Source organism: Symphalangus syndactylus, chromosome 3 (genome assembly GCF_028878055.3).
Source record: "Symphalangus syndactylus isolate Jambi chromosome 3, NHGRI_mSymSyn1-v2.1_pri, whole genome shotgun sequence".
Lineage (NCBI taxonomy): Eukaryota > Metazoa > Chordata > Mammalia > Primates > Hylobatidae > Symphalangus > Symphalangus syndactylus.
Window position 1 is genome coordinate 130409706 of NC_072425.2, and position 144179 is coordinate 130553884.

The 144179-nt window shown below is 46.7% G+C and overlaps 1 protein-coding gene across 3 annotated transcripts; it reads right to left on the reverse strand.

Moving 5' to 3' along the window:
- Positions 1 to 7106: 7106 nt before the first annotated feature.
- Positions 7107 to 72995, reverse strand: DRD2 (dopamine receptor D2). 3 transcript variants are annotated; one of them, XM_055273174.2, is made up of 8 exons: positions 72848 to 72995; positions 21841 to 22156; positions 15528 to 15637; positions 14354 to 14490; positions 12916 to 13106; positions 11870 to 11956; positions 10054 to 10381; positions 7107 to 8417 (listed from the first exon to the last, which is right to left on the reverse strand). In XM_055273174.2, exons 2-8 carry the CDS (start codon positions 22123 to 22125, stop codon positions 8224 to 8226), a joined length of 1332 nt encoding a protein of 443 aa, XP_055129149.1. In that variant the 5' UTR covers positions 22126 to 22156; positions 72848 to 72995; the 3' UTR covers positions 7107 to 8223. The 3 variants fall into 3 exon arrangements, with proteins under 3 accessions (XP_055129149.1, XP_055129150.1, XP_055129151.1); XM_055273175.1 differs by lacking the exon at positions 72848 to 72995 and adding an exon at positions 56013 to 56031; XM_055273176.2 differs by lacking the exon at positions 11870 to 11956.
- Positions 72996 to 144179: the final 71184 nt, after the last annotated feature.

A 144179-nucleotide genomic window follows, 5' to 3' on the forward strand; every position in this document is an offset into this window, starting at 1 on the left:
CTGTTCCATCCTCCTACTCCCTGCTAGCTGCCCAGCTCAATCTCTTTAGTCTCACTGAGACAAAGCCTTAGGCAAAATTTGTAGTTAAAGATTCCCCTAGGAGCTCTATCTTTCCCAGAACATGCGGGAGCCAGAGGAGGGAAGTGGAGGAGGCACAGGGCTGTTTGCTTCTCTTTGCACTCTGAAGTCTCCCACCAGTGTCTGCCAGGATCGTATCTGCCCTTCCAGATCTAACTCCAAATCTAGGACTCTATGAGAGCCAGAGAAGGCTGTGGAGCTACATACTTCCAGCCAGGGTTGCTCAGATTCATCAGTGGGAGTGATCAGGAGGGAACCAATGGGGGAGAAGAGTGACTGGCTGATCCTATTGGAAAGAGCTGAGAGCTGAGAAAAGGCCTTGAAGAAAAGAGTTAGAAAAAGTACATGATCCTTTTGCACCTAGTGTCCAATGAATGGCAGGGATGCTGTGGAGATGTGGACAGGACTGTCCCTGGGAATCATTTCAGCTCTGGTGATCCTGAGTCTACGCAGAGATTCTCACACCCCTGCTTCCTCCACTTCCTTCCTCTAAGAGATAACTCTTAGAGGTGACTTCAGGCCAGCCCTGGCCAACATGGCCCCTCATTGCCTACCAGTGTCCTCTTCTGCCCTATCAAGCCACTCCTAGCCAGACACAGACACACACACAAACACACACGGTATCCACCTTGAGTCCCATTTCAACACAGCTGCCTTCTAGAGCTTCCCTAGGGAAGTTTAAAATTGGGTTTGAATGAGGCCCTTGAAATTCCCAAGGAGAGGGTCTCCAGTAGAAGTTCAAGCCCTATTTAGGGGAGATTGGGGATCGGGGGAAAAGAGCTCCCCAATTTCTTACTGGGCATCTCCACTTGGAGGGAGAAGAGAATGCTCAGTTTGGGACACTTTGAGTTGAAGGTCTACTCCCGTAGACCCCTTCAACTCAAAAATTGTCCCAAACTGAGCATTCTCTTCTCCCTCCACAAGCCTTACTTCACCCTTTCTACCCTATTTTAGTTGAAGGTATCCGAACTCCTAACTTAGGAGCCATTGTGGACCAGCACTGGGAGGATGGAAGCCGTCTACATCCACACTGCTCAGTAGGGTAGCCGCCAGCCACAGGTGCTGCTGAGCACTTGAAATGTGGCTAGTGTGACCAAGGAATCTAGTTTTTTTTATTTCAATAAATTAAATGTGGATGTCTAGCCACATGGGGACAGTGGACAGCACAGTCTATACCTGTCTCGCCTCCTCCAGGCAGTTGCCATGTTGCGTGGGGTTGATCAGGAAAGGTTTTCCTGGAAGATGCGTATGTTGAATGAGGACAAGGACAGGACAGAAGAGGAGCAAAGCCTGGACTGGATAGAAGGGGAGAGGATCGGCTGGGGAATGTGAAAGAGACACAGCTGCTATGGGGAGCAGAGAGTGGCCAGCCGAAGGAGGGACAGTGCTGTTGAGGTGCGGGTGGGGGAGGTGCGCATTCAATGGAGAGACCTGAATGTCCATTCCGATTTGGGAGCTCCCACACAGGATGAGGGATAGTTGGGAGCTGCTGTCAGTTTCCCAGCAGAAGAAGGATGCAATCAGAACACGCCATGCATCCTAAAGACCTCTTCAGCTGTGTGCAGGATGAGGAAATGGGGGACAATGGTGGGAGATGGGGACCCTGCCCTATGGGGCTTCAGAGCAAGGCTCACCTGGCTTGGCATCCCAATTCTGCCTTTTGCTAGCTGTGGACTTTACCCAGATTTTCCAGGCTTCGGCATCTGTATTTATAACAGATTTGTTATCTAGGGGATGCAATTAGATCACGCCTATCTCCAGCACGCATTGGTACTCACCGTCACTTCTCTCCTCTTCCAGCTTTCTGTTCCTGTCCTTTCTCACCAATGTTACTCAGGTAACCCCCTCATTACCCTTTACCCATATGACAGCCTCCTTTCCCATCCTAAACTGTGCTTGAACCAATCCAGCCCATCTCAAGGAGGACAATCCTGGGTCCTGGGAGATGGCATCCCCTAGCCTAGCCATCCCCAGAGATGCAGATAGCCCAGATTGTTCCAACTGGATCCCTTCTTGTGCTGGGAGATGGAAGCTGTTGGTGGAACCCTCCGGTTATGAGGCTGGGAATCCTAAAGGAGCAGGGAGGCTTGGCAAGCTGTCTCCACAGCAAAGTGTAGGGCAGAGGCCCAAACGGGCTGCCGCGACTGTCTTGAAGGGAGGCAGGACTGCGGGGATCAGCAGAAAACTCCTCAGGGCTGAAAAGGGCTATGGGAAATGAGGAGACTGGGGAGACCGTGTCCCTCTCCAAAGCCAACCTGAGGGCACTGAGCCCCAGGAAGAGAATGATAATGGGCAGGGCTGAGAAGGGGAGGAAACAGGGCTCCAGACCTGTGGCAGGGAGGAGAGGAAGGAGGGAGCCCCAGGACTTCCTGAACACACAGATGGCAGCTCTGGGGTGATCTTGTGTTCAGGAACATTCCTTTCCTGATGCCCCCTGCGCTTACCTGTAGAACACATCTCACCAATACGTGAGGGCCTTCAGTGAGTTAGGGCTCCTGCCCACTCTGAAACCCAGCCAGCCTTGTTGCAGCACCCACCAGCCCCAGGCCCCTCTTCCTGCTAGTGCTGTGTCCTCTCCTTCCACCGGTGCCTACTGGGATCCGATCTGCCCTTCCAGATCCAACTTGCCTGTCCCTGCCCACGAAGACGTCTCTGCTTGCTCCCTGGAGATGCTCACTCCTTCCTCAGGGGGATTCTGTCCCGATGCCCAGTGCAGTGAGGTTGACAGAGCTGCTGTCGGGTCCACCTTCCTTGCTCATTGCATGCCACGTCACCACGCCCTACTTGTTTCTGTGTTCCATCCAGTCCTCTCTTAGTGCCCTGGTGTCTGGAACTCAGAGGGTGCTTCCTCCCTGCTCGCTGAATCAGATTACAGGCAGCAGGGGTTTTTGCTGTAAGGTAATGTAAGGGACAGAGGGCAGGAACCAGGCTGGGCTGAGGTCAGGGAGGGAAACTGTGGGGGGCTGGGTCTAGTGTACCCGGACAGGCAGACCTGGGTGCATGTCTTCGCTGAGCCATTTACTAGTTGCAGATCTCAGGTTGCTAAAACTATCTTAGCTTGATGGTATCATGTAGCAGCAATAATGTTTATCTCTGGGTCATTGTAAGAATTAAACCTGATGCCCTGCCAGTCAGAGGGCAAGGCAGTTAATAAGCACTCAACACATTCATTTCTTGCAGTTCCTCCTAAATCAGAGGAATGTTTCTCTTGCAATAAGACATAGACAGCCCAACCCTTGGGAGCCTTTTGCAAGAATGCTCTTAGAAGCCTCTGCCCATTTTCCTTTGCCGATACATTCAGGAAAGGAAAAGGAGACTCTCCTTCAGTGCCTTGGTGTGGGCTGAGACACTGAGGCCCCCTGGGAAACACCTACGGATCAGGTCAGTTACAGGGCAAGGGCTAGCCCCACTAGGCAGTCATGCCTCCTCTACCCAGAGCCTGGGTCAGGTCTGTGCCATCAGCTCTGGGAGAAAACCAACAAGGGACTTGTCTCCTCCAGGGCAGTGTCCTGCCTCTCTTGCCCCTCCCATGCTTTCCCCTGCCCTGGATGCAGCACAGAGCCTGGCCCCCAAATGACCCTCCCAACTTACACACTTCTGGGGCAACAGGACAGAGTGTTTGGAGTTGGGCCTGATCAGGAAAATCCAGAAGGTATGGATGGCCCAGCTTTGTCTCTGCACAGTCCGTGGCCCCAGGCCCTGCCCCTCCCATTCCTGGAATGGCACCACCTCACCCGCTTCCTGATAGCATTCCTTCACTTCCTGTGCAGCTCTGGCTCCCCCTGGCCCTGGGGTGCCAGGGAGGTGGCCCCCTCTCCCTGGCCTCACACGCAGCTCTGGGTGTTAGAAGCCAGGTATGAAAGTGGGAGAAAGCCACACGCAAGTGGAGCGGTCATGCAGCACTTCCTGTGAACTTGGGGTTGTCTCTGGCTCCAGTTGGGAGTGAAAGGTCTCTCCACATCCCTCCTTGCCATTCCCTCTCCTCCGCCTCTCTGGGCCTCTGCTCCAATGAGGCCTTATTTGCCAAGTAGCAGAACTGTGATGAGAGAGGAAGCAGGAAGCTGTTCCTACCAGGTACCCCCTTCCCACGTCCCCTCTAAGCCCACAAAGCCAGGGTAGGTCTCCCCACTCCAAAGATGGTCCACTCTCCCCCCACCAGCTTCCTGCTTCCCCTGCACTCCCAGAAACTAGTGTAGCAGGGCCAGGGGCCACCTGGTTGGCAGGAGAGGACCCTCTGGCACACAGATGCCCAGACTGGCCCTCTCACTCCTGAAGCCCCACTAATAACTGCTCTGCCCCCACCACCTACCCACTTGCTCCCTGGAGCAGCCCAAGTTCTGTTTACACGCACCCCAGGCTGTTACCCTACAGGTCTGGTCCAAAACAGGTATTCTTTCTCTTTTAAAAAAATCTTCTGGCCATCCTAGCCTCTTTCAACTGCACTCACGCTGGTCAGAAGCCTGGGCTGGAATGGACAATGCAAGATGTAGCATCAGAAGATCTAGCCTGAAAGGGAAACTACCCCTTCTGTATGAGAGGCTTCTCCTCTGTAATGGAGACGATAAGAATGCCCCTCACTCCAGGGGGTTAGGAGAAGAACATGCCATCAGGGAGGGCAAAGCCTGCAGAGAGGGCCCTGCGCAGATGGAAGCTAAAGTTGCACACTCAGCCCAGGTCCTGGGACCCAGGAGGGCAGTGAGCCAGTGGGACACAGAGAAGGCTGGGCCACCAGGTAAAAGGAGCTATGCAGTCCCTGGGGACAGGGATGTTTTGGGAAGAGATTCCAGATAGGAGGGGATGCTGGAAATGCCCCCAAAGCAGGCCAGGCTTCAGTGTTCTGAGTTGCAGGCAACTGGCTATGCCTGTGCTGAGACCACCTGGAAAGCAGGATCTGTAGCCGCTTCTTTCAGGGCCTCCTGCTCCAGCCACGCAGGAAGTAGTGGTCCATGCTGTCAGTCTTCCTGCCCCTACTGATACCCTACCTAACTGTTCAAGGCCAAGGCACACCAGGGCTGCTGTGTCCCACGTCATCTAGGAGAAAGGTGCCTTGGAAGTGCGCATCGTGTGCCTGTGCTGTGTCTGCCCTCCCTGGGCTCTGCCTTGGGGGAAGCGGAGTCTCACATTGCTGTGGTCCCACCAGACTGGACTCATGAAGGCAGGGCTGGTGACCATTCTTCACTGTTTTAATCCCAGCACCTCACCCAGGGCCTGGAGCACAAGAATTGCTCAATAAGTATTCCCTGAGGAAGACAGCAGATAGGTGGATGAAGCAATGCAATTTCTTAGCCTGCTGGACAACTCATCTTCTAATTCCCAGGAGCTTTCCCCAGCCCAGGGCCACCTGAGAGTCCTTCAGGACCCAGGAGGAAGAACGATGGCCTGAAGCCTTGAAGAATTGAAGACTTGAAGACTTGCAGTCACCTCTGGGTCTGCCCCGTTGCGACTGTGTGATTTCCATTCCCATCTAAGATGACATATGCAAAGTGTCCCACTGTGCCTGGCCCTTAGGTGGTGATCCTGGGCTGTGCTCTAGGAAAGGGCAGCGCAGGGGACAAGGGTGCAGACTCTACCTGCTGTAAAGGTAAATGAATGATCCTTTGATTAAAAGGCACTCTACAGAGTGGCACAGGCACAGACAGAAACCTAGGGAAAGGCAAAGAGGAGTGAAAACTGGAGGCTTCCTTTCCATCCTGCCGTCAAGAGCAAGAGACCATCGACAGGACCTCTCTGGAGAGAATCAGAGCCTGGGTCACCCCCTTCCACCTTATGTTCCCGTGTCGTGTCGGGTCCTACTCCTCCCATTTCTTTGCCCCTGAAGTATGAGGGGGGGAGAAGGTGGAGCCCAGCCCTCCCCCTGCCCACTCTAGCTGTCAATCTGCTGTCTGGCAGAAAGACATGAAGCCTCGTGACAACTGTGGGCAACTTTCCCCTGCCCCGCCTCCCGCCCCTGCCCTGCCCTCTTCCCCTCTGCTCCCTGTCAATGCTCTTCTCACTCTGCTCTGGGTCTCCCTTCCCTCCCTCCCTCTCTCCCTCCCTCCCTTCCTTCTTCTTTCCTCTGCTTCTCTTTGTCATCTCTTCCAATCCTCACATCTGATAAGCCTGTATACCCTCATAAGATTTCTAATCATGGGATATACTTTGAAGCGTCCATCCAGGTCAAGGTCTTTCACAGACTTTGAGCATGGTATGTGTGCAATGGGGATGGGTTGGGTCCCTGGGGCTTCTAGCCCCCTTGGGGACCTGATGCTTTCCCCAGGAGATGGTCACTGGGTCATTGGTCCCCCCGAGTTAGACTAGGGGCCTGTTTTGCTCACCTTCCAGAATCGGGGTGCTCCTGGGGACAGGAGCCTCTCCCAGGGCTTAGTGCTACCTTTAGGTTTAGGGAGGAGATCAAAGTCCATAATTAACTGTTCAGGGCAAGTTAAGTGCTCCAAACTTTGGTGCTAAAAATATTGTATTTAGCATGCAAATTACGCCCTGACAGCTCCCCAGCGCCTGAGCCCGTGGGTGCCAGCACCTTGTTTGTCATCACTGCGGTTATTCTCAAGGTGGTAAGAATATTCCTCCCTCACTGGGTTGATTTACGCTTCATTTGTAGAAAGCCAAGTTTCTGTTGTCGGGGCAGTACCAAGTTTTTGCCCCAGAAGGCTTGGAGCTAGGGACCAGCCTGGAGGCTGAGAGGAGGGAGAACTGTCCAGACCGCAGTGGTCAGGGCCTTCCCTGCTTCTCCTAGCCTGCCCTAGAGGAAGGGGATCCTGACATGGGACAGAAGACAGGGCAAGGGACACAGGCAGACACGGGCAATGCCAGCGCATCCAAGGCCACCTTTTCCACAGAGCCTTCTCTGCCCTAGTGGGTGAGAGGGCAAAGGATGAGTCCTTCAAAGGATGCAGGAGCTGCAACAGGGGAGGTGGAGCAGTGGGGGCGACCTGGCTTCCCTTGGGTTAGACCCTGCAGACACAGGGGTCTTGCTACACTTGAATGCCAAGCACGGAAGTGGCGCTGCTCCCTTCTACCCAGGGGTCCTGGAAGGTGACTCGTCAAAGTTTTATTAGTTTGGTGCATGGATAGTGATGTTACAGAGTCTAGGGCCCAGGGGCTCTCCCAAGCTGCAGCTTCCCCTCCTTCCTCAGGGCAGGGCCAGGCCAGGCCACATGGTTTTCAGCGCCTCTTAGCCATGGGCTCCTCTAAGGCAGAGGCAGTGGAAGGGAAGGGAAACAGGAGAGAGAAAAGGCCAGAAGGAATAGAAAAGGAAAGTGGTTTTGCGTCAGAGTGTGGCAGAGGCAGCCCCTCAAAGAACCTCTGATGTCCCCTAGCCCAGACCCAGATAGAGTTCCAGGGCCTGACCTCCCTGCCAGGCCCCAGGCTGGCCAGCATGTGCTGTGAGAAGGGATGCATTGCAGGGCCGTCAGAAGGCAGCAGGGAGGGCTAGGGCAAGGAGTTCCTCTCCCCATAGACCCTCCTGGGCCCTTCAAGATGAGGGCTCCTGTTCTCAGAGCATGTGGAAACCACTTGGGGAGCTGTAACGGGGTGAGGCGGGTCCGGACTAGCCTGGAAAGTAGAGGTCCACATTGGGGTGTGGGAGGGAGCTAAGGTTTTTGGCTTGGGAATCTCTGGGGTCCATCCTGCAGTCTGGTATTTACATGGGTCTCCCAGGACTGAAGTTGCCTGGCTCCTCGGCAAGACAGCTTGCTTCCCTCCTGTGGGCCTTGCAGGGTGTGAACTGTCCATCTCTCCCCACCGCCTGCTCCACGCCAAGCCCCAGAAACAGAAAAAACTCAGCCTCTGGGCCCTGACTCTGGCTCCAGCAACCCCAGAGCCCCAGAGGAAGGTCAAGGAAGGCGGCTGCATCTTTGGTGCCAAGGATAGGGGGCCTGGAGGTGGGAGGGGGGACTCTATGAGCTGCCCCTGAGCTGGGGGGCCCAGCCCCAGGGCTGGTACCATGCCCAGCTCACTAGCACTGCCCTGGCAGAGTGAGGGTGTGCGGGCAGTGAGGGGCACGGAGCCAAGCAAACACTGCAGGGCCTGCCGGGGTGAAGAGGAGGTTGATCCACCCAGGCCTTCCTGCCCACGGTTCACAGGGCGAGGCTGGCCGGCCCGGGCAGGGAGGTGGGAAGCAGGCTGCTGCGCGGGCAGGCAGCAGAGTCAGCAGTGGAGGATCTTCAGGAAGGCCTTGCGGAACTCAATGTTGAAGGTGGTGTAGATGATGGGGTTCACGGCGCTGTTGACATAGCCCAGCCACGTGAAGGCGCTGTACAGGACAGGCGGGATGTTGCAGTCACAGTGTATGTTCAGGATGTGTGTGATGAAGAAGGGCAGCCAGCAGATGATGAACACGCCTGGGGGAAAGGGCATGGTCAGGCTGGTCCCCAGGGCCGGGGAGGCACGGCTGGGAACACCCGCACCCAGTGCGCCCCGGCTCATATGCCAAGACAGCGGGTTGTAGCCACAGCAGCACTGTAGGAGGAGTCCCGGTCTTGGATCCTAGACCTGCCTCTGACGCCCATTTGCAGTGAGGGATCCCTTCAGCTCCTTCAGCCTCACTTTCCTCATTTGTCCCTTTCCCACCTCCTAGGAAAGGGTACATGGTTTAACAATAAATCCAAAAGGTTACCATTCTGACCCAAGGTTAGCCAGTAGAAATGGAAATATCTACTCTACTTCCAGGTCATCTTTGAGGGCTATAGACCCATGCCACTTAGTTCGTATAGCATCCCCATGAGATACGTAAGAAAAACACTCACAACAGCTCTGCAATATACCCAAGGTCACTCACTCTTGAGCAGCGAAGCTGAGAGCTGAACTCCGGTCTATCCAGGTCCCCAAATGATCTTGCTCCAGCCTTCCCCCAATTTCCCCAGTCTTGGTGGGTATACCCTTGCTAGTTCCTGCCTTGAACCACGCCCTCTCACCCAGGGCGGCCACCTACCTGCTCTGCTCACCTAACTCAGGTGCACTTTTTCCAGGACCTCCTGCGCAGGTGTGATATTTAGCCTGGAAGCAGTGTGTACATGGAATGCCCTACAGGCACAGGAGGCATCCCTGGAGACTGCATGGTGTCTGGGAAGAGTAGGGTCACAGAGCTGAGCCCCTATGGACTGCAGCAGAGGGCCTGGCTCCAATCCTAGCCTACCACATCCCTGTCCCATGATCGTGAGTGGTCCCATGGGACCAAGTGCTCTCATTCATAAAAGAAGGGAGGTAACAGCTGCCCCACTCACGCCCCAGGATCACCAGGCAGTCAAAGGGGATTCAGGTGCTTCCTGGAAGACAGAGTCACAGGGGTCCCTCCTTTTCCCAGCCACCCATATCAGTCCACCTTTTGGGTTTTGACCTTTACTATGTGGTTTTCTAGACTTCTATTGAAAAATCCTGCTTTGTGGACAGGGCTGCTTTTCATTTAGATTGGGGGCCACTCCCCAACATCCCTTTTATTTTTCACAGCTCTGGTCCCATGGAGTCTTGTTTGAGTGCAAGTGAACTGAATTTCCCAATTCCTCAAAAAGAGCGATAGTAATAAAAACCATAATAATGACACTCACATATGGATAGTGCTTTGTAGTTTAGAAAATGCTTTCACCAACTGATTGCCACGACAACCCTGAGAAGTAACCTACTCTACAGATGAGGAGCCTAGAGAGAGAAAGTGACTTTCCTGGGCACATAGGCCCATGAGGTTCTGTTGCCAGCATAATAGACTGGTCAAATTTCCAGACTCTGGAGTCAGACTGCCTGAGTTCAAACCATGGGTCCTCTTGGTCAAGTTTTATAACCACTCTAAAACTCTGTTTGCCCATCTGTAAAGTGAGCACAATTACAGAGTCTACCTAATAGGGCTGTCTGTATGTCAATGGGCTTGGCCTGTGCCTGAGGAAATGCTAGCCCCATGATCCTGCAGCCATGGTTAGGAAGAACATGGCAGGGAATGGGACCTTTCACAGACCGGGCTGTGGCCAGCAGCCAGGGCCGACTCACCGAGAACAATGGCGAGCATCTGTGTGGCTTTCTTCTCCTTCTGCTGGGAGAGCTTCCTACGGCTCATGGTCTTGAGGGAGGTCCGGGTTTTGCCATTGGGCATGGTCTGGATCTCAAAGATCTTGGCAATCTTGGGGTGGCCTTTGGCATGCCCATTCTTCTCTGGTTTGGCGGGGCTGTCGGGAGTGCTGTGGAGACCGTGGTGGGACGGGTCGGGGAGAGTCAGCTGGTGGTGGCTGGGTGGGATGGGGCTGTACCGGGTCCTCTCGGGTGGGCTGGTGCTGGAGAGCATCTCCATCTCCAGCTCCTGGGCTCGCCGGGCAGCCTCCTGCACCAGAGGCAGAGGGCTCTGGGTAAAGCCGGACCAGTTCCTAGGCATCAGCCACCCATCTCACCGGCCCCTCCCTTTCCCCCACTGAAGACTCCTGCAAACATCACAGGGTCACCCTGCCAAGGAGGCAAGGATGTCACTGAGGCATGGGACCCAGGACCCATGGCAGCCCCTGCAGGATTGCCCCTGTCCTTTTTCCCATGGCAATCCTCATGCAGCCTCAATACCCCACTTCTGTTCTGCCAGGGCTGAATACCAGGGACTTGTCTCTCATGGCCTGAGCAACACTTACTGTTCGCAAAGTGCCAGGTGCCGCAGTGGCTGCTGGGGTCAAGAGCTGATGATGTTTGGCCCTGCCTCCAGAAACTTATGTTCCGACTGCAAAGAGGGCGCCCGCCCCTGTTCTCCCTGTCAGACAAGGGGCCCAGTGCTCCCACTTCATGGGTACCTGCACCTGCGTACACACATGGGCTCCATATTCTCCTGGATAGACTAATCCAGGTGCCAAAGGGCTGACCCCTGGGGCCCCACATCTTCCCTGCTGGGGTGACCTAGCGGGCCCTGGCATGGATCCACTCATGGCCTCCTGGGTTCTTCCATAGGTTCTCTTGTTTGAGGCCTTGGAGATGTTAGTCTGAACTTCTAAAGTACAGCCTCACTATGTGCCCAGGTGGCATAACTGGGCTGCTGCCTTGGCCCTGACTCTGAGGCTCTGTTTTGGCACCTGCCTCATAAACAGCTTCTTAGAGTCCTGCCCTTGCAGTGCAGGTGAAGGCAGGACACCAGATCTGGATTTTGTATGCGGTCCTCTGTGGGTTCTCTGGCCCTGTTCTCCATCCCTCTGGAGGATGGAACACCTGCTGTTTGCATGCTGGTACAGCTACCACCTGGCAGAGGCTGGGGTCTGCTGTGCTTCTGCACCTGAGGGCTCTATGTACACAAACTGCTCCACTACCAGTCCCCACAGCTGCTCTGCTCCGTCCTACCCCAGAACCTGCCCATCCATAAGGCAGCTCATGTCAGTGGAAAGAACACAGGTGTGGATTTCAGAGTCACACAGGTCTGGGCTTAGTGTCACCAACTCTTGAGACGGGTGAGTTGCCTAATCTCTCTGAGCCTGTTTCCTCTTCTGTCAACTGAAGATCGGTTCGATCAAAGAGACTTACCTCCCGGGGTCGTGGTGAGGATTTGATGAGATAATAGGGATATGGTAGATGTTTGAGAAATGTGAATAGCCATTATTATCATTTGTATTATGTTGGTATGGCCAACCATTTTCTTGTACACATCCATGCCTTGCAGAATGGTGTCTCACTTCATGCCTGCTTGGAGGTGTGCACGGTGAGTCTGCCTTCAGCTGAGGCAAGGTGGGGGTTTCTGGGGTGCTTCTCCCATTGGCCAGCTTCTGAGGTCTCAGAACCATGGCCAGTGGGCTTCCCTAGGGGCAGAAAGACCTGGCTCTGGGTCCCTGGCCTGAGCACTTACCACTCTCCGCCTGTTCACTGGGAAACTCCCATTAGACTTCATGATAACGGTGCAGAGTTTCATGTCCTCGGGGTGAGTACAGTTGCCCTGTGGAGTGAGCCAGCACATGGGTCACACAAGGTGGTGGGGATGGAAGGGGGACAGAAACCCAAAGTGCAGCAGTCCATGGAACTCAGACTGGGCAGAAGGGCTCAGAGATCAGGAGGGTAGGGGCCAGAGGAGGCAGTTGGGGCAAAGGGGAAGGCTGGAATGAGACAAAAAGTGGTGGGTATGACGAGGGACACAAGGACCTTGTTTTTTATGGAGCACCTGCTAAGGGCCTGGCACTGTGCTAGGCACACTCATGTCCCTTCTGACGTGGAATCCTCAAGACCACCCTGTGAGGCTGGTATTTGGATTCCCATTTAACAGATGAGGAAACAGGCTCATAGAAGTTAAGCAACTTGCCTAAGGTCACTCAGCAAAAAAAGTGGCAGTGACAGGATCTGAACCTGATGTGTCTAGCCCAAGAGCTCTTGTTCCTTCTGTGCCCACACACTGTCTTCCTTGTGAAGGACTGAGTGAAGGGGAGAATTCACAAGACATCAGGGGGAAAATGAAAGAGCAGCAGAGGAGAGACATAGTGGAGAGGAAGTCAGGAAAAGTGATGTGTGTTTGGAGGGGAAGACAGAGAGTACGGAAGGTAAAGGAAAGAGGATGGAGGACTCAGAGGGAGCTAAAGTGAGACAGAGAAACCAGAAAAGAGGAAGAGAGGAGCCCACGGGGGTACCAAGCAAGAGTTGCCGCCTTCAGTCACAAAGATCTCCAAGCAAAGATTTCTCCCTGTTGTTGAGTGTCATGGACCCTGCCTCCCTCTCCTGGAGACTCAAATTGCTCCACTGAGGTCCATGCCTTCAAAATCTGCCCTTGCCCAGCTCCTGGGAATTCCTTTAGCCTAGACCTAACCCTTGCTGAGGTTTCCCAAGCCCCCACCTGAGCATAGGATGAGCCCTCTTGGTAATGGTTAGGTGGGGACACTTGGAGTTGGTTGGGGGGTGTCTTGAGACCTTTAGTGGAGCCCTCAGGTGGGATCTGAAAGCTCGGCTGCTGCGCTTGGTGTTGACTCGCTTGCGGCGTCTGCGGAGGACAATGTAGATCTTGATGTAGACCAGCAGGGTGACGATGAAGGGCACATAGAAGGAGACGATGGAGGAGTAGACCACGAAGGCCGGGTTGGCAATGATGCACTCGTTCTGGTCTGCGGGAGGGAGAGCCCAGACAGACAGGGAGTCAGCGGGCCCACTGGCCATAATTCCACAAGAGCCCATTCATGTCCTTCCAGGAACAAGGAGCAATTTTACAGAGAATATGAATGCAACCAGATGTTTAAGGCTGCCTGGTCATCTTAGATATACATAAACGCACAGCAGAATCCAGAGTATTGAAAACACGATTGTGAGTAAAAAGTTAAGCTGTGATGATGGACTGCTCCCAGGTCTTTCCATTACTATTCCCTCATTACTTCGTCATTAGTTTTGCCATGTCTGGGCATAACAAGTGAAGTCGGTGTATCCAGAAAGAATGACACAAGAAAACTTTTAAAAGAGTAAAACTTTTAGTCTGACCTGTGTATTAGGAGAGGTTGGCCACCTTTTAATGTTTGCCGCAAGATAACTTGGCTCTGTTTGTTGAACTCACTTGTGTTCCTATGTGTTTCATATGTTTGTGTGCCCTTCCAGGTCTACCAGATGCCTGTCCTCTATCTCAGGGCCTTGTGCATTAATCCAAGTATGTTTAGTTCTATTCCCACTTAGAATTCCTGTGATGCTTGTAATAGATACCGAACCACACATTTTCAAGGCTTCACTGTAGCTTTTGTTGTTATGATCTCCAGAGGTGCACACCTGCCATTGCTCTTGCCTCCCTGAAGAGAGGAAGTTCCATGCTGGTGGGGGCTTTGTGTTCCCTCTGTCTGAGACACTCCTGACTCTGCCTCCCACAGAAATGGGCATGTGGTCAGCTCACCTCCTATTCACTTCTAGCTTTCCTGCTCCAGGTGGCTCAGGCCTGACCCGGGTTTAGCAGGCCCTGAGGGCTGAAGCTTCATTACAAAAATACCACTGTCAGGGGCGGATGGAAGCCCAGTAGCCTCCGCCATCCCATGTGCATGTGCACATATACACACATGCAGTTTGTGAAGCATGTCTTGCCTCTTCAACTTAATAACCAAAGTTGAAAATTCCCAGACATCCCCCTGAACCATTATCCCCACTCCTCATCCAACTCCGTTGTGTCCTGGGCCACTGTTTCCTCTCTGCCAACCTAGAACAACTCTTGAGTTGGGCTTGGCCCAGGACACGTAGCCTGGACTCAGTCCAGGGTAGCGATAGGTCTCCACTGGGCCTCCACCCATATCTGTGCCAGGGACTCTGCTCCCTCAGGGCCCTTCGAGGGAGCGGGGGCCCAGGGCCAGCTGAGCCTCAGGCAAACAAAAGCAGAATGTACCTGTGTTATTGAGTCCGAAGAGGAGTGGGCAGGAGATGGTGAAGGACAGGACCCAGACGATGGAGATCATGACGGTGACCCGGCGCTTGGAGCTGTAGCGCGTATTGTACAGCATGGGCATGGCCACAGCTGTGTACCTGCAAGGGCGGGGGACACTGAATCTGGGATGCAGGCCCAGGGACCCCTCACTCCACAATATGCACACACCAGAGACACCCTCACTCCTTGGGGCTGAACAGTTGACACACCTCTATGAAGCTTGCCTGAGATGCTAACTCAACCCTCCCTCCTGTCTCCAAACTCAGATGGCAAGGACAGTTGGCAAAGCCCGAACACTTAATCACTGGTGAGCTATTGTTTACTCTTGGCTCGTATCTATTATTCCAACCGGCCCCACTTGGATTTCAGGCTTTTCAAAGAACCATGGCCTGTATCTTTGCAGTTTTGAAACTGTACCCACTGCACTTGTGCTGAGCCCATAAGGTGGAAATGTTTGTTGATAAATTGTTAGCCAGGCCCCTCAGAGCAAGATTTAAGCCTTAGTAGGAAATAACAATGGCAATTGTTTACAATCCTTCATCACATTGTTTTACCCAGCACTTCTCGTTCATTAACTTATTTCATCTTCTAAGAATGGTGTGAGGGAGGTAGGGTCATATCTGTGCAAATTAGTGGAAGGCTCCAAGGATGCAGCTTAGCAAGGTGTGCATGGCCTGGGACCCTTGGCCATGTGCCAAGGACATAAAATGCATAACCAGATACTGCAGCTCCAGGCCACAGGTGTCATCAATGTAGGTTTCTAGAAAATGAAACTGAGAGCTCTGAAAACGTCCATCATCTGCCCAAGGTCACATGAGTAAGATGTGATAGAGCTAAGGCTTCCATCAGAATCACAACATTTCCCCTTTTGTACCAGTCACTGTCTGAGTATGCTTGGCAGCATCACTGTCCATAGATGGCTTCTCTTTAGGGAGTGTGTGCTCTCCTAGCCAAACATACACACATGCACACCCATACACACATGCACACCCATCCACACAAACACATGGACCCACATGCACACAGCCAGCTGCACAGCATCACAGACACCAGACACAGCCTGGCTTTGAGAAAAGCTGGGGCAGCCAGAATGGTGAGTGGCCAGAGCAACTTCTTCCACCCTGGCTGGGCTCACCTGTCGATGCTGATGGCACACAGGTTCAGGATGCTCGCTGTGCACATCATGACGTCCAGAGTGACGAAGATGTCACAGTGAATCCTGCTGAATTTCCACTCACCTACCACCTGGGGACAAAGCGACATAATGGATGGACAGCAGGAGGGGGAGATTAGTTTAGGTCCTATAGCCTGGTACTCCTGGAGCCGATGAGGCCACAGACTCAGGAGGCAGCTGCGAGTCTTGTGGGCATCAAGCTGGGGTGTGGGGAGTGATGCCCATGGGTGTCTGAGGCCCTTGCCCCTCGCTTTTCTTCTCCCAGATACATGAGACCACTTAATGCCAATTACTGTGCTAGAAGAAAGATAGCCAACTTATACGGAGGGCCTCAACTTTAAACCTTAATCTCTGCAACCTTTGTTAACCCCATGTGTTTTCTTAGATTCCGTATTTGTGTATTTGGCATCCATTAATCACAGAGACACCTGTATTGACTATATTTTTCTATTTTCTCTGATCCTGATATTCTGGCACTTGGGAGCCTCACAGACCCAGAGAGAGACTTACCGTCCCAGAGCTAGTTAATTCCTAAAGACAGAAAATGACTGACTTGGAAGGATGCCTCTCAAAGGCAAGGCAGCCACCCCGTTTCTCTAACTCACACACACACCAAGACAATATTTCCTCTGTCCCAAATTATCTCAGGTACCAGAGACAACTAGAGATCACCCCTGTAGCCCAAAGCCTGCCAGGATGATTGAGACTAGCCAACCCTACGTTGCTTAATCTGCCTTGCCTTGCATTTCCTGTGGGAGCCCCAACAGGGCCGTAGCCTGGGCTTTCCCTCGCCCCTGATTCTGCCTCTTGACCCAAGCCTGCTGCTTCCCCCTGCACCCCACATGGCAGGCCGAGCATCTGGTTTCTAGGGATATTGTGTATCACGTTAAACTCTTCCCAATGGCACTGGCTTCCCTGTGTTATCACTCAGCCATACCTCTGTAAATTAGATTCCAGGTAAAATTTTAGAATGTCCGTGAGGAAACTGAGAACCAGTGAGGAAACCAAGACTCCGAAAAGTGCAGTGATTTCTCCAAGGCCTGTGGGCTCAGTTCCTGGTCCTGCTCTGGCCCAGGCTCTGGCTGAGCCAGGCAAGCCCTTCAGTGGTTGGCCCAGTACATGGCAGAGTCGGGGCCCCAAAATGATCTGTTAAGAATAATGGTGAAGATGAAGACTCTCCATGAAACAGAGAAGAAATTTCTGCTCCCTCTTATACCCAGAGAACGAAAGAAGGCAGATCTGGGCCAGCGCTCGAGGAATGCCCGAGTGGGCTGGGGTGGGCGGAGGGGTTGCTGTGATGAGCTGTGTCCTTGGTAGGATGGGAAATGAAGAGTCTAGGTCCTGGCAGGAGTTTCTCATACACGCATGCACACAGGCACACACACACACACGAACACACCGCACCCCCCCCCCCTACGTACCACCCATTCACACACAGGCACACACTCATGGCAGGCTACGCAGGCACACACTCACGGCAGCTGTCCCTAGCACTCTGGAAGCTTGGAGCAGCCCCAATTCCCTGAGGACGGAGTCAGGACAGGGAGATGCACCTTTGGCTTCTACCAATAAGAGCAGAGAGGAGCGGGAAAGCCCCCTCCCGCAACCCGGAGTAGGGCAGACTGCGTGTCACCATGTAGCTCGGCAGCAGGGCTAATTATAACCTTGCTCATTCTGATCACTGCCCTCTCTTCTGCTCCTAGGCATCCAACCAAACGCTGGCATTTAAGCTCAATGATGGGCAATGCGGCTGCTGTCATCTTGTGTGGCAGAAACAGCAGCTTGCCCTAGACCACAGCAAGCCTCTCATGAGGCACTGTCTTCCTGGGAGCTCACATGGGGGCCCCATACCAGGGCCTCTCCCAGCTCCCTGTGCTGCTGCGCTGACCAGGTTGGCAGGAGCTAACAGCTGGATGTCCAGTTTGGGGGTGGAGGCAGGAGGGCACATAAAGGGCTTTCCTGGGATAAAAAGAGTGTGCCTTTAGGGTACCACTGGGCAGAAAACCAGCACCACCTGGTTTACATCCCACTTTGAAGCCCCCCCTAGGACTGGTACTTGGGAGCCACTGGGGGTCTATGTTGAGATATCAGGGCCTTCCTCTCTGTCTTCCTCCTCTCCTTCCCTCCTTTCTGCCACCCTTCTTTCCTACAAACACTTATTGAGCAACTTACTGTGTGCCAGTCTCTATCCTAGGCTCCTGGACACAGTCGTGAGCAATTCAGACACAGTCCTGCCTTCATGGACGTCTTAAATCTCTCCTTGCACTGGCCTATCTGGAGCCCAGAATAACAAAGAGATTTCCTCTGTGGTCCCAGGGGAAGCTGCTTTGGACAGTAGTTAGGGCTGCTAACTTAAAGACTCAAGAAAATGCATTGGTGGCCACTGTCCATAAAACATCTACTGTGGGCATTGCACTTTATCTGGTGTATTGTTCTTGAAACTTTTACAAGAAGGGCTTGCTTATCCCATTCATAGGTGAGGGCACTGAAACCCAGAGAGGCCGTGTAACGTGGCCAAGTTCACCTGGCAGGTGTGCAGCAGAGCTGGAATCTGAAACATCACATCCCACGCTCTCTACTAAGCTGTCCTGGAAGGGACCATCTAGCTTATCAAAAGAGGAGATAATTATGTGACAAGTACTTGGTAAGCCTGAAGTGTGAAAAGGAAAGATGATTATTTCAAGGGTGGACAAAACTAGGGAGGGTCAGAGAAGAAAACAGAACAAGATTACTTGGTGATCTAGCAGCAGAGGAAGGAGTGGCCCCAGGTTCCCTAGTCGAACCCAAGGCTCTTTTCTTCATACCCCGAGGCATCCAGGCATCATTCCTTAATGCTCTTGCTCACGTAAAGCTGAGACCTGCAGTACAGGCCCTCAGCTGGCTCAGCTAAGTCCTAATAACTGTAATAATACTAAGGACTTACCATGTGTCGGGCACTGTTCCGAACACTTGATGCTCATGTCTTAGAATGCAGACAGTAAGCCTCAGAGGCAAATGACATGACCACCTCTCCTCCATACCTCCAGCCAGCTACTCCCTCTCCCTGCTGAGTGGCTTTGTTGAGAATGCAAGTGTCTCCCTCCCTCTCCTGGATAATTTTTCCTAAAGCATCACTTCTCCCTGAAAGTCTTCCCTGACACCCCCATGCTGGGCCGCATGCCCCACACCTCCTATGGGGACTGCTCCACTGTCACCTGCAGCAGACTGCACCGTAGGCGCCCTGTCAACCTCTGCATCCCCAGTATGCCAGTGCCTTAGCCCATTGCACAAGGATTGGGGTAAGACCTCGGAGTGCTCAGTCAATGCTGACTGAGTGAATGAATAACTCTGAGATATTTGTTCAGCTTCTCAATCTCCTCATCTAGAAAATAAATGCACACAGGAAGCTGCTCCTTAAAGGGCTGTGAGGCTGACATGGAATGGCACAAGTGGACATCAGGAACTCTTCCCATAGCATCTAGATGGAAAGGAGTGGAGCTGGGAATTGAACCTAGTCATCTCACTCCAAAACCAGCGTGATTTTCATACACTTTTAGCAAGATAAATAACGCACACCTAGTTATAAGTCAGACAGGTGCTGACATGGCATTGCTGGAAATGGAACAGGAGGAAAAAATCTGGATGCAAGAGCACGTCTTAGAGAGGGGACAGTGCATGGTTGTGAGGGTGTGCTGATAGGACATCAGGGCAGGGTGAGACGTCACCTGGAACGTTCTCTAGGGACAACAAATAGCTGAGATAATGTCCATTAAAAAAGGCTCAGTGCCCAGCTCTAATTTGATGAGATGCTGTGGGAAAGTCTGAGCCCTGCCCTCTGAGAATGGCTTCTGCACCCTTCTCCCCTGACACACTCAGCTTCACCTTTAAAATAAGGTGAACAAGCATGTTTAAAGGAACTGTTCGAAAGACTTACTGATTCCTGGGAACCCCCTATAGCCCATGTATGGATTTGTCCCTACCCAAGTGTCTGGGTAGGGACAGGGGGTCTGGGAGCCAACAGAAGCCATGCCCAGAGCCCTGGGTAGAACACATGTTCCTCTGGGAAGAGGGTACCTACTTGCCTGGGGCGAACATAGGGAGTACTCTCTCCTTCCTCTTTATCCCATGGGGGTGGTGAATAGGAACGAGAGAGTCCTCCCTATGTGGAGCAGTGCTGGATGTCTATTGTCATCTTCATCTTAATCATCACCTCCATGGCTGACATTTACGTAGTGCTCACTGTGAGCCATGCATCATTCTAATCACTTTCACATATTAACTCATTCGATCCTCAACAATGCTATGCTGTGTGATACTATTATTATCTGCATTTTCTAGATGAGGAAACTGAGGCACAGAGAGGTTGTTTGCTATACCATTTTTCCCTATGGTCTGAGATCTAGGACCCTCCTTTGGAAGAGGGAAGAAGGAGGGGATCAAGTGTAAGAATTAAGAAGGCATGGACAGAGTCTAGGGGCCCTCATAAACATGGATCCAGGGGGAATTGGACTCCTGGACTGTGTCAACTGAATATTTTTATGTGGTTTTGTATTTGTGTTTCCTTTTGGTTCTTCCTTAATATCCAATCAGGTCATTTTGGAAGTTGCAGCCTGCATTGGCTGTAGTAAAGGAAGCCAAAGGATGATGGATCAGAGCTCCCTTGGGCCGGGGTGGTGGTGAGAATAGTAAGCGCACGAGCCCCTCGGGGGCCCGGGGACAGGGAGGTGTGCCACTTTCCACCAGTCTCGCCTCCTCACCTAAGCATCCTCATCTAGATGTCTCCCCTGTTTAAACCTACAAAGCTTTCGCATTTTCTTTCAACAACCCCTTCCCTCTCAGGCAGGAATGGCCTCAGAGGCACTGGTCAATTCCTCTCCTGCTCAGGGAAGGAAGGTAACGTTTCAGTGGGCAGAGCACTGGCACTTTCCTAAATGCCTGATCCCATGCCTTCCCATGCACCCAGACTTCCAGATTGCTTCAGTCCTGGACATGCCATCTTAGAAAGCCGGGCAGAGAAAGGGGCAGGATCTGGCTTGTGCCCACCGGTGATCCCTAAATGCTCCCACATCTGCTTGCTGGCTCTGAAGGTGTCTTCCTGGAGAATAATATCTGCTTCGGGATTCCTCCATCGGCATTTCTCCCTGTGACCTGGGTGAAGAAAGGCAACGTCTTCTCCAAAGCCTCTATTTCCTATTTTGTTTTTATTTTAATTTTATTTTTTTTGAGACAGAGTCTTGCTCTGTCACCCAGGCTGGAGGGCAATGGTGCGATCTCAGCTCACCGCAACCTCCACTTCCCAGATTCAAGCAATTCTCCTGCCTCTGCCTCCCAAGTAGCTGGGACTACAGGCATGTGCCACCACACCTGGCTAATTTTTGTATTTTTAGTAGAGATGGGGTTTCACCATGTTGGCCAGGCTGGTCTTGAACTCCTGGCCTAGTGCTCTGCCTGCCTTGGCCTCCCAAAGTGCTAGGATTACAGGCGTGAGCCACCGTGCCTGGCCTGTTTCCTGTTTTGTAAAGTGAGAAGAGTAGCATGGACTCCCAGGGTTACCAAGAGTATTCACTGGGTCTGTGTCAGCAATGCACCAGGCACAGTGTCTAGACTGTGCTGCCTACTCCCCATTTTGAGGTGCAGAGCTGGGCCGAGAAACGAGTGACTACACAATTCTTCCTAACGAAAGGGCTACAGCACGGTCCATGGCAGCCTCTACCTGGAGGTCCTGGACAGGGCCCCAGGATAAGCTGTGGGAAGGAGAGGGGATATGGGGAGCCTTGAGCAGCAGCCCCATTTCTGAAGTGGGGAGATGGGAATGAAGGTTTCAGGGACCTGGGAGCATAAACACGCCCCTCCTTGGGGATCCTTGCCGGTTACTCCTATTTCCAATATGACCTAAGGAACTAAGTCTGAGGCCAGAGTTCCAGCTTGGACTTGCCAGCCGTGTGATGCTGCAGCAGTTACTTAACTTCTCTGACCACCTGGTTTATCAACTGCAAAATGGTGGCAATAATGCCGGCCTCTGAGCTGCTGTGAGGGTTATATAGGAAAATGCTATATTTAAAGTCCTTACATGAGGCCCAGCACTTAGTAAGCACTTTACAAATGGTAGTTGGGATTATCAAGGAAACAATCTACCCATTTCATAAGGAGAAAAAGTAAGCCCAGAGTGAAGGAAAAACCACCTAGAGAAGCACCAGGAAACTCATTGGTAAAAGCCAGTGGGGAGCTAGAGTCCCCAGTGTCCAGGGCAGGGTCCTGCTGGAGAAAGTGCTGGAGCAAGCAGGGGGCCACCTACCTCCAGGTAGACAACCCAGGGCATGACCAGTGTGGCCACGAGGAGGTCGGCCACCGCGAGGCTGACGATCAGGTAGTTGGTGGTGGTCTGCAGCGCCTTCTCGCGGGACACGGCCATGCACACCAGCACGTTGCCGAAGACGATGACAGCGATGAGTAGGGTGAGCAGCGTGGCATAGTAGTTGTAGTGGGGTCTGTCCGCCTTCCCGTCTGACCCATTGAAGGACCGGCTCCAGTTCTGCCTCTCCAGATCATCATCATACCAGGACAGATTCAGTGGATCCATCGGGGCGGTGGAGCCACTGGGTGGCCAGGCTCTGGCCAGGAAAAATGGACACAGGGTGTCAGTGGGAGGGCCTCTTGCAGAGGTCTCCAGGGAGAAGACCAACTCCCGGCATTTAATAATGAGAATTTTCCAACTCGGGATTTTAAGGTATACGGCTAAGAATTTTCTACAAATGTTGGGCCTTCTGCCACTCTTTTGCTAGCAAGTTTTTACAGCGGGTAGGACAAATGAGCAAACACAATTGTTTTTTAAATGCATAATAAGATGAGCTTGAACAGAGCTGATCCATCATTTATTTATTCATTCAACAAACACTTCTTAAGCACAACCCATACACCACACACTTCAGTTAACCAGGCTTGCTAACTTCCAGTCATCGAAACAGAAATGGGTATTCATTCATTCTTGATGCTATAAATATTTATTAAGCATTGCTCTATATAGTTCTAGAAATATAGGCCAGAACAAAATATACATGGTTCTGTAGCTCACATTCTAGGAGAAACAACAGCCAATTAATCAAGCAATTACATCTGCGGGTGATAAGGAGTAGGAAATGGAACCGGGAGAGAGATACATAACCTAGTTCAGGTATTCAGGGAAGGCTTTCTAGAGGAAGTGATGTTCAACAGACAGACAACTGAAGAATGTGTAGGAATTAGCCAGGTAAAGAACTAGGAGTCAGTGGAAGGTCTAGACATTGGAAGCAGTATATGCAAAGCACAGACGTAGAGAGGTAGACAGCAGGTGGAGGGCCTGAAAGAGATTTTGGATAGCTGATGCAGAGGGACCTGGCAAGGGTTGAGTCTGGGGAGGTTGCAATAGGCGAGATCATAGAGGACCTTAAAAGTCATGCTAGGAGTTTATACTTGATCCTAAGGGCAGCAGGAACCACATGATCAGATTTGCCTTTCGAATAGGTGATTCCGACAGCATTGTGGAGAACGGAGAGCAGGGGCCCAGAGTGGAAGTGGGACACCAGCTGGGAGGCTGTAACAGGAATCCAGATAAGAGATGATGAGGTTTGGCAGGATGCAGGCAGTGAGAGCCTTGCAGAATGGGCGTCTCATCCCACAGAAGGGAAAGACTTCCTGAAGTGGTTATCATCTGGGATGAAGTAGAAGGAGGACTTAGCCTGCTAAATGAGAGGGGTGGGGGGATGTTCCAGACACACAATATGACATGGTCCCAAATCATCAAACAGCAAACAATTCTGTTTGGCCAAAAATGTAGGGTATGGCAGTAATGTTGAGGATAATTAAACTGCAGGGACATTTACAGGCCAGACTGTGTCTTGTCAGCTGGAGAGTTCCTGAAAGATTGGGCCCAGAGACATGACCCTATTGGACTGGTGTTCTAGAAAGGTATATGGTGTAGAAGAGAGCTCAGAGAGGAATGATGTTTTGGCTGTAATTTAGGTTAGAAATTGTGGTCTTCTGAATGAAGATTCTGGGAATGAAGATGGAGAGACCTGTTCGGAATCAGGAGCTAAACTGGAAGTCAATCTCATGGTCCTTGGTCCTTGGATAGGTGTGGGGCAAAAGTGGGTATGGGACAAGCAGGGAGATAAGGAGTAGAGGGTAACGCTAGGATTTCTGCCTGGGGCTCTGGGAGGCTGGTGTGGCATATTCACAGAGAAAAGGGACCAGAGGGGCTCAGGAGCAGACCTGGGAGGCATCAGCAGTTGATGAACTTGACGGCCAGGGTTTTGGTTGTGACTGAAACATAATGCACGGATAACGTGGCTGGCTTTTCAGCTAAAAAATGTCTTCCTGTTTTACACAAAAGAATTAAACTTATCAGCATTCCAAGGCATTCCATACAAAGCACATGACTTCCAGGTACTTTGCTACTGCAAATCGAAAACCACCAATTGATGCCATTTGGGATGAATGTGGTGCCATGTGCAATCAATGAACAGGGCACACCTCCTGCAATGGGTCAGAGGGGATGGTGGAAGAGGGCCTGCCCAACCTCCACAGTCCCATCTCTGTCTGACACACCCACTCTTCCAGCTTTAGTAGAAGAATATGGATCATGTCCTACCAACCACCATCACTGTGGAGCCTTGGGGAAAAGCAAAGTGCCTAATTCCATGTGGGGTGACGTGGAATGCCAACATGCAGCAAATCTTCCAGTTCTAAGGTAATGAAGCATGTGTCATATTGATGCTGTATTCTGTAAAGCCAACTGAGCCCTATTCCCATTTGGAGCCCACAGCGGGAGGCCTGCATGTAGGTATTGATCAGGCGCCTGGGGCTGCTTCTGACATTCATTTACTCAATCGGCATCTATTGAACCTGCTGGGCATAAAGCAGTGTGCAAAGCAGTGTCAGGGGCCTCAGGCGTGTGAGGCACACTCGCTGCCCCCATCCTGACCATCGCTCTCTGCTTCTCCCCTGACTCCCTGCTGCTGATGATAGCATCATATACTTGTAAAGGGTTTGATAGTTTGCTAAGTTTTTTGGATATACTGTCTCATTTATCCTCAAAACAACCCTTAGAGGCTTTTAATTATTATCGCTGTCTATGGCCATACTACCCGGAACATGCCTGATCTTGTCTAATTATTATCCCTACTTTACAAATAAGAAAGGGATTTGGAAAACTCTTCCGTTCCCTTCCCTCTGCTTTTCCAGTCCCTATGCATCCCTCAAAGCGAGTCTTGCCTAGAATCCTCCTGCCCTAGAATCCACCTGTGTCTTCCTGCCTGAGCCATCACCCATCCTCCTCAGTGTCCTGCAGCACTGAAACACACCCCAGTGCTGCAGGAGACACCTGTTTAGGAGTCTCTTTTTTTCACTGGGGTGTAGACTTCACAAGAGTTACAACCTGTCTTGCTCATTCCTCCTCTTGTTCTTGGAATGAACAAATAAAAACCATACTATCTTGTTCTTTTCCAACTCCTGACTCTGGTTTGTGGGCAGTACGTGTTCAACAGATGTTTGCTGAACTGAATAAAAGGCTCTATTAGTGCAACTGGGAAGAAAACCCCTTCCCACTTGAAAGTTACCTGCTAATATAGGCTACCAGATTAACAAGTGATGAAAAAGTAAGGCACCCTGAGGGTGCCATAGGTGCTGCATGTTGGGTCCTGTTACAGTCTGCACTATGCTCTTCCCCCAACCCACAAAATGTATATGTTGAAGTCCTAACCCCCAGTAACTCAGAATGTGACTGTATTAGGATACAGGGCCTTTAAAGAGGTGATTATGTTAAAATGAGACACTTAGGGTGGGCCCTAACCCAGTCAGACTGGAGTCCTTATAAGAGAAGCTTTGGACATAAAAAGAGACATCAGGGATGCACACACAGAGGAGAGACCCAGTGGGAATGCAGCAAGAAGGTGGCCATCCGCTAGCCATGGAGAGAGGCCTTAAGCAATATCAGCCCTGCTGACACCTTGATCTGGGACGTCCCAGCCTTCAGAACTGTGAGGAAACAGATTTCTGTTGTTTAATCCACCCAATCTGTGGAATTTTGTCATAGCAGCCAGAGCAGACTAATACAGGTCCCTAGAAGTAGACTCTAAAAAGGAAATCAGCCTGCAGGAAATGTACTGGGGAATGCTCTCAGGATCAAGATGTGCAAAGAAGTGAGGAAGCAGGGCAGGCCAGAGGGAGAAGTCACAACAAAGGCATCGGGCGACTCCACAGGGCACCCTGCCAGTTGCCTAAATGAGAGCAAGAGGGTAGGGCCTTTAATCCCCTCTCATAGATGTCATAGCTTGTGGCTGTCCCAGGGAAAGCAGTGTGGCCTTGAAAGAGGCATCTCTCCTCAGCAGTGGGCAATTGCCAAGAACTGTCAGTTGCCAACACTCCCAGTAGTTGGGGATGAGGGCTGTGGTCCTGCAGGGGGATCCGGGTGGCATTCCACAGTGTCCACTACAGTTGATGTTCAGGAGCATATGCACGTGTGTGTGACTGGGGTGTTTGTGGAGAACTTCCTGGAGGAGGGAGGATGTAAACCGGGATTTAATTTTTTTTTTAGAGACAGAATCTCACTTTGCCACCCAGGCTGGAGTGCAGTGGCACAATCATAGCTCACTGCAGCCTCAACTCTTGGCCTCAAGTGATCCTGCCACCTCAGCCTCCTGAGTAGCTGGAACTATAGGCATGTGCCACCATGCCTGGCTAATTTTTAAAAATGTTTTGTAGAGATGAGGGTCTCACTATGTTGCCCAGGCTGGTCTCACACTCCTGGCCTCAAGAGACACTCCTGCCTTGGCCTCCCAAAGTGCTGGGATTACAGGCACTAGTCTAGGATTTAAAATTATGAGTACAATGTAGATGGCAAATGTGAGTGCTGCAGGTCAGGTGGGGTTGAGGGTGAGCATTCATTCTCTGGAGTGCTGGTTACTTCTGCAGGGTAAGGGAGAGTCCCTGTACCCAAGTTCTGAGAAAGGCATCTAATCTATTATTTATTATTGGTTGTTCTCGTTGCTTTTTGTTGCTAATACAAACGTAGTATATTTACACTATAGAAAGAAAAAGGGAAAACATGGCAAATGCCTAAATACCTGTAACCCCTATAAGTACCTTGGTACAGGGCTATCTTTTTGTCTGTTTGCTTGCTTTGGGGTTTTTTTGTTATTGAGATGGAGTCTCGCTCTGTCGCCCAGGCTGGAGTGCAGTGGCGCTATCTCAGCTGACCACAAGCTCCGCCTCCTGGATTCACACCATTCTCCTGCCTCAGCCTCCCGAGTAGCTGGGACTACAGGTGCCCGTCACCATGTCCAGCTAATTTTTTTGTATTTTTAGTACAGACGGGGTTTCACCGTGTTAGTCAGGATGGTCTCGATCTCCTGACCTCGTTATTTGCCCGCCTCGGCCCCCCAAAGTGCTGGGATTACAGGCGTGAGCCACCGCACCCGGCCGTTACAGGGCTATCTTTTAACACCTTTAACACCTGGTGTCAGTCCTGGTTTCTATCGTGTCTTCAGCACCTTATCTACCTGGGGCTGGCATCTCTCACAAGCAGGGGTTGCCTGGCTGGCTCTCGCCATATAAATATCAAGCTGAGCAGGAATTCAGACATCAGCAAAGCCGCTGCCACAGAGGAGGTACTCTAGCCTGAGAGGTGCTAGTATAACATTTGAGCTGAGGACTAAAAAACTTGAGTTCAAGTCCTAACTCTACCACTTACTAACTTTGAGGCCTCAGCCAGGTTATTTGGCTTTCCCGAGCCCAGTTTTCCCATAAGCAAAATAGAGGTAACAACAATTGTGAGTATTAAGTAAGATGACTCATGGCCATGTGCCAGGCACAGGTAAGCCCTCGAGAATGTCAACTTTAAAAATCAAACCAAGCAAAAGAATGAAATGAAACAAGCAATCAGACCACAAGCCAACAGCTCAGCGAGATGAAATGACTGTTGCTGTTCAAATGCAGCTCACTAGGGTCTGAGTTCCTCCTGGGCACACTGCCTCCTATGCCCATCCTGAAAAATAGGTGGCTGGATAAAGGGAGATGGATTTCAAGATGCAGCCACCAACTCCTTGGGAGGAAGTAAAGGAAAGAAAAGACAAAGCCTGTCCCTGGGCCCTGGCTGCAGGACAAACTCAAGTGACCCTTGAGATGAGGCAGCAGCTGGCCTGGAAGATCCAGCTCTCCCAGCCCAGCTGCTATAGCCAATGACTGTCATACTAATCACCACATTTCAAAGACTCTAAGATAAAATCGAATGAAGATACACCACTATTTTATGTACCACTAGGAAAGAAAAAAAAATGCCATCCAACCCCAGTAGGGCTCCAAGATGTTGTCCATTGTAAAATGCATCCTGATTTCAGAGACATTAAAGTGGTGGGGGCAGGGGGATGTGCACTGTAGAGTCGATAACAATACAGGGCCTTCCCAGCATTTGTCTGCTGACATTTTCTCAGGAGGCCTGAGAAAACCTGCTGGCCCCCAGGCTTCCCTGCTGCAGCTCCAGCCCATCCCTCCCTTTTGTCTTTCTGTCTCCGGGCTGCACAGATTGTTGGGCTCCAAGGGGCATCCCACGAGAATACACAAGTGAGGAGCTTCTCCATCCTGGCTGGAGCTCGTGTTCGTGGTAGGGGAGTGATGAAAGGTTCCCAGTGCTGCTCCAGGTATGCTGGGCTGGTTCTGGCTCCAAAGAAGCCTGGTGAGTTTTTGTCCACTCTGGAGCTTGTGGAGGGAAAATGCAAAGCCACATAACACATGGCACCTTGTATTTGCCATGATGGCCCCAATTTCTGGTTCTTTTTTTAAAATGGAGATTGGCTAAATATATAACCCAAGGTGCGTTATTTTTACATGAGAAATTTTTTTCAGACAAACAAAGTGACACAGTATATTTAAAAATCTGTTGTTGTCAAAACAAGCATTTTGATTTGGAATTGTGAAAATATGATCAACTTGCTCACCACCCTCCAAATGTCATCTCCGTCTTTCTCCCAGGTGGCCCCTGCGGCATGCATAAAAGCTTACAAAACTCCAAATCATAGTCCCCAGTCAACAAGAACTTAGTGAGCACCAAATACATGCAGCGACACTGTTATTTTCCAGCTGTTACAGGTTGAGCTACTTGACAGTATTTCCTGGGTGGAGGATGAACGATCTAACCCTGTAGCTACCAGGCCTCACTCCAGGGGTGGCTGCCTCTCCCCTAAGGCACCTTTCTGTGCGGGAAACCTTTCATCACTCCCCTACCATTGCTGCTCCTCATTCCACCTCACCATGCAGATGCTTGCAGACAAGGTTCCATGGGTCCTCTGAGGCCTCCTAGGCTTTTCTTTCTCAGCTGCCCTGGTGGAAGCCAGGAGTAAGGGAAGACTGCATTTGTGGAGTGACCTGCAAGCTACTGGTCATCAAAGAGCCAAAGGTCATCTTCTCATCTGTCTCCAGGATCCTTTGCTCTGCCCTAGCTCAGAAGGGCAAAGATCTACAGAAATATCTTTCAGAGTCATCTATTCTGGTGCTCAGGACCCCTGCCTCTCAAGTTCTCCCTAACATCTAGCTTAACTCCAGCCTTCTGTAATAGTGGCTCTCTTCAGAAGCTTCAGAGCAGAACTTCCCCAACCAGATGTCTAGAATGCATCAAGGTGCATAGAAGTATCAGGTCAATTGGGATGTAGAGCCAGGAATTTCCAACCTCAGCAGCTTCTGCTGTTCACCCTATGTGCCTTACAAATGCTACTATTTTCTGTGCGTGCCCTAATTTGGAAATTAGCTAGCTCTCAAGTTCAGAAGTACTGGAAGAGCCCAGATACCCGGGGCTAAGCTAGCCCACCCAGGCTGCCCCAGGCAGGCCACCCTGCTCTGGCCACCCACTGCACTGTCCCCCAGGAGTAGAGGAGGGGACAGGAAGTGGGCAGGCCTTCTGGGGTATAGATGAGGTAAGGAAGGGGCTGCTTTCCCAGTCACGCCCCAAAACTGGCAGGCGCCCCAACCTATAAAGTGTATTGGAAGGGAAAAAAGCTCCTTTAAGGCTCAACAGTTTGAGGCTGACACCCAAACCTGACATTTTCTCTCAGGAGAAACTTGGAAGGTGTAGCCACCCTTAGTCCCCAGGCTGATGGAGTGGGGTGAAAAGGGTCGATCTGTTAGGACAGCCTGGGATCCAGGAAGAAAGCTGGCAGGTCCTGGGAGAATGGAGAGGATTTTCTCTGATCCTCTCTTGCCCTCTTTCTCTCTCTCTCCCTCCCTCTCTCCCCACCACCTCATTTCTATTTCATCTGGGGCACAGAGCTGGAAAGGTGGGGGACAGAAGCCCTGGATGCAGCATAAACCCCAGCAACGTGTTTCCTATGCTTCCGTCTCAGCTTAAGTCTTGGTGCTGCCTTCCCTGAAAGTTCGGCACTTGAAGGAATCAAATTGTCTAATTAAAATTTAACAATTCCTTATCAGGCTTGATGGCGGGTGAGACACTCCTGTCTTAAACACATCATTTTTTCCTCTTTTCTGAGATGCGAAGCATTTCAATGAAAAAGTAGAGGGGGAGAAGAAAGCATTTTGCATTTGCATCTCAAAAGCAGCCTATTGGAGTGACTTGAGTTGGATAGGAATTGGGAGTGAGTGGGTAAGAGGTTCCTTTCCAGGACCCTCGCAATATAGGCCACCTGCCCCTGCCCCTCCAGGCAAAGGCCAGGCTCTGACTTGGGGCTGGACCTTCTTTTAGCATCTCTTGCAACTTCAAAAAGGCAGCATGGAAATGAAAGAGGGAGGAAAGGGGGTGGCCCGTTCCTTCCTACATCCAAGGGAAAAGGAGAGAGTTACTGAATAACACCTTTATGTACTCTGGCCTAGGAGGCAACCTCAGCAGACAGCAGAGGAAACGGAGACCTCAGTCCCAAAGCCCTAGGCCAGGTGGCTGCAGACCTTGAGTTGCAGAGGGCGGGAGTGGGTAGATGGACAGGCACAGTCACTGTCTGGAAGGCAAAGCCTCTAAGCCCTGGGGCTGGGGTATGGAGGGTCTGCAGGGAGGAAAAAAAGGAGGGGGAGGAGAAACAGAAAGGATTGTGGGGACAAAGAGGAACCTGGAGCAATGGACAATGGCAACCTCCTGGGCTCACTGGGAATGGCTTTTCCTGCATCCCAGGCCCAGGTGCACAGGGGAGCGGGGTGTGAGGCTGCGGGTCTGGCCCCGGTGTCAGCAGTCACTCCTGAGGGAAAAAATGCAGATTGCTCTTTCTCTGTTAAGGGGAAGGGCTCCCCCCTCTTGAGCCCCTGGACTCCCCCGCAACCCACAGCCTCAGCACTACTGTGGCGGAACAGGTCTGGACTAGAGACCTAGGCTGGGGGGATACCCATTAGTGGAAGCCCAGGGAGTGGCCTGGACTACCATTTGGGGGTGGCAGAGGCTGCTGCGGGAGACAGGGGGAGGCTACACACTAATACCCCATTTGCCCCTTCTCCCCCGGCATGGGGAGCCTCCCTGGAACCTGGAGTTCTCCAGAGGCAGCGAGGCAGCAGAGCCCACTGCCCGCGCAGCAGCTCTTGGCTATGTTATCTGCAGGGAACATTGTCTAGGTTTCTTTAGAAGGCATGGAACAGCCTGAACGAATCTCTCCACTGGTGGTCTCTGGCTGTGCCTGGCCCTATGCAGCTGGAGCCAGAGAGTGGCTATAATCTCGAGGGCCTTCTGTGGCCCAGCTTGAGGTTGGCAACCCGGGTCACCTGCTCCAAGCTTCTGTCCCTGCTCCCTGGAATTAAACCTGGCCAGCCATTCCCGGTCTTACCTCCTACCTCACAGTAAAAATAGAAGCTATCCTTCGGCACTTGCTCAATTTTCTGTTACCAAATCCATAAACTTACAGGCACAGGGAGCCACATGCACCCTCCTTGAGCCCCAACTCCTCACCCTAAGCCCCTTCCTGCCACTTGGGCTCAGCATAGCACACCCTGGCTGGCCTCCTCCTCCTTCTCACCCTTCAGGACTATCTTTCCAGCCCCTTCTCCAAGGAAGCCTTCCTGCCGCTCCAGCTCAGAGCCCGTCCTCTCACTTAATGCTTTCACAACACATGTGCTCCTTGGTGACACCCAGCACAGGTGTAATGAAGTCAGTATTTGTCTAGTGATTTGTTTGCTGTCTGTTCTTCTTGATAAACTGTGTGCAAGGCTCACATGTGTCTTGTCTCTCCAGGTCTTCTCCCTCCCCAGCACAGCCATGGCAATAGCACATGCTCCACACATGTTTGAGAGACATCCGTGGAGACAGCATCTCATCCAAGTGTGAAGGAGCCAGTCCCTAGGTCTTTTCCTACCCTGCCGTCATTTCTCCTCCCAGATCCTTCGTGAAGGGTACAATAGCCTCTTCTGAGATCTCCTGTTGACCTTCTGGGTCCCAGTCACAGTGGTAGCTGGGGTTGGGTGCCCAGCTGGTTCGGGTCCTTGCAGGGTGTTTCCCAGGTGGGCATCACTGTGGCACAAAGGCATTATAAGGCATTGGAAAAAGAAGAGGAGGCACACGGATGAAAGTGAGTGTGGGGATGTGGGGATGTGGGGAGAGGTCATAGCCAACACACAGTCTGTGGAAAGAAAAGCACAGAGCTGGTGGAGATGGCTTCTGGGCTTCTGGAAGGCCTGGGGGCCCAGGGCTTCAGAGTGTCCAGGTTGGCACCACCCTGTGGGAGGGAAGTCACAGCAGGCCAAGGGAGCCATCTACCCCCGTCAGCACCAGCCAGAGACTACCAAGCATTCACAGTGAGGGAGCCAAGTGCAGCTGAGACTCAGCTCTCTACGGAGCATGAGGGTGGGGTGGGGGTGTCCCCAGGGAGAGGCTGGAGCATGCACAGTTCTTTGCCCAGCTATGGAAAGGGCCCCTGGGTGAGACTGTCTAGGAGCAGAGGAGACCACAGCTGAGCATGACCAGGGCCTCCTCTTCTCCAGGGCTCTCATCCCAGACAACCCCACTCTCTGCTTCTTCCCAAGGTGGCCAGGTGGCCCTGGGTCTGCCCAGGTGTCCCTGGGACTGTGGAGTCTCTGAGAGGCCTGAGCAGCGGCAGAATATGAGTCTTCCCAGCCTTACCTTGTTGCAGGCCTCCAGGGTCTGCAGTGGGGTGAGGCAGGGTCTGGGAGATGCAGTGAATGCAAGAAGGGGTGTCTGCCTGACAGCCCCATCCCTGCAGATTTTGATGGCTCCGTAAAAATGTCTCCTCATAAACTGTCAAAGTGTCACAAATTAATTAACTGTTAGCTGGAGTGACTCAGTGTGGGGAGGGGTGGGGGAGAATGGCTCAGTGATGCTGAGCAGGGTGGTGGCGGTGCTATTCTCTGCGTGTGCTGCCTTTTGATTAAAAATCCTCACCACTCCGATACTGTGTGAGGGAAGGGGCAGATCCCTGGGGCAGCTCACGTGCACTGCAGAAGACTGGCGGGTGGGAGGCAGGTGGAGGGGTGGGGCCGGGGGCCCCCTCCCTGAGAAGGGAACACAGTGGGGAGAATGAAGCCTCTAGAAATTGCCCAGGAGATCTAAATTCAGAATGGAGCCCACAGACTGGCACTGTATTCCTCCCCCCGCCCCCCCACTTTCCCTTCCTCCTCAATTTGCCCCCACAAAGAAAAAAATCAGGGAAGTTGAGCTTGGTTTGCCCCAGGGGCTACACAGGGTCACCTGAGCCAAGGACATACTTAGCTACCAAACTCCTGCCAGCCAGAGCCCAGAGAGGAGGAAGGACTGGGTCTTAGACTAGCCTCCTTGACCTTTACTTTAATTTCAGGAAAGAATTGAGAAAACATGCTCTTGAAAGTCAATTGGGAGACAAATCCTGAAACTGAAACTTATTGCTCCAGATGGAGGAAAAACAATCCTGGCTATTTGGCAGAAAATTGTTCTTCTTTATTAAAAGACATTCCTGTTCATAAAAACAGAGAAGGCCCAGTCCAAATAATAGCACAACCCACGATCACACTGCTGGAAACCTCCGGAAGCCCTCGTCCCCACGTTTCTCATCCTTCGGCTCCAGCAGGCTGGCACTGGGGACCTTTCTTTCCCATTTGGCAAAGGCGATGGGAGGCCCTCTTGCAATGGAGGGGGTGGGCAGGCAAGAGTGGACCTGAGGACTCCCACACAAATAGTATTTTGGTGTCAAGACATCAAAGACGAATTGAAGGTAAAACTTCACCACAGGAATGCAATCAGTAAAATCCAGATTACAGAAAATACAATATGACAAATGACCCAGTTCCTTCCAAAAATAGATTGCAAAGAAAAAAAAAAAGAGATGGAGTGGGGAGAGCCTCTAGAATAAAATAAACTTAAAAGTCATCTTCACCAATTGCGATGTGTGGGCCTTATTTGGATCCTGATTCAAAGAAACCAATTTTTTAAAATCCCTGACATTTATGGGACAATTGAACATCTAAACAGTAGATTGTTTATGATACTCAGAATTATTGATATTATGGCATTCTGGTGAATTTTTTCAGAGTCCTTATCCTTTAGAGATACACACTGAAATATTTACAGATGAAATTACATGCTGTCTGGGAATTATATGAAAATAGCATGGGGGTAGGAGCATAGATGAAAGAAAATTGGCCATAATTTGATCGTGGTTAAAGGTGGGTGATAGATACGTTGAGGTTCATGATGCTATTCTTTTTAATTTTGTATATGTTTGAAATTTTCTATAACAAAATGTTTTAAAGTATCTAATCTGCTCCTTAACCCTCACCCCAGCGCCCATCCCTAAGAAAACAGATGGGTGCAAGCCAGGCTTCAAGGTATCTTTCTGATCAAGTTCTCTTATTATGAACACTGGCTTCCTTTCCTGCCAGTCTGGCTGCCAGACCCTCCCTCTGTTCTGATCACTCCGTTGCCCTGTCCAGGACAGATGGAGCCCTGGGGACGAGCCCTGGCAACCCTTTCTATGGCCTGGGATCCTTTCTCATGACATGACAGCTTTGGCCTAATGAGTCATGTCCTCTCTTTCACAGCAGGTGGTGGCTCAGCTGGTAGGGATGGAGGCGGGAGGGTAAAGCCTACTTTAATGACAAATAGAACAGCTACTGAGTGCCTATTGCAGGCCAGGCACTGCGTGAAGTGCTGGGCACCTACTATTTCATTTACTCCGCATAGCAGCCCTGTGAGATTAGATATGATCCCCATGCTGCAGACAAAGAAACAGGCAGTGGGTTGTGAACACCAGTGGATCTGCCTGCAGAACCCAGACTCTTCCTTACACCAGGAGTTGAGTATGGATCTAGGGTACGAAGAAGTAAGGTTTTCACAGTCCCGTGTCCAAGGCACATCTACATGGTTCCTTCATGGGGATGGCCAGGGCCTCACCCCTCCAGGCTGGTAGGTGTCAGGCTGGCGTCCACAGGGCCGCCAAAGGAACTTCTCACAGCCCTATAAAGAGGGAAGCTTAGGTCCAGGCCATACCCAAGTTTCCTCAGAATTCTAAGTGCCTTAGGCAACCTCATGTTTTCCAGAAAATGACACTGTTAGTGTCTCCAGGACATGGGGCTGCTCTGACAAGGGAGCTCCAAGGAGCACAGGGCACGCTGGAGTCCAGGTGGAGCCAACGAGCACAGGGCACGCTGGAGTCTGGGTGGAGCCGAGGAGTGTGGGCAAGAGCTGGGGTCCCTCATCCTCTCTCAGCTCCCAGGGCTGCCTCTGGGTCCATCTGGCAGGCCAGGCTCCTCCCCAATGCTCCCTTTCATTCCATAGGCTGTGCGTCCACCACCAAGGGCGGCACTATAGGTCTGGGCATCTTGCTTTGCCTGGGCTTCTGCTACCTCACTCAGAGGAGGGGCAACATGGGCACAACAGGGAAGAGAGCAGACAGGCAGTCTCCCCATCCCGACGACAGACTGGGGGGTGCAGAGGAGCCCCCAACTGCCGCTCCCAGTCGATGGAAGCAGGTCGGAAGAGCAGCCGCAGTGCTGGGCACCATCCTGAAAACAGGCTGTGCACCCACTGCTGCTGCATACCACTCCACATCCCGGGGCCAACATTGAGGCCTTCCTAAGCAGTGATGCCCAGGATACAGAGGAGTCACTTCCTCTGTCCCTGGAATTGAAGAAGGTGTGTCAATGCATCGTATTTTTATTGTTGTTTTTTTAATCAGACAGACAACAGCTAGATCTGGGTTCCAGTCCCACTTGGTAGCAGTATGGCCTTGACAATGAAATTGTTCTGGGCCTCAGTCTTCTCATCTGTAACATGGGGGCAATAACATCCTCCTCATGGGAGTGGTTGCCAAATTGACTTAGAAAATGTGAATAAAGGGGCCAGTAAGTGGTAGGTGCCCAATAAGTGGCAGCTAATGTCATTACAAGGATGCAACAGCTGCCGGAAAGGAGCTGAGCTGTGTGAGGGTCCCAGGCAAAAGACTCAAGCTGGAATGAGGGGCCCAAGGGAAGGAAACTCCCCATTTCTCTGTGGCCCTCAATTTTCTGCATGCTTCAGAGAGATTCCAGCCATGCCTACCACGTTGTTCCCACTACTCACCCCTGAACTAAAAGCCCTAAAATATCACGGCACCTGGTAGACGGCCTTGGTTAAAGTCCTTTTGGGATGTGTCATGCAGATTTGCAACAACCTTGAGCCTTCCCGCTAAATCTTTGAGAAAAAAGAAGTCCTACCTGGCCTGTAACCTTCCTGGTAAATCTAAGGATGCAACAGTTAATGAGACATCTCTGCTCCTCAGGACAGAAGTAGGACCAGCATGAGATGTGATAAGGCTTGGCAGACTCTATCAGGTATCATGCAGTCATCAGCACTGCATCATTATTGTCTCACTGTGTGGATGTCTGACATGCAGAAGGAAAATCCAGTTCCCTTGGATGAGCCACTTCTCTAATTCTCAACTTAATAGTTAATAATTTAATGATGAGAGCTGTCAGACCTAATTTCAGAGAGTGATGATGAATCAAGTAAAATGATATATTCCAAAGTGTCTTGCAAACTCTAAAGTCCTATAAAAATGTGAATGTAGTGTATTATTATCGTCTCACTCAGGAGAATGTAGTTGGCGGTATTTCTTTGCCATGCACAGGTTCTTTGGTACTTACATTGCTCTGCATCTGTCTTTTCTGTCTGATGCATCTGTGAGCCTTGATGGGCAGAGCTTGTCTTAAACCTATGTGTATCCTTAGCATCTCCTAGGAAGGCTACCAGTTTTGTAAGTGCTTCCTGGGTGTTTGTTATGCTGGAGGAAGCTGACAGTGACAGTGCTCCTTTGAACAGCCTAAAACAGGGCGAGACTGCCTTCTTCGTGGGGTTACCATAAAGATTAAACAAGATACATCAAGCCACTAGCACAGTCTCTGAGTGAGAGAAGGCACTCAGTTGTTCCTATTTTAATGGTAGCTAACCTGGAAAAATATAGAATATTGACTTTTACTGCTGGAAGAGGCCTTAGAGAATATCTAATCTAATCTCTTCATTTTACAGATTAAAAAACTAAGACCAGGGCTGGGCATGGTAGCTCACACCTGTAATCCCAGCACTTTGAGAGGCTGAGGCAGCTAGCTCACTTGAGGTCAGAAGTTCGAGACCAGCCTGGCCAACATGGTGAAACCCCATCTCTACTAAAAATACAAAAATTAGCCTGGGTGGTGGTGGGCACCTGTAATCCCAGCTATTCAGGAGGCTGAGGTGGGAGAATCACTTGAACCTGGAAGGCAGAGGTTGCAGTGAGCCCAGATCACGCCACTGCACTCCAGCCTGGGAGGCTCTGTCTCAAAAAAAAAAAAAAAAAAAAAAAAAAAAGCCAAGGCTAAGACCAGGAAAGTGAAATGACTCACCCAGGTTCATTGAGCCCATCGCTTTAAGAACCAGGATTGCAATTAAGGTCTCTAGACAGGTCTCCTGCTTTATCCTACAGGGCTCTCTGACTCCTGGAAAGGGCTCAGTCCTTGTCACTACCATCCTGGTCACTGTAGGATCATCATCATCTGCATCTTCCAAGAAATGAACTCAACTAAAGGAGAGTAATTCTGGAGCCTCCATGAGTGCCTCTCCTGAGTCTAACTTACCTTTATGCAACTTCTGTGTATGCTCGCCTCGCCCAGATACCTATCCTCAGCAGAGACAGGCTCAAGTGGCACTCAGGAAAAATGCATACATAGAAAGTCCCACCTAGCCAGTTCTTTTCCAGGCCATAATCTTTTGTTTTAACATTTCTTTGCAAGGGCTGTTTTCCAAGCACTCCCTCTCTTTCTGTCCTCTGGATATCGGTAAAGGCATGCACTTACAGGAATGTGCTCAGAGATGGTTCCCCCCAGACTTTCAGGGAGAAGCTCAGGGCCATGGGGCCTGTTAGGTTTCTCTGAGAAATGCTACTTCTTGAAACTATTTCTTTGGGAGGTTTTCTGTCCCATTCTGTCCCAGGAGCCTGGGAAAAAGGCGGCGCCTTTGGATGTTTTGCTCAGCAGCTTGACATGGGCCATGATGGGGATAATGGCAGAGGCAAATAATGCAAATCCCAAGTGCTTCATTAGATATGAAGATGAAAGGGCATTCCTAGGCATGAGAGCTACTCTGCCACAGAGGATGATGGGATGCAACCAGGGACCCTGCTCACACCAGTACCTCTTTGGATAAGAAATCGAGACATTTTACTCCAGAGATCCACTTATGAGGGGGCAGAAGGGAAAGAAATGGAGAGGGTGCCCCATTGGGAACACCCCAGACTAGAGCCACCACCCTGGTGTCTGATCCTGAGAATTTCAGAGGCAGAATATAAACACTTCGGTCTTATCTTGGGGCTCCTGGGACACAGATGAGCTAAGTTTTCTGAGCCTGTCATGGCAAACAACATAATGTTGCTAATCAAACTTCCTGTGCGCCCACCCAATTTGATAAATCAGCCTTTTGATGCACTAAGTGAAGATGAATTAGCAGTAATGAGGCTGTGACAGCTTCCTGAGGCACAGGCTGACAGAGAGAGCTTTGATGGCTGTGGCAAGAAGGAGGAGAAGCTCTTCTCAGGGATCACTTCGAGCTGCCGAGTTTGTGCAAATAACCCTCCGATGGATGCTGGGGTCATCTGAGAACCAGATGTTTGCTGTCTTCCTACAATGAGCCACATGCCGTTAAGCCCCAACTTATGGGCAGACAATAACACGGAATCAACCCATTCTGTTATGTGGGAAATGGAGGCTGGCAATGGCAGCCTGCTAAAACCTTTTTCCTTTGCAAGGCTGCCTACTACACAGCTAGTCTCCAACAGCCCAGCAACGGAGACTTGGTACTGGCTAGCTAATCTCCTTCATGCCCAGGGACTGCAAACTGGTAGCCTATGGACCACATTTAGCTTGCATATAGGATTTGTTGGGCTCACATAGCATCGTTGAAAAATTGGCATTTTATTGCCAATATTTACAATTGGACATTTCATGTTAAAATACAGATATCTAGCTTCTTTTACAAGAAGAATCATAAAATCTTGGGAACACTGGGTCAGCATTCTTGCATGGCAACAACAAGCTGGGGTCGTCCAGATAGTCCCCTTTACACAAGGTACACACCTATTGAAGAAAGCAGAGGACAGCCTGGCTCATGAGGAACGGACTGTCTCCACACTCCAAGGATGGAAAAACAAGCTACACCTTGGTGGCTCACGCCTGTAATCCCAGTACTTCAGGAGGCCAAAGTGGAAGGATCACGAGATCAGGAGATCAAGGCCATCCTGGCTAACACGGTGAAACCCTGTCTCTACTAAAAATATAAAAAATTACCCTGGAGGCTGAGGCAAGATAATCACTTGAACCTGGGAGGTGGAGGTTGCAGTGAGCTGAGATCACAACACGGCACTCCAGCCTGGGCAACAGAGCAAGACTCCGTCTCCAAAAAAAAAAAAAGAAAAGAAAAGAAGCTACACCTCTACCCTTGTTCCCCACATCCCCAGCATACGGTGAATTTTTTCAGACCTTATCCTTTAGTGATAACACACTGAGATATTTACAGATGAAATTATATGCTATCTTGGAATTATATGAAAACAGCATGGGTGTAGGGGCATAGATGAAAGAAAACTGGCCCTAATTGCCTTAGCTTGGAAGTGGCCAGACCCCAAGGCTTTGGCAGAAGCCAGGGCAGAGGTCCCTCCCTCCAGTCATTACGTCCAGCTCCACACATGCTCTCAAGTTTACCACAATCCCCAGCCATCCTTACCTGCACCCAGCTGGTTTCACTCAGTTTACATTAACTACCAGGTCCCAGAACTATCTAAGTTTGTGCCCCGTGTTTTGTAATAGTTAGCAGGGGTAACTGAGTTGCTATTATGTTGCTGAGCTACAAAGGCTGTGTCTGAATGATGCTCTCAGATCCTCTCACCTAATCCTCCCCATCAACCGGTAGCGGCAGGAGGAGGAGCACTCTTGAGGCTAAGGAGGCTTGAGGCAACACTGGTGGCTTTTGAGCAAAGTGTAGATTTTCTCACCTCCCCAGCCCTGCCTGGAGACTTCAGCCCTGTGTCTGGAGGCCCCTGTTTCTGAAGCACAGGCTCCTTTAGGTTCCTTTTCTTCCCTGCTGATATCCCATGGGACACAGTAAACACAAATCTCTCTCCCTAAAGGTTCCATTTGCTTTAGACTTTCTACGATTGATCATCTAATTATCTTTGCAGCCCAGGAAGTGGTAATCTCTTCAGCAACTGAGGTGCGTGTCACAGATTGAAACAAAACATTCCATCTTCCTGGTATGAGGCAAATCGAGGTCTGGACTCTACCGCATGCATCAGCTTGATAGGCAGGGCTGCTGGTGACCTGGGAGAGGGGCCTGCCCATTACCTTTGTGCCTTTTTTCCTCCATGCAGTGCTGGGCTCCCCGAGGGATGGCTGATTCTGTCCCCCTCTTTTCTTATCTGTAAGCCTAACAAATATGCTAGGGTTTGTGTGATGGGGGAGGGGAGGATTCTGGTCCCCTTCACAACCAATGCTGATGACAGTGAACAAGTGGACCCAGCTGCTGCTGGTCGTTTCAACTTCTGTTTCAGAAAACACCAGCATCTCTGTTATCAGGCTTATTTGTATGCCTGGGTTGTTTGAGATGATGAGGCTCAGTGGTCTCAGCCTCTTGCAAATTCCTTTCTCACCAAGGCCTCTATTGCTCATCTGGGGCCACCTCCTCCGAGAAGCCTTCTATGATCTATTTTTGGGCAAATTATTTATTCCTCTTCAATTTCATAGTACACTATTGCCTCTTCTTGGAACTTGTGGTACCAAAATCTGCAAGTCTGTCTCTCTCCTCTCCTATGCTCTTTAAGAACGAGGCTTGTATCTTATTCATCTTTTGCTCCTGGAGTATCCAGCGCATTTTAGCACAGTGTGGCGCTCAGCAAGAACAACTAACTTGAGAGGAAAGATACATATTAGAAGCTCTCTAGTGACCTCCAAGTTTTGGGCAGATTGGATTAACCATCACTCTCCAATCACCGTTTTGGGAAAGGACACTGACAGATGTGCACCGCACACCATATGTTCCCTTCCAGGACCCTGTGCTCTATCTGTCCTCCTAGCATAGCAGAGGAGCTGTCAGCTCACTGGGCAGTTAGTCCTCTCCCAAACCTGTGTACACTAGTTGTTCTTGTCATTGTCATTAGTTTAGCTCACTATTTCATAAACAATGAAATATGGATACCAAGTCAAAATGTTGATCCATGAAAACTAAGTGGAGTGCATTGGGAAAAATTTTGATAAAGAAAAATTGCTAAAAACAACAAAAAAAAACCTAACTAGTTATCTAATATGCAAATGAGATAACTGAAAATTCTTAAAATCTAAGAATCTACACTATATCATTTTGTAAGTTTAAGTCTTTGCTCTGCTTTAAAAAATAAAACTAAAAAAAAACCTGGAAGCTGTAAGTAAAGTACTATGGGTACACTTAAGCAAATAGGGTGAGGCAAGACTCCAGCTGATGAATTGCTTTTGTTGCTGTTGTTGTTGTGTTTTTGTTTTTCTTTCTCGCTCTGTGGCCCAGGCTGGAGTGCAGTGGCACAATTTCGGCTCACTGCAACCTCCGCCTCCCGGGTTCAAGCGATTCTACTGCCTCAGCCTCCAGAATAGCTGAGATTGCAGGCATGCACCACCATACCCAACTAATTTTTATGTTTTTTAGTAGAGACGGGGTTTCACCATGTTGGCCAGGCTGGTCTCAAACTGCTGACCTCCAGTGATCTGCACGCCTCAGCCTGGGAGTATAGGTGCTGGGAGTATAGGTGTGAGCCACCGTGCCCAGCCAGTGAATTTGTACTCAAAGAAATGACCCAAGATATGAACAGAACGTTTGGTAAATGAACGTACATGAATACCCTAAGGTAAAATGAAATGATTGGAGTATCATTTTTTAAATGAATTCCCTGTTTAAAGAACTTTTGAAATTAGTCAATCCACTGTACTGAATATGAGGGCTTCTGCTGTACTGACTGGCCAGTGTATCAGCTTTTTCTATCTATGTTCAGTCTCTAACAGGGCTGTGTGTTCCTTGAGGAAATTACATGCCTTACACCTCCATAGCCTGAATGACTGTCCTTTACACTCCATGGGCCATCTATAAATGGTGGCTGATGATGACGGTGATTGCTCCTTTATTCACCACACATTTGCTGAGCCCCTATTATATGCAGCGCTGATTAGGGACTAAGGGTACAACGTTGAACAAGAGAGGCAAGCTCCATTGTCCTCACGGAGGCCACCATCTGGAGAGAGGTACTAGCTTGACAGCTGGGGCTCTGATATGAGCCCAAGCCGGAACGGTGAGTAGGAAAGAGGATGCACATTTTGCAGAGGGGGTAACGCGGCTAATGTCACACACTAAACAGATGAACTTCCTGCCACTTTTGTAGCTGCATGGGATCTTTCACTGCACGGGACAGATTTTTGGCAGAAGCAAAGGCTCTGGGAGTCTAGCAAAAATAAGAAAGCAGAAAAATATTAAAGCAAGACTGCAAAAGTCAGTGCTGCACACTCCATCACAAGTGTGAAAATAGCTCCACATTCTGAGAACACCTGACCGGCACTCTTCAAAAATCTCAAGGTCATGAAAGACAAGGAAAGACTGAGGAGCTGTCACAGATTGCAGGAGACTCAGATGTGACAACAAAGCCATGTGGGATCCTGGATTCGATCCTGGGCCAGGAAAAGGACATTAGTGGAAAAACTGGCAAAATGCAAATAAAATCTGTCATTTAGTTAATAATATTGAGCCAATGTTATTTTCTTAGTTTTGATCATCACACTGTGGTTATATAAAACGTTCACTTTAGGGGAAGCTGAGTGAAGGGTATACGGGAACTCTCTGCACTACTTTCGCTACTCTTCTGCAAGTCTAAAATTATCTCGAATGGAAAACAGGCATTCACACAGGCACCTCCGATACCCAGGTATCTGTGTGAAGGGGCTGTCCAGGCCTTCCTGAGGCATCGTATCCTCCTCCCATCTGCAGGCAAGGATGCAGAAACGTTTTCCAGGCAAAGGGGAGGGTCCCCTTCTCCTTCACCCTTGGATGGAGCAAATATCAAGTATCTGTCCCACATGGTGCTCACTGCGCATGCAAGGGGCAGGAGGCAGAGAAGCAAAAAAGGAGGAGAGGGGAGTTAATATCTGTCAATTGATCCATTTTTCGTAGCCATCATTTTAAGCACCTACTGTGTCCCAGGCACAGCAACCCTCCTTATACACATGCTCTCCATGAATCCTCATCATGTCTCCGTTTTTTTCAGGAGACGGAGGCCCAGAGAAGTTCAAAAATTTATCCACAGTTCTAGCTGCTAGGTGAGAGAGGCAGGACTCTAACAGGCTCAGCCTGTCTCCAGAGCCAGTGCAGGCTACAGAGATGCTGGGGGTGGCCCGGCCTTGGAGGCATTGTCCGGCCCCTGTTCTGGAGCATTTCCAGGGTCCTGGTCTGTGAGTTCCAGTGAGTTGCCTGTTGTCCTGGCCCAGGAAGTTTTTCTCTGTGTCTGACCTGCAATTGTCCCCTTGCTTCCTGCCAGACCTCAGTGGCACATTTCACTCCTCCTGGGACACATGGACCCCACTTCATACATAGGAAGTACATGGCAGATCTTCAGCTTCCCCTTCCCACTCGCCCCTTTCCAGAAGCCCTCATGACAGATCTGATGCAGTCACCCCACCTCCATGGATCCCACCCTAGTTCCCCAGGCACCCTCTTCATCCAAACTCCTTAAAGTCATGCCTGCTGAAAAGACCAGTTTCTACCCCCAGGCACTGAGTCAGACACAGAATTGCTGTCAGAACTGGAGAAAACACAGCAGTCATAGTAACGGTAGCTCCTGTTCATTGACTGTTCACAGTACACTGGACACTGTCTTGCACACTGTACACACCTTTGTCCTAATTCTGAAAGCAACCTTAAAAGGGAAACATTACTAATCCTTTTTCACAGATAATGCCAGTGAGGCCAAGGGATTTTCTTTAATAACCTATGTCAACTAGGAAGTGGCGGAGGAGGATGGAAGACTGGGTTTGTCTAGTTGCAAAACCCCTATTTCCACTGTGGCAATGAGGCGCCCCCTACTAACATTAACATACTGCAAATACAAGATGGGATATTTGGAAATAGTTTGCCCGTGTTGCTGCTAAGCCTCATAATAATCCTGTAGATTCAATCCCATATCCCCATTTTACAGTACACATTGATGCAAGTAGTTTTGAAAATGAGACACAGAGAGAAGCCCTATGGAGGCATGTGGTTGTAAGAGCACCATTTAGGAACTCAGTGTTGGTGGTGAGTGAGGATGAGGCCAACACTGACAGTAAGGCATATTCCCCGTGTTTCCAAAATGGGAGGGGTCTTCAAGGAACCATCACACCATTGCCACAGGAACTGATGGCTGATAGGACAGAATTCTTAACTTGCTGCTGCGGGCTTCACCTGCAGTCTTGACTGCTAAGCAGCACTCACACTGGACAAGAAGAGGGCTGCACAAATGCTGAGCAAACTCAGATCTGTGTAGATGCCCTGAGGGAACTTGGGATCCTCTAGCGTATCATGGCCCTTGCAAGTCCAAACCTGCCCACTTCTGCTCCAGCCTCCAAAGACAGCAGCCCCACCCTCCCGGGGCCTGGGGTAAAGTCGGGAGACCCACTGGGCTGCACGGCCACACTCTGTTCCATTGTGCCCATGTCTGTCCCTGCTGCTGCTGCCCTGGAATTGTTCAGGCTCCATGATGTTGTTTTTTAAATCATAAAATCCGCTCCAGGCCGGGCGCGGTGGCTCACGCTTGTAATCCCAGCACTTTGGGAGGCCGAGGCGGGCGGATCACGAGGTCAGGAGATCGAGACCACAGTGAAACCCCGTCTCTACTAAAAAAGACAAAAAATTAGCCGGGCGTGGTGGCGGGCGCCTGTAGTCCCAGCTACTCGGAGAGGCTGAGGCAGGAGAATGGCGTGAACCTGGGAGGCGGAGCTTGCAGTGAGCCGAGATTGCGCCACTGCACTCCAGCCTGGGCGACAGAGCGAGACTCCGTCTCAAAAAAAAAAAAAAAAAAAAAAAAAAAAATCCGCTCCACACTCCTGTACCTTTCCTGGGCGAGCTCTCTCGGGCTTTTAATTGAATTTGCAGTTTCTGGTGCATCCCTGTTACACAGAATGCTTGGGATGGGCAGACAGAAGTGCCCGTGAGAACCAAAACAAGGAAACTTTGACATGATTCAAGGCTTCCATACCACCCTATGAAAAAAAATAGGAGAGAAAGAAAGAAAAGAAAGTGCGGCTTGTTCCAGCACCTGCAGAGGATGTGAGCCAGCCAGCAAATTCACTACACACCTTGCATATGAATGAACAGACACACACGGGTTTGGTGGGCAACAGAGAAGGCAGGCGGAGCTCTGGAGTGTGAGTGGTATATCAAACAAGACAGACGGACACGGGGCGGGGTGTGCAGGGACAGAATTCTGACCGGCAGTCAGCATCTGGCTTCTGGCCCCTGCTCTGCCCCACATTTCCAACCATGTGACCTCAAGCAAGTGGCTTCCCTCTTCTGGCCCTGGATGTCCTTTTGTAACAAACATGTGTGGCCATATCAGAGGACACACAAGGCTTCCTCCCACCAGTCCTAAGATTCTAATCTGCCATGATGCGATCTCCAGCCTTGTCCGTGTTGAGGGGCCGGTAGCCAAAGGAGGGAGCTCAGGGTGCCCAGGCCCTCCCTGCTTGTCAGTCTGGGGACAACTGTCTACCGTGGCTAAAGCAGGTGTCTGCGGCCATGATGAAGGTAAGATCCCACAAAGGGATCCTGAGGGGGCTCTAGAGATGGGGTCTGGCAGCAGAGAAGGTAGTCAGAGGACCTTCAGGCTAGGAAGTCATCATCACTCTGCGAGATGAAACCACGAAACAGGCAGTGAGTGAGTCACCAGAGATAATGAGCTCCGAGGCAGGAAGACGCAGGAGTCTAATGACGTTCTTTTCCTGTCCTGATGAGCTCTCTGGTCCATAGGCCAGCAGAGCACCCAAGCCCAGAGCAATGGGTCAGGGGGTCTGGCTTCAACCTGGGGCAGCTGCTCCTTGGAAGGAACCAGGCAGCAACAGTGATTCCGGCACCCCAGCCCAGCCCAGATGCACGGTGGCTGAAAACCACGCCTCAAGCTCCGGGGGAACTCCCTGGCTATTCTTGGAAACACAGAGACTCCTGGCTCCCTGTCAGAGCTGTTCCCCACTCTAAAAAGCCCAGGAGTCACTGCCACAATATTTTTCCTTCTGAAGGAGGTGGCATCTCAGTAACTGCAAAGTGGTGCTCCCTTGACAGCAGTATTAATCACCTGTCTCCATCTCAGCCCCAGCCATGAGAGAGGAACAGGAGGAAGACAGAGCCAGAGGACCTGGTGTTGTTCACTGTCCTCATCCAAGGGCATGGGTGCAGCAGTCTATTCTGTCTCTTCCTCAAGCTCATTGTCACTTCCCAGAGGGGCCTGGGGTCAGGCCTCATTCAGGTTCCCTAGAGTGGGAAGGATTGATGAGGAGCCGGGTAGCTCTCCCTGGCCACCTCTAAAGGAGCTGCACCACACTGGGCCTGCGAAGAGGAGACCAGGCCCACAGACCCAGGCAGGATGGAGGAGATGGGAGGGGTCAGCAAGGGGCCAAATTCAAGAGTCTCTTCCCATCCCTACCTTTAGCCTCCCTTCCTGACCATCCTGCACATGCCCACCAAGTCCAACTCCCAAAGCCATGGCTTCAGACTCATGTCACCGCCTTGCTCAAACTATGACTCCCCTGAAGGGAAAAGTCCAGATTCTTTAGCTCTCTGCCTTTGATCTTCCCACATTACCTGCTGGCCCCTCCTGTGGACAGGCTAGACTGCAGCTGGCGTTGATCTAGTCTGCGACTTTTGTACCCCTTGCCTCCCCTCATCCTCCTTTGAATGCTGCCATTTCTCCACCTGCCTCCCCATTCCCAGCTGTCCAAATCCCGCCAACTTTTCAAAGGGTAAAGCCCACCTCCTAGAAGAGCCTTCCCTGAACCCTCTGAGCTCATCAAGACTTCTTCCTGCTGTGCTCCTATAGAGTCTGATATGGGAGGCTCTGCCAAGGTGACATTGTAAAGCTGAGGCATGTCCCAGACCCCTGGGGGAGGAGGGAACCTGAGATGCCCTGGGAAGTTGGGCAGGTGAGACAGGAAGGCCTTGGCATTCATGACGTTTGGACATGTCAAGCACCTGTGCTACACAAATGAGTTGGGTACTGCAGGTGTCCTTCCAACATGAGCAGATCATGTCAGCCAAGGGCAGGCTTGGAAAAGCATAATGCTGCTTCCCCCTGAGCACATGCCATCATAGGTGCACAGTAAAACTTCTAGATGAATAAATGCTGGGCTAGCAGAGTGACAGCCATAACACCGAGCTGCTCCCACCAAGATGGTGTCAGCCATGGGAGGACTGTAGGGCAGTTAAGCCGTGATTTTAAGCTGGAGTAATAGTTGAAGAGAGTGCAGAAATGGCCTGAATGCCTAGCAAGTGGATATATTCAGACAAGCCGGATGGGTCTTCCAAGAATTGGAGCCAGAGAGAGACTACCAGAGAAGCGAAAATTCACCCCAAGTCAGAGCAAAATGGCTGGAAGCCAAGAAAGAAATCTGGGGGCGGTGTTTAGTGAGCGGTTGGGGGTAGAACCGATTGCTCCCTGAGCTGTCGTTCAGACTAGCACCAGCCCTGCTCTTCCACTTGTCTCGCTGTGCAGTTCATATCTCTTCCATTTTGTATGCACTTATTCCCAGCATCCAGAGCTGCACCTGCCACCCTCCATGAATGCAATGTTCACAAGTGAAGTAGTGGGAGGTGGCTGGTAAACTGGGGAGAATGGGACCCTTAGTCTATTGTTGCCATTTGAGAATGGCAACAATATTTCAAAAGAAGACAGAAATTGGAACTTTTATTTGAAATCTCCCTATCATGAAATCCTGGCAACTAACTCATCACACTAGTTGAGCCAAAGCACTTCCAGCTTGCATCCTCTACTCACACCATCTAAAACACCAATGCCAAACAAGCAACCAGAGCTAACAACATTGTTGTGCTTTTTGAAGGCCTCAAAACAGCCCTCTGACCAAGCAGGGCAGGGTTATTACTCCATCTTTAAGAGTTGAAGAAGCTGGCCCAGAGAGGCTTCTCTATTTCCACAAGATTACTCAGCTAGTTAGTAGCAAAGGCAGGATCAGAACTCACATCTCAACATTCTGCCTCACAGGCTCCTCTCCCAAATGCCACATTGTCTCCACAGCCTCATGGACAGCAGAGCCAAAGCAGTTAACAAAATAGTCTGAGACCAATGGTGTTGGTTAGGTGATCATGGTATCCTTAGCAGAGAAATAGATAGGCAGTCTACTACATTCTCACTTAATCTCTTTAAGTAGGAGAGTTCTACATCAAGCAATCAGAAGTCTAATTTTAATCACCAAAACAGAGAGTTATGGCCCCTGATTAATTCCCAGAGTTGAGCCAATTGACAGATGCAGAACCCTTGAATGAAGGGGAGACTTGGTCCTCTTGAGGAAGACCCCTGCCAAAAATTTACATTCGTAATATTTCTCCCAGCTTTCTCCAAAGGGACCTCTCCTTACCAGGGTAACTATGCACTGGGAAAATAAAATAGACTTTTGGAGGATTACTAGATTATGTGAGGGCTCTGACCAGGCTCTACTGACACTAATTCCTAGAGACCCAAAACATCACTGTAGCCCCCAGTCAAAGGAGCGGTTTCTGGAGGTCAGGCAATCAATGGAGATTTAGCTCAGTTCCTTCTCACAGTGGGTCCAGTGGGTCTCCAAACCCATCCTGTAGTTACCTTTCTGGTTCCAGAACACATAATTGGGATAGGCATATTCAGCAACTTGCAGAATCGCCACTGCCCAGGACTGGCTAGATTCTTTTAATCTGTTAAGAATATGTATCCAAAACTTGTTAATAAGGCAGCAAGCCCACCTCAGGAGAATCTATTTTGTTTGTTTACTATTTACCATCCACAAGGGGCCTAAACCTATGAGATAGATGCTAACGGTTAGAAAAGATGGTAACGTGAGTGATTTCCATCCAGTAGAGAAGATAGTCCAAAGCCTTATGATTTTATTGCCCTGTGAGACATTAAGTTTTGTATCTAATTTAGCAATCTTATTCCAGATTTCTTCCACATATATATGTATATATAATGTATATATATAATTTTTCCTGTATCCTCTTTTATTATTTATTTATTTATTTTGAGATGGAGTCTTGCTCTGTCACCCAGGCTGGAGTGCAGTGGCACAATCTTGGCTCACTGCAACCTCCGCTTCCGGGTTCAAGTGATTCTCCTGCCTCAGCCTCCCAAGTAACTGGGATTACAGGCACCCACCACCACGCCCGGCTAATTTTGTATTTTTAGTAGAGATGAGGTTTTACCATGTCGGCCAGGCTGGTCTCAAACTCCTGACCTTAAGTGATCCACTGGCCTCAGCCTCCCAAAGTGCTGGGATTATAGGCCCGAATCCTCTCTTAAACCCAGCTTTGTCATTCTGCTAGTTGTCTCATTCATGAGTTAAATAAATCTTTGACATGTAATTGTTTGAGAAACAGATTTTTAATCTTTCGAAAAATATTACTTTAACAGTGTACATGACTCAAAAAATAAACATTCACAGGAAAATTCTGTAGCTGGGATGGATTAGGAGGCTGAGTGAGCTCCACTGTCCCATTTCTTCTCCCCTCCTCTGGCCCCCTCCAGCCCAACACATTCAACTCACACCCTAGCCCACCAGCAGCCCAAGAGGCCCGCAGGAAAGCCTGCACGCTTCTTCTTTTAATGGGGATCTGTGCGTCAAGTTCGGCCGTTGTGGTTGTAGTACTTACTGCTTGCAAAGTAAGAGGTGGCTGACACCAAATCATATTGGGACACAGGCATGTTTCAGGTAATTGAGAGCATGACAACCTCTCCAGGAGTCAGAGATAAAAGCCAGGAGAAAGAGCAATGTTGTCTGACAGCGTAGGGGCCGGTGGATCCTTTATGTAAATAACTTGAAAAATAAATACACAAGAAAAGCAGCAACTGTGAAGCTGTGGTTTCCAGAAGATGGGGAAAGCTTGTCTGAAGTTTAGCCCTTGCTTTCCATGTTGAGGAGCAAGGGCCAGGGCCACTGGTGTGCGTGTGTGTGTGTGTGTGTGTGTGTGCGCGCGCGCGCACACTGGGGGACAGGAAATGAGACACTGCTGATTCAAGTCCACCCTCAGCTCCCCAGGGTCCTACTCAAACCACATATCTTCTGGAAATCTTCCCTGACCACTGATCACTGGATATCCCAGTAGTATGGCCCTTCTCTGAACCAGCCCCATTTTTTTTTTTCTTTTTTTTTCAGAGACAAGGTCTTGCTTTGTTATCCAGGCTGGAGTGCAGTGGTGCAATCTCGGCTCACTGCAACCTCCACCTCCTGGGTTCAAGCGATTCTCCTGTCTCAGCCTCTTGAGTAGCTGGGATCACAGGTTCCTGCCACCAGGCCCAGCTAATTTATGTATTTTTTTTTAGTAGAGATGGGGTTTCACCATGTTGGCCAGGCTGGTCTCGAACTCCTGACCTCAGGTGATCTACCCACCTCGGCCTCTCAAAGCTCTGGGATTACAGGCGTGAGCCACCCTGCCCGGCCACTAGCCCTTTTTGCCTATAGTACTTCACACCATACTTTACTTTATGCTCTTTATTTTATTAGGAGTTAGCAGGCCTATGTTTTAGTCCTGGGGTTCTGTATCTTGTTAGCTGAGTGACTTTGGGCAAGTTACTTAATCTCCATCTCCCTCTCTAAGCCACAGTTTTATCACCTATCAAATGAGTACGTAAGAAAGTTTCCTACTGTCTCTACTCCGTGGGTCAGTAAACATCAAGTCCTAGGTTCCCATCCTGGCTCCACGCATACAATATCAACAACAAAAAATACTGAGGAACCCACTTAACTGCTGCTGCTCATTTTATACATCTAGGAAGTGGGAGTGATGATAACAGTATCTACCCCATTGGGGTAGTTTTACAGATTGAGTTGTTGTAAAGTTTCAATGAGATAATGTATGTTGAGTGAGGATACTGATGCCTGGCATACCGTAAGCCCTCAGTCCGTGTTAACTATTTTAACTGAAAAAGCTTTGAAGTAGTAAGATGCCTATCAAATGAGAAGTTTTATAATTACGATTGCCTGTTTTCTTGTATTCTTCTCTGACTGTCTCGGATTTGTTAGTTATGCCTTCTTAGGTAGATTTCAAGTTCGTAAAACAATTCGACAACTATTTATTGAATACTTTAGAAATGCCATGCAATGTAGATAACAAAATAAGCAAGACAGAGTCATTATCTTCCAGGAGACCACAGTGCAGGGAGAGAAACAAGTCCACAGGTGATTAACATGTTCCATGACGGAGATGCCGGCACATGGAAGGGGTCATCCCCCCAGGCTGGACTTTCCAAAGACAAGACTGGGTCACATGGTTTTTTAAAAGTCCCCTCCTCATTCCTCTGCATCTTTTACTCTACTCCTAGGACAGGGCTTTGTATGTGATAGAAGGTCAATGTATATTAGTCAAATAAACATGTAGAATTGAGCAATCATTCTTATTATCTAGGTTACCCAGAGTCCTTTTGATGGCGGGGGGGAGGATGGAACTAATATTAGGAAGGAAACTAGTATTAATAGAGAACCTGGCACATCCCAAATACTGGGAAAGACATTTTATATATGGACCAGTGGTGTGCTGGGGCTGGTGTGTGGCTCACTCTTCCTCACTCTACATTTAAAGAAGGCAGGTTGGTGGCTTCAAATCAGCTACAGTTTGAGTCTTTACACAATAAAATCATTAAATACTTCAAATTAGAGCATTATTATTTTTGGAGAGCTAGTTGTTAAAATATTTACCAGCACACACTATATGGTCCTCTTGCAATAATCTAGTTACAGGTGAAGGAATTAGGATTCACACTTGAACCCTGGAGGTGGAGGCTGCAGTGAGCTGAGATCACCCCACTGCACTCCAGCCTGGGCAATAGAGTGAGACTCCGTCTTGGAAAAATAATAATTGTTATATATATGTATATATACATATATATGTGTGTATATATATATATATATATGAATTAGGATTCAGAGAGGTTGAGTAATTTGCTCCAGGTCACACAGATCATAGAAGGCAGACTTGAGACTTAAACTCATCTAATTCCAAAGCCCTGGCTTTTCCCTCTGTAACTTGTGACCCACCCATCCCCCTTGTGTCCCAGTGGGCTTGATCAGGAACAGATTAGTGCATTGTCTGTACTTCATCCTGGCTGAAGGGCAGAACAGAAAAGCTTCACTCTCTACTCAGTCTCCTTGTAAAAGTCAGAGCTCCCTGGACCAGGCACACCCATGTTCACTACAGCATTATTTGTAATAGCAGAAGTGGAAGCAACCTAATTGTCTACTAATGGATGAGTAGATAGAGAAAATGTGGTATCCACATACAATGGAATATTATTCAGCCTTAAGAGAAGGAAATCCTAATGGAATCAGACAGAGAGCCAAGAAGTAAACCCATGCATCTATAGTCAATCAATTCTCAACAAAGGGGCCAAGAACACACAGTGAGAAAAGGGCAGTCTCTTCAATGAGTGGTATTGGGAAAACTGGCTGTCCACATGCTGAAGAATGAAATTGTATGCTTATCTCACCCTTTATAAAAGAATCAAGTCAAAATAAAGACTTAAATGTAATACTTGAAACTGTAAAATAGAAGAAAATATAGGGGAAAAGCTGTAAGATGTTGGTCTGGGCCAGGCACAGTGGCTCACGCCTGTAATCTCAGCACTTTGGGAGGCCGAAGTGGATGGATCACGAGGTCAGGAGTTCGAGACCATCTTGGCCAACATGGTGAGATCCCGTCTCTACTAAAAAAATAATAATAATAATACAAAAATTAGCCAGGCGTGGTGGCAGACGCCTGTAGTCCCAGCTACTTGGGAGGCTGAGGCAGAGAATTGCTTGAACCTGGCAGGCGGAGGTTGCAGTGAGCCGAGATCACACCACAGCACTTCAGCCTGGGTGACAGAGCAAGACTCCATCTCAAAAACAATAATAATAAATAAAAAAGATGTTGATTTGGCAATTATTTTTTGCATATGACCCCAAAAGCACAGTCAACAAAAGAAAAATCAAATTGAATTACATCAAACTAAAATGTTTCTATGAAGTAAAGGAAACAATAATTTGAGAGAAAATATTTGCAAATCATATATCAGATAAGGAGCTCATATACAAAACATATAAGGAACTCAAACTACTCAATACCAAGATAAAAAATAACCGTTTAAGAATGTGCAAAGGACCTGAATAGGCATTTCTCAAAAAAAAAAGACATGCGAAAGGTCAACATATATTTTTTTAAAATGCTCAACATCACTATTCATCAGGGAAATGCAAAATAAAGCCACAGTGAGATGTCACCTCACGCTGGATAGAATGGCTATTATCAAAAATATGATAGACCACAAATAGTACCAAGGATGCAGAGAAAAGGGAATACTTATAAAAGGTTGATGGGAATATAAATTAACATAGCCATTTTGGAGAATAATATGCAGGTTCCTCAAAAAACTAAATATAGGATTACCATATAATCCAGCAATCTCACATCTGGGTATATCTCCAAAGGAACTAAGATCAGCACGTTGAAGAGATATCTGTACCCTCATGTTTATGGTGGCATTATTCACAATAGCCAAGATTTGGAAACAACCTAAGTGCCCATCAACAGATAAAGATTGAAAAAAACAATGTGATCTATATATCTACAATGGAATACAATCCAGCCTTTACAAAGAATGAAATTCTGTCATTTATGACAACTTGGGTGAATATAGGGGACAGTACACTAAATGAAATAAGCCAAGCACAGAAAGACAAACATTGTGTGATCTCGCTTATATGTGCAACCTACAAATTTGAACTCATAGAAGTAGAAGGTAAAATGGTGGTTATCAGAGCCTATTGGCAGAGTAGGGGTTGACTAAGTTTTAATTAGACAACAGGAATAAGTTCTGGTGATCCATTGCATAGCCACCTGACTATAGTTAGTAATGACAAGTTGTCTATTTCAAAATTGCTAAAATAATGAATTTTGAATGTTCTCACCACAAAAAAATAAGTAAGTGAGGTGATGGGTATGTTAATTAGCCTCATTTGCTCATTCCACAATACATACATGTATTGAAGCATTATATTGTACCCCATAAATACATTCAATTATTATTTTTCAATAAAAATACAATTTTTTTTTAAAAAAGAAGAAAATCCTGTCACATGCTACAACATGGATGAACCTTGAAGACAGCATGCTAAGGGAAATAGGCAGGCAGAAAAAGACAAATACTGCATTATGTGAGGTACCTAAAGGAGTCAAATTCATAGAGACAGAAGGTAAAATGATGGTGGCCAGAGGCTGCAGAGAGAGTAAAATGGAGAATTCGTGTTGAATGGGTATAGAGCTTCAGTGTTGCAAGACGAGAAAGTTCTGGAGATCTATTTTACAATAACGTAAATATTCTTAACATTATCAAACTGTACACATCAAAATTATTAAAATGGTAAATTTCAAGTTATGTGAATAAAATAATAATAAATTCTTTTATTTATACCACAATAAAAGAAAATAAATTGTGATCCCCACAGACACACACCTGACCTGCAGCAAAAAGGAATGAATGGACCCCTGGGCTCACTGTGGGCCTCCATGTGCAGCATTTGAGAGGCAGCCACCACCATAGGAGTCACCAGGCTTGGAGACTGACACCAGGAGACCCAAGCAGCTCCGGAGGCAACGGGAGAGACAGATGACAGTACGTAGGTAGCTGCCGGGAAGACAGACCTGCATTTGAATCCTGACTGTGCCACTTCCCTAGAGGAGTCACTCAACCTCTGTGAGGTGCAGTGGCCACATCAGACGGTCTCTCTTCCTCCAGTGGGTCTGGGTAGTTAAAGAAAATATGCCTAGTACAGATGTCACTTTACTCAGTAAATATCCACTCATTCAATTACAGAAAGCTACAAGTAAATAACAAGAAGGGGAGATCTCAGCAGTAAAAAGCGACCCTGTTCTCTTGTTCAGTGCTTCTTTGTGGACTGTACAGTTCTATCTCTGAGCAGGCCCTCAAGGACGAATCTACAAAGTTTATAGTACTTCTGCTTCCACCAAGTTGAAAGAGTGCAATAGAACCGGCCTCGCTGGCTTCAAGATCTCCTGCCACCCCTTTCCCCAGGAACTGAGCTCCAGAATCCCCTCTCCATTACCCCCCCCACCCCCCACTATTTGCATGTAAATGAAAAAGGAAGAAAGGGAAGCCTGGGACCATGTTGACTATGAATGAAAATTTGTCTAATTTCTCCAGCTTCTGCGAGAGCTGCCCCTGAGCTCTGTCTGCACAGCAAAATCCAGACCTCTGAAGCATCTAATTTGGAAATTGTGGGCTGTCCGAGTGGCAGCTCTCCAAGCTGTTAGCTTGATGCTTGTCCTGGTCCCTCTGCAGGTAGCAGTTCCAATCAGTGATAGGCTCTGCCACCTTAGCCCTGCTCATTAGAGTCAGGGCCAATTATGTCCCAGCCCTGGAAGCTGAACCTAACAGCAGCCTCTGGTTCCAAGGGCTGTTCCCCAGTGGGTGGGACAGAGCAGGCCAGCAGCAGCCTGGGCTGGGGAGGGGCATGGAAGGTCTCTGCCCTCCTGGGTGGTAGGGAAGCCAGACTGTTGAAAAAGAATTCAAAGGACAGAACAAGACTTTCTTAGCTCTCCTCGGGCTTCCAGCTAGCTGGTGACACAGCCGAGACCTGCAATTAGAAAAACAACTGCCTGAGGCAACAGCTCTGCTGGTTAATTGGTGCCTAACCTGGGTATTTAGCCATTTTTATATATAAACACACACATCCCTGTAACACACAGTGCATGGGTTTTTGTCTTTAAATTTTAAAATGATTTTCCGCCGTCACCTTTTGATAAATGCTGTTATCAGTAATTTCCTCATTTCGTGCTTTGATTTCCTTTTTTATTGCATATGTAATCTCTGACCCACATGGGTGATATGGCATGCCAGGTGTGGGCCTACAAATATCACCAGAAAAAAAAAAAAAATGAGAGAAAAGGTTGTGTTTACTCTCTCTGAAAACACAGCCCTTTATGGTTTCTGTTGGAGAGGCCACAGGATCACCCTGGCACTGGCATGTGGATATACTCCTTCCTTCAAATGCATCAGCTAAGATTAAAGCACTAATTTATTTGAAAGGCTATGTATCAGTTTTGATCTGGGGGAATAAAATACTGGTCCACCACAACTTATGCTGTGTGTATATCATCACAAACAAGCTTTGATTATTGTGTGTGTGTGCATGTGTGTGTGTGTACACATTTGCATATGAATTAGGATTTATTGAATGCCCACTATTTTGGCACTGTGGACTATACTTCTATATTTAAAAGCAGTCTCCAACTTACTCAAGTTCTAAAACTTTGGAATATATTCATTCCTTTATTTGTACATCCTCTTTACAAATGTTCAGGGTCTACTATGCACTAAAGACCAAGGGCAAGATCTTATGTGAGGTCATTCTCGACCTCACATGCTGGGGGCAGCGATGGGGCTGGGGGAAATAAGAGGCAAGCCATCACATACGTTGTGATACATATCATAATGAAAATGAAGAAGATAAACCTAGCATATGTAGAAAATACGATCCGGGGCAGCGTGGAAATATTGTATCAGACAGATCTAGGCTCAAATACCAGCTTCAGTTCTCACCACCTGTGTGGCCTTGATTAACACTTTACTTTCCATCTCTGAGTCTCCGTTTCCTCATCTGTAAAATGGGACTAATAATTTCTATCTTTTATGGCTGTCACAAAGATTAAAGCTGATGCATATAAGGCAGATAATATAGTCAGTATTTAAAAGTGGTAGATATTATTCACTTGGATACATTGAATGTACTGTGGGCAAGAAAAGCCTCTGCTTGAAAAATGAACACCTTAATAGAGTATGTGTTTTAAAGCAAGGTTTGTCACCCCAAATGCAGCTCTGGATGGACAAACGCGGAAAAGTGCGGGTGTTGTTGGTTATAGTCTGTAAGGGACTTCATCCAGTCCAATACCATCATTTTAGAATAAAAAATCAGAGGACAAGAAAAGTTAACTATACCTAAGCCACCAATTAGATGACAGAACTGAGACTAGAACCTAAGACTCCTAATTCTAGAGACCTCCATAAAGACCCATCTGAGTCCATTTTTCTTGGAAAGAAAGCCGAGCAGTGAGAACTAAAAAAGGTGGATCTCCTGGAGGCAGAGAATAGTAGTAGTTACCAGAGGCTGGGAAAGGGAGGGGGAGATGGAGAGAGGTTGGTTAATAGATACAAAAATTCAGTTAGATAGACAGAATAAGATCTAGCAATAATAGTATAGTACGGTGACTAATTAGCAATAACATATTGTATCATTAAAAATAGATGGAAGAGAAGATTGGAATATTCTCAACATAAAGGAAAGATAAGTGTTTGAGGTGACAGATATCCCAGTTTCCCTCATTTGTTCATTACACAGTGCATGCACGTATCAAACTGTCACACGTACCTCCAAAATATGTGCAACTATTACATGTGTACTGCTAATCAGCAAATTAGCAGATTGCCAAATCTTCAAAGAAACTGGGCAGCGGGCCCCAAGGAATAGTGCTGTGGGTCTGGGAAGAAATCTATGGGATTCCAGCTCTACTTTTCATTTATTTGCTTTTTGTGTCCATTCTATTACACTGTCCTGGATCTCTGTGTCTGGCAGACAGAAACTCAGCGGCTATGACTAGAGGTACTATCAAATTGACTGTCTTCAGACAAGCTGCTCATTTCAACCATTATTCCAGTTCCCCCAGTGGGGCTGCTCCAGGGCCGAAGCTGCCAGTGGACCCTGCCCTCTCCTGGCTGGCATTGGTGCCCTGACCTCTCCAGTCACCCCCAGCCCCAGCAGCACTTGTGAGCTGCCACAGGCTGATGGAACAGGGACTGGGCAGGACAGGGAGGGAGGACGTGGGGATACTCAGGTGGGCAGACTTTCCTGAGCCACAGAGAATCTGGGTTCTGCCCCAAGCTGGACTGGCTGTGATCTTGACCTAAGGAGACACCAGAGCTGCCAGCCTCCAAAAGCTTCCTGGGGTCAGAGGCTCCACCTGTTGCTCAAGAGCTCCCTGGCTCCTTTTCTAGACAGAAGAATGTTCAGAGGCACTGCCTGGGGACCCTCTGCCCTGGCCCGTTCTTGCTGCCAGGCTTTGGGGCAGGCACCCTCCCTGGCCTGTGGGAGCTTGGCTGCTCAAAGGCACATGGACACTGCTGGCCACACGTGCCCCTGTCCCTGCCCTTTGCTCCTCTCCTCCTACCAGGATTATGGACTCCTGTGGCTGTGACGTTACCATGGAGACAGGGTGTGGGGAGATGCTGCAGAGGGCAGGGAGCAGCCCAGGGATGAAGACGAGATGAAAGCGAGAGAAGCTGGGAGGCTCCAGCATCCTGCGCGCTCGGGGAGGTAGTGCAGGCCCCATGCCAAGTTCCAAGTGGAGCCTCCAAGGCCTCAAGTCCCAAAGCTGGCCTGAGAACAGCTCCTTGGAAATCCCCTGTACCTCCTTCTCTGATACCTTCCCTCACCTATCACAGTGAAGGAGTTAACTTTTTTCTCCAGATTTACTCAAGTCATTCAACAAGTAATTACTAAGCTATGGACCGGGTCATCAGAGACATCCAGATTGGAAAGCCCAAGAGGGCAGGCTCTGAAGGCTCAGCCCTGCTGGGAGATGCTACAGACAGCACCAAATGTTGCCACCTGTGTGCTAAGACAGGCCTGTTGGAAGATGCATCTGCAAGGCCACAGGATCCTCATTTACAGGGGCCCAGAACACCTTGCTAGCACCATCAGCATCCCCTATGTCCTTACAGACTGGCCAGCTGGGCAAACTTAATGATGGGGCTCCCGGTTTCAGAGACTGAGGCCTGCTAGTTTTGTCTAAGAGGTCCTTGATCTTCTTCTCTATGGAGAGTACAGGTCCCAGGCCTCCCATCCACCACCGCCAGCAAAGCTGAACTCAGTGGCAGGAGTCAGGAAGCCCTCCTTACCGCTGACTCCACCCCACACATCAGGGAGCAGCAGTAAAATGACTTCTGGAAATGCACCCTGGGCACAGTCAAGCCCTGTCCAGATGCAGGGGTTGTTACTATTGTTACTATTACCTGGTGGAGGTCAGGGATCCCCCAAGGCAGACTGGAGTATATGAGAGAAGAACATTGCTTTGTGTGAGGCATGGTGAGAGTTAAAGACTTGGATTTTAGTCCTGACTCTGCCCCCAAGAGATCCTGGGTAATTCACTTGGCCTACCGGAATTCAGTGTGCTCATCTGTGAAATTAGAGCATTAGTCTGAGATCCTGGTGTATAGGAGGCATTTAATAAATGCTTGTGGAATGAACACTGAGTAAACAACTTCAAATCCCTGAGTTCCTTATGACTATATAAAGCACTTAATATGCACACCCAGCTGCCCTCACGGGGAGCAATTCCTGAGTTTCTTATAACTATAAAAGGCATTTAACATGCACGCCCAATCACCACCCTCACTGGGCCTGTGCCCAAGTGCCCCAGGAATCCAGGTTCCCGTGGGTCTTCCCTTGCTGGAACATCCAAAGGACCCGCTTCCTTCCCCTCTCTTCCTCCAAACTCCCTTTACTTTCACCCCTTACCAACCATTGTGCCAGCAGGTCAGTAAATCCTTTTTAATCCTGAACTCCCAGTTGTACTAATTGCTTTCTTTCTTGTCCTCATTTGCCTTCTAACTCAGGAGATGAGGCTTCAATTAGATAAGTGGGCAGCTATTCTCAAACAGGTGACTAGGAAGGAAAACAGTCCTACTCTGGAGGAAACAAAAGATGTCTATAAGGAACAGGAGCCACCAAGGCAGGAAGCTCCCTTACAGGAGTAAAGAGTGTTCTCCTCCGACCCCCAAGCCCCCCACACCCACCAATTCACGTCCACCTGGAGGCTCAGAAGGTGACCTCATTTGGAAGTGGTCTTTGCCGACATTATTAGTTAAGGATGAGATAGGTTCATTCTGGATTACAGTGGACCCTAAATCAACGCCTGGTGTACCCTTATAAGAAGCGGAGAGGAGACAGAGAGCCATGGGGGAGAGACAATCATGTGAAGACAGAGGCAGAGATTGGGGTGATGCTGCCACATGCCAAGGAGCACCAGGAGCCATGGGGAGCAGGAAGAGACAAGACAGGATCCTCCCCTGGAGCCTTTAGAGGAAGCACGGCCATGCAGGAACAGGTATCATGCTCCATGCAGGAGCAGTGTTTAAGGCATGTGGCTGAGAGCTCTACAGAGCTTCTCCCACCTTCCCTCTCCCTCTGGAGACCTTCTGGATGCCCTGGGTCTCAGGTAGCCCACACAGGTGGGCAGCCAATCTGCTCTACATGCTTCTGAGCAAATCTCAGCCTGCTCTGCAAGAGGAAAATATTCATTCATTCACTCCTTCATCTATGCAACAAGTATTTATTGGCATCCTACTACTTCCCACGCATGTGCTAGATGGAGCACCCAGAAACTCCCCCTTCTCCTGCCCCCTCCTTGCTGCCCAGTTCCTAAGATCTGACTGATGAGGTAGGAGTAATCAATGTACCTTAGGTGGTTATTATTATTAAAGACAATAGCACAGCATTCAAGGAGCATATGCACGTCACGTGATACACTGAGCACTGAATTGCCTAATCTGCTTCCCTGTGAGAAAACGGGAATGTTGGTGGTGCTGTAGCCCATCACATAAAGTGAACCCCTCAAAATACATAAGTACAAGCCTGGTCCTACTTTTACATTTCACTTATCTCTATTTCCCAGGCAGTGGAGTAGAGCTGAATAATAAGGCTCACCAAATCAGCAATTTTGAACCCAGAAATGAGAAGAAAGGACAAGAGGATGATTTTTGGAGCTGGTTAAATTGGGGAAACTTTTAATGTGGCTACCTGCAGCCACAGTGTGGTGCACTTCATCTGTGGCCATTGGTCACGGGGTTTGGCGTGGTAGGAAGTGGGCCGTGTCAGTGACGGGTCCCAGATCTGGGACTGGTCTGCTTCTAAGCAGCCATAAGATCCTGAACACATTACTTCCCTCTCCAAGTACAATTTTCTCATTCATGTGTAGAGTTAGTGTAGGTCCCTTTCTTTACAGCCTTGACACTGTGGAATGTCTCGTCTAAATCACTTGCTGGAGGAGCATTCCAGCCTGCCTTAATAATGTGGAGGACTTCAGGGATGAGCAGAAGATAGTGTGTGCTGCTGTCTTATTACGGCGTGCGTGCGTGTTTGCAGGGGCGGGACTCGATGACAGTCCCACTTTGTGCAGTGCAGTGGGCAGGCACCTGGAGCTAGAGAGGTATGGACTCCATTCCAGCCTTTGAGGAATTTGCCATCTAGGGAAGGAAACAGACCAGTAAATAAGCAACGACAACATAACTCAATACTGTATGCTAGAGAAATACAGAAGAGAGGCCCTGGGCCCAGGCAGGTGAAAGAGTGTAGGAAGGAAAATCGGGGAAGCCTCCCTGGAAGAGGTGATACCTGGGCTCCATTTTAAAAGCTGAGTAGGCGTTAACCTTATAGGTTAAGGGCTGGAGCATTCTGGCAGAGAAAACAACACTACATGTTAGAAGGTTACAGGTGGCACACTGGGTGCAGAGGAACAACAGATGTCCACAGATCCATTTTCTTTCCTATTCCCTGTAACTTCCACCTATTTCAACTCTCTCATCCACATCTTTATACCCACTTGCCACCCTGTCTTCACCTTTCTTCTCTTTTTCTTCCATTCTCTGTAGCTATGGAGAGGAATGAGTTCCATGAGCCACGGAGGGAGCAGAAGAGAAAAGCCTACACAGGATGAGAAGGCCTACACTGGAGGTGGGTACTGCATGGCGGCGGCAGCCCCTCCCCTCCCAGCCTCAATTGAGGGCACCACTTATGCTGCGGCCCTTCCAGGAGGGTGCTCAGCCCCGCATCCCTGTGCCTCATTACCACCTCCCCTACCCTCTCATAAAGACTCTGTTCCTTTCAGGTGCCCACCAACCATTTATGCCCACTCTATCTCTCTTTGTCACTGCCATCCATACATTCCTGGTCACTTCCCCTCCCTCACTGTCTTTGGCACTAGCTCACTGTCTTCCACTCCAGCCCACGTTGTGCCATGAACTCAGCTGAAATCAGCTTCCAACAGCTTGGCCTCTTGATGCCTGGCCTCCTACTCCCCAAGCACACCCTTCACGTTAGTCACCTGCTCCTATGATTGCATCCTGAGCACTGACATCGCCAGGGGTGTTCCTCTCCGAGGTTAAAAATTTAGTTACTCCACTGTGTGACCACAATTGCCTCTGCAACCCAGCTCAAGTGCTCAGTGATTCCAAATATACCAGTTCTCTGATTTCGTCAATACCATAAGTCCACCGATTCTATCAGCCTATCTTCCCTTCCCTTTCAATCTGGCTTAGGTTTCTGGCCCAATATGCATACACTTTTACCAATATCCTTAATTCCCTTGCTTCATTGTTCTTAAATCATCCTTGGCTTCTCTCTTCCCCTCATCCTCCATAGCCCATCAGTCACTGAGTTCTGGCGAATTTAAGATATCTTTTCAGGTCTTTCAAGTCTCCCTACCTCCACTGCCCCTCCCTAGTCCAGGCTGCCAGCATTGCTGTACTGAACAACTGCAAACTCTCCTAGGTACTCTGCTTCCAGTCTTGAATCTTCTATAATCAGTTCCCCCACATAGCAGCCTCTGTGATTTTTTTTTTTTTTTTTTTTTTTTTTTGACAGAGTCTCACTGTGTTGTGCAGGCTGGAGTGCAGTGGCGTGATCTCACTGCACCATCTGCTTCCTGGATTCAAGTAATTCCCATGCCTCAGCCACCCCAGTAGCTGGGATTACAGATGTGAGCCACCACATTCAGCTAAGTTTTGTAGTAGAGATGAGCTTTTGCCATGCTGGCCAGGCTACTCTCAAAACTCCTGGCTTCAAGTGATCTGCCTGTCTTGGCCTCCCAAAGTGCTGGGATTACAGGCGTAAGCCACCATGTCTGGCCAATTTTTTGTTGCTGTTGTTGTTTTGTTGTTTGTTTGTTTGTTTGTTTGTTTTACTGCAAATTGAATCACTGGAGTTGTTCCTGTGCTTAAAACCCAATTCTTCAAGATGGCTTCTTGTTTCCCTCAGGATGGAATCCAGTCTCCTTCATAAGACTTCAAGGTTCATAGTCTGGCCCCTGCCTATGCCTTTGGCCTTACCTTGTACCATCTTCACTTCAAATTCCATTCTTTAGCAGCTGAGTTTCTTCAAAACTCCATGGCCTAACCTGAGCCAGGTGTGGAGGAAAAACCCCGGGCAGAAGTGAGTTCTAGTCCAGCTCTCCTACTTCCCTGCTGTGTAACATTGGGTTCTTCCAAGTATAACACTCTATGCCAATTCATACCTGGTCTAATGTCTTCATCTGCAATGGTGTCTTTCTTCCCTCCAGAAGAGAGAATATAAAATTTGGACCACAAGTTGGGAAGGGTTTTGTGGACATTTCTCTGCCCACTGATAATTACGGTAAGGATAATGATAATGAATGTTCGCTGAGAGCTTACCATGCGTCAGTTACTGAGACAAGCACTTTATGTGCATGGCTCACTTCCTTTGCACAAAACCCAATCAGGTAAGTATATGGTCATCCTGTTTTATGAAGGGATAAACAACTGCATCTCGAAGGGCTGATAGTAACTTGGTAGATGTCACATAACTCATGACTGATAGAACAAAGATCTGATCCTGCATTAGCCTGGCTTCTGAGTGCTCTGAACCACTTTGTTAAACTAAGTAACTAGAGGGACAGGGGATGCATAGCCCAATTCTTAAAAGTGCTTTGTGGAAAGATAGGTTCAAACTGTTACTGCTTTTGGAGGGTCTTGGGTAGAATCATGCTTATCTGTACCTTTTAAAGTAAGGACTAGTCCAATTCCCCAAACTCTAAACATAGAAATCACCAAAGCACTAACGGCATCCCTCAATAACAGCTCTTTTCTGTCTTCAGGTCCCCAGGCTGACCTGAACAAACACACCTCTGTATGTTTCCTCAACAGCCCCCCAATACCTTTTTCTCCATGTGTGTGTCTGATTGAAGTAGCTTCCAACCATTCAATATTCCCCAACTTCCATGCCCTGTGACAACTGTGAAAAATTTCCATCCAACCTATAATGTCATCACAGCTGAGGGAGGGCAGATAGTGCAGGTTAAGGATGAAGGAGAGAAGGCATGAAGTATGTTGCTGACCTATGAGATACCTCTAGTGGGGGATGCCTCAGACACTGCCACTCTTGTTAAGCTGCAAGTAAAGTAGAGGGAGAGTGTCGCTATGGGGAAGTAAGCTGTCTCTCACCTACCCATCACTTATCCACTCACCCACTCTCACTCAACAATTTAAGTAACTACCAAGTGCCTAGCACCATTTTAGGTTATAATAGATTTTAGAGAAGGATGAGACAAATTCTGTGCTTCAAGGAGCTCACGGTCTGGTGGAGAAGACAAGAAATGCACAATTGAGAGATTAGCATTAAGCATTAAGTTGGCTCCTCACAGAAGACAGGCCACCAGGGAGATTTTGTGTCATTAGTCACAATGTGACTCTAGAGTGATCCCAGACCTTCAACTATACATATTACTAAAGAAAAATAGTGTGTGGAAACATGGATCCACTGCGGCGCGGGGGCAGGCGGTGGGAGGCAGTGCTGACATCCTCTGCCTGGGACCCTGCAAATTAGGTTCTGCTTGTCAACACACGTCTCATATTGACCCTGCCATAAATGAGTGAAAGAGCTGAAAGGGCTGAGTCCAAAAAAGGATGAACCAAGGAAGATGACCCAGGAACGGAAGTGCCTTCTGAAATCTTCTACCATAGCTAAACGGTGAGCATTTGTAGCTGGCCAGAAATAGATGCACATCAATTACAAGAGAGTCCTCCCCAAGAAGGGATTCATACACCAAGAAAAAGGCCAACAAGAGGGATTATCTTTATGGATTGGGGAATCTCAGGACCAGAAGCTATTGTGTTCCATCCTCCTTTCTCAGGCAGGACCATACTTCACCTAAAAACACGATAGCATTTCCTCCTGCCGTGAATGACTCCACAAGCTGCAGAACACATATTTCTGCCAGCTTTGGGGGTCTGCTCATGTGAAGTTCTTTAGCCCTCTCAATCTGAGAAAAGAAAAGTCACCTTGTCCTTGTACACCAGTATGTTCTCCTTATTTTTTGTTTTTAATAAAAAGTGGCCTGTGTCAGAGTGCAACATACCATGTGACGCTGCCAATCAGGAAGGCTCCAAACATGAGGTAGCAGACAGAGAGCCCAGGAAACCAGGAAGAAAAATTAGGCCATGAAAAGCCATCACCAGGATAACTTATGCCTCTTCCTAGCTCATGTGGGTAAGATGGAAATGAATTCAGCTGCACTTAAATCAAAGGGATGACAAGCAATTCAAACCCCTATCTCGCTCAAAATGAGCAAGAGCTGCTGACAGGTGAAAGCCAAAGAATTTTGGTGCAGGTAAGTGGAGAGTGTAAGAAAGAAGTATATCCTTGAATTTTGTGAACGTTTTAGAAACATGATTTCAGAAATGTAAAATCAGGTGCTGAATTACTGCAAAAGGACAACAGCTCAAAATGTTGTTTCTTACTTAAGCATCTTAACAATAACAATCATTACAGTTAACATTCAAAGAGCGCTCACTTTTCCCAGGGACTCTTTCAAATGTCTTGTCTCTATTGCCTTAATTAATTACTGTGACCCAATTAGGTTGGTATTAACATCCACTTACGGGTGAGAACCCCCAGGTGATAGAGGTTAATTAACTTGCTCATGGTCACATAGCTAGTAAGTGTTAGAGTCAGGATTCAAATCCTGGAAGTCTAATTCCGGAGCCCACAGGTTTAACTACCATATGGTGTTGTTTTTAAAGGGTTTAAATAGGTGACTAAATATTGATATATGTCATTCATAAAACTCATGGTGAGGCTCAACAACAGAGGAGTCTTCTCACTTATTATGAGGTGAACCCGATTATTACAGTCCCTTATTTGTGCCTGAAATAACTGATGAGCAGGTTAAGTTATTTAAGTTATTTAAGGCCTGCCCAGGGACATCCAGGCCTTGCCTGCCTCTGTCTATCAGAAAAGCATTGATCAGTGTTTTTTGGTTTTTTTGTTTGTTTGTTTTTTGAGACAGAGTCCCGCTCTGTCGCCCAGGTTGGAGTGCAGTGGCACGATACTGTCTCACTGCAACCTCCACCTCCCAGGTTCAAGCAATTCTCCTGCCTCAGCCTCCTGAGTAGCTGAGACCACAGGTGCATGCTGCTAGACCCTCATTTTTTTGTGTGTTTTAGTAGAGATGGGGTTTCACTGTGTTGCCCAGGCTGGTCGCGAACCCCTGAGCTCAGACAATCTGCCCACCTCAGCCTCCCAAAGGGATGGGATTACAGGCGTGAGCCACCGCGTCTGGCTAATCAGCTCATTTTTTAAAGGCAGCTCTCATGAGTCACTCCCGTGTCCGTGCAGGATCCCAGGCTATCCCGCCCTCACCTTTCTGTAAAATGTGGAAGCTTAGTCTTGGAGTTATAACAAGTTTTCCTTCTATGGTATAAGAAAGCAACCCCAAAGACCTAATTGTCGGCAGAAGTCTGGCTTTCATCCTTTGGACAGTTCAGTTCACCTCAAAGAGATGTGGGACAGAAGGTAATGTCATCACAGTTCCAGAAGAGCTTGACAAATCATCCATCCACACCTCCTCCCAGCTCCTCCCCCCGGGTTGGAAAGCTTAGTTGACCCTGCCTCCCTCCTGCTTCTGCCGCCCTCCCTCCTGATCCCACTGCTTGGTGAGGTTTATGCCCAGTGCATTTCATCCAAAGGGACCCAGATCCAGGTACAGAACACTTCCTCGCTGGTTCTCAAATTTAAGAATCCCAAGGAGATATTTCATTCATCCTTCTCCATCTGCTGTCTCCCTCCTCACTTTCCTGGTATCATACAAAAAGATTACTGCCCTTTCGTTCACTAAAGAATTATCTTCTTATCCCTATTCTCCTGCTTTTCTTGTTCTTTATGCCACTTACATATCAGAGAGGGCTATTGCTTCAGCCTTAAACAGTCTGGTTTTGAATCTTTGTCTCACACATGAAATGTGGGACCTTGTGCAAGCCACTTACCTTTCTAAGCCTATGCTTCTTCCTCTGCAAAACGGAATAATAAGGGTTACCCCGAGGCAGGAGGATCGTTTGAAGCCAGGAGCTCAAGACCAGACTGGACAACAAAGCAAGGCCCTATATCTACAAAAAATTCTTTAAAAAATTAGTTGGGCATGCTGGCATGCACCTGCACTCCCAGCTGCTTGGGTGGCTGAAGCAGGAGGATCACTTGAGCCCAGGGGTTCAAGGCTGCTGCGAGCTACGATTGCACCACTGCACTCCAGCCTGAGTGACAGAGCAAGACCTCTCTCTAAAAATGAAAATAATAAATAAATTAATTAATTAATTAATAAACAAACAAACAAAAAATGTAAAAAACAAGGGTTCCTATTTCACAGAGTTGTTGCAGCATTGGGAGTTTAAATGAGGAACCTATGTCAAGTGCTGAGCACAGTGCCCTGCACACAGTAAGTGCACAATAAATGCTGGCTGTTATGATGATGAGGCCAGCAAAGGAGGGTCTGGTGAACAGGACCACTTCTCATTCTAGGGAAGCCTGGTACTAAGCCACTTTCCCAGATCAAGAGTTCCTGGGAGTTGCTAGTGACGGCGCTGCCTGGGGTAGCAGGTAGGAGAGGAGGCAATGATGTAGCATGTAATAAAAATAATTTCATTTCTAATGTCTTTCTCCTGCTGGGCCACTTAGAACCCAAACAATAACAACAAGGAGGGGGTGGAAACAAGAAGGACAGGCACGTTCTGAAGGAGACCAATAAAAAATGAACAGGCCCCAGGACTCCCTTTGGCTCCCAGACATCTGCAGGGGATTATCGTTGGGGCCACAGCTGCAGTTCTGTGCCGAGCAACAGCTTCCTGGAAGGCAGGACTGCCCAGGCTAACTGCAGGCCTGTTGATGGGGCAACTGGGAGCCAGGTCTGCTTGACTTCCCTTACCGCCCTCTGTCTGGAAGCAAGCTGACATTACCTAGAGGGCTACAGGGGAAACCAGAGGTTTTCCCTCCTTCCCCTCCCTGTCCCTTCAGACAGCAAAGAATTTCCTCATCTCCTCCTGGAAAAAGTAAAAATCCTTACAGGTGACATCAGATTATGACAAAATTACCCAAACTACACTAAGCTGATGCCTATATTCAATGCATATTTAACATCAGCCTCTTTCAGGGCCTCCTAAGAGTCTACTTCTCCTCTGCTCTCACCTCTGTACACTGCCCCATACTCTCCCAAATGCCCCTAGCAGCTTCCAGGCCTCTGAGTTCGAAGCACTGCAGCAGCACAGCTTCTTCTATCCAGGGGAAGAGGGAGGCCTCAGACCCCAGCGTGTCATCTCTGACTCCTCCCTATACACTGGAGCCACCAGGGTCCTTGACCACTCTGCAGTGAAACACTCTCAGGTATCCTATCCTAGGGAGAGAAGAGGCTGTGCCTTCCAAGGGCATCCCAGCTGCCAAGAGTGTTGATTTAACCCATTTACCAGATTAAGGTGAAAGGAAAAAGAAAAGAAAAATCTGCAATTCTGAGGGCAAATTTCTCTCCTTTCTCTGGACCCAAATCAAAGCAAACCAAGTGGCTGAGTCTACAGTTTTATTACTCCTCCGTCCCCATGTACTGACACTATAATCAAGCTATTTTCCAAGCCTGTGCATTTAGATAATATGATTCTATTGTTAAAAAATAAGAAAGTTTTGCATCCATTTAAGTACAGAGGAAAGAAATCTTCAATTACATTGGTGATGAGAACAGGTGAGAGGCAAAAGTGTATTAATATTAGATTCCAACACCACTAGAGTAATTTAAAAGGCCAGAGATAACATTAGTCTACTGCTCAAATTGGTAAATAAGCAATTTGTGCATCCTTAGTGGCTCCATGGTATATTCTGGAGAGCAGAAGGGCTTATACCTAATCCCAAGGTCCTTCCAAGGCCACAGAATGCCTTACTGGAGGTGAGAGGAGGGAAAATGGTGTTCAGCTAAGTAAGAGGCTACCTACAAAGGAGGGTGTCTGCTGAGAAGTTGAATCAGCCTGTGTCCTTTCTGCTGCCCATGGTTTCCAAGTGTTTCCTATATGCAGATGCTCCTCTGTTAAGCAGAGGACCTGGTAGGATGGAGAAGCTTCAGTTGCTGAGTCCAGTCCTGGTGTCCAGAAACTGGAAAATTTACTGGAAAAAGTTCTATTTAGGAGAACTTTAATAAAAGAAGAAAGACCATTGTATTTCTGGACTAAGGAAACAGCTTCCCTGTTTGGAGTCAGGGGCATCCGGCATGGCCTCTGAGGAGCCCAAGAAGATAATCTAAGAATCTAAAGTCCTATAAACTATATCCCAGGAAAACGCAAATGACTGGGCTGCTGTTCTAAGCTATTTTCAAGACCTCAACTCTTAGGTAACTGTAACCTGCTGATACATAACTTGATTCTGGGAGATATTGCAAATATGGCTTAGGATTCTGGCATTATAGAACCTCAACTTGATTATTCTCTCTTCCTAGGTGTTGAAGCACCTTCACTGCTGAAGATTCATAGGTATTAAGCCACAATGGAGGGAGAAGTGGTGGATGCCAACACAGGATTGGCTCAAGGAAGTCTCATCATATCTGTCTCTCCTGGGCGATGTGCTCATATGTGTGCATGCACATGTATGCAGACACACACAAACACACACACATCCACACAGTGCTATCTTCACAGCCACACTTTTTTGTTAACACTAAAATGTAACTTTTACTTGCGGGGGAGATGGAAACCATTCTCTCCAGGCAGAGTCCCCATGTCTTTCCCCTTATACTTGTTTATTCAGAGAATGGTGACCCTAGACCAGTCCGGCTTCAGCAAGACAATCTCAGGAGTATGTGAGATCATATTTCTAATGACCCTAAGTTCCCATTTGTTTCCCATAGTATCAAAGAAAGAACAGAAGGGTTTCTCTCAATTTCAGATTCTCCTATATCATTCTCAAGATAATTGCATTTTCTAGACAAATAATCCACCCTTGTAGGTGAAGGTACAAGACTAACTAGCCCACAAGCATCATTACTAGCCTTTTTACCCCTACAAGCCTCCTTGCTTATGGAGCACAAGAACCAAATCAATACAGTCAATATGTCACTTCCAGCAGGGCATGAGTGGCTACCAGCCTTGGGGAGCATGACATGCTACTAGGCTGAACTAATCACTCCTTGGCATTTCAGGAGCACTTAGGTTAACAGATCACAGCACATGCATAATGAAAGACAATAACTCACCCAGAGGGGAGAGCAGGAGGGAAACACTGAGTTGATCCCCATAGAGGGACAGTTAGTATTTACATAAGTCAGCCTGAAGCCATATTGGTGATTCCTTAAAAGGGCCAAAAATTTTAGAAAGAGGAAAAGCCCAGGAAGATCCTGGGGGAGAGGAGATTGGATTGCATCCTTCATTTCAGCAAAGATTTAATCAGGGGGATGGTCTTCCTACCAAGAGTCTCACAGTTGAAGAATTTAACAGGTATAACAGCAGGAGACAAAGGGTGAGATTAAATGCCTTAATTTTATAAATTTCAAATGTATGAAATTTAGGAATATTTAAGATATCAGCCAAGGTATATGATTCTTTTAACTCTTAAAAATGCATTTTTATATCTTCAAGGGATTTTCTCAGATAGAATACCTGCTACCAAGTTTATGTAAAATAAACTTGCTTTTCATTTTCAAAATAAAATAAATGTATACAGACTCTCTAAGGAGTCTCAACTTTTTGGGAGGTAATTTGCTAATTCATTGTATATATGAATCACTCAGAAACATTGTTAAAATATAAATTTCCTGGGCCTCAGCTTGAGATTCTCATTCAGCAGTTTTTCAAGGAAGAAGCAAAAATACGCATTTTTAACCAGCTTCTCAGGGAATTCATTAAAAAGAAAAAAATCCCTAGAGAAATGCTGCCGGACTTCTACAACAAATCAGAACCTCTCCATTTTCTGGGCACCTCAGACTGTGCAGGGAAGGTAGAAGGAACTCAATGATCTTTAAAAGCTGGGACTACCCTGGCCCTCATTTGGCTCTAGGTCTAACCCTCCCAAACCACTTCCTTGTCAGATGTCTGCATTCAGAGATGGCATCAAAATCCCCTGCAACAAATAATCCAGGAATTTTGAACACTAAGGAGGGAAGTCCAAGGCAGGGGCTGAAACCCAGGAAACTAGCTTGCTGATTTTCTTGAAACTGGTCACGCTGACCACAGTCTCTATCTGGCCACCCTCATCAAACAGCTGCACGGGGGGAAAGACGATAAGTATGATTTCTTTTTCAAGTGGTCCTAATGCTGCAGGATGAATCAGAGATAAGCATGCATATTTGCATTTGAAGCAGGGTGGGAGTGGGGAGAATCGTTGAACATCTAGCTCCGTAAGGAGGAGCAAGGATTAGCCTAAAAGGTTTGTAGCCTGGTCAAAATCCAGAAAGGCTTGGATCTGCAGAAGGATCTGGAGTGGGATCCACAAAGTGCCTTGCACCTCACTCTCTCACCCCCTCACGCAACCTCAAGAGCCACCGAAAAAAAGTAGTGGGGTGCCAGGTGGGGCAACAGTGACTTGCTCAGACAGCTTCCTTGTGGCTAAGAGCAAGCGCCTGTCCCCACGGAGCTGCAGTGCTGTGACTTGTGTCCATGGTGAAGCCTGTTATGTAGACGCACACGCACCCTCTTACCTCTGCTCTTCAAGAGGAAGTGCTCAAGGGCTGCCCGCCTCAGACAGGTATAGGGACGCGCTCTGTCTGGTGCTTAGAGGTGGCTCTTGTCTCCGCATACCACCCTAGAGGGGCTCTCAGTCCATCAGAGAGCCTGGCCGAGAGCCGGGCGGTCACCCTCCGCTACTGCCGCCACCGTCGCCTGCACTCCCGGGTAGAAACGGGTCTGGCACCCAAGCCTTACTCCCCGACTACGTGTCAACCCGAAAGAAGGTGAAGGAGAACGAAAGTTCAGGACCAAGGACAGCGGCAACCCTGGGAGCGGGAGAATCCAGCCAGAATCTGCCTCTCCCCTATCCTTAGCTTCTGCCTTAGAAACTGAAAAGGGTCAGGTCGCACCAACACAGAGTTGCCAAAAAACAGCCCTTCTTCCCCCGGAAGAAGTCAGAAACTCTGGCCGCAAGCCCCGGGTCTCGCGCTTGGGTGCTGGGGGAAGTGCCCTCCAGAGATTGTAAGGAGCGGCCGCCCTCCCGCGCTCCGATGCCGCGGCTCGGCCGGGCTGCCCTGGGCGCCCCGCAGGGAGGCTGCCCCAGCTGCAACCGCTCGTGCTCGGGGAGAGGATTCCCTTCTAAGTGGCGACGAGGCTACTGAGAAGGAGTGAGAGGGGATAGCAGCCGCAGTCTCCAGACGCCCTCCGCCCCCGCCCGACGGGAAGCCCATGCAAAACCGGACCCCAGGCGGGCGCTCCCGAGCAGGCGGCCGGGAGTGGCCGCACAAACTTCTGGTACTGGCCGCGCTGCCCTTGGAGGTCCCTCCTCCTCTCCCCGTGACCCTGAGTCGCCCGCCGTTCCATCCGGCCGGTGCTTACCTTCAAGCCATAGGGCGCCCCGGGGCAGAGACGGCGCCGGCTGCTTGAGGCTTCCAGCTCCCGCCGCATCCACGCGCGGCCGCCCGTCCGGCAGCCGTCCGGGGCCGCCACTCTCCTCGGCGGGTCCCTGGCTCCCGGCCCCGCCGCGCCGTTCAGAGCCCCAGCGGGCAGCCGCTCGGCCGGCTCTGGCCCGCGGGGAGCAGTGGACGGGCCGCGGCGGGGCGGGGCGGGGCGGGGCCGGGCGCGGGGCGGGCGGGCAGGAGGGAGCGCGGGGACGGCGCGGAGGCGGCGCGGTGCGCGCGGGAGGCTGCCGGTTCGGCACTGAAGCTGGACAGCTCCGCGGCGCCCGAGCGCGCGGAGCGCGGGAGGGAGGTGCCCCGGGCCCCGCCCCTGAGACAGGCCCCGCCCCCGCCCCCACCGAAGGAGCTGTGCCTCCTAGGCGCTCCCCGGCCTGGAGCGGGTAGGAGGGGTTGGGGGATTCCGCCATCCCTTGTTTTGAGGCGGGAACGCAACCCTCGACCGCCCACTGCGCTCCCACCCACACCCAGAGTAACACGCTGGGATTGCAGGCTGGGTCCTCACCGTCTGCTCGCCAGTCTTCTCCTTTGAGGACTCAGAAGCCAAGGGTTGCGGGAGGCACCACCCATCCAGCAAGTCAGGCAAGGAGAGGAGGTGTCGGAAGAGGTCCGCATCCGTTTTCTGACTTCAGGTCTTGGAATCCATGTAGTCAGTTCTATTGCTGGACTCATCCAAAGGAAAAAGCCTGTTTGGAGTTGACCTGAGATGGAAATGCAAAAGGAGGCCTCAGGGGTTCCAGCTCACTTTTGACTCCAAACAGGTGTGTGAGGCAGGGAGTGGGGAGAGGGAGAAGGAGAAAGAGTGGTGAAGGGTGTTCCGCTGCTACCCTGCCCACTGTCATTTGGGCTGCAGAGGAACCTCGTTCTTCTCCCCTTTTCTTCCTCTCTCCTTTTCTTTCTTTCTTGTCTTTCTTTCGTTCTTTCTTTTTCTTTCTTTCGTTCTTTCTTTCTTTCTCTCTCTTTCTTTTTCTTCCTTCCTTCCTTCCTTTTTCTTTCTTTCTCTTTCTTTTCTGTCTTCTGCAACAATTAGTTACCAACTGTCCTCAGTTTGCCAGACTCTATGTCAGATTCAGAAGTCACAGACAGAAAGAAAACCAGGCCCCTGATCCTGCACCCTGGCAATCCAGAGAGGGGACCCCAGGGAAATAACTGAGGCTTAAACAGGTGCTGTGAAGCACAAAAAAGCGAGACTTCAAACAGGAACCGGGCATTGAAGGAGCAACACCAGTTCCCAAGGGGAGAAGGTGGCACAACACTCCAGGGAGAGGGAACAGCCTAGGCAACAAGAGCAAAACTCTGTGAAAAAAAAAAGAAAGAAAAAGGGAAAGTGCGGCCTTTGGGCAGTGATGAGGTCATGAGGACAGAAGAAGACAGAGCCCTCATAAATAGGATGGATGAGTCCCCTTGTAAAAGAGGCCCAAGAGCACTCATCCACCCCTTCCACCATGTGTGAACACAGTGAGAAAGTGCCATCTATGAAACAGACAGCTGGCTCTCACCAGACGCCAACTCTGCCAGCCCCTTAATATTGGACTTCCCAGCCTCCAGAACTGTGAGAAATAAATTCCATTTGTAAGCCACACAGTTTATGGTATTTTGTTATATTAATAGCATCCCAAATGGGCTAAGACAACCCCTAATACCCACTACTACTCATTTCCTTACAATTTTCAACAATGAAAAGGGTAGAAATAAATGAAAGATTTAGGAGGTACATCAGGTGGAACTTCCTGACTTCAAGGAGGTAAAGAATTCGAAGAGGCTGTTGTAGATCCTGCATTGGCTGGAGTCCAGCCACCCTGGACCACAAGGATTAACTTCATCTCAGCATCCAATGACACACACAATTATAGAAAGTGAGGGCTGGAAAGGACCTTAGCATTCATCTAATTCCTCCTTACCTCAGAAGGGAGAACTGAGTCCCAGAGAGATGGAGTGTCCTTGCAAATCCCACAGAGTCCAGCACTGAACCGTCCCCCTCTCCAGGGGCACAAAATAGCACCTGTCTCCAACGCAGCCATATCTGGAGGCACGGGGGCAGAGGAAGCTGTGGGCTCCCCACCTCACCCCACCATGACTCTTGCCTGCTCCTGCCCCTGGATCTTGCTGATCTGGACTGGCCTCCATTTGCCTGCAGGCTCTATAGGGAGATATTACATCAATAGGAGTCCTAGAACGTTGCCATACTTGCCTTTAAGGGATCAGACACTACAGATATGGTTGACATCCCAGTGTTTCCCTCGTATACCCTTGGACCATTCTTTCCTAGGTTTAATCCACATAAGGAGGTATTTGGTACCTCCCAACTCAGCACCTCTACATAGGTTCAGGGATGGGTCAGACTAGCCAGGGCCCCTGGATTGGTGTCCCGCCTTGGTCACCTACCTGTTGTGTGGGCTTGCCTAAATTGTCTGATCTCGTGAAGCCTCAGTTTCTCCATTTTTAAGTGGGGACTAAAAATAACGGTCTCTCTGAGCTTTACTGAGAAAAATAGATGAGGACATGTTAGACAATGGTAATATGGGCCATCCCTGGCTGCTCTGGGGTGGGGAGGGGAGCCTTGCTCATCAGGAGGCAGAAGCAGGAAGAAGATGAGCTCCATAACGTGCGCCCACCCAAAGACACTGTAGCTCTGCGCTGCCTTTTTTACCCCAATCTTACATGGCTGAGTGGATTTCATGCTGGCTGTGAGTGAGACGGATGGATCTTTTAGTTTTCAATTAGCAAGCGCCTCACTCTTTAAACATGCAGCACAGCAAACAGATGCACTGTGTGATTGATGACAGGGAACATCTGCGGCCAAGCAGCGGCTGCAGAGGCTTCCTGGGTTAGCAGGGCCCTCTGGAGGTCATTTGGTGCCTCCCCCTGCCTCTAGGCAGGAGTGTGCCCAGTCCAAGTGGACAGGGTGGGGGGCAGGGTGTCCCTTTGCCTTATAGCTTTCCTGAAAAAGGATCTACAACAGCCTCTTCGAATTCTTTACCTCCTTGAAGTCAGGAAGTTCCACCTGATGTACCTCCTAAATCTTTCATTTATCTCTACCCTTTTCATTGTTGAAAATTGTAAGGAAATGAGTAGTAGTGGGTATTAGGGGTTGTCTTAGCCCATTTGGGATGCTATTAATATAACAAAATATCATAAACTGTGTGGCTTACAAACGGAATTTATTTCTCACAGTTCTGGAGGCTGGGAAGTCCAATATTAAGGGGCTGGCAGAGTTGGCGTCTGGTGAGAGCCAGCTTTCTGTTTCATAGATGGCACTTTCTCACTGTGTTCACACATGGTGGAAGGGGTGGATGAGTGCTCTTGGGCCTCTTTTACAAGGGGACTCATCCATCCTATTTATGAGGGCTCTGTCTTCTTCTGTCCTCATGACCTCATCACTGCCCAAAGGCCGCACTTTCCCTTTTTTTTTTTTTTTTTTTTTTTTTTTTTTTTTTTTTTTACAGAGTTTTGCTCTTGTTGCCTAGGCTGGAGTGCAATGGTGCTATCTTGGCTCACCGCAAACTCCACCTCCCGGGTTCAAGAGATTCTTCTGCCTCAGCCTCCCAAGCAGCTGGGATTACAAGTATGCGCCGCCACACCCAGCTAATTTTGTATTTTCAGTAGAGATGGGGTTTCTCCATTTTGCTCAGGCTGGTCTCAAACTCCTGACCTCAGGTGATCCGCCTGCCTCAGCCTCTCAAAGTGCTGGGATTACAGGCTCACTTTCTAATTTTATAATCCTTGGGCTTAGGATTTCAACATATGAATTTGGGGGGAGCAAAGACATTCAGGCAGGGCTAGGAAATGGGTTAGGGACAGATAGGGGCTTTGTTGGCCCATTGTAATGAGGAAACAAAAGAGAAAGCCAACAGAGAATAAGAGAGAGCTAGAACTTCCTCCCGAGCTCCAAGAACTGCTCACTGCAGCTTAGAAAGGGGGGGGTCCCTTGCTGATCTCCTTCAAACTCTGATGTACCCCCAAAGAGAACAGACTGTCACAGTCCCCTTCTAAAAATCATCTCACAGAAAACAAGAGACATGCTCTCATCTGAAAGATGGGGAAGGCGGAGCGGGGTCATGTCAGTAGCAACACTGGAGTCACAAAGAAGTTTGTTCCCATCTAAACTGCACAACCTTGGGAAATTCTGAATGGCTCTGGGGCTCAGTTTCCTGGATTGTGAAATGGGGATGGAGAGCCACATTGCAGTGCTATCATGAAGAATAAGTGGGAACGACAACCCACACGTATTGATGTTCCATGGGTCTTCCCCCCTTACAGAAAACTTCAACCGGAGAAGTGACACAGGAAATACAGACATCTTCTATATGGTGTTACAGTTCTCCATTTCTTAACCCACTTTGCAGATAAAAACTGAGCCCCCATTTCCAAGCTCTTGGAATTTCTCTTTTCTCATCCTCTTCTTTTGTCTTAGTTCTTCTGCCATTTGCAAATGACTTGGGGAGCAGTAGAACAGCAATCTATCTGGGTCAAAGGAAGTATGGGGCAAAAAAAAAATCATCTTTTTTGTACTTTATTATATCCCTCAAATGCAGAAAACCTTAGAGAGGTGTGGAATTCTTGGATATTGTTGTTATTGAGGGATCTACAGCCCCATGTAGGATAATCTAGGGCAGGGGCTGAAGGTAGTCGAGATGGTAGACCCCAGAGAAGGGTGGGCAAGGGGAGAATCTTCTGAGAAGGACAGAAGTTCAGGGCACTGTCCAACCAAAGCAGGAGAGCAGACAGTTACCTGAGGGTTTTGACACCTGCATGTGTAATCACCCTTAGAGAATGATTTCCTCACGGGTAGACTCTAATGGGCCTTTCCCCTTAGTGTGAAATGGACATTTGTTCTTTGCTGCCTCCTATTTTGAAAGAGTAAAGAGAATACAGGAGTGACTCACTTTAAGAATTTCTATTACACAGTTCTTCAGAGTTACAGAACAGATAACTCAGAGTGCAATTATTCATATTAGAAATTTAATTGCTTGATGGGAAGAGGTCATAAAAATATATACCTCATTTGCACACCTATGTTCATAGCAGCATTATGCACAATAGCCAAAAGGTGGAAACAAGCCATGTGTCCATCAACATGGATAAACAAGATGTGGTATTTACATGCAAAGGAATATTATTAGGTCTTAACAAAGGAGATAAATTCTCACACCTGCTACCACATGGAATCTCGAAGACATTGTGCCAAGTGAAATAATCCAGTTACAAAAGGACATATACTGTATGATGCCACTTATATGAGGTACCTAGATTCAATCTACAGAGAGTGAATTGGTGGTGGCCAGAGGCTGGAGGCAGGGACAAATGGGGACATATTTGATGGGTATGGAGTTTCGGTATGAGAACATGAAGAAAGTTGTAAAGTGGAGTGGTGGTGATGCTTACACAACAATATGAATGTACTTAATGCTACTGAACTATGCACTTAAAATGCGCGGTGGCTCATGCCTGTAATCCCGGTACTTTGGGAGGCCGAGGCTGGCTCTAAAGTGGAGCAGTAGTGATGCTTACACAGCATGAATGTACTTAATGCTACTGAACTATGCACTTAAAATGCGCAATGGCTCATACTTGTAAGCCCAGCACTTTGGGAGGCCGAGGTGGGTGGATCACCTGAGATCAGGGGTTCGAGACCAGCCTGGCCAACATGGTGAAACCCCGTCTCTACTAAAAATAAACAAATTAGCCGGGCATGGTGGTGGGCTCCTGTAATCCCAGCTACTCGGGAGGCTGAGGCAGGAGGATCACTTGAACCGGGAGGTGGAGGTGGCAGTGAGCCAAGACCATGCCAGTGCACTTCAGCCTGGGCAACAAGAGTGAAATTGTGTCACACACACACACAAAATCTTGTGTTTCAATGGTTACTGCAGTTGCCAATCTATGTGAAAACGAAGTAAAACATCTTGTAAAGTACCAAGTAAATAGGTGAGAAAGTGACTGAAGTTAGAAAACAATCTACATATAACTTCTGAAGTTGTACTTAGGTAAGTACAATCTACTGCCTTGAAGTTCTTCAGTCCTTTGCATAGATGACAAAGCACTTTCTTGTCTGTGATCTTATTTACCTTCCAATAGCCTTGTGATGGCAAGAATGTTGTTAATTTGGGGAGAGCACTGGGAAGATTATGAGGATAAGAGCAGGCAATGAAACTAGGATGTTAGATTTCAGATAGTCTGCAAATGCAAGGACCATTCAACCATTCAGTTTGTGAATGGAGTTGTGCAATTCAAAGAAAGACCTCAATGGAGAAGAAAAACTCAGTCTCAGCTCCTTCTTTATTGAGGGTGAGTGAATAAGGAGCAAAGGCATTTTTAGTCTATAACCAGCAGCACTTGGGGTTCTTCTGCTCACACCTGACCCTCTGCCTGTGTTTCTCATCTCTGAGGACCACACCATCCAACTGTTCATACCCCCTCTTCCTCCAACACAATCAGGGTAGCAGTCAGGAACACAGATGTGAGAAACAAACAATTCTGACAGTTTAAGCAGAAAAGGAATTCATGGAAAATATTGTAGTAGCTCACAGAATCATAGAGATTAGAGAACCAGACTTGTAAAACAGGCAGGGACAATAGAGCTAGCTACTGCTAAGCTTTCAACCAAAATCAGGCTGGAGCAGCAGTCCAGTGAGAACTCAGCTATCATAGCTAAATACAGGGCACCAGATGGCATCTCCACCTTGGCTGGTACCAGACACTGGCATCTCCCTGGCATCCTGTTACTCTGTTCCTGGAAAACTGAAAGTTGTGGCTACTGGTACTACCTCTAGGATTGATTCTCCAAGGTTCTTGCTTCTCTGAGTCACTAGCTCCTCGGTCAAAATCTGAGGCAGCTGCCACTCTTTGGTTGAGCAGGGCTATGAGCTGCACCTTTCAGTGGGGTGAGGGCTCTGCCTGCCACCAAGACCCACACAGGGATTCTACAGTATAGGAAGAGGACAGAGGTGGTGCAGCAAAACGACAATTCACTATATCCCGATCCAGAGGAAAAATAAAGCCGAGTTCTGCTTATTCTACTTTCTGAATGCTACACAGACCCACCCACTCACTCCACCCCCACTGCCACCACTCCAATCCAGCCATCATCTTGTCCCATGCAGATGATTATGAAGCCTTCTGCTGCTGTCCTTACTCCAGCCCATGTTCCACACTGCAAAACAATGCTGCCTCTTAAACATAAATCTGATGTCATCCTACTTACTCCCCTTCAGAGTCTTTCCTGTTGCCTTTGAGATAAATTCTAATCACGCTAACACCACATCCATCCTTGCCTCTTTCCAGCCTCATTGCTGGTACTTGTCCCTCCCAGTGAGTGAATCAATGAATGAATCAATGAGGTTTGGAAAGGGTGGCAGGGATGACCTACTCCAGAGTTTCCCATATGTCAATCTTCGGATTGGATTTAATAGAAACCCCTGGGAAACTAAAAGAAAAATACAGATATGGGGGCCCAATGCCAGAACTGTTACATTATAATTTAGGGGGTCAAGGTTAGCCTTCTGTATTTCTAAAAAGCCAACCAGTGGTTCTGAATACGAGGCAGCAGGGGAAGCACTGAAATAATCCCTACCCATCATTTTGCATATGTGGGAGTTGAAGCCCAGAGAGGTTAAATACTCAATGCACATGAATCAAGTTTGGTGTTGTAATGAAGCAAAACTTCAAGCAAAGTTAATCTGACACATTTAGTGTTATACATAATCATTATTGTGCTACATGGTAATTAGGCATAAATAGTGGGTAAGCTATTCAGAGGGAGGACTATTATTACAGTTATAGAAACCAAGTATTTGTGGGGGTCATACCAGGGGGGGAAGGAAAGGAGCCATTAAGAAAGGTTGGGGTGTTGCTCTGAGACCCCATAGAGCCCCCCAGGTCTGTCACCTGCACCTGGTCAGAGCTGATGACAGGTGGGTCTGCCCACAAAGCTGGAGAGTCAGGTAGGAGCTGGGTTGCTAGGAGATGGTTCAAGGCAAGCTCTCAGTCAAGATGGGGGAAAGACAAGACAGCCCCTTTGTCCAGCCCCTTCATCCAGGGAGGGAGGGACTGGGATGGGTGGGAAATCCTGTGCGGAAGGAAGAAAAATCATTGCAGACCTTGAGTCCTTCTCCTGCAGGAACAAAGTGAGGGATGAGATTTAAAGGAACCCTTTTCTCTGCCTTCTTTGAGCAGAAGCATCTTCCTCACACTTCGGGATCACCTGTTGTCTTCTGGGTACTTGTTCCAGGTTCACCTCCAGACACATACTACCATTGTCTGAAATGCCTGACAGCCCTCTTCCCTGCATCCATACATCCATTTCCTGCTGGTTTTTGAAGGCCCAACTCACATAGTTGAGTTCCATGAGGCCTTTCCTCATTTTCCACACCCCAATATTAAGAAGGACCTGTACCTCTTTGTGACATTGATTACATTGTCATTTGTGTTCCTGTCTTGCTTCTCAACTAAAGCGTGAAATCCTATGGCTCACCTGTGTCCCTCCATGCCCCCAGCACAGAACCTGACACAGGGCAGACTCGCAACAAGTGTCTGTTAAAAGAAACCTCCCCAATTAGTTAGTCCTAATTAATAATTTGGCTCAGTGAGCAAACGTAAGGGTGGAAATTTAAGGGTGATTTTTCTGTTACACATACCTGAGTGTGAGCTGGTTAATAGAGACTGCTTTCCAGGCACTGGGGGTGTGAAAGTTTTGATGGAGGGAGGGATGGGGAGAAGACATCCTTTTGCTCAGCATCTGGACAGATGGGGGCTGTACAGGTGGGCCCAACTGCAGAGGTTTTTGAAAGTAGATAGATGATGCCAAACATCTTGTATCTTGTGGATACAAGAAAGAAGAGAAGGAGAGAGGAGGTGGGAGGTAGCAGAAGAATGGCAGAAGATGGAGAGAGAGAAGAGACCAAAGCCATAACTGGCCCTCTTTGTAGTTCGACATGCTTGTGCTTTGGGCACCGCCCCTTCTCATTTTCAGAGATAGGTTAGAAAGGGGCCAGCTCACTGGTCTCCCCAGGCCTGTCTGCACTCCCGGTCTGTTTGGATTAGAGGGAAGGGGCCCAGAAGTCCCAGAACAGAAATTTCTTTCTCCATGTTCCCAGCCTTCCCTCAGAGCCAGGGACTGACTCTTCCATTTGATTCACCTTCCCTCAGATCTACTTGTAAAAGTTTTTGTGGTAATTATATGTGATCTTGTCTATGGGAACACCTTGAGAAAGATTGCCTGGGCCCTAAGAAGTGCTCTGTAATTGGGGTTTGCTATTTTTAGTGATGTGCCTGACCTCTCAGGCAGGCGAGTTAGTAGGAGCTGTGAGGTAAGCCCACCTGCTTCCATGAGCACGCCCTTTGCCCTTGTGACTGTCAAAGAGTGCATGTGAAGCTCTCCACCTAGGGAGATGGCCATCCCTCCTCATCCTTCCCCACTCTTCCCAGCTCCCAGCAGTATCCAGCAAACCTTCCTAGAGGGGCTGTCTGATCTCTTTGCCACTCAGGTTAGAAAACTGAGAAGTACCTGGGTTTCCCTGAGCCCTTCAGATAATCCTATAATCACCTATAGGCAATTTCATTTGCTTATATCATGACAGTCTTAAGTACAGTTCAGGGCAATTGGTGCTCAGTCAGACAGGTGGGGAAAGCCACCCTGCCTCAGGGGCACCAGCAGTAATACATTTGCACCATGCCAGGCGAGGAGGGCAGGAGGTATTCTGAGCATGGCTGCTCCCTGTTGGGCTCTGCAGCGGCAGCTCCAGCTGTCATTCCTGCCTAGCTCAGGCCTCATCCTCTCCCACTTGGACTATTGCAGTTGCCTCCTCACTGCTCTATCTGTCTCTAGACTTACCCATTGATCCAGCTTGGGCCTAGCCTCCAGAGAGCCATCCACATGCAGACATGATCACATTGGATGTTTCTTAAAATCCTTCAAGGCTTGCCCATTGGCCACACAGTGAAGTGTGCACCTCTGTCTGCTCCCAGCCTGCCATGGCCTGCCTTCTCCACCCACATCTCCAGTCGCATCTCTCACCATGTTTTACCTCCCACTTTACAGCAATGCCTGACCTTACCATGGGCACTTGCATTCATGTTTTCTTCTACCATTCTCTCTGGCTAGGATGTTATTCCCTCCTTACTTAGCCTGACTCTCACTCAACTTTTTGGAGGGGCCCAGGCCTCCTTCTCCCCAGAAAGTCTCAGATGGGGCCCCCAGAGCCCCTTGGGTACACTATCTAATCACACTTCACATTATATTGAAATTATTGGAAAGGAATTTGTTATCCATCTTTAGTTTCTCAGTGCCTCACATGGTGCTAGAAGCAGAGAAGATCACTTAATAAATGTTGAGCTGCTGTTGTACACCAACAGCAACCAAGCCGAGAATCAAATCAAGAACTCAATTCCTTTCACAATAGCTGCAAAAAAAAAAAAAAAATACAATACTTAGGAATATACCTAATCAAGAACATGAAAGACCTCTACAAGGAAAACATGGCTACAAAACACAGCTGAAAGAAATCATAGACAACACAAACAAATGGAAATACATCCCATGCTCATGGATTTGTAGAATCAATATTGTGAAAATGACCATACTGCAGCTGGGTGCAGTGGCTCATGCTTGTAATCCCAGCACTTTGGGAGGCCGAGGAGGGCAGATCATGAGGTCAGGAGATCGAGACCATCCTGGCTGACACGGTGAAACCCCGTCTCTACTAAAAATACAAAAAATTAGCCGAGCGTGGTGGCGGGTGCCTATAGTCCCAGCCACTTGGGAGGCTGAGACAGGAGAATGGCATGAACCCAGGAGGTGGAGCTTGCAGTGTGCCAAGATCACGCCATTGCGCTCCAGCCTAGGTGACAGAGCAAGACTCCATCTCAAAAAAAAAAAAAACAGAGGGGTGGAGCCAAGATGGCCGAATAGGAACAGCTCCAGTCTACAGCTCCCAGCATGAGTGACGCAGAAGATGCGTGATTTCTGCATTTCCATCTGAGGTACCGGGTTCATCTCACTAGGGAGTGCCAAACAGTGGGTGCAGGACAGTGGGTGCAGCGCACCATGCATGAGCCGAAGCAGGGCGAGGCATTGCCTCACTCGGGAAGCACAAGGGGTCAGGGAGTTCCCTTTCCTAGTCAAAGAAAGGGGTGACAGACAGCACCTGGAAAATTGGGTCACTCCCACCCTAATACTGTTCTTTTCTAACGGGCTTAAAAAACGGCACACCAGGAGATTATATCGCACACCTGGCTCAGAGGGTCCTATGCCCACGGAGTCTCGCTGATTGCTAGCACATCAGTCTGAGATCAAACTGCAAGGTGGCAGTGAGGCTGGGGGAGGGGCACCTGCCATTACCCAGGCTTGATTAGGTAAACAAAGCAGCCGGGAAGCTCAAACTGGGTGGAGCCCACCACAGCTCAAAGAGGCCTTCCTGCCTCTGTAGGCTCCACCTCTGGGGGCAGGGCACAGACAAACAAAAAGACAGCAGTAACCGCTACAGACTTAAATGTCCCTGTCTGACAGCTTTGAAGAGAGTAGTGGTTCTCCCAGCATGCAGCTGGAGATCTGAGAATGGGCAGACTGCCTCCTCAAGTGGGTCCCTGACCCCTGAGCAGCCTAACTGGGAGGCACCCCCCAGTAGGGGCAGACTGACACCTCACACGGCCAGGTATTCCTCTGAGACAAAACTTCCAGAGGAATGATCAGGCAGCAGCATTTGCAGTTCACCAATATCCGCTGTTCTGCAGCCACCGCTGCTGATACCCAAGCAAACAGGGTCTGGAGTGGACCTCTAGCAAACTCCGACAGACCTGCAGCTGAGGGTCCTGTCTGGTAGAAGGAAAACTAACAAACAGAAAGGACATCCACACCAAAAACCCATCTGTACATCACCATCACCAAAGACTAAAAGTAGATAAAACCACAAAGATGGGGAAAAAACAGAGCAGAAAAACTGGAAACTCTAAAAAGCAGAGCGCTTCTCCTCCTCCAAAGGAACACAGCTCCTCACCAGCAATGGAACAAAGCTGGACGGAGAATGACTTTGACGAGTTGAGAGAAGAAGGCTTCAGACGATCAAACTACTCCAAGCTACAGGAGGAAATTCAAACCAATGGCAAAGAAGTTAAAAACTTTGAAAAAAAATTAGATGAATGGATACCTAGAATAACCAATGCAGAGAAGTCCTTAAAGGAGCTGATGGAGCTGAAAGCCAAGGCTCAAGAACTACGTGAAGAATGCAGAAGCCTCAGGAGCCGATGCGATCAACTGGAAGAAAGGATATCAGTGATGGAAGACGAAATGAATGAAATGAAGCGAGAAGGGAAGTTTAGAGAAAACACAATAAAAAGAAACGAACAAAGCCTCCAACAAATATGGGACTATGTGAAAAGACCAAATCTATGTCTGATTGGTGTAACTGAAAGTGACGGGGAGAATGGAACCAAGTTGGAAAATACTCTGCAAGATATTATCCAGGAGAACTTCCCCAATATAGCAAGGCAGGCCAACATTCAGATTCAGGAAATACAGAGAACGCTACAAAGATACTCCTCGAGAAGAGCAACTCCAAGACACATAATTGTCAGATTCACCAAAGTTGAAATGAAGGAAAAAATGTTAAGGGCAGCCAGAGAGAAAGGTCAAGTTACCCACAAAGGGAAGCCCATCAGACTAGCAGCTGATCTCTCGGCAGAAACTCTACAAGCCAGAAGAGAGTGGGGGCCGATATTCAACATTCTTAAAGAAAAGAATTTTCAACCCAGAATTTCACATCCAGCCAAACTAAGCTTCATAAGTGAAGGAGAAATAAAATACTTTACAGACAAGCAAATGCTGAGAGATTTTGTCACCACCAGGTCTGCCCTAAAAGAGCTCCTGAAGGAAGCACTAAACATGGAAAGGAAAAACCGGTACCAGTCACTGCAAAAACATGCCAAATTGTAAAGACCATCAAGGCTAGGAAGAAACTGCATCAACTAACGAGCAAAATAACCAGCTAACATCATAATGACAGGATCAAATTCACACATAACCATATTAACTTTAAATGTAAATGGGCTAAATGCTCCAATTAAAAGACACAGACTGGCAAATTGGATAAAGAGTCAAGACCCATCACTGTGCTGTATTCAGGAAACCCATCTCACATGCAGAGACACACATAGGCTCAAAATAAAGGGATGGAGGAAGATCTATCAAGCAAATGGAAAACAAAAAAAGGCAGGGGTTGCAATCCTCGTCTCTGATAAAACAGACTTCAAACCAACAAAGATCAAAGGAGACAAAGAAAGCCATTACATAATGGTAAAGGGATCAATTCAACAAGAAGAGCTAACTATCCTAAATACATATGCACCCAATACAGGAGCACCCAGATTCATAAAGCAAGTCCTGAGTGACCTACAAAGAGACTTAGACTCCCACACAATAACAATGGAAGACTTTAACACCCCACTGTCAACATTAGACAGATCAACGAGACAGAAAGTTAACAAGGATATCCAGGAATTGAACTCAGCTCTGCACAAAGTGAACCTAATAGACATCTACAGAACTCTCCACCCCAAATCAACAGAATATACATTTTTTCAGCACCACACCACACCTATTCCAAAATTGACCACATAGTTGGAAGTAAAGCTTTCCTCAGCAAATGTAAAAGAACAGAAATTATAACAAACTGTCTCTCAGACCACAGTGCAATCAAACTAGAACTCAGGATTAAGAAACTCACTCAAAACCGCTCAACTACATGGAAACTGAACAACCTGCTCCTGAATGACTACTGGGTACATAACGAAATGAAGGCAGAAATAAAGATGTTCTTTGAAACCAATGAGAACAAAGACACAACATACCAGAATCTCTGGGACACATTCAAAGCAGTGTGTAGAGGGAAATTTATAGCACTGAATGCCCACAAGAGAAAGCAGGAAAGATCCAAAATTGACACCCTAACATCACAATTAAAAGAATGGAGACCATTAAAAAGTCAGGAAACAACAGGTGCTGGAGAGGATGTGGAGAAATAGGAACACTTTTACACTGTTGGTGGGACTGTAAATTAGTTCAACCATTGTGGAAGTCAGTGTGGCGATTCCTCAGGGATCTAGAACTAGAAATACCATTTGACCCAGCCATCCCATTACTGGGTATATACCCAAAGGATTATAAATCATGCTGCTATAAAGACACATGCACACATATGTTTATTGCGGCACTATTCTCAATAGCAAAGACTTGGAACCAACCCAAATGTCCAACAATGATAGACTGGATTAAGAAAATGTGGCACATATACACCATGGAATACTATGCAGCCATAAAAAATGATGAGTTCATGTCCTTTGTAGGGACATGGATGAAACTGGAAACCATCATTTTCAGCAAACTATTGCAAGGACAAAAAACCAAACACCACATGTTCTCACTCATAGGTGGGAATTGAACAATGAGAACACATGGACACAGGAAGGGGAACATCACACTCCGGGACCTGTTGTGGGGTAGGGGGAGGAGGGAGGGATAGCATTTGGAGATATACCTAATGCTAAATGACGAGTTAATGGGTGCAGCACACCAACATGGCACATGTATACATAAGTAACAAACCTACACATTGTGCACGTGTACCCTAAAACTTAAACTATAATAATAATAAAATAAAATAAGAAAAAGAAAAGAAAAGAAAAGAAATGACCTTACTGCCAAAAGCAATCTACAGATTCAATGCAATTCCCATCAAAATACCACTATCATTTTTCACAGAATTAGACAAAAAATTCTAAAATTCATATGGAACCAAAAAATAGCCCGCATAGCCAAAGCAAGACTAAGCAACAACAAAAACAAAAACAAAACAAATCTGGAGGAATCACATTACCTGACTTCACACTATACTATTAGGCCATAGTCACCAAAACAGCATGGTACTGATATAAAAATAGGCACCTAGACCAATGGAACAGAAGAGAGAACCCAGAAATAAAGCCAAACATTTACAGCCAACTGAACTTCAACAAAGCAAACAAAAACATAAAGTGGGAAAGGACACTCTATACAACAAATGGTGCTGGGATAATTGGCAAGCCACATGCAGAAGAATGAAACTAGATCCTCATCTCTCACCTTATGCAAAAATCAGCTCAAGATGGATTAAAGACTTAAATCTAAGGCCTGAAACCATAAAGATTCTAGAAGATAACGTCGGAAAAACCTTTCTAGACATTGGCTTAGGCAAAGAGTTAATGGCCAAGAACCCAGAAGCAAATGCAACAAAAGCAAAAATAAATAGATGGGACTTAATTAAACTAAAATCTTCTGCATAGCAAAAGAAATCATCAGCAGAGTTAACAGAAAATGCACATAGTGGGAGAAAATCCTCACAATCTGTACATCTGACAAAGGACTAATATCCAGAATCTATAAAGAACTCAAACAAACAAACTAGCAAGAAAAAAAAATCCCATCAAAAAGTGGGCCAAGGACATAAATAGACAATTCTCAAAAGAAGATATACAAATGACCAACACACATATGGAAAAATGCTCAACATCACTAATGATCAAAATCATTAATGCAAAATGATGCAAATCAAAACTACAATGTGATACCACCACACTCCTGCAAGAATGGCCATAATCAAAAAATCAAAAAATAACAGATGTTGGCATGGATGTGGTGAAAAGGAAACACTTTTACACTGTTGGTGGGAATGTAAACTAGTACAACCACTATGGAAAATCCAGAGTGGAGATTCCTTAAAGAAAATCCCACTACTAGGAATCTACCCAGAGGATAAGAAGTCATTATACAAAAAGGATACTTGCACATGCATGTTTATAGCAGCATAATTTGCAATTGTAAAAATATGGAACCAACCCAAATGCTCATCAATCAATGACTGGATAAAGCAAATATTTTATATATATATGGTGTGTATAATAATGTATAATATATATAATGTATAATATATATAATGTATATATGTATATATGTATATATATACATTATATATATATTATACATTATATATATACATTATATATATATATACACACACACACACACACACACACTCACCATGGAATACTCCCCCCGTGAAAAGAAACAAAATAATGGCATTTGCAGCAACCTGGATGGAACTGGACACTATTATTCTAAGTGAAGTAAATCAGAAATGGAAAACCAAACATCACATGTTCTCATTCATATATGGGAGCTAAGCTATGAGGACTCAAAGGCGTAAGAATTGTACAATAGACTTAGGGGACTTGGGGGAGGTGTACATTAAGCATTTCTTCAAGGGGTTAACATGGGATAAAAGACTACACATTGTGTACAGTGTACACTGTTTGAGTGATGGGCACACCAAAATTTCAGAAATCACCACTAAAGAACTTATTGATGTAACCGAACACCACCTATTCCCAAAAAACCTACTGAAATTTAAAAAAAAGAAAAGAATAAATGTTGAGCTAAATCTATCTGATGAGGACTCCGAATCCTCCCTGAGAGACCTCATGGCTGTGCCCAACTAACCAGGTGGATGACCTATGTCCCTCCAAGTTGGACCTTCTTGTTCCCATGGTGGCACCACTGACCTGTTACCTGTTGCCCAGGCTTCCACACATCAACTTCTGCCTTCCAGGCTGTCTCACCCTCCATGCCTTACACCTCCCATTCCCTGGGGTATGCACCCTCTACATCGTGTGACCCATACTGCTGGCTGCCTTCTCTCTGTGGCTTTCTGCCAACCATGGAGTATAGATTTGCAAAACTCAAACCAGAAAATGTAGGTACCAGCTGAACAGTGCTCAAATTCTAGATTCAAGACCACTGCCAGGGAGGAAAGCCCTGTGCTGGACATCTCAGATTTGTCCTTCCAGGTCTCCTTTCTGCCCTTCACCCTGCTCACACCCTGGAAGCTGACCCATGTGGACTGAATCAAGGCCCCCTCGCACTCTGCCTTCCTGAGCACTGGGTTGGACTACAGGAAGGAAATTAGAGGGAGAGGGGAGAACGAGGTCAGGGTCAGTCTCTAGAGCACTCCGGGGGGATGGGGGAGCCTGCAACTCTAGGCCACAGGTCACGGCTTCTGTACGCCTCTCTCTGTCACTCTCCTTTTTCCTCCTTCCTGGTAACTGCTCCTTTCTTGGCCCCTTCGGGTCCTTCAAGTTGTAATGGAGCCCCACCGTCACCAATCCTAGAATCGCCCAGGCTGGAGTGCAATGGTGCAATGGCTCACTGCAACCTCCGCCTCCTGGGTTCGAGTGATTCTCCTGCCTCAGCCTCCCAAGTAGTTGGGATTAGAGGTGCCTGCCACCATGCCCAGCTAATTTTTATGGTTTTAGTAGAGACGAGATTTCACTAGGTTGGCCAGGCTGGTCTCGAACTCCTGACCTCAGGTGATCCACCCACCTCAGCCTCCCAAAGAAACTGCAATAAGAAACTGCTTCTCTCATCATTGACAGCCCAAGGCAGACAATCCATGAGGTGGTCTGACTGAAAAGTTCTTTCTCAATGGAGGCAATTATTATTAGCTGGACCATTTAGATTTTATCTGTTAGAAATGTAAACTATGAGATTCTTTAAAGAGAATTATTCGGTTGGCATTGGGAGCAGAAACTGATGCAGAGAAAGGTCAAGAGAAGGCAAGAACCATGAGCAATCATGAGTAAGTGATGTTTATGAGTAAACCAAAATTATAAATAAGCCAAAGATATGAGTAGGGTGAGGGCATTGGTCCATATCCTGTAAAGTAGATGAACACAAAGAAGCAGACATATAGAGCAGAAAACACTTCTGTGAAGATGAAAATTGACCCTAATCCTTAGAGCGACTGGAACTTTGCCCAGTCTTCCAGTTCTGGTCTCCAAAAAATCCACCAGGATATTAGTTTCTTTTCTTCTTGCAAGGCCTGATTACTAAACTCTCCCTGGCACTCTTAACACCTGGCCATGTGGTTGAGGTTTCTAATTACCTTATTTCCATGTTCTTCCTTTCAATACTCCTTCTCTTACTCCAAGCACACACACAGCACACACACACACACACACACACACACTTACTCAAGATGATCAAGAAAGCCTCCAGTCCTTTGCATCAAAAAAGCCTAACACCACCCTAAACTGAAACCCAGTTCTGAACAGTGGTTTCCTTCCTTCTCCTTAAGACTCAGATCCACCCCTCTTGCCCAGATCTGGTGCTCTGAGCTGAGTCCTGACTTGCTCACGTTACCCACTAAGAGCTCTTTCTAGATCTCTCTCACCTCCATCAACTCAAAGTTAAGACTTGGAAGGGGTACATGAGATGGCAGGACACTGGAACTCAAGAGGGACATGCAGTGCTCTACTTAACCTGGCAGAAGGAGACTTAAATCAAAGGTAGCAAAAGACATGGAAGTCGACTGACAACTGCTTCCCTGAATACTTCCCCTTCACACCGCTTGTCCTCTCTTTGGCTTCTCCAGCTCCATGGCTCTTCTCATTGCCCCCAAGATGGTCACTGCCCTCAAGACTCTCGGCATAGGCCACTCTGAACTTTCCCACCTTCCTTCTTTGGTATAGAGAGTTTCCCTTTTCCTCTTAAATCAATAAAGAAGTTGGTATTTTCAAACTTTAGAAAACTGGAGGAAAACCAAACACAGCCTAAATGGAAAATAGTGAAAAGGCCAAGCAAGATACATTCTGTTTGTCTAGCACACATTCTTTATCCCAGGGTTCCTGAAGCCTCAGCTCAGGCCACCTTGCCTGGCTCACGTTGGCTGGTATAGATTTGGATTTGTATCCAGGTGGGGCCTGGCCCAGGGATTCTTGGTTTTTGCTGGAAATGGCTTCTTTGCCCCTCTCTTCCATGGGCCTCCCTCCACACCCAGCTGGACTGTTCTCCAGCACATCAGTCACTGTAGCTACTTTCGGTCCTTACCCCCGGATGCTCCACCTCTCCATGTATTCCCTGGGATCTAGGCTAGTGTGTCACAGCCTTTCCCCACCAGGGAGGTTTCTAAGACTGAGAAACCCATCCTTGGCCCTGACATAAGCCTGAGCATACTGACTGCCATTGTTAAAGAAGGAAGCCAGCCCTTCCCCACGACTTACTCTCCTGCAGGCTCGGTGGTTCGCACATCAGCAGATATTACTCCATTGAATCCTCACAACAATACTTCAGATTTCACAGATGGTGAAATAAGCTCTGGGAACTGCTGGAAGAGGGAGAACCAGGATCCAGGGCTGGTTCCTGCAAACTCTGAGCCCGATGCTTTGCCACTCATGTTTTTACAGAGCATCTAAGTTAGGAATGGCAAAGTGGTTTCAACTGAAATGTCAGTTCTGATTGACTTAGTGGCTGCCTGCAGTGCTGTGGTGAGAAGGAGTGTGAGGCCACATCTGATCAGTGGGAGAGATGATGATAAACTAGAAATGTCTAGCAGGGGTAATAGCTGGAGGGAGTGACAGGCTGCATATATGCCATACACTTGCCATTGTTGGGCCAAGCCATTTTTGTGGCAGCCACATGGCTTTAGAGGCAGGCACCATTGTGCCCCAAACCTCTTTGCTTTCTATCAATCTCCCACCACATGGAGGAGCATATGTTGGCTCACCCAGTGTTCTAGTCTCAGCTTCACTGCTTAATAGCTGCATGACCTTAGGTAAGTTACGTAACCTCTTTGAGCCTCAGTTGTTTTGTCAGTAATATATAGCTAAGTATAATACTTACCTCAAAGGGTTTCAGTAAGAGTCCATTGACGTAAAGCTTGTAGATCACCTGACACAGTGTAGACATCTGACAAATATCAGTTGTTGTTGTTAGCCACCATTCTATCAAAGCCTGTAGCCCTCACTATTGCATGCACCAGCTTCCTGTTTCTATGACCTGTCAAGGCGAAAAAAAGACACCCAATCTTCCCAACTGACCCATACTGTCCTTCCCATGCCATGGGATATATGACAGCCCATATGGGGTCTGTGTTTGCCCTGAAATCCCATTAGTCTCCACTCAACTGTTAAACATTTCAAATCCTCCTCCTCCCCGTGGGCTCCTCTCCTGTTAAGGTGATTATATGTCTGGATTGTTTCATTATGCTTTTTTCATAGAGTGGCTGGTAAATACCTGGTAGAACATGGAAGCTAATTATCATCTTAATTGGAGAAGACGAACTGGTAAATAATAAGTGTTAATTATCAGGGAAAACCCTATAAAGGTTAATGAGAAATCAAACCTCATAAGCAAAGGTTCTTGGATTTCTGGACAGGTAATTCCCAAGCCTTGACAGCAACAGAGGTCAGGTGGCCATGGCCAGGCACCTACTGGGCTTTCCTTTGCGTGGGTCAGAAGATTAGAGCCACTGCTCTTTCTGATGCAGGAGAAGGTAATTCATAAACCTAGTATTTTCTTTAGATGTTTATTTATTTTATAAAGCATTTGTCCCATTTTTGTTGCAGTTTTCCCTCCAGCTTTGTCGAGGTATAGATTAAGCATTTCTTAAAGGCCTTATACTTTTCTGGTGAGTTAGGGCTGTTGTTCTCTCCACATGGTGAGAGTACTAGGCAGCAACTAAACCCATTGCCAGTGTGCTCTCCTGGCCTTGGATTTCCGCTTTCAAGAAAGATCCAGGACCTCTCTCTCGAATGAACTCAGTATGCCTTACCCCTGGGCTTAGCTCTCCTCACCCACTCCCTTGAACTTCCTCCTTCACAATGCAAGAGCCCACAGTCTCCTTTAGAATCAACTCTGTGGTAAACAAATGTTCATGTTCCCCCAGACTCCTCAACGAAGTGGCCTCCTCTCTTCCCAGTTTAACTAAAACTTGGCACTTCCCTACAGATATTGTCTCTCCTCCAGGCTTCTCAATTAGTAAACACTCTTTCTTCCACAACCCAGAAATGTCTCATCAGGAGCTCATGGTCTAGGGGCATACAGATAATTATTCAAACTTTTACAACCCATGTCATTAGAGCTGCACAGAGGGTAGAAAAGAAAAGGTACAGACAGGAGGGCCTCAAACCCAAATGTGGACATCAGAGAAGTATCCCAATAGAAAGTGACATCAAACTTGATAAACAAAAATGGACAGAACTTAGACAAGCAAAGAAGGGGAGAAAGTTTCAACTACTTGGAAAAAACATCATATTTTAAAGGCACAAATCCCATCAAATTACTCCCTTGCTTAAAAGCTTCAATTGTTCCCCATTTTTTAAATCCATGCAGCTGCAGGAGGGAACATTATTATCCACCATTTTATCCCCACTGAGCTCATAATAAGAATTTGATAAATATCTGGCAATACAAAAATTAACATACAAAATACAAAAAGACTTAACAAGACATTCATAGGTGAAACATTAAAAGCACAAAACAATGTAATTGGCTAAATTCCCTAGAAAACTATTATTTCTTCTTATAACAAAACCAGCATTTGTGTAATGCCTAGTGCAGTGTCACTTGCATAGTTGGTACTTAACAAATGTTTGTTGAATACATGTAGCATTTGGTGATTAAGGCACTTAAATTATAATATTCTGTAATCCTGTGTCCTGTTATTCAATGTCTCCATGAAACTAACAAACAACAAAAAAAAACCTGATGTTCTTAAAGGGTAAGTAAATTTCACAAGATCACTCAAGTAGTAAGTAGTAAAGTTACAAATAGATCTTATGGCTTCTGGTGGCAACATCTATGCTCTTTTCAAGGAGCACATATAATCTAGATGGATGTAAATTGTAGCATCAGGGAAGGCTTCACACAGGTGAAACTTGATCTGCGTCATGATGGATCAGTAGCATTAGGATAGACAGAAAGTGCAGCAAAGCAGGATTTCCTAGTGAGAGGACCTGCATGAACACACGAATGGGAACAGGGACAACACGTGTCTTTCAAGCGACAGAAAGAATATTGGTCCACTTTAGGCAGAGGGTCCACATCACTGCAGAAGCTCCTTATTCAAAGATCAATTGAATTCAAAGCACTGAATCCAAATAGCAACTCTTTCTCCATAATAATTGAACAGCATCAGATTGACTCTGCTTACAGATATCCATGGCAAAAAGGAAGCATGTTAAGTTTCAGAAAGGAGAAAGTTCACCAGCTTCTCTTTTTCTACTCCAAGGCTCTGCAAGATGGTGATGCACATTTATCATGCTGGATTTGTGTGCTGAGGTCCTAAAGTGAGCCACACACTAGTAGGATGAGAAGAAGATGTCTATTTCCCCAGACAAAGTTGTGTGAACCCACTGGAATTTATTGACACCCAGAAGGCCTTGAACAGACCTTAGGGTAGTGTTATAAGCTTATCTGCTTGCAGATCCTAATAGGTTAAGAAGCTTCTGAAATAAAACTAGAGAACCAAGAAGGTGGTAGAACAAGAATTAAAGATTTCCATGAGAAGCTGGAGCTACCTGGGGCTCAGCAACTGGTGCATGTGGCTGGAAATGGTAGCCCATGGGGGAAGGCAGTGAACACCTTCTGAATAAGCATGCAGAGTTCGTTGGAGCTCATAAATGTCTAAATTGATATTCCATGTCAGTTGCATTTACACTAGCTTCTTCTCAATTTTGAATAATTACTTCATGCTTGATAGGGAAACCAAGACTTTCCTGGCACTAAATTTTTTAAGCTTACATTTCAGAGATTTTATATTTTATAACTTTGACTTCCTTATTATCCAGGCCGTACTTGCACACAGATGAAGTATGGTATAAACTACAGTAGAGCAAAAAGGAAAGAATGAAATTCGTCTGCAACCCCAGCACCGAGAGATAAGTATAGTTAACTGGGTATGTATTTTTCCAGAATCTTTGCATAATTTTAAAAATAAAATAAGATCAAACTGTGCATACAATTTTATTTTATTTTACTAATGTATTTATATGTTTTAGAGACAATGTCTCCCTCTGTCGCCCAGGCTGGAGTATACTGCCCTGATCATAGCTCACTGCAGCCTCGAACTCCTGGGCTCAAGCAATCCTCCTGCTTCAGTCTCCTGAGTAGCTGGGACTATAAGCACATTAGCTAGCTGCCATGCCTAGCTAGTGTTTTCGGCTTTTGTGGAGACAGGGTCTCGCTATGTTGCCCAGGCCGGCCTCAAACTCCTGGTCTCAAGCCTTCCAAAGTGCCGGGATTACAGCCATGAACCACTGTGTCCAGTCTGTACATTTTATATTATATATTATATATGCTGATTTTTTTTGCAAGGCTCTCCAATATGCTGATTTTTAATTTGACAATATAACATTCAGCATCTCTTCACATCAATAAACAGTCATCCACAGCATTGTTTTTATAGTCATACAGTGTTCTATTGTATTGGTGCCACTGGTGACCCATTGTTTGACATCTAAGTTGTCTCCAATTATCAGATATTATAACCATAAATGATGCTTTAGTGAGTCTTTGCATGCATCCTGAATTATTCCCTCAGGGCTCCTTGCCCCTTTCCAGCTTCTCCCCACTTAAAGCCCCTTGACTCTTGCTCCTCCTTCTGGCCAAACTGAACGTCTTTGGGTTTTTTGAACTTGTGACACTGTTTGCCTCTGTGCTTTTGTACATCCTCTTTCCACTGCCTAGCACATTCTCCACTGCCTGAGCACCCTTATCCATTCATCTTTTAGATCTCAACAGAGACATCACTTCCTCAGATGAGTCTCCTCTGACACCCACCTCCACCACAGACCGAGTCCTCTGCACCTCTCATGTCACCACCGTCACCCACTCTTCATTCTATTACGGCAGGAATCAGCCTGTATTGTAGCATCCTGTTGGCCTGTCTTTTTCCTTCACTAAGCCGTAATGTCCACAAGGCTAGAAACTAAGTCTGCAGCGGTCAATGTACCTGGAACAGTGCCCAACACATAATAGGTACTCCATGAACATCTGTTTAATGATCAGTAAGTACCTTCCTCACTTTAAAACTGCTGCATCAAAGGCATGCCCTTGTTAAGTCTTGGGATACACACTGCTCCCTGGAAAAGCCTTGCCTTTACAATTTACCTCTACTCCCACAGTGTGTGAGGGTGCACATTTCCTCATATCTTGGATAGTCTTACAACAAAATCTGAGAAGACTTTCTTTCCATGGGGCTTTATTTAAGGAGCATCGACTGGAATGATGTGCAGTGGGTTATTCAGGAGTCTCAATGCAGTGGGGTATAAACACGAAAATTAATTTTTTCTAGTCATTGCTTTCTGCTGTGTTCTGTCAAATCCCTTTTCCCTATCCCTTGATATTTTGGGCAGAAAGTGAATAAATATTCCTGTCACTTTCAGTTACTAAAAACTCAGTCCAGTCCATTTAAAACTCCAAATTCATATGTGATTCAAAGCTCTTCCTTTTGTCAATGCCCCAAACCCCAGGAAGACTGTGGCTTTAGGAACTCAGAGGTGGGGGAGCAGCATGGTCTCCTCCTTCACTTCTCCTCCTCCTTTTCCTCCCTCCTCTGGATCTAGCTGTTCTAGACTTGGGGGCAGGAAGGAAGGATGGGGAGGCAGGAGGCATCTCAGCATGGCCAAGAGTCTGCGGTGGTGCGGAGGCATCTCTGATCTCAGCCTGGCTCACCCTGGCTCTGTGGGAGGTTAGTGGACCCTGCTGAGTGGCAGTCTCCACATGGAGGGTGGGGTCTTTTTTTTGGAGCAATGTTCAACTCAACCCGGGTCTCCTCTCCTAGAAGGACCCACTTGTAAAGGAGGTGGTAATGCCCCCCTTCAACCTGCGCTGTGCCCCCCTCTCTCTGAGTGGTGTCTTCCCGACTTATTCTGGCAACCAGCTGGGCAGCCCGCAGCTCCTGTCCTTCCATTCCATGCCCCTTGTGTGGAACCACAGGCAATACTGTGGACTTCCTCTGTGTCCTCCAAGGGCTGCTAAGGCCCAGGATGGGATAACCCCAGTGCTTCTTTCCCAGGCCCTCTGCAGCCCCTTCTCCCTCCACTGGCATGGGCCATCTCCACAGGTCTCTTAGAGAGTCTCTGGAGCAGAGTGCCAGTGCAGTGGTCTCTGTGATCATATGTGTCTTCCCATGGGGAGATAAGGGAATTGCCCCCACTACCAACACTGTAAGGTTGCAGCTCTGGTGCCATCTCCCCATACCATTCCCCAGTCCTCATTTGATATCTGCAAGAGTGAGGAGCAGAAGGCAGGATGGAGTGTGGCTTGAAGGGGGCAAGTCAGTTCTGCAACCTGTGGTTTACAAACCACATTGCCAGGACATGTTAGCCCTACTCCTGGGAAGCTCTCTTTAGAATGCAGGCTTCCTCAGTGCCTCTTCTCCTGTGCTTTGGTTTGGGCCTTAGCCACAATTCTGGGGCACCAGAAAAATCCCCCTCATTATTTTGCTGCAGATGTAATAGTCATGATCCTCAACAGTATGGTTATGATAATTGCAGAAATAGATTGCACATGGCTATTTCTTGTAGCAGCACTGGATGAAAGCTAAGGGCAAGACTAGGCAATTTGGATTAAAAGGAAAATAGCCACATAAAGCAAGAGAGACAGAGCCTAGAGCCCTGCAGTGTGGGAGTGAGGGAGGGTGAAGAGGGGACAATGAGTTGAGTAGGCGTTCGTGTGCCTCTGGGGCCTAGAGGGTCAAGAGACCTCTCTGTCCACTTTCGTCCACAGTCTGGGGCAATTGGATATCTCTTGCGAAGCAGGGAGGGAGAAAGGGACCCCAGTGAAACCCTCTAACCCTGCCTCAGTCCTCCAAATGTCACATCTGTTTGAGCTGATGCTCTGACTGAAGCTCCTCCCTCCTCACTGTCACTGGCCAGAACAATCCGTATATTCATTTCCCAGAGCCTGAGCTATTACAGAAGATTGAATAGGTGCAGAGGTGCCCGTGGATTGGGACAGAGATGGCCAGGGATTGTTTCCAGAACCCAGCATGCATGAGAAAAAGCAGGTTGGATAGGATCTCAATAAATCAATCACGGTGCGAGGCCCTCCCAGCTCTCTGGCATGGTCTGTTGAAATAAGATCCTCACTACTGCAATTACAGTCAGAGTGTGGGGAGCCTTGGGATTCATTAGTTTTGACTTCAGCAGCTTTGATTTCTTGTTTAGTAATTAGCTCACCAGAGCCCCTGATGGCATAATCTCTTCATTTACATAATTAAGACATAAATCTTGAGCCTGGATAGTAGCCAGGGCACTGGGGACTGGACACCAAGGGCAGCAGGTGGTTGACAGCTTGTATTCCCAGTACCACATTCTCACCAGCTGATCTCATTGACCTTCGTGACTTCAATGGGCTCAGAACTTCTTAGATACATATTTTTGAAAGCTCATGCTAAGGAAATCAATCCATTTAAACTAGGTTTAGAGAAAGGCTGTGATGGTTTTAAAATATGCTCATAATTCCTTTGACACATCTTCCTTCATCAGGTGTAATTTAATTCCCCTTCCTTTCAACGTGGGCCAGATGTAATACCATGCTTCTAATGAGCAGAATATGGCAGAAGTGATGGTGTATGATTTCAGAGTTCAAAAGGCATCACTGCTACCATATCTCTCTCTCTCTCTCTCATCACTTGTTCTAGGGAAGCTGACTACCATGTTGCGATGATACTCAAACAGCCTGTGGAGAGCCCACACTGGGGAAACGGAGGCCTCCTATTGAGGGCCAACACCAACTTGCCAGCCATATGAGTTAGCCCCCTTAAAAGCAGATCCTCCAGCTCCAGCCAAGCACTCAGACGGCTGCAGACCTGGCTGACTTCTTGATTACCACCTCAAGAGAGACCCCACATGAGAAACACCCAGCTAAGCCACTCTCAAATTCCCGACCCACAGAAACTGTGAGGATAATAAATGTTTATTGCTGTTTTAAGCCACCAAGTTTTAAGGTAATTTGTTACACACAATCAATAACTAACCCAGAGGGCATTTCTCATTCCAATGCTGCTTCCTCAAGGAAGAAATTGTCCGATATCAAGACCAAGACAACTAAAACTGTTCATATTCTTGACCAAGCAACTTCTGTTGTAAGAATCTATCTTATACAAATATATTTAAAATGTAAACACACACACAAATGTGCAAAATGCTTGTATAAATGTGTTCATTGCAGCATCCTCTGTAATAGTAAAAACAGAAAGCAATTAATGTTTTCATTAATAGAGCTCAATTAAATAAATTATGGAGAAAATAGAATAATTTTATGTAAACATTAAAAATTGAATTAATAACAAAAAATAAAATTCTATGTAAGCATTAAAAAATGAATTAATAATTAAAAAAAAATCCTGCACTGTTAAGTCCAGATGGTTTAACCAGTGGGTTTACCAGTGATTTATGAAAGAAATACTCAAATATTTATACAAACAGTCATGAGGAATTTTAAAATGAAAGAACACTTCTCAACTTAAGCAATAACTTTGACTCCAAAATCTGATAGAAATATTGGAGAAAAAGAGAAAGTATAAGCAAATTTGATTTACAAACATAGGTGCAAAAATTTTCCAAAAAAATTTTAGAAACTAATGTAACCATAAATAAATTGAGTTTAATGCAGAAATGCAAAGCTGATTCAGCCTTAGAAAAAAATCAAAGTGATTTGCCTTATTAATAGGATAAGGAAAAAATTATATGATTATCACAATACATGTAGAAAAATCATTTCATAAAATGCAACATTCATTTATGATTTTAAGGAATAATCTCTTAGCTGAATAGAAACAAGAGGGTGCTTTCTTAATGTACTAAAGAATATCTATAAAAATAAATACAAGACAGAGATATCTGATCTAACAACAGCAGTCCAACATTGTGCTAGAGATCATCTCCAGTGCATTAAGGCAATAAAAATAAATAAAAAGTACAAAGATTGTAAATGAAGAAGTAAAACTATCACTATTGACTGACATTATTGTGCACCTAGAAAATCAAAAAGAATTTTTAATTCAACTATTAGCATTAATAAGAGACTTTAGTAAGTTTGCTGGCTATAAAGTTAATATTTTTAAAAACAATGATATTTTTGTATATCAGCCACTAACAGAAAATACAATTTATAAAAGGAACCTTTCATAATAGCAACAAAAAAAGTAGCAGTTCCTAGGAATCCAGCTATCTTCCATTAATCTAGACATTAATGGGTTTTGCAAAAATGTAAGACAACGTCAGCACTCTCTGCATGATGAATCTTTAAATCATCACTGGGAGAATTAACATCTTTAAAATATTGAGTCTTCTAATCTATAAGTGGGATATATAGCTCCAGTTATTAAGTCTTTTCAATGTCCTTCAATGAAGTTACAGAGCTTTCCTTGTAGAAGCCTTTTCCTTCTTAGATATTTTCTTGATATTTTTTGATGCTACACGGAGTATTTTTTAAAAGTACTCGAGTCAAGATTCAATATAATGATAACTTTTCCTGCTTATTAAAGAACATTCTTTTTTTTTTTTCAGACGGAGTCTTGCTCTGTTGCCCAGGCTGGAGTACAGTGGCGCGATCTCGGCTCACTGCAACCTCTGCCTCCAGGGTTCATGCCATTCTCCTGCCTCAACCTCCCAAGTAGCTGGGACTACAGGCACGTGCCACCCTGCCTGGCTAATTTTTGTGTTTTTAGTAGAGACACGGTTTCACCATATTGGCCAGGCTGGTCTCAAACTCCTGATCTCGTGATCCTCCTGCCTTGGCCTCCCAAAGTGTGGGGATTACAGGCGTAAGCCATCGCACCCGGCATTAAAGAACATTCTTAGGTGAATTGGCATTTTTTAAACTGTGGCGCATTGTAGTGAATAATATGATGACTACTAGTATAGTCTGGTACCACTAACTTGATACATGCTAAGGCATCAGCAGTTTTGCCACCACTGTTTTTGCACCATCAGTGCAACTGTCAACTTGGTGAAAAGAGTAAAAAATGTCTTATTAAAAGCTTTCAAGGGCCGGGCGCGGTGGCTCACGCCTGTAATCCCAGCACTTTGGGAGGCCGAGGCGAGTGGATCACGAGGTCAGGAGATCAAGACCATCCCGGCTAGCACGGTGAAACCCCATCTCTACTAAAAATACAAAAAATTAGCCGGGCGCGGTGGTGGGCGCGTGTAGTCCCAGCTACTCGGGAGGCTGAGGCAGGACAATGGCATGAACCCGGGAGGCAGAGCTTGTAGTGAGTGGAGATCTCTCCACTGCACTCCAGCCTGGGCGACAGAGCGAGACTCCGCCTCAAAAAAAAAAAAAAAGGTTTCATCTCGTGAATGTCTTAGGGATCCCTAGACGTAGCACACATACTTTGAAAACCACTGCTGAGGAAAAATGAATGCCCATGTGCACCAGGAAACATCCATAAGAATGTTTGCAGAGCATTGCTTGAAGTCGTCATGAATTGGAAATAACCTGAAAGTTCTTGGGCTATAGAATTGATAAATTAACTATTCTCACCAATGAGAATTAATAAATAAGCTGTATTCACCAATGGAATAATATATAGCAATAAAAATTAAATTGCTGACCAGATATGGTGACTCATGCCAATAATCCCAGTGCTTTGGAGGGCCAAGGTGGAAGGGTCGCCTAAGCACAGGAGTTTAAGACCATGCTGGGAAACATAGCAAGATCTTGTCTCTCCAAAAAAAAAAAAAAAAAATTTAATTAGTTGGGCACAGTGGAGTGTTTCTGTAGTCACAGCTATTCAGGAGGCTGAGATGGGAGGCTGGCTTGAGCCCAGGAATTGGAAGCCTCATTAAGCTATGATTGCATCAATGCACTCCAGCCTGGGTAACAGAGTGAGACCCCCAACTTAAAAGAAAAAATGGTAATTGCTAACTGTTTTATGAAACAATATGCAGTAATACCACAAGCAAAACATCCCTGCTGGTGGCACATGGAGGGCACATCTGAGGCCTCAGGTGTACCTAGGGATTATGAAGAGAACAGGCTTTATTCTCCTTAGATCCAGACAAGAGTAAAGTTTCCAGCAACAGAGGACCAGATTTTTATTTCCTTGGACCTGGAGAAAAGGCGAAGATTTTTTATAGTTTTCAGAGAGGTAAGGTGAACTTAGCCAGCAGAAGATGGTGAATCTGCTTGGAGAGGGACTGTAGCTGCCTGTGTTACTTGGTTCTAAAAAGGAGAATTTGTCCAATCCTACTGTTTCTGATGGTTCAGGAGGACAAGTGCACTGGTGGAATTTCTCCAAGGACTTTCTATTAGTAGACTTAGGTGCAAGAAAATATCCCCTTGATCTTTAACAGAAGATAATGAATTATCCATTCAATCATCTCTGGTTCAAATAGGCAGAAATCACTGCGTGTTCCACTATTTGTCAATTTAACACCATCGGTAGAAACCCCATCAACCTGCCCTCTGTGAGGATGAAGGAATCACAAACCATGAGAAGGTAAAACAATATTTCAAATCTTTTAAGGGTACTCTGGAAGGGCTGATGGGTGAGACATATGAGAATATTAATTTTAAAAAGTGGTGAGGGCAGTCAAGGAGATACAATGTGAGCAAAAAGAGACGTTCAGAAGCTAACAACAAGACAAGAAAACCCTAAATATTTAATAGATGAAGTAAACTGAGGAGCAGGGTAGTCACTACTGAGCATCACATTAAAGATCTAGGAAATCAAGGGAAATGCTTTAAGGAACAGAGCCAAGACACAAAAACAAATTAATAAAAGAAAAAGATCATCAGCTTGGAAAAAAATCTGGGGACCTAATAAGCAAAGAATAGAAGATTCAGAAGAAGAGAGGAACGAATGAAGAAGTCAATTTCTCCTGAGCTTCAGATAGACTTCAATTCACAGATTGAAAGGATGTAGAAAATTCAACTCAAGACTGATGAAAATAGATTCATACCTATAAATAACCTAGTGGGATTCCTAAAATATTATATTGAAACTTCTCATAGGGTGAAAAAACATTAACAGTTTCCAAATTGGGTAGGTAGGGAGTAGGAAACATGCATGAAAGAGAATCAGACTAGCATAAGATTTCTCATTTGCAACACTGCAATTAGAAGGCGGCAGAAATTAGCTGGCCATGGTGGCACACGCCTGTAGTCCCAGTTACTCAGGAGGCTGCTTGAGCCTGGGAAGTTGAGGTTGCAGTGAGCCATGATTGCACCACTGCACTCTAGCCTGGGAGACAGAGTGAGACCTTGTCTGAAAAAAAAAAGAAAAAAAAAGAGGAAGGCAGCAGAGTGACAACTGTTCAAGAAACCACCAAGGTTCATCTTGAGAGAGATAGATATGTGGAAGTATGCAAAAAATGGAAAAATGATTTTAATGTCATAGTAGAAGTTATCAGTGTAATTATGACTGTTAGGAATGGGAACATAATCAACAACAAAATCAGAAAGCATAATAAAGCATCACAATTAACAGGAATAACAGGAATAAGAGAATAAGCAGAAATTCAACTAAGCCAAATATATGAATATTTCCTGTGTTTGCCTTCCCAATGTTCATTTCTCCCTTCTTCTGCTAACATTACCCAGATGTTCTTTTCACTCAGTAAACACTAATGCAGCACTTGCTATTGGTGCCAGATGCTTTTCTAAGTTTTTCACAAATATTAACTTTTATAATCCTCCTAATAGTTCATTTTACTGAAGAGGGACAAAAAGAAGGTAGAAATAGGCACTTGACCCAAGATGAACAAACTGTGAGTGCTTTATTGAATGTTCTGCTAGAATTATTGTTAAAAAGATACTTTCTTGGCTGGGCACGGTGGCTCACGCCTGTAATACCACCACTTTGGGAGGCTGAGGTGGGTGGGTCACGAGGTCAGGAGATTGAGACCATCCTGGCTAACACGGCGAAACCTCGTCTCTACTCAAAATACAAAAAATTAGCTGGGCATGGTGGCGGGCTCCTGAGGTCCCGCTACTTGGGAGGCTGAGGCAGGAGAATGGTGTGAAACTGGGAGGCAGAGCTTGCAGTGAGCAGAGATCGCGCCACTGCACTCCAGCCAGGCAACAGAGCGAGACTCCGTCTCAAAAAAAAAAAAATGTTGGCAGGAAAAGAAAGCATTACAAAATGTTCTCTTAGAACAAAGAAAAGTCAACTCTTAAAAACTTTTGCTCCATTTCCGGAAGTTCCATGATTCTATCATTCCACAGAAGAAATCAAATACCTTCACATGAGCAACCAGCACAGTAACAATGACATTTAACACTCACAGATGCACCCCTACATGTTGATTCAGAAATTACACTTTGGAGACTCTTTTATAAAAATACAGATACCGACCAGGCACGGTGGCTCACACCTGTAATCCCAGCACTTTGAGAGGCCGAGGCGGGTGGATCACCTGAGGTTAGGAGTTCAAGACCAGCCTGCCCAACATGGTGAAACTCCGTCTCTACTAAAAATACAAAAATTAGCCAGGTGTGGTGGCAAGTGCCTGTAATCCCAGGTACTTGGGAGGCTGAAGCAGGAGAATCACTTGAACCCAGGAGGTGGAGGTTGCAGCGAGCCAATACTGTGCCATTGCACTCCACCCTGGGCAACAAGAGTGAAACTCTGTCTCTCTCTCTCTCTATATATATATATAATATATTATATATAATATATTATATATATAATATATTATATATATTATATATATATATCTCAGTACATAAGTATATATTTACTTATTTCACTATTGCCTGTAATGACCAAAAAGAAACAGAAAAAAACTGGAAACCAAGTGACTATCCATTAGTAGAAGATTGGTTGACTAAATGGTGGTTCATTTGTGAAATACTATCTTGCTGTTGTTTGAATGAGTTAAACCTACTGTATATTGTTTGATCCACACTCTTAGCCACCACCCAATACTGTGTCCCAACAAAATCTATATTAGAAAGAATATTTCACTTTTATAATGAAGGATGAATACATAGTTTTAAAAGATGAAGCAAACAGGTCGTCTCTCTGCTGAGACTCTTGCTGTAGTCTAGTGGCCTTACTCTCCAGGCACATTCTTGCACCCCAGCCATTTGGAAGAAGGAGGCTGGGCACCCACGACTAGCCAGAACTGCCTTCCCCAAGGTCAGACAGCAGAAGCAAGGGAGGACCCTGGAGTCAGGCCGGGAAGGCAAGCAGAGGGAATAAAATGTCATCAGTTCCTCCTGACAGGTGAGCAGTGGTGGGGAAAAAAAAATGGAGCTGGGATTTGGGTCTGATGAAGAAACTAGGATTTGCTCATTGAAAACTCAGGTCATATGGGGGTCAGCAGAACAAGGAACAGCAGTGGGTTAAGTGAGTAGGAAGACTTCGGAGCCAGAATAACTTGGGTTTGGAAATTCTCGTTGTTCCACAACCAGTGAGGCTAGGCAGCTGCCTCACCCTATTTTGTCTTTTGTCAAATGGGAATAATGACATTTACCTCCTAGGTGTGATGAGAAGAGTAAATGCAGTGATGAATGTAAAATACACACTGCAGATGCTCAGCAGTAACTGCCATCATTATTTGCATCTGGGTATGTATCCATTCATAGCAGATGCTCAGCAATGGCCACCAGCATCAGCCTCATCACAGTGCTTTCCTAGGCTTCCCTGGAGACAAAAACAGAGGAAGAAGCTTTCCTCTGCCCTCCTTGCTCCCTGCTCCATAACCCCGGAACCTCCTTGTGTTTCCTCTTTTATTATCTCTGCACGCAGCTGAGGAATGCAGTGTTTAAACAGCCTAAATGGCAGGAAGCCAAGGAAGGAACCATCACAAGAGTGTCCTGGTAATAACTGGCCTTGATTCATTAATGCAAATGGTTTGAGTGTGCACTGTGCCAATGAAGACATCAGGATTTGGGAACCAAGTTTAGTTATCTCTTCCAGGGCGAAGTTTTGATTGGTGTGTGTGTGTGTGAGAGAGACAGACATGGAAACAGAGACAGACAGAAACACATACACAGAAACAGAGACAAAGGCAGAGCCAGAGACAGAAGGAGGGAGAGAATACTGGCTTGTTTTACCCAAGAGTAGAGCAAAGAGGGAGATAGTATCATGAAGTTCAAATGTCATTCACAAAAACCAGAAAGTGATTACCCTCACGTTCATGCAGATTGATCCTGTAGGTATTTAGATAGAAAATGCTCTGCTCTTGATAAGCTGTTTGGCTCAGTCATCCAACTCTATTGTGTCATCTGAATCTGGTTGGATAGCTAGGCAGCAGGGGTGGTACTAGTGGATTGGTAAATATACAGAACCTGAAGATCAGAGGGTTCTTTTTTCCTTCCCTCCCAGACAGGGTGAGCCACAGCTACCTCCCAGACAGAAGGAAAGCCTCTTTTTAAAAATCCTTGAACCCCCTCCGATACTGCTTTTCACTCGGACTCTTTTCAAAGAAAAGAAGTCTCCCAACTTTCTTGCTTATGTGCTCACCACTCTCAGGATCAAGAAACCTTTCTCCTGAATTTCCACAGTGATTTTACTGCGGGTTAAACACTCCCTCCTTGATAGAAGCAGAAAACAGGGACCTCCTTCTTCTTTGAATAAACTGTCCCTCACAGAACTGCAGGACATCTTTCTGTCTTCCATGAGAAATGTCCCAATCCCAGACTTCACAACTCTGCCCTAATCATAAACACACCTCTCTCTCCTGTCCCTGTCTCTTCCACCACCCTTCAGGCCCACTAACACAGCAGAGATGACAGAAGAGGCAAAAATAGACAGCTTGCATGCAGGATTAGAGTTGGGGATGTTGTCTTCTGTTAACTGATGCTGAGTGCTGACTCTCCTGGTATCCACATGGGCCTTGGTCTTTGAGACTAACCCGATTCTTTTATCTCACCTGGCGTCCTGAACACCCTATTGTCTGCCTGTCATCTGTCTTTTCTTTATAGTCCTCACCTATTTCCTCACCTATCATCTTTATTCCCTCACCTGTCTATCACCTTCAAGTCCCTGTTAGCAGCCACAGTGGCCCTGGTATGTAGTCACTGAAAATTTCCCTCTCCTAGTAGGCTGACCAGCCTCTTTCAGCTTCACCACTTCCCTCGCATCACTTCACACTAGGAAGCTGAAGTTAGTTTGGTTTTATCTCCCTTGGCAAAATCGTAGCTCCGTGACTCCATGATTCAAGGCAGCTGCCCTGGGTTGGCCTTCTCATTCTGTCTATTGCATAACAAGCTCCTTTGTTCCTGCCTGAGTGTCGACGTTGCTTAAATGTGACAATGCTCCCTTTGTTCTTCTCCTCCCAGTGCATCCACGTCAGCGGTTCCACACCACTCCACCGTGAAAACCAAATCAGCAGAGGCCGCCTGGAAACTGATGAGTGATGCCTCAGAAACTCACCCCAGATGCTAAGGAGATGCCCGTTATTGGCCTCTTCTTGGTTGTCTCAGAATTGCTTTAGGGCCTTGTCACTTTGTCAGTCACACAAGTAATGAGCTATTAGGTCTCACCTACCTCAGCCAATTTTATGGTCATTTCTGGACTCACTTAAGTTTCCCTAGCATTATAGATTCCCAAGCAAGACAGTGACCTGAAGAGGTCATTGGATCCATCTCCAGCTTCCAGGCTAACCAAATGGCTGTCCACGGTCTAAGGCTACTGTTCCCTTCAACCTTCGTAGAGATCCCGGATGAAGGAGGTATTCTATTCCCATTTCACAGATGAAAAGAATGAGGCTGGGTGAGGACACGAGGCTAGGAAGAGGTGGCACTGGCCAGAAACCAAGATGGGGGGCTCATTTCATTACCTTAGAATGGCCCTACAGAATTAGGAAAAACAGTTCAAGACCATTTTCTCCTCTGCTTCTTGGCTACCCCTGACCAGGAGTAATAGGGCTTGAAAGAGGGCCCTTGGTCCAAGAAGTAACTGAGTCCCATGATTTAATTCTGTGAAGCCGGGTTCCTTGAGTGATGAGGAAAGAAGGTAAGCACAACTATTGTGTTGGCAGCAAAACCCTAAGATGTTGCAGAGAACACAGTCCCTGGAAGCCAGGGCTTTCCTCTCAATGTCCCCTAGTATGGGGAAAACAGAATAGAAGCACTGGTGAAATAAAAACTCACAAGTCTCCAGCCCAAGCTGCAGCTCCCCATTGAGGTCTTCTAGACAGGGAATCAGCCCAGCAGAGGAGCCTGGAAATGCAGCTGATGATTCCAAGTCTCCCTTGCTAAAGTTGCTGGCTTCCTGAAGATTTGGATCCTACAACTTAGCTGCCTCGCTCTGTGAGATGAGACTCCCTCAGTTTGGTTGGGAGCAGGTACCCCTACCTAGGCTAAAGAATTGGTGGGGGCGGTGATATACTTTGGATGTTTGTGTCTCCCTACCCCGCACCCCCACAATCTCATGTTGAAATATAATCCCCAATGTTGGAGGTGGGGCCTGGTCAGAAGTGTTTGGATCATGGGAACAGACCCCTCATGAATGGCGTGGGCCATCCCCTTGGTGATAAGTAAGCTCTCACTCTGAGTTCACATGAGAACTGGTCTTTTTAACATGTGTGGCACCTCCCCACTCTACACACTTACTCTCTCTCACTCCCGTTTTTGCCAGGTGAGGTGACTGCTTTTGCTTCACATTCTGCCATGAGTAAAAGCTTCCTGAGACCTCCCCAGAAGCAGATACCAGCACCATGCTTCCAGTACAGCTTACAGCACCATGAGCCAATTAAACCTCTTTTCTTATAAATTACCCAGTCTCTGATATTTCCTCATAGCAACACAAGAACAGCCTAATACAGGGGGTCACCTCCCCCATTGTGACCTCCAGCTCCCTAACATGACTGTTAATGTCCTGATGGAACCTGCAGGTTTGGGGGCTGGTTAGGCTGGCAGGTTTTTTTCTTTCCTTTTTTTGTTTTCCATTAGCGACCAGAGCTGCTCCCATAGCCAGACTCTCTCTCTCTCTCAGCACTTGGAGAAATGCATGGAAACAGGGTCTCCAGCCCTTCAGCCACCCCTAACCCTGCCACCCACCAAAGCACTGCCTATTCTCCTGCTTGGCAAGAGCATAAAACCAGGCTGACTGGGGCTTGCAAGCTTTCATAAGAGAAGGTGCAGTGAGGAGGGAGGTGGAGACCTGGGTGGGGTGGGGGGTGGACAGGAGAGAGAAAGAAGGGGAGAAAGGAGGGTTGAGGAAAGAGTCAGGAAGAAGGAAAACGGAAAAGAAAGAAGGGGGATGCTGACTCATAAAGCAAGGAAGGAGTAAGATGGGAGAAAAGGACAGATAATAACGAGCGCTCTCTGTGGGAGCGCCATTTGTTTCAGAGCCGGGTTGTGCATATTTCTGGCCCCATGCTCATGCAGGGTTGGCTGAAACTGACAATGGTTTTCCTGGGGGTGACCCAGGCTGAGCAGCAGAAAATAGAAACTGTTCTAATAGTAATGATAACATTAATAAATAAAAGAGACTAATGTCGAGGGTAATTGGGTTGCAAGAAAAGCTTGCTGCAGTGAGAGAGAAGCCATTTCACTGCCCATTTGACTTCACTTGGTGTCTAGTGAGGGCATTTTAAATGCCTTAGAAATGAAGTATTTTTAAGCTAGGAGAAACCTCGGGCATCTTAGGGGTTGTTCAACCCCCTCATTTTATAGAGAAATCTCAGAGAAACTAAATTATGTTCTCAACACCACTCGGCAAGTTAACAGAAGACTCTGACCCAGGGGAGTCCTGACTTCCAATTGGAGAAGCAGCTTTATAGAGCTGAGAGTCTGAGGTTTTTGGAGTTAGCTCTGAGTTCTAATCCCGTTCGGCCCCTCTGGCCCAGCAGGAGAGACTTGCTCCTTTAGAGTTTCCGGTAAGGGAAGAGTTTTGAGAAATATTGCAATAGAAGAATGAATGTTTCTCTTTTTTCAACATGAGCCTTGGTCAAAAAAATGCACTCCATTAAGTATAGCAGGCACCATAATCTCTCCTCATGGTGTTGAAGGCATCACAAGGACAACTCTCTAGATTAGCCCAAGATCCCAAAAAGCCACAGGTCAGAGGGCATTCTGGATCTTTCAATGAGAAGAACATATTATAAAGTATCCCACCCCACAGCTGGGACTGGACCCTTTTGCCCAAGTTATGTGATGCTTTACCAAGGTTTTCCTTTTCCTTTCCTCATCCCAGGTCTGTTCTCATCCCTTCCCATCCATCCACCTCACAGTGTAGGGCTGTACTGTCCAATAACAGGGGCAGGGGTGTCCATCTCTCACCTCACTCCACTATTTTTACTCTTTTGTCAATATCTTTGTCCATGCTTTTATCAACATTTTTTGAGCACCTACCCTCAGTCAGGCACCTTGCCAGATGCTGGAGACCTAGAAATGAAAAAGACTTGATTCCAGGCCAGGCACGGTGGCTCATGCCTGTAATCCCAGCACTTTGGGAGGCCGAGGCGGGTAGATCACGTGAGGTCAGGAGTTTAAGACCAGCCTGGCCAACATGGTGAAACCCTGTCTCTACTAAAAATACAAAAATTATATGGGCATAGTGGCAGACACCTGTAATCCCAGCTGCTTGGGAGGCTGAGGCAGGAGAATCACTTGAACCCAGGAGGCAGAGGTTGCCGTGTCATTGCACTCCAGCATGGGCAACAGAGCAAGACTCCGTCTCAGGAAAACAAAACAAAACAAAACAAAACAAAACAAAACACAAGACTTGGTTCCAACCCTCAGTGAGCTCATGATCTTGGGTAGGATATAAGACCTGGGCATCTGATCTCAGTTTCTTTAACCATACATTGAGGGCATAATGAAGGAAAATCCCTGAGGTTCTAAAAGGTCCTAATGTCACACGCTTCTGTGACACTCTGATGGGGGTTAAAATGGGGAGATGTCTTTTGCCTCTTAAGCTGACTTTTCTAGGTGGCTGGTGAATCAAGAATTTACTTTTTTGGTGTTTTGAGGCTGGTCCAGATCTCCACTTCTAGAAATCGAAGTAAATCTAAATCACATGTCTGCAACCAAAAATTTGGCTCTGATGAGAAACATGTATTCTGCTGAGCCTGGAGTAGATGTGTGGCAAGACCCAGCACATTCCCTTTCACTCTTCAGGGATCCCGTCTCCTGTCTGTCCCAACCCAGGAACAGCACCATGTGAGAACCTACACCGGTTGAGGCATTGCCCTGTGCATTTGTACTTACAGAGCAGTTCGTTTGTCTATGTTGTCATGTTCCAAGCCCCAAGTCTGATCGGTTTGCTTCTGCCTAGCAGCTCTTAGAGATGACCCCTCCTCAGGAAGTTCTCACAGGCCATTAAGGGTTTCTCAATGCAGGGTAAGAGCCTTCCAAATTTGAGGGAAAAGTTAGTGGAGTTCACATTCCGTTCTGCATGGCACCAATCCCTTCTCTTTTATCATACGATTTCCAAAAATCGCAAAAGGAAGGCTATGCTATAGTTGCAGCGGGGGTGTGGTGGGGGTCAAGAATGTTAGAATGAAGCAAGGACTGGGTTCAAATCCTAGCTTCTTTACTTATAATTAGGCTGAGCCAACATGAAGTTGATGATATTTTTCCATTTTCCACTCACAAAAGCAGTAATTCCATATGTGTCAACTCAAAATAACTAGATTAATTTACACTGTCTTTGTCTCAGTTTGTTTATCTGTAAAATATGGGTAAAGTTATGTATCTACCTGGATTAAGAAGCTCAAATGAGATGAGTAGTAATGTGCCCAGACAGTACCTGAACATATTCCTTTTCATATAAAAATCTACTAAATGCCAGGCCAGTGGTTCAAAAATGGCAGCCAGCATTATTATAAGAGGTTCTTCGACAGCATTTTTTGACAGCAACTTGGTCATCCCTCCTTGTCCTAAGCTCAGTCTGCTCCAAAGCCCATGTCACATCCACAGCGGAGAAGGCTCTGATGTGGCAAAGGACCCAGGTGGCCCAGACACAGGGTCCTTCTGAGCTTTATTTTTCCCCATGTGTGGAGCTGGAGCAAGCCATGCCCTGTAACACCCTCAGCTCTCCCCCTGCTGCAAAGGCGATGGTCACTCTTACCTCAGAGCTGATTTTGAGAATTAAAGGATTACGTATATAAAGTGCCTGGTACAGAACAGAGTAGGTTATTTATCAGTGACATAAGGTCACAAGGGACATGGGGTAGGGACTCTGATAGAAGCAGAGGAGGGGCTCAGGGAGGACAGGGAGGTGGGGGAAGCTGAAAGCCAAGAGAAGCTTCCTTACACACACACACACACAGGGACACCACGTTGGGGAGATGTTTCTAACTTTCGACACCATGAGGGAAGGGTCTCCTCCCACTAGAAGCTGTACTGGAAAGTGAGAGAGAAAAAGTGAGCAACACAATTACCGTACCCACCGGCAACCAGATGCCGGATGCAGCGAAGCCTAGGAGCCTTAATTGGGGATTAGAGATGGCACTTTATCGACACACTGCTTTGGTGGCCTCATTAAAAGCTGGAAAATTCTCCATGCAGGTGCACTGACGTTTTGTGAATTGACCTGGAGGCTGGCTAAGCCCTAGGGAGCATCCTGCCCTGGTTGGACACTGTGGTAGCCTGCCCCTTCTCCTGCCCAGTGTGACAGGAGTTTGCCCTTCCCATCTTCACCTCCTGCAGCACCTGCCCTGAGTGCTGCATCTGACAGAGTGAAGACAGACTCACAAAAAGACTTGTGCCCATTTGGGGTCAGGTGACGATGCCAGGCAATCCTGGTGTCCCCATATCTCTTGTGTGCCCAGGGGCCACTTGGGCTGAATTTTCATCATAAGTTTAGTAAAACCTCTTTAAAACTCAAAACCTAAAGGTTTATCTTGAAAATGCAAGGGATAGTGACCCCTCAAGCTCCATTTCACCTGATGCAGATGGTAAAATCCATCACCTTCTTTGATTCTCATACTGATCCTTAAATGAGGCAGGACAGGAGATATTGTTCCGAGTTTGCAGAGGTAGAAATTGAAGCTTGAAGATGGGGAAGTTCCAGGGTTGAGACCTGAGACCAGGTCTTCTGATGCTCCTATTCTGAAGCCCTTCAAGGAAGAACAACTGGTCCTCATCTGTTGGCTGGAGCTGGAAGGAGTGACCTTTGTTAGGTCCTGTTGACCAGGTGTCCGTGGCCTTTACCTCCGGACAGGGCAGCATCTCCTCCAGTCCTCCTGGTCCTGGGAGATTAACTGATCAGCAAATAATCATGGATTGAGACATACTTTGCTGAGGGTATAATGGAAGTTACAAAGAAGGATGATTCCTGCTCTGACTTACGGAGCTCATGGCCTAAATGGGGAGCCAAGACCAAGACATTTATGATGAGTAGTGATAGCATCACGTTCAGTTTATCTGAGAGTTTGTCCAGTGTCAAAGCACATCATTACTTGGTGTTATAATCTCCTCTATATCTGTCTGTATATAAAGCATTTGGCTTGATATGCCCTGGAAAGCATAAATGTGAAGCTTTTATTATTATTATTACTTAGATTATTTTTCACTGGACTGCACACTACTTGAGGGTGAATCTATGTTTTCTTCATCTTTGTGGCCTCTGCACATCATCTGGTGTGTTTTGAAGGAAATACAGAATTAATGTTTGCAAATGTTGAATGAATGAAGGTCATTTAAACTTCACAAGAAGTCTGTGGAGTGATTTTTTTCCTGTAAAGACAAGGAATCTGAGACACATGTAGGGAAAGTGATACACAATTAGTGACAGAGCTCCTGGGGCAAGAAGACATCCTATGCCAAGTGTAAAAGGAAGACATGGGAATTCCGCACTGGGAAGGTCAGGGAAGGCTTCATGGAGGAGGTGTCACTTTTATAGGCTCTTTCATGAGTGAGTTTCAGAAAGGCACAAAAGAAAGAGGTATCAATGAGGGGGAACTGCATGAACAAACTCCTGAAGAGGCAGGAATGCACCGCACAGAGAAGGTTCAGGGACAAAGGGTCCAACCAGGTAGACAGGGACCAGGTCTGGGAGGGCCTTGAACATCAAGCTGAAGGTTGAGGCTAGGACTGGGGCACCACCTGGACCACTGTCCACCTGAGGACACCAACTTTGGGCCTACATCCATCCAGTGTGGGGGCTCTGTGTCAGTGCTAGTGAGTGGCAGATCTGGGAAGCATGGGAGCACTTTCACCCAGGACAGGACAGGGCCGTGTGCTGGGCAAGGTGAGTCATTCGTCATCACCAGGAAAAGGTGAGCAATCTGCCCAGGCTCTAATGAGAAAGATTGGAGCCCACAAGCACATGTTTATTACTGAAGGTGCCACATTAATTATGGACTCTGAAAGGGGAGGGAGAAGTTGTGGGCTCACAATGGGAAGCAGAGGACTGCCATCCATCTGGAAGAAGTGGCCAGAGTGATGTGCATGCTACTCTGAGCCTGGCCTCCAGGGCTCATGCTCAGCGCCCTGAGAAATATCCACACAGCTCGCATTCATTCATTTGCTCAGCAAATATTCCTCAAACACCAACTGGGCACAAGGCACCTGTGTAAAGGCCTAGGCTCGGTGCCTTGGAGGACCTCAGAATCCAGTGACTGTTGGAGACAGATGCACAATCAGATATTTGGGATAAAATCTGCTGGGATGGAGTCGCAGTGTGGGTACCTCACCTGGCCTGGGGGTGATCAGGATGGGCAGGAGTTAGCTAGAGCACCATTATAAGGCACTTAAGGGGCTGATTCTTTAGCCTGTCAGCAATGAGAGCCACTGAAAGAATGGAGAGGGAAGTCACATGGTCAGATATGCTCTATTGCACTGCACATCACCCCTGGCCACCCCTGCCTCCAGATGGGGCCTTCTCTCTTCTCTCCTTCCACCTTGCCTGTCCTGGACTCCATCTCTTCAGGGACAAGGGGTGCCAGAGTGCTATGCTATGGGGCTTCTGGAATTGGTTTGTCCACAGCTGGGCATATGTTTGAGGGCAGGACGACCACAGGTGGGATTCATACCACATGGACTAAGTGCTCATTTTGTTGCCTCCATCCAGCCCCAAAGGGCTACCGAGGCTCCCCTTGGCCTAAGGTATAAGGCAGCTATAACACACCAAGAGCCATCATGGGACCTTAGGATCAGAATGAGGGGGCTGGAGCCTCCTAGAGACCACCTGGTGAGAAAGAGCACAACAGCCCTGAGCAGGACTCTGAAAGACCTCAGGTCCCTGGCACAGGAACTATCATCCTGATTCACCTCTCAGGCCTTAGCAAGCTCTCTTCTCTCTACCTGGTCCTCTTCTCCACTCTGCCCTCCCTCCTGCTCTCTCTTCTCATTTCCACTGCCCATCCACCTGGACAAGGTAATCATTTCTCTTCCCAAATCCTTGGAAAACAGAGCCCTGATCTTAGTGAGAGGGGGAGCAGGATTAAGGAAGGAAGGACCCCAGACCAGAATTCAGAAAGCATGTGTCCAAGGTTCAGTTCAGTGTTGAGTGCACAGCCTGGTGGAATTGTGAACGCATAGATAAGCACTGGATCTCAGCACAGTCACTTTCTAGCTCTGACTTTGGAAGGGTCACTTTACCATCTAGGCTCTTCTGAGTCTTCTACATCTGTGAAATACTGAGTAAAAAGTGTCCTGCATAGAATTGCTGAGATGATCTGTTGTGGTAGCTATGAGTCTAGCGTAACACCCGACACTCAGGAAATATCAGGAGATTCTTAAGAAAATACAACTCTGAGATGTGTAAGATCTTGTGGAAGAATCATATCCAAAGTGGGAAATTAAATCTCTTTGAGGGGGACAGATCCTTTTCACAGCTGCGGACTTTCAGGATGGTCATTTTTGAGACACTTGTTTCCACTGAAATTGAGATTTAAAAAGGCTTAGCGATTTGGCCAAGGTCACACCACCGGTTCTCAACCTTGGTCTTCTCTCATTCCATCATTCAAAGACATTCAGCAAACATTAATTACATCCTCACCAGATGCCAGGCACACGCAGGATTCTCTCCATTATACCCTACCTGGGTACAGGGCGGAGGCTCCCCAAATGCTCCTCATGAGAGACCATCTTATTCACCCTCCTCATCCCATAGGTGAGGAATAGAGCACTGCCTGGACACATCTACCAATCACGAGGCTTGCAAGTGTAGAAGCAATTCTCAGGGACCTGCCTCCTGATTCCTGGCCTGGGATCCTTCCTTCCTTCCCTAATACCTCTCCCTAATCCTTCCTTCCCTAATATCCCTAATATCTCTTCCCTAATATCTCTAATCCTTCCGTCCCTAATATCGCTCCCTCCTCTTGCTGAGATTAGGGCTCTGTTTCCCAAGGATTTGAGAACAGCAACGCCTAGATGGATGGGTAGCAGCAACAAGAAGAGAGGGAGGGAGGCAGAGTAGATAACAGGCCCAGACAGAAGGAAGAGAGCTTGTTAAGGCCATACTATGCCCAAGACAGGAGAAGTGTTCAGCAGTGCCCTCCAGGAATATTCCAGGAGGTCCAGGTAAGGCTTAAGAAACTCCAGGTATGGAATGGTGGCAAAGCTCTTCCAGAGGGGTCTCCCAAAGTCAGCTCCAGGGTCCTCTGTCTACTCTTGGTATTTGGATGTAGAGTTCCTACTTGCACTCCTGTCCATCCTTGGCTCCTCAGGAACTGTGTGGATAGGTATAAGGCAGAGAAATGGACGTAGGAGAGGGAGGGAGGTAAGGAGAGACAATTATGCCTCCCATCCAAATCCCATTCAAACTACTACCTCAGGGCAAACTCGTGTGTGTGTGTGTGCGTGTGTGCGTGCGAGCGTGCAAGCACACATGCGTGCATGTGTGTGTGTATGAGTCAGGGTTCTTCAGAGAAACAGAAAAAGTAGGATATGAGTATATAAAGATTTATTATAAGGAATTGATGCACATAATTATGGAGATTGGTGAATTCAAAATCTGCAGGGTGGGCCAGCAGGCTAGAGACCCAAGAGAGCTGATGTTTCAGTTCAAGCCCAAAAGCTATCTGCCATAGACCAGAAATAGTTGACGTTGTAGATGAAATCTGAGGATAGCCTGCTGGAGAATTCTGTTTTGCTTAGAGAAAGCTGGTCTTTCTGTTCTGTCTAGGACTTCAACTGGTTGGACAAGGCCCACCTGCATTATGAAGGGCAATTTCCTGACTTGAACTCTACCAACTGATATGCAAATCTTATCCAAAAACACTGTCACAGAAACACCTAGAGTAATGTTTAACAAAATATCTGGCACCCCATGGCCTAGTCAAGTTGACACATTAACCATCACTGTGTGGCGGGTTGGGGCAGGGGGGTGTGGTGTTTGGTGGAGGAGTTGAAGGCCTAGTGTCTCTCACACCCAAGCCAGGAAAGGTTCCTGCCATGGAATTTAGTCATGAGAAATCAAATCTCATTGAAATGTCCTCTCAGCAAGTGTGAGGAGATTACGCTTAGACCTGAGTGTGAGCATGTACCCATACCGGTGTAGACTTGACTGTGTCTCCTTGTGGGGGTCCTGTATGTTGAAGTTTTGTGCCTTTCCCTCTTCAGGTCTGGGTGTCAGGGGGTGGATGTGGCCAGATAATGGTCACAAGGAGCCCGGGGCTCTCTCCGTCCTGGCTAAGGAATTGACCCCCTGTTCCTCACATCTGCACTGACTGTCACTTCCCCAGAGCTAATGACATGTCACTGTCCAGAAAAGCTCTCAATGTCCCATTCAGGGCTGTCTTTGTGAGATCACACAAGCACTAAGTGGAAAGTGCCATGTCAAAACACTCAGTGTTAGCCTGATACATTAATTAGGGGGGCAGCTGCACCACCTAGCCCAAGATGCCAGTGATATATGTTTATCAAGCAAAAAAAAAAAATGTCACCCAGGACACAGAGCAAATCCTGGTATTCTCAAAACAGGAGCCAGCTCCCAATTATCTAATGAGAAATGCCACTGTTTGCCTCACTCATCTGGTCTTGCACCTGACACTCTTACCTAAACTGCACCTCTCCTGTTGGAATTCAATCCCATTTTCTTTTTTTAGTGTCTATTATAGAAATGAGGAATAGCCAGCTGCCCTCCACTCTCCAAGGCCTCTCTTTTCTCCCTAACTAGTGCTGCCACCTCTACCACACTCACATTCCTATCTCTGCACTGTCTTATCTTCCCCATGATCTATTTCCCATTCCTGTGCAGCACCATGCTGGTTTCATTTCTGCAGCTTTGAACTCATTTTCATATGTGGCCAAATGAGGTTCCCTTCTTAGTTCTTCTTTCTGAAAATTGGTTTAGCTATTCATGCCCTTTATTCTGCCATGTGACTTCTGGAATTATTTTGTCAAATTTCTGAAATATGCTTCTGGGTTTCTGATTAGAACTGTGTCAAACGTAAAGATTAATTGGAAAGAAATGGTAGCTTCACAGTGCAGAGTCTTCACATTCATAAATATATTACATCTCTCCACTTGTTTGTTTTCATGTAATTTTCTCCAGCAAGGTCTTGTACTTTTGTGGTTAGGTTTATTGGTTTTGGTTCCCCAAGAAGCAGCCTCTGAGTCAATGGTTCAGGCACAGTTTATTGAGAGGTACAAGAAATGTGGGGAAAGGTAATACAGGGGAGGAAGGCAGACAATAAAGGTTGCATTAATAAACCAGCTTCCCAATGGGTGACTGGAGCTTAATCCTGCAGGAACACTCTGGGAAACAATGCAATATACATGCTGCAGAATTATTTCAGCCAGGGGCAAGGGAGCTGGGATATTCATACCCCAACCTCCATCACTCCTTGGTTAAGGGCTGCCCTTGGGAAGATGTTAACTCCCAGGTGCTTCTGTCTGGGGCATGCAGGCAAATAAGTTCCCACCTCCCTGCCCTGAAGATGAAGGAGATGGTATCACAAAGAAAAGAGAGGACAACCAAAGTGGTATCAGCACAGGATCCAAGCATCTGCCTTAGGCAGCTTGTGGGATAGATTTTCTTTCTCTAGGAGGAAAACTAAGGCAATGGGTGAAAACGACAGGCAGCTCTACAGAGGTAATAGCTTCCTATATAGTCAAGCTGCTGTCTGAGGTTGTAAAGGCAGCCGTGCTAGCAGTTTTTGAGCAGAAGCTGGTGGATAGGTAAAGGATGTGTAGAAGGGATTCTACCCTTAACAAGTTTGGACAACAGCAGCGATTCATAGCCTTTTTCTACAGAGGTCTCCTTGACGACGCTACTAACCTGAGACCCATATAAGTATAATTCCCAGGCCTTTTACCCAAAAAGGGTATCAGAATGCAAGTTATAGACTATAACTTTAGATCCACTGTAATTTATGAGGGTTTTCTGATGCAATAAATCATTTGCAACTTTTATTACTTGATTGTTTGCCCCCAGCTGTGTGCAGCACTCACTCTGACTCCTGACAACACACCAGCTGTCCCAACCACCCACTGATTGGGAACATCAGGGCCAGACGCTTTCTGAGGGTCTGACCCATATCACTATTACTGAAGGTGCCATATTAATTATGGACTCTGAAAGGGGAGGGGGAAGTCGTGGGCCTGCTGGGAAGCAGAGGACTGACATCCATCTGGAACAAGTGGCCAGAGTGAGGTGCATGCTACTCCAACCAACACCCCCGCCCCAGTTGGGAACTTCAGGGCCAGATACTTTCTGAGGGTCTGACCGATGTCACTGACTTGAGTAGGTGGACAGACCAGGGTGCTGTGTATGGGACCTGGCTCCCTGGTCCTCTGAGCTCCTCTTCCTCTCTTAGAAAATTGCTGGGCATGCTGAGCAATTTCATACCCATCCATTTGGAGTAAACATCACAATTAATTATTTGAGCCTGAACAATCCAGGTTTTGAGCACAGCAGGCTCCTAGAGGGGCTCACAGCTGGATAGCACCAGATGGATCCTCTGTATAGAAAAACTTTTAGAATAAGCTTTCAGAGGGGTGATTTCTCTTTGGGAAGCTGAGACTGAGTGAATGGGCCAGGAGAGAAATCAAGCAATTTCTTGTAAGGGGCAGAAAAGACAAGGCATTCTTGATCCCAGTGGACATTCCATCAGTTGTCTTCATTCTGTCAATAAACTCCCGGAGCTGCCACCAGTACTCAATGTGTCTCTTTCTGGATCCCTTCAATAAATGTGAGTGCTTTGGGGTCCGTGGAGTAATCAGTCAGAGAAGGGCCTAATGGGTAGAGCCACCCCCACCCATCCCCACCCACTTATGGGCAGAGAAGTAGAGGCAGACCTTAGCTAGTTCTCCTAGACACTCTTCTGTTCCTTGGTCAACTTGAATCTATTGTTGATAAAAAGATTCCCATATCACAACTGACGCCTTTGCAAATACAATATGCCTGGGGGTCAGAGCAGGTAGGTAAGGTGTGTCAGAACAGATGTTTCCCTGTCCCTCAAGGTTTCTTCAGCTAAACTTCTTCACTCTGAGATTCATTTTGGGGCAGAGGTGCCATATTTAACTCAATTCAATAAATATTGAGCCTCTGCTCCATGCACAGAGCTAGCCATTATCCAAGCCACTGGGATGAACCACCTTGAAAGATGTGACAGTTTAAATGGAGAAATAGACAAGTAAAACATAAGTGCTAGTTCAGTGCATTGTGTGGGTACAGTGATCCTTTTCCTCCCTTCTTCCTTCCTTCCTTCCTTTCTTCCTTCCCTCCCTCTTTCCTCCTTTCCTTCCTGTCTTTCCTCTCTTCTTCCTTCATTCCCTGCCTCCTTTCTTCCTTTCTTCCTAATATTTCTGCAATCTGTTAGGTACCATCACATTTCTACTTGCTGAGAATGCAGTGACATGTAAAACAAATTCTTTGCTCATCCGAAGCTTGGATTCTAGTGGGGAAGTGAGGAAATTAACAAACTAAAATCAATAAAATAACTTACTGTGAAAGAAAGTAAATCAGTTAGAGGGTAAGGGGGTACTATTTTATATACGGTGGTCGGAGATAGCTTCTCTGAGCAGATGATTTTTGAGCAGAGACCTAAGTAAAGTGAGGGAAGAAACTACAGGAAAATGCAGGGAGAGTTCTAAGCCTAGGGAAGAGTACAGGCAAACGAAGTGGCACCGCAGTTTTCAAAATAGTGGGACAGTAAGAGACACAAGGGAAGCTCGAGGTCAGGCTGTTTAAAAAGCGCAGAGGGAAGCAGCGAAGGGTTAAGAAGAGCTGCCCTCTGAGGCAGGCGCAAGAGGACTGTGCCTGGCTGTGGTTGGAAAGGGAGCTGATGGAAGGAGGAGCCCAAATGCAGGGAGCAGCAACGCCCAGGCCCAGAGGCTGACCATGCAGGGCTCCTTCAAGGCACTGCAAGCGCTGTCTTCCTAGGACCTTGTGCTTGATCCCCCCAGGGCTCCTAGGGTGGTCTGTGAAGCACAAGATTCAGGAAGAGAGAGACAGCATGACTGGGAATCAGGAGGCTGACTTTCTGGGCCATTCATTTCCCTTCTTACTCTTGGTTTCCCCATCCAGAAATGCAGAATGAGCACTCTTGCCCTCTCTGAGCACTGAACAGGCTGAAAGTCATAGAGTCCTTGCCACGTACAGTGGGAACTCTGGTTCTGAGCAGGCAGAGCCACACCTGCCTTCTCAGCTCCCCCCGTAGGTGGTCATCAGGACCTGAGGGCCCACTTGCAAGCGGGGCCATTCTCATCCTCACCTGGTCTCTGATCCCCCCTAAGGCTCAGACTCTGCTGACTCCTGGCAGGGCTTCCTGGGAACCATTCCTTTGTCTCTAAGCAGGGATACTCTTTACTGGGATCCAGGGCCTGGCAACACAGTTGTAAAGATAATGATATCAGCTAGAACTGTCAACTTCCAGTCTGACTAGAGCAATGTAAAGCTGGCATTTCTTCCTCCTCCTCTTGGAAATCGCCTGAGAACCAAGAGGCAAATGAGAGCCAGGAACACAACAAGCCTCATCCTCACAAAGTAGGAGAGACCTGAAACCTGGAGCCACAAGATAAATGGAGGGCCACCAAAATAATGAAGGTGACATTGGAAGAAGAGGAGAGAAGATGCCCTAGCAGTGGAGCTCAGAGAGAACTTTCAAAATATGTTTCTAGAAGGTGAGAAGCCCTTCTTGAGATATAAAACCTATACTCCCTGATTTCAAAACCAAGAACGGAGTAAGTCCATGAGGGTGGTGACAGGAAATAGGCTAAACCTAATTCCATGAACAGAGAACTCAGGTCAAGATAAAGTGTCACACAGTCAAGCCATATTTGCAAGAAACAGTACCCTTGTGACAGTGGGGCAGAGAAAGGCTTTGTCTTGTGAATAGCCACACAATTGCTCATGTTTACTGGCTTGAGACAAATAAAACCCTAAGCTGCCCATCAATAAAACCAGGAGTCTTGATAAGAAATTCTGGTACCCTAGAAGGAAGCCCTGACTGCCCCCAACACAAACTAACTACAAATAGCTGCTTCAGAATGAAACTCCTCTCCTTCAAAAGTGAGTATTTGAAAAACAGCCAGCACAGAATCTAAACAAAGACAAGGGAAAAAGAAGAAAGGGAGGGAGGGAAAAAAAATAGAAGATGAAGAGTTAATAGAAAAATATTTTCACTGAGCAGAATAAGTTGTGACTAAATATTTCACCATGATTTTAAAAAAAGAAAGTAATGAGGTAATTACTTCAGTGAAGCAAAAGCGCTGAACAAAGATGAGAGAAATTACTACCTATTATCTAAAGAAGCAGGGGATTATATAGAGAATTAGCCGATATTGTCTAAAGAGATATGGGTTTAAGAGTATTATATAAAGTTATAAAGGAAAATGCCAGAAAAATATAAATCTGCCAAATTACACACACAAGGGAAAGGGGAAAATAGTCCACATAAAGTTTTCTAAAGTGTTAAACAGAAAGTGTAGCATAAAACAATGACAGAACTAAAACCATATATATGTCATCTGAATGCAAATTAATCAGCTAAAATCACTTATTAAAAGGAAAAGACCTCAGATTGCATCACAAAGTAAAACCAACTCTGCTGCGTATAAAAGCACACCTAAAAGAAAGGGATTTAGAAAGATTACAAATAAAGGAATAGAGAATGATATAGCAAATACACGCACAGAAAAATGAAACACGTCATGATCTAAATATCAGAAAGGCTGGATTTGGATGCAAAACATTAACTGAGACAAAGAATGACACTTTGTAATGCTAAAAGATACAATATTGCATGATCTCACTCCTCAGTGGAAATTAAAAGGTTGAGAGTACAATAGTGGTTACCAGAGGATGGCAAGGAGGGGAAGGAGGAGGAGATGAAGAGAGATTGGAGAGGAAGGAGGAGATGGTGCGAGACTGGAGAGGAAGGAGGAGGTGGTGAGAGATTGGTCGATAGGTACAAGGCTACATGGGATAGGAGGAATAAGTTCCATTAGTCTACTGCATAGTAGGATGATTAGAGTATAATACTAGAGTAGAATAATATATTGTATAATAATATATTAAAGTATAATAATATATTGTATATAATATAGAATATTAGAGTATAATAACATATTTTATCAAAATAGCTGGAAGAGAGGTTTTTGGATGTTCTCTTCACAAAGAAATGATAACTGTTTAAGGTGATGGATATGTTAAATTCCCTGATTTCATCATTATACAATTTATATATATATATGAAGACATCATGTTGTATGCCACAAATATGAACAATTGTTGTGTCCATTACAGTTTTTAAAAAGATACACTGCAGAATGAAATTTTAAAAGTCATGACTACTTATGCACAAAATAGCCTAATATCAATATTTATAAAGCAAAATTAACAGAAGATACAAGGATAAATAGGCAAAAATATATCAGGAGCAAAAGGCTTTCATTCAACTCTCTATAATCAAAGATCAAATGGATAAAAGTTAAGTTTACAGAAGACCAAAACAACGTAACTTAGGTACATGTAGTTTATATATTTCTAACTCTGAACCCTCAAAACAGAGAAAAACATCTTTATTTGAGATGCAGCCAAAGTAAAAAAGTATAAAATTCATTCTCATTTGTGCAATAGAACCACTTGATTCTATTACGCTAAAACTAGAAATGGATAATTAAGGCAAAAATTAAAAATCCTCACTACTGCTTGCAGAAAAATATTTAGTGTCTTTTTAAAACAACTCTCTTAGGTCCAAAATGCAAATAATTATGGCAGAATAGCTAGAGCATGCTAATTAAGACAATATATATAAATTAGCTAAAGTAATATCAAGAGGGAAATGTGTTTTACTAAATACTAATAATAATCAAGAGTATATAAAATAAATGAGATAAGCATCCAATTCTAGATGTTATAAAAATAGAAGAACCCTTAGAAAAGCAGAAGTATTTAATAGCTTAGAGCAGAAATTAACAACAGATTTTAAAAGGAAAATATTAGAATAAATCCGAGAGCTGACTTTGAGAAAAATCAATAAATAATCTAATTAATAAAAGAGAGAGAAAACAAAAATCCACCAAATAAGATTATGGAGCAGGGAGAAACCACAGGTATAGTGGAAATTAAAAACACTACTTTATTCAACTCTATATAAATGCATTTGAAATTCTGAAAGGGATGAATCATTGTATAAGTCATACAATTTACTAAACTGGCTCTACAAAAGAGAAAATCTAAACAGATCAATTACAAAAGAATAAACAGAAAAAGTTGGCTCATTTCCTTTCATAAAACTACCAGGCCAGAAATTATTACAAAGGTTACTTTCTAAGCCTATTTTTAAGAGAAGAAAAAGAAAATTTTAAGCAATTTTGAAATCTTTATTTTCTAGAGCACAGAAAGAAGGAATTCTACTACATCCTATTGAACGAATCAAGCCTAACACTGATTCCAAAACCCAGCTGTAGACCAGCAACCTTATTAATATCTGACTTGGTCAGTTCAGGCTGCTGTAACAAAAATGCCATGGATTGAGGGGCTTGAACAACAAACGTTTATTCCTCACAATTCTGAAAGCTGGGAAGTCCAAGATCAAAGTGCTGGCAGATTAGAAGGCTGGTGAATGGCTGATTCTTGGCTTATAGGCAGCCCCTTTGTCATATCCACACATGGTCCAGAGATCAGATCTCAGGTATTCTTTTAATAAGGGCATTAGTTTCATCTTGAGGACCCACTCTCATGACCTAATCTTACCCTAATTCTCTCTCAAAGGCTCCATCATGCCAGAAGAAAACATTTTTCTTCTCATCTCAAAGTATCAATGGCCTAAGTACCACGTAAACTTCAAAAGCCATAAAAGAAAAACTGATAATCTCACTAACATGAATGTTTTTAAAGATCTGCACGGCAAAAACTTTCATGAGTAAGATAAAAAGACAAATTAAAAACTAAGAAAATATTTGCAAATCATAACACAATTTCTTTAATGTTTAAAGATTTCATAAATCAATAAGAAAAGTAAAACGTAACAGCACAATCGAAAAAAATGAACGAAGTGATATGGAACCATTTACTGAGAGAGAGAAGGTAAATGTGTTTTAAGCTTAGGGAAAATTGCTGAATTCCACTTACAATAGGAGAATTGCAAAATAAAACTATACTGAAATACCATTTGTCACCTATTAGATTTGCAAATATCAAAACGTTTGATGACACATGTTGTTAGATATTGCTAAATTACTCTCCATAAAGGTTATACCAAGTTCTCCAACGATGTATCATTATGTGTTTCCCTACATGATCACCATGGTTGGTGTGAATGTAAATTGGTATAGCCTCTATGGAACTTCACAATAAAGAACAAAATTTAAAATGCATGTACTCTTTTGATCCAGAAATTCTACTTCCAGGAATTCATCCTTACGTATACTCCAGCCTGAGTGAAATGATGTCCTTTGTTTTTCATTGCACCATTGTTTGTAATAACAAAAAGCTGGACAATAAGAAACCACTTAAAGAAACTATCTCATTAAAATTATAGCCAAAAAGTGCCATGCAGTGTTATGAAGTGCATCACCACTTCTGTAACAAAAAGTGGGACTATAGATGCCTTAAGTATATGCAAAGTATCTTGAGAAGAAGGCCCAAGAAGCTAGTACTATTTGTCACTGCCAGGGAGAAAACCTAGCTTTCTAGAGGACAGTGATAGAAGGAGACGTTTCCCTGTACACATAATTTTGTACTTTCTAAACTTGCAACCATTTGAAAGCCTTACTTATTCCATAAATAGGAAAAAACCCTAGTTTAATAAGTATTATAGTTTCCATGTATTGGGTGCTATGTTCCAGCACCCTTCTCCATTATCCCATGTAAACCCAGCCAAAAAAGCCAATGAAGTATCCTTCATTCCACAGATGAGGAAATTGAGGCACATAGAGTTGAGGTAACTCATCTAAGATCACAGAGCTAGAGGGCACCTGAGCCAGGATTGAATCCCTGTGGTGCTATGTGAGAGCCCCAGTAGTTCCCACTCACATGTACTGCTGTGGACCACATCTATTTGCAGGGTGTCTACAGAGTGGACAGCATATTAATATAGATCAGTTTTATCCCCTCTTAGAGGTCACTCCTTTCAGAGGCACATCCCATAAGGCCCCAAGCATGCCAAATGCTTCTCTTGGTTGGCTCTGGACTTTCTGTGCCCCCTGGATTCAGGTGCATGGATGTGAGGGCAGAAGGGGATGGCGCTGTCCTTAGTTACTCCTTCTCAGCCCTCAGAGTCACCTGGTGGCAAATCTCACATTCGTAACCTCCTAAGTTCCTCTCACATGTCTCTCTTTCTCTCCCTTCCAATTGCCTCTAACTCAGTTCAGGCTGCCATCAAATCATAACTAAAATTTGGCAACAGCCTACTCACTCAGTGGGTGGTGGCCAGAATAATGTTTTCTCATTTGTATTATATTTTATACACGTAGGAAACCATTTAAATGCCATTATGCAGAAAGAAGATGTCTTTCTAATGCTCTCCCTTGGTATCAGAGAGAATAGGGCATGATAGAGGACAAGAACCCTCATGCCCTAGGCCTTCCTGGCTCGTATCCCACACAGTTCCTGCCTTCTGAATATGTGGAATGAAGAATGACATCCAATTCTGTGGTTGCTTCAAGGCATTTCTCTTCCCTGGAACTTCACCCACACTCTCTCCTGTGCTTGGAATGCCTGGTGCAAGTCCACCTGCACAGTTTCTTATGTTGCTTCAGGACTCAGCTCAAGTATCCTTCCCTAGAGAACCCTTCCCTGACCCTCAGTCTGATTTAAATTCCTCTCCTTCTTTACTCTATAGTAGCCAAAGTGAAACTCAGTTCTAAAACAGACCGCACATGCTATGGTATTGCTGATTCGTCTCTCTGTGGCTAATAATCTGTGAGCTCCTGGAGAGCAAGGGTGGTGTCTTCGTCATCTTAGTACACCCAGGGTCTGGTATAGTGCCTACTACTAGTTTGAATTACTTAGTACTTGTTGAACAACTGATTGAATAAAATATGTTAAAGACATGTGCCCCTCCCAGTACTGCTCTTTCACCTTCCAGACCTGCTCCATCAAGCCCCATACTACTTTCCTAAGCAGCTAACGGCAGCTTTACATCCAAGGGCCACATGGAACACTGCTACATTGGTGGTGCCCAGTGTGCACATTTACTGGTAATTATACCCTGAGTAGTCCTCTCCCACAGTGACTCTGAGCTCAGCCATGTGACTTTCTCTGGCCAATGAGACACTGGCAAGCATGCCACAAACAAAGGCTGGGTGGGTAAGTGCTTGAACGCTGGGGCTTATCGTCTTGAAACTCTCCCTCCTGGAAGCCAGCTGTCAAGCTGTAAAGAAGCCTTGGGGAAACTAGCACTCTGTGAGAGGCCACATGGAGAGGAGCCTGAAGGAAGAGAGATCATCCTGGACATCCCAGCCTCTATAGAGCTCCCAGCTGAATGCATTCTCATGATTGACCTCACCTATATCTTGTAGAATGCAGAAAAACTACTTAGCTGAGCCCAACCAATCCACTGAATTGCCATTGTTCACTTTAGGCACTATTTGTTATGATCATTTTGAGGGATGATTTGTTATGCAGCAATAGACAACAGAAACAGGCCAGTATGGAAACTCCCATGTGCCTGATTCCTGGCACAGCAATACAGCTTCCCTGGCAAGCCTAGGTGGTCCCTGCAGCTGCCCAATGTACCAAGGCCATTTGCTGGGACCAGGGCTGCCAGCAAAAGCCAGACCCAAGTTAGAAAATTAAGCTTCCAAATAAATGCACAACCATAAAATAGAAACACCCAAGAAGAGCCACAGCTGTATACAAACGTGAGTGGCCCTTGTCCTGGAGAAGAAAGGAAGGCCAGGCTAGGCTCTGATGTTGCCTTCCTCTGGACCTCCTTACAAGCACACCTGGCAGCAAAACTGCATGAGGTTCCAGCCTCCTGGGGCTTTTGATCTTGGAACAAAACAAAATAACATTCCACACCAACTCCCACCCACCCCCATGCAGAAATTCAGGTGGCCTTAGACCCAAGGGGAATCCTGTGCTCTGGCCCCCTTCTGCTGCAGGGTAGAATCCACACTCTTTTTCCCTTTGTCCAGAATCCCTATGTGCCTGGCATTGTGCACAGACCCATGATTGCTGCTTAGGAGCAGCAGGAGAAGAACTGCCAACCAGGAGAGTAGACAGCACTCCTGGGAGCCACCGAGGAGAATCTTGAAAGTTGGGGAGCCCTAAAACGAGGATGTCTTTCTGTTTATTTATATATAGTATCCTTTTCTTCAAGACAAAGCTAGGTTTCTTTTTTTTATATACTTTGTGGCTCTTGCTTCAATTACAATTAAATCACTTTTGTGAATATAAAATCCTTCTTCTGCGGCAGAAAGGCAGCTCCTTGAGAGCAGAGACTATGCCTGCCTGATTCTATATTGCAACTGTGTTGCCCAGCACAGAGCATGGCACATACTGAGTACTTGGCAAGTAGCTGTGGAGTGAATAAATGAAATGAACGAATGTCAAGCCCAGTGTCCTGCATACAGGATTTCTTGTTGATGATGCTGTCTCACACCTCTGTGCCTTTACACGTGCTGTTCTTGTGCCCAACATCCCTTTCTCTCCTTCTCTGTCCTCCACGCAGCCCTCTTACTAGCTCTGGAATGGTGAGCTCGTTTCAGACCTCTTTGATCTTCAGTTTGTTCCTCCAGATATGGGGATAACATCTGCCTTAGAAAGAGGGTGTAAGGGTGAACTCTGACCATGCCTATAAAGTGCCTGGCTTCAATAATGCTAGTGGGCTTTCTCTGACTTCTAGCAAAGATTCCCATGACCATTTCCTGGTACCATGTTCTCAGCCCCTGGTGCTGTGTAGCCAGAAGTCATTTTTACCATAAAATAGTTAGGCGGTGGTGGGAACCCATCAGGTGAGCTAGATCCATGTTTCTCAGATTTTATTGTACATGAGCATTACTTGGGGATCATGTTAAAATACAGATTCTAATTCAGGAAGTCTGCGGAAGGAAGGGTGCTGAGATTTTGCATTTCTAAGAAGCACTCCAAGGACGGGATCCTGCAGCCCCAGGAAGCACTCTTTGAGGAGCAAGAGGATACAACACCAGCCGTGAGACAAGCCAGGAAAGAGGCAGGGGCAGCCGTGGGGTGGCCACTGGAATCAGGCATGGGCAGTGGTGGCTGTGGCTCAGACTGCTTGGGTGACAGTCCCCCTGACTAGTAGGTGGTGGAACCCTATGCTAGCAGCTCTAGGGCCCCTGCCTAGAGGATGCACAGCAGAACTGCAGAGAACGCCTGGAGCAGACGCTTCATTTCCCAGTTGGTGGAAGTAGGAGGAAGCAGGGGAGTTTTCTTCTGGTGAGGTTGCGCTCAGAATTGGTGCCAGAAAGACATATGTTCTCAGTTGCAAGCTTCTGAGCCTCTGCCTCTCACCCCTCGTACTAGGGGGCAGTTGAGAAGAACACTAACCATAAAAGGAGGCCACATGACACGTGTTACTCCGAGGAGCAGGAAGGCCTCCCTGGGTAATGTCCCTGACTGGGAGCTGACACTGCAGGAAAGGGAGGGGGAAACTAGGGGCAGACTTTTCAAGGAGCTCAGTAAGGCCTGTCGGGGCCTGTTGGTGGCACCTGGCACATTCCTTGTGACCTCCTGGCAGCCCTGGAGGAGATCAGAGCCCACCCAGGTCAGAAGGGGCCTCTTCTCTGGGCTCAGGAAAGTGAGGAGAGAAGCGCTTTACCTGCATTGTCTCGGTGGTTCCCAACCTTCCTGGGGGCTTCTGAGGACTCTTGTTTCATGGCAGAGCCATCTGCAGATCCCCGCACAAGAGCAGCCACAGTGCTTAGCCTCTGTTGATTGAAAACAATGCCATGACAAAGGCCAACGGGAATTCTGGAATATGCTGCTCACTGAATTCCGGTTTCATTATAACAACACTGATGGACATATGAAAACTGGCTGACCATCTATGACCAGTCGGCCTTAATTCAGTGTGCAGGTAATGGACTTAAGGTGCCAGTGGTAACACAGATCTTTTGCCGTCATTCTATGTCTCCCCTCCCTTCTTGGTCTTTGTTATCTCATTTAATCCTGAATCCTTTATCCCACGGAGTCTTCACAGCAACCCTTGAAAGTAGGGTATTGCTACCCTCATTTTACAGACCAGCAAGCTGAAACTCTAATAGGTCAAGTGCACTGTCCAAGGCCACTTGTCAAGCAAGAAGCAGAATCAGATTTGTAGCCCGGGTCTTTCTGACACTGCAGCCGACCTCTTTCCACTGTATTCCTGGGGACTTCCTTAACCGCGGCTTAGCATGGAATCACTCTGGCGCCCTCTGGAGGTCACTCTTCCATCCTGCCCCATGATTTCCAATGAAGTCCAGTTAATCACAAATTAATACCCACTGCTTTCCTTTTCTTTTTTGTAAGGTCTGGCACCCTGAAGAGACTCTTAAGTAAAATACAGCTGATTATTATAAAAATGTGTCTAAGAATGGAGACACGTGCAGGGCCTCTCAGCCCACTCTCACAGCCTAGGGAGAAGGGGAGGTGATGGAGGAGGAGGTGACAGGCCCCCTCCACCCCCACGCCACGCCCACCCCCACGCGGCCCCACAGCTGTCTGTCTGTGTCAAATGTTCTAAGCAGAGGTTGGGGGCTTCACTCCCCACACAAAGAGAGTTCAGAGCTGTCAGCACCTTTCCCACGGTACACTAGGTGCTGAGGAACAGGTGATAATTACAGCCCTGTCACCCTCATCACCTCTGAGCTGGATGAGTTTTTTTCTAAAAACAAATGTTGTGCTGCCTGAAGATCAAAGTTGGAGCTTCGGTTGGGGAAATACACACATGCAAGCTGCTGCTCTTTTCCATGAAGCACAGGGAATTGGCTTGGAAAGCACCTTGGAGATGGCTGTCTTGGCCTCCTGCCAGGGGAAAGAGATCGTAGGAGGGAGGAGGAGGCTGCCTGACCTCCATAGGTGCACCTTCTGCCTCCCGAGAGAGGTGATCCTTCACCGGCTAGCGTGGCGGGTCAGAGCTTCATCCCTCTGCCCTTTGGAGAAAAGGAACCTGCGTGGCCCTTCACATCTTAGAAGGAACCTTTCATGTAGCGCCCACCCATACCTCTGAAGTCAACTCTCTTCTCCAACTTAAATGTTCCCCAACTCTTTGGATTTTTAATTTAAAAGGACTCCAAGCTCCTCAGTCTCCTCAAGGTCTCCCTGTCCTCAGGACTCACCGTCATGTATCTGTGAATGTCTGTGTTAAAAAGCAGCAATGAGACTAAAATATTCTAGAGATATGTACTCAGATTTTCACATTCAGATTTACACACACTGCTATAAACCAAAAAATTTCCTATACAAACTAATATAGTTCCACATAATATCTACTGTTAATTGAGTATTTTACTATACGCCAAGCACTGTGATAAGCATTTGCACACATTACCCCATTTAGTCTTCATGCAGCCTTATGAGATGGGTATAGAGACTGTGTATATCACCATCACTTTACGGGTAAGGAAACTAAACCCTAAAGATGTTAGGAATTTACCGGAGTCTCAGAGCTAATGAAGTATTGAGAAAGCACTGAACTCCATACCTGTTTGTCTCCAAAACTCCACGCTCTTAACCACTCCTCTATCTCTTCTACCTCATACAAAGTCATGTAATGTTGTTTTACATAAAACTGTACATACACTCCAATATAGCTCTACTTAATTGCATTTATAATGGCATATGCACACTCAGGAAGGGATCCCAGTAAGTCCCTGCAAGTTGTCATACAATCAAAATTTCTATTTTTAAAAAAAGACCCTACAGAAATAGGGTCCTCTCCCAGTGTAACTTACCTAATCAACTTTATTTACAACTACTTATCATTCTAGAAACTATCGTTTAGATAAAAGCAAAGCAATGAATGTATTGAAATACATTCTTGGTTTGCCTCAGCAATTTAATCTCTCAGAAAGCAGAGGCTGTGGGTAGGAGAAGTTATCTATTTGGAATCTAATTCTGCTTTAATAAGCGGCAACTGCTTAGAGAAGGAACAAAGAGAGAAATCCTGAGAAATAGTAGCCAGGTCACCTCAAAGTTTATGCTATTCATGAAGGAAAGAGCTGGGCATGGTCTTACGTGTACCTTAGTTTTTACAAAGTCAAATTGCAAAACCTTCAGAGAAAAGATCGGCTGATCCCATGACCTGATACTCTCATGGCAGACAGCTCCGAAGGGATGACTTTCAAAAAAGAAATTCTGACAAGACAATTGCAAATGACTCTGATATAGAAGAAGTCTGATTGCACAGGATGAATACACACGAGTGACACAGACCTTTAAGTATAATGTCAGACAGGCTGAAGCCCAGAATGAGCCGAAGTCAACACCACAAAAGGTCTTCCTGGGTAGAATAAGAGAAATGAGAACAAAGAAGGGCTAGATCCACCTCTCCAAGGACTAGCTGTATGACCTGGGGTGATTTTCTTAACCTCTCTGAACCTCACTCAGTTTCCTTGTCCATAAAATGGAAATAATAATTATTACCCTGCAGGTTTCTTGTGAGGATTACATGGAATGATGCATTAGAAAAACAAACAACAGGCTGGGCATGGTGGCTCATGCCTGTAATCCCAGCATTTTGGGAGGCTGAAGAGGGTGGATCACCTGAGATCAGGAGTTCGAGACCAGCCTGGCCAAAATAGTGAAACCCCGTCTCTACTAAAAATACGAAAATTAGCTAGGTGTGGTGGTACATGCCTGTAATCCCAGCTACTTGGGAGGCTGAGGCAGGAGAATTGCTTGAACCTGGGAGGTGGAGGTTGCAGTGAGCCAAGATGGTGCCATTGCACTCCAGCCTCTGGGCAACAGAGCAAGACTCTGTCTCAAATCAAAAGAAAACAAACAAACAAAAATCTAGCACAGAAGAAGACATTCAAAAAACATAAGTTGTAAACATATGAAAAAAAGGTCAGCATCAGGCCGGGCGCGGTGGCTCACGCTTGTAATCCCAGCACTTTGGGAGGCCGAGGCGGGCGGATCACGAGGTCAGGAGATCGAGACCACGGTGAAACCCCGTCTCTACTAAAAATACAAAAAAAATTAGCCGGGCGTGGTGGCGGGCGCCTGTAGTCCCAGCTACTCGGAGAGGCTGAGGCAGGAGAATGGCGTGAACCCAGGAGGCGGAGCTTGCAGTGAGCCGAGATTGCACCACTGCACTCCAGCCTGGCGAGAGAGTGAGACTCTGTCTCAAAAAAAAAAAAAAGAAAAAAAGGTCATCATCACTGGTCATTAGAGAAATGCAAAACAAAACCACAATGAGATACCATCTCACACCAGTTAGAATGATGATCATTAAAAAGTCAGGAAACAATAGATGCTGGAGAGGATGTGGAGAAATAGGAATGCTTTTACACTGTTGGTGGGAGTGTAAATTAGTTCAACCATTATGGAAGATAGTGTGGCGATTCCTCAAGGATCTAGAACCAGAAATACAATTTGACCCAGCAATCCCATTACTGGGTGTATACCCAAAGGATTATAAATCATTCTGCTATAAAGACACATGCACACGTATGTTTACTGCAGCAGTATTCACAATAGCAAAGACTTGGAACCAACCCAAATGCCCATCAATAATAGATTGGATAAAGAAAATGTGGCACATATACACCATGGAATACTATGCAGCCATAAAAAAGAATGAGTTCATGTCCTTTGCAGGGACATGGATGAAGCTGGAAACCATCATTCTCAGCAAACTAACACAGGAACAGAAAACCAAACACCGCATGTTCTCACTCATATGTGGGAGTTGAATAATGAGAATACGTGGACACAGGGAGGGGAACATCACACACTGGGGCCTGTCGGGTTGTCAGGGGCAAGGGAGGGAGAGCGTTAGGACAAATACCGAATGCATGCAGGGCTGAAAACCTAGATGATGGGTTGATGGGTGCAACAAACCATCATGGCACATGTATACCTGTGTAACAAACCTGCATGTTCTGCACATGTATCCCAGAACTTAAAGTATAATAAATAAATATATACATACATGTTGTCAGTTCCTTCCTGTCCATATATATATGTATATATATAGAGAGAGTCCATATGTATATATGTATATATATACAGAGTCCATATATATATGTATATATATACACACATATATACATATATATATATAGAGAGAGAGAGAGAGACGGAGTTTCACCCTTGTTGCCCAGGCTGGAGTGCAATGGCGTGATCTCAGCTCACTGCAACCTCCTCCTCCCAGGTTCAAGTGATTCTTCTGCCTCAGCCTCCCAAGTAACTGGGGTTACAGGCATGTGCCACCATGCCCAGTTAATTTTTGTATTTTTAGTAGAGACAGGGTTTCTCCACGTTGGTCAGGCTGGTCTTGAACTCCCGACCTCAAGTGATCCGCCTGCCTCAGCCTCCCAAAATGCTGGGATTATAGGCATGAGCCACCGTGCCCAGCTCTGTCCCCTTAATATTAATGATTTGAAGTTAACAAAAAGCGGCCCTCTTCAGCTCCTATTTTGTTTCTACCTGTCTGTCAAGGACAGTGATTCTCAAATTAGTACATTTAAAATAAACATTGGTAAGGAGAATTTAAGAATCCAGGTAACGCACCGATTGTTAAAATGAGGTCAAGCCTCTTGACCTGGAAGAATTCTATTCAACAGTTTGTGGATATCACACAGGAATATGGACCTGCTGTTGGAAACCCTTGAAGAATCATCATGGACATAGAAAGGACAAGTACATGACAGGTACATAGCAAACACTCAATTAAAATTTGTCCAAATGTTGAAAAGGGACTAGAAACAAGCAAACGCCTTGATTTTCCAAAAGAGATACATTTGCTGGGGGCCCATCCCAGGTACAATTCTCATTAGGTAGGTGGCTTGCATGCTCTCAAGAAGAGATTCTGTGATCCACAGGGGCCACCATGGGTCCATGAAGAGCCCCTTATACCTGACATTTCTCGTTTTCTTTTCTGATAGAGTTGTCGGATGAATAGATGAAAAACAGTACCTATGGGCACATGATCCCAGACAGAGAAATGTGACTCAGATGATCATACAGTCAGGGGCTTTATAACTGGCAGAATGGCCACATCCAAGGAGAACAGTCACTAGATCAATTTAACTGGATCAATACTTGGGGTGAGGACCCTGGGGTCCTAGGCAGGGCTCTCACCTCCCCATAGATGAATTGCTGATCAGTTATAAATTGAACAAGGAGGGGCCATTCATGTGTTGAAGAGCAGAGTCCAGATCCTGTTATACCTGCATCAGGTAAATCTGAGATCATAAAAGCAATGTCTTTTCTATAACATCTATTTTTCTCCAGGCTCCATAGTCACCCAGGCCAAAAGCATCTTCCTCTGATTCATTACTGGAACCCATTCATTCACCAAATTCACTGGTTTTACCTCCTAAATATTTATCAGGTATTTCCTCTACTTTCAATCCCACCATCCCTGCCTAAATGTAAGCCCTTGTCATACTAGGTAATCATGGTCAGAGGTTTGGAATCTGGTCAGAGAAAGCTGTGTTCAAATCTCAGTTTATGCTCATAGCTTATGCTGTGCGATCCTGGGCAAGTTATTAACCCTGTCGAAATTTCAGTTTACTTGTATGTCATGTGGGCATAATAGTGACAGCTGCCTCAGAGGTTGATACAAGATTTATGAGATAATGCTTGCAAAGTATTTAGCACTGTGCTTGGCAGGGGATAAGTACTCAATAAATATTGATTAATATTACTAGATAGTTGCGATAACCTCTCATCTGGTCTGTCTACCTCCAGCCCCACCTGCCCCTGTATTATCTGCCTACCATTAAAGGGAAGATAAAATCCACAGTGATTCTTCCCAGAGCAAACGCCACCACAGGTACACACATATGCACATGCACACACACACATGCGTACACACACATGCACACTCAGCATTGCCCCAGGTTAAAGACACAACTCTTTTGCCTGGTATACAAGGACCTTCTTAGCTTTTGTAAACTTTAAAAGTAGCTGCTGGCTATTTCCATAGAAGAGTATTTATTTCTGATCTCTGAGCTTTTGAGTAAGATTTTCCCTCTTCCTGGTGGGCCCCTGCCCCTCTTGTCCTTCCAGTGACCTCCAACCCATGCGTGAAAATCCAGGCAAGTGTCACCTCCTCTGGGAAGCCCACAGGTCCTCTCAGGGTGCACATGCTCTGCCCCTATTATGGATGTCTCGGAGCTTCAGTGCCCTCACCTGCAAAATGGTACTTAAAGCACCACTCCAGACAGTGTTGTATGAGGATTAAATGAGATTAAAATTCATAACATTTCTGGAAGATTGGAATTCAGTTGGAGTGCTGGGAAGAGCTCAGACTGTTTCATGTGATGGATGGTAGGTAGAGCTGGTATTCTTTATACAAAGGGAAGAGAGTGGGGACTTATAATGTGAGCCCCAGGAGGCAGGCGCCGAGTTCTATTCATTTTTGGATTCCCAAGCAAGGAGGGCTTTGCTCACAAAAAACAACAATTGCTTGCTAAATTAAAGCCTGAAATAGAAAGTAAATAGATATCTCAGGCCCCCTCTCCCTGCAATGAATGTGGGTGGTGTTTGGCCAGGAGTTATACCATCATCACACATCTTTTCTTCCAAGTGAGAAAATCACTTTCTCAATGATTTTTCCCTCATTCTGGCCAGGCAAAGATGATCACACCATCTTTATCTCTGGCTCCCAAAAGAGGAAAGGGATGGGGCTTGGAGGTTAGATGCCTCTCTAAGGTGCCCCAGCCTGTCACCAGCAGCACCTGGCTTTCACTAAGGTTTACCCCAACTTGTTCACACTCTTCTTTCTGTGGACCCAGAGAGCTGTGTGGACAAGCAAGAGAAGCAGACTCATTGCTTGTGACAGCAGAGGGGGCACAGAAGCAGCCTGGGCCATCCAAGACAGAGCAGCCCAGCCTCTCTCCCTCATGCCTATGGGACATTTCATAGCTGTCACTGCCCCAGAGCTTCCATCATGACCAAAGCAAAGAACCCTCTTTACCTTCTCAGGAGCTTTGAAAAGCAGCATCGCTAGTGCTGCCAACAAGGATTCAGCCCTAGAGATTTCTTGGAGTTGGTTTCATGGATCCAGCAAACCCTGTATCTGCTCACAATTAAACTCGCAGTTGGGTCAATGGATGCATTGCCTATAGCCCTCACTCATTAAGCTAACCTGGGCATCTCGTTGTTCTCTCCTTGGAAGCATCTCCCCAGCTCCCAATAGTTTTCAGACCACACGAACCAGAAAATACAACATGGCAAGGCTGAAAAGGGAGACACTTGGTTAAGATCACCCAGAGTCAGCCCCAAACCCAGGCCCTGACACTCAGCCTAATGTCCTCGCCCTGCCCCACACTACCTGCCTGGATGGCACTTGTAGTGCCCACCCCCAGAGGATAGGCTGAAACTCAGGCTTGTTTTTGAAAGTCCTGAAACCTCTACTAGCCAGATCAGGAGCTCAGCAGGTGCCAGGGCTACACAGGTTTTAATCATGATAACTACATCTCTCTTTCCCTCCCTTTTTGCCAGGTCCTATACATTGGCTATCTCTTTGGACTCCACAAAACCTTAGGAGGCTGGTGTTATCACCTCCATCTTACAGATAAGGAAAGAAAAATTCAAAAAAGTTATGTAGCATGCCCAAGATTCCACCTGGAAAGTGGACATCTTTCATTTCAGGGCTGTGGATGTGGCTGGGTCAGGTGCTGCTTATAGTAGGAGGGGAAGAAGTCAGATTTCATCCAAATGACAAGAAGAAAACATCATCCACAAGCCCAGCTAGTGAATATGCTGCAGGCAGGGAGAAAAGAGGATCTGGAGTCGGGGACATCTCCAGGAGAAACAATGTCTGCTGCTCAGAGCAGAATAGCTGGAAGCCCAAGGCCTACTTCTATAAGGCTACTATGCCCACAGCAAAAGCATGGGTCAACCCAGGAGATCTAGGACAGCTGCAGAGAGGTACACACGTCACCATGGGGCCAGAATGCACGTCTTGGGTCTTCGCCCAGAGGAGAAGCTGAGAAGCAGGGTCTGACAGGGCCTGAACATCCCTCTGAACCTGGTGATGAGGAGGGGCAGCTGGTCTCACATCCTACCCAAGCAGCGTCAACCAGGACCAGTGTCAGCCAAGATGCCCATGAGGCTTTAAGTCATCTTAGGATACAAATGGGATTAGCTAGTCAGTTTTTGAAATATGTGGAGTCTTCCTTCTTTGCCTCTTAATTTTTCTCTCCAAACATGTCAACCCATATGGGCTAAGCTAATATGAAAACATTTGTCCTTCTGAGAGAGCAGAGCTAGAGAGATCAGGGCTCCCCTCGAGGCTGGGCAAAGCCCAGCTAGGGAAGGTTCAGCCCACACACCCTGAGCACCTGTGCATCAAGCCTCATTCCAGGTGCTGGGGAGAAGCTATTAGCAAGATAGAAAAGGCCTCTGCTGTCATGGAGCTGTCCTTCCAGAGGAAGGGACACAAATGACACAGGGCTGAACAAAGACTACAGAGTGAATTCAAAGGAAGAAGTGCATCCTAGGGTGGCCGTGCTGGCCTCTCTAAGGTGGTACGGAGGGAACCTTTGGGCTGCACAAGGAGAAGGTGCCGCTCTAGGAAAGCTCTAAGGAAGAGAACTCCAGGCAGAGGGAACAGCAGACACAATGGCCCTGAGACAGGACTGAGCTGGGCGTGCTGGAGGAACTGTCAGAAGGTGGGCTTTGCCAGCACTTGGGGCACATGGGGGATGGGAGCAAGATATAATATGAGGGCAAAGAGGCAGGTAGGCTCCATGAGCACGATGACCTCCTGAGAGCCCATCAGCTGGCTGCACCCTCAGTGCCCAGCTGAACTGGAGAGTTCAGCTGAGGTTGACAAACACATGTGGGTACAGCCTGATAGGGGCCGGGCACTGGACTGGCTTGGGGCTTGAATGGAAGAGCAGCCCAGTGGGGAAGACAGCCACACACACAGAACCCAAAGCCCTGTCAACATTGTCAGACTGATCCCATACATGTCTGGGGCTTTTCTCCCTCAGAGCCTCAGAGCCAGACATCAAAGAGCATTTCACTGCAGATCCCCTATCCTGGCTTCTTGCTCTTTTGTTTGTTTTTCTTTACCTGGGCCAGAACACATGGAGAGTGAAGTTGGTATTTCTCAAAGCTTGCGGTCGCCAACAGGAGGATGAATTATTGAGATATTATGCTTGTTAATAGCACACTCCAAGTCTCTGGTGTTGACAAGGCTGCAGGCCACTAGGGGGTTTGTCCACTCAAGCCAAATACTTTTTAGGGACTAGCCTAGAATGCATTATGATGCTTTTGGGAGAACAGAAATGCCCTCATTCTCTGCCAGATATTTAACCAGGAACAAAAGAAGAAGAGTGCTTGGCTCAGACTGTTTTCAAAGTATTGGAGAGCCCCATGCAGGACTCCTGCAGCCTCAAGCAGGCTCATGCAAACTCAAGGGGACCTACCTGGTTGTAGAGGCCCTTACAGCATCCACATGCAGAACTGAGATGGAGGCACCCAGCATCTTTCTTCTGGGATCCACTCAGTAGTTGGTAACCAAGGTTCCTAGCCATGAAACTCCTCCTTCCCCTTTCTGGAGGCGATATAGAGTGAACTTACTATGGCTCTGCTCCCCACAGTTAAACTGAAGATTTCCTGATTTAAAAGTAATACATGTACAATGAATTTAATAATTAAACAATCGACAAGTATTAATTCTATGGCTACCAAGGGCACTTTTCTAGGCACTTTGCATACTAATTCGAACAAACCGTAGAGCACGTGAAAATTAAAGAAACCTACAAAGAAGGAAAACAGTTAAAATGGTACCCATTCGCTTATCACCTAAGAAGCAGCAGAGTTAACATTTGATTTAGTACATTCCTTTCCAGACATTTATCTATACATTTTAATATGATTGAGACCATACTGTCAAACTAATTTTGTATCATGACTTTTAAATTTAACACTACATCATAATCATTTTTTCCAGCTAAGATTGCTGGCATTAACACATAGAATTTCAAGATATCCAGTTAAAATGGAATTTCATAGAAATAACAAATAAATTTTAGTATAAGTATATCCCAAATATTACGTAGAATATACACTAAAAAATTATTTCTTGTTTCTACTGAATTTCAAATTTAACTGGTGTCCTGGATTGTATCTGGCAACCTTTGGTTAAATATTCACAGGAGGCTTCATCTCTAGCCTTATCTTTGCCACCAGACTCCTTCTCTCATTCTGTTCAAACACACAGACCTTGAACAGGTCGCACTGCACCTGCCACAGGGCCTTGGCACTTGCTCTCCTTCTGCTTGAATGCCCATCCCCTTGATATCTGACTCCCTTATTCACTTCCCTCAGGGCTCTTTTCAAATGTCAACTTATCAACAGGTGTCCTCTGGCCACTCTACTGAAAATAACATTCTCCATCTCTCTCCATCCCTCATATCCTGTCTAACCAGAATAAATGCTTTGTTCACGGCATTTATTCCCGCATGCAACATGGTATATTTAATTCCCTACTGTCTGGCTCTACCTCTTAGGGTATAAGATCCCTGAGAACAAGGACTTTATCTGTTTGAATTTCGTTTTTCTTTTTTTTTTTTATTATTATACTTTAGGTTTTAGGGTACATGTGCACAATGTGCAGGTTTGTTACATATGTATCCATATGCCATGTTGTTTTGCTGTACCCATTAACTCGTCATTTAGCATTAGGTATATCTCCTAATGCTGTCCCTCCCCACTCCCCCTACCCCACAACAGTCCCCGGAGTGTGATGTTCCCCTTCCTGTGTCCATGAGTTCTCATTGTTCAATTCCCACCTATGAGTGAGAACATGCGGTGTTTGGTTTTTTGTCCTTGCGATAGTTTACTGAGAATGATGTTTTCCAATTTCATCCATGTCCCTACAAAGGACATGAACTCATCATTTTTTAGGGCTGCATAGTATTCCATGGTGTATATGTGCCACATTTTCTTAATCCAGTCTATCATTGTTGGACATTTGGGTTGGTTCCAAGTCTTTGCTATTGTGAATAGTGCCACAATAAACATACGTGTGCATGTGTCTTTATAGCAGCATGATTTATAGTCCTTTGGGTATATACCCAGTAATGGGATGGCTGGGTCAAATGGTATTTCTAGTTCTAGATCCCTGAGGAATCATCACACTGACTTCCACAATGGTTGAACTAGTTTAGAGTCCCACCAACAGTGTAAAAGTGTTCCTATTTCTCCACATCCTCTCCAGCACCTGTTGTTTCCTGACTTTTTAATGATGGCCATTCTAACTGGTGTGAGATGGTATCTCATTGTGGGTTTGATTTGCATTTCTCTGATAGCCAGTGATGATGAGCATTTTTTCATGTGTTTTTTGGCTGCATAAATGTCTTCTTTTGAGAAGTGTCTGTTCATGTCCTTCGCCCACTTTTTGATGGGGCTGTTTGTTTTTTTCTTGTAAATTTGTTTGAGTTCATTGTAGATTCTGGATATTAGCCCTTTGTCAGATGAGTAGGTTGCAAAAATTTTCTCCCATTCTGTAGGTTGCCTGTTCACTCTGATGGTAGTTTCTTTTGCTGTGCAGAAGCTCTTTAGTTTAATGAGATCCCATTTGTCAATTTTGGCTTTTGTTGCCATTGCTTTTGGTGTTTTAGACATGAAGTCCTTGCCCACGCCTATGTCCTGAATGGTACTGCCTAGGTTTTCTTGTAGGGTTTTAATGGTTTTAGGTCTAACATTTAAGTCTTTAATCCATCTTGAATTAATTTTTGTATAAGGTGTAAGGAAGGGATCCAGTTTCAGCTTTGCACATATGGCTAGCCAGTTTTCCCAGCACCATTTATTAAATAGGGAATCCTTTCCCCATTTCTTGTTGAACTACAAACCACTGCTCAATGAAATAAAAGAGGACACAAACAAATGGAAGAACATTCCATGCTCATGGGTTGGAAGAATCAATATCCTGAAAATGGCCATACTGCCCAAGGTAATTTATAGATTCAGTGCCATCCCCATCAAGCTACCAATGACTTTCTTCACAGAATTGGAAAAAACTACTTTAAAGTTCATATGGAACCAAAAAAGAGCCCGCATCGCCAAGTCAATCCTAAGCCAAAAGAACAAAGCTGGAGGCATCACGCTACCTGACTTCAAACTATACTACAAGGCTACAGTAACCAAAACAGCATGGTACTGGTACCACAACAGAGACATAGATCAATGGAACAGAACAGAGCCCTCAGAAATAATGCCACATATCTACAACTATCTGATCTTTGACAAAGCTGACAAAAACAAGAATTTCATTTTTCTTTTGTTTTATTGCCATATCCCCAGTGTGTAGAACAGCACCTGGCACATCGTAGGTGTGCTAGGAATATTTGTTAAATGAATGGATACATGAGTGTGCATGCATGTCTCTGGTTATTGATTCTATCCGATTGAATCATCAGTCTATTCCTGAACCATACTGATTTAATTATTGTGGCTGCATGAGCACTTTTTAATATCTGATAGAACCGGTTCTCTCAGTAATCTTTTATACTTTTTCTCCTTGGTGATTTTTGACTGATTATTCTCCCACCTAAATTTAGAGGCATAAAAATGGCAAACAATTATAGATATGATAATTTGCCATTTAGCAAATATACCATGCACTATGCACCAGGCCTGCTCTAAGCACTTTCTCTGCATTAACTATGTAATCCTCACAGCAAACCTATAAGGGAGGTGCTATACTTATGCACTTTCCGGATGAGGAAACTGAGATGTAAATAACTTCTGTGAGGTCACACAGCTGGTAAGTGGCAAGGCGAATATCTAAACCCAGTCTGGCTTCAGAAGCCATCCTGTGAACCACCCTTCTTGCTGCCTTCTTATTCATTTTATTTTGCTGCCATAACAAATTACCACAAACTTAGCAGCTGTAAAATAATACGTTTGTTGTCTCACAGTTCCACTAATCAGGAATCTGGGCTCCAGGTTAGGTGGATCTGCTCAGGCCTCACAAGCTGAAATCAAGGTGTCAGTGGGGCTACAATTCTCATCTGA

Coding starts and splice junctions, on each gene's coding strand:
- DRD2 (XM_055273174.2), bottom strand. CDS start 22,125: ATGGATCCACTGAATCTGTCCTGGTATGATGATGATCTGGAGAGGCAG. Junction 13,107..14,353: donor CTTCGGACTCAATAACACAG/GTACATTCTGCT, acceptor TCCCTCCCGCAG/ACCAGAACGAGTGCATCATT. Junction 10,382..11,869: donor CAGTGAACAGGCGGAGAGTG/GTAAGTGCTCAG, acceptor CCTCTGGTGCAG/GAGGCTGCCCGGCGAGCCCA.